Raw genomic sequence first — 144,179 nt, forward strand, 5'->3', positions numbered from 1 at the left:
GGGGCCACCAAGGATTGGTTTTTAGGCGCTGTGCCACTCCTTGCCCGTCCCCCTGCTGAAATAAGGTACGTAACGAGGATACCTCAAACATCAGCATCTTAATCGACGCTCGTACGTTGAACTTTTCCTCCTGTAGCAGTTCTGCTTCGCCGTCTGGTGTCCATTGCTTTTAGAATATCCTCCTCACGGTCATTCAGATGTAGCGCCATAATCACTTAACTATGACTTAACGTTCGTCCAAGATAATTTTTTTGATAGTTAGAATGAACTGTCAGACGCAACATGTAAACAATAAGAAAGTCAAATCCAGAATGAAGACAAAGGGATCCCAAACTCCATACATAAAAAATGGACGCGCGGGTATGACCAGTAAATAAAAACGGAGGAATTACCAACGACAAGAAAACGAAAAATAAATTAGTAGAATATAACCTCACGCGAAGAAGAAAGAGCAAACCCTATCTCAAGGACTTCAAAATCAAATTCGAATAATAGGTAGATGATTGATTTTCAATTGTTTTCTTTTGTGATATAAACAAGTTCATTTGACGTGTCAGAATTCAAATTTAGAATTTGCAGAAATAATCGAAAAATGTGACATTTCTATTAGCATATTAAATAATCAATTTCAATCAAGACATTTTTATTGTAAGATGAGTTTTCTATTAATTAATAATCATAGAGAATTTAATTGATTATAATAATATGGTATGATGATAGGCATTTATTCCATAGATAACGTAATTGTATTCCGAATTTGATTTTTTTTTAAATACTTCTTTGTGGCTGTTCATGCACTCTTTTTTATTGAATAATTACCTAGGCTACTAATTTCCATAGATTACAATATAGTCATATTAAGTTGCCACTGCAAACAATGAAAGAAATTAATACGAATTGTTATAGTTAACAAAATTTGTGATATTGTATAATATCTACATATTTTCATCATCCTTAGCATCATCAATCTGGACCTATCCACGGCTGGATGAAGGCCTCCTCAGCCTTATTCTACTCCTTACTTACACACGAATAAAATTATTATATTTATCAAAATCAGTGATATTATACTATCTACCTATCTATATTATTATCACGAGCCTCAATAAATTCACTGCTGGATGAAGGCCTCTCTACGTTGATTGTATTCTTGACACTCTTGAATTTCATCGTCATCATCAATCCACTGCTGAATGAAAGGTTCCGCAACGTGATTCTACTACTATCGGTTTAACGAATTTGTGATATTATACCTATTTCTATCATCCTTATTATCATCGACTTGAACCAATCCACTGCTGGATAAAGGCCTCCCATAGCCTGATTATACTCATTTCTGTCATATGAATTGCTGTATGTATCAAAATCGGTGAAATTATATTTATCTACATATTCATATCGCCATCATCATCAACCACGATCAATCCACCGCTGGATGAAGGGTTCCGCAACCTGATTCTACTACAATAGGTTTAACGAATTTGTGATATTATATCTATTTCTATCGTCCTTATCATCATCGACCTGAACCAATCCACTGCTGGATAATGGCCTCACTAGCCCGACTCTACTCCTTTATGTCATTTGAATTGCTGTATTTATCAAAATCGGTGATATTATATTATATCTATTTATATTGCCATTATCATCATAAGCCTGAATCAATTCACTGGTGGATGAAGGCCTCTCTAAGTTGTTTGTATTTCTGTCGCTAATACGAATTGCTATATTTATCAAAATTGCTGATATTATATTTACCCATTCATAATATCGTCATTATCATCATCAACCAAGATCAATCCACTGCTGGATGAAGGTTATCCCAACCTAATTCTACTCTTCTTAGTCATATAAACTGCCATATTTTTTAAAATTTGTGATTTTATATACCTACCCATTTATATCGTCATTATCGTCATCAACCTGTATCGATCCACTGCTGGATGAAGGCCTCTTTAAGCTGATTCCACATTTTTAGGTTTTATAAATTCCTATTCTTATCAGAATTGGTCTATTCCTCTCAGATATAATATGTATTGCTTTATTATTTATCAACATTTGTCTCGATATGAATGTCCGGCACCGGGAACCTATATTGGTTAAGGTTAATTTTGAATTCAAAATTTGATTTTTTAAATATTATTCTATGGCTGCAAGCATTTATTTTTTATAGACAATGAAACAAAACAATGTTTAAATTTATTTTTTATGCTGCTAACCTTTTTCTATTATGTAAACGTGACCCGAAAGAGATTAATATTTGGATATATTGGATCGCTTTTTATGATAATCACATAATATTGCTGTATATTCGAATGAATGAGATGTATAATGATTTATCATATTTAAATGCACATACCTACACATATATTGTATTAAAATTAAAATGTCATTGGTAGCAATTGGCGATTGCCAGCTGTTCTGCTAGGCCTAGCAGCCTGAAGTGGTGTCAGACGATATTGTGAAGGCCAGACTCCAGAATACACTACGCATATGACTCCAAATTTGTATTGACAGTGACGACATGCAAATCGTAAAACTGACAAATCAGCGAAATGTTAAACTGTCTGACGTGAATGAAAATCCATCCCGAAGGGCAAACTATGGCGCCATCTATACATCCTTTAAAATTGTATTAAAATCCAACATCATGACGAAAAGCGGTCTGCAAGACCTAGCGAGACAGACTGGCGACAGTCAGCTGGCTCAGCTAGTATTATTGGATGCATATTAGTATAGAAATATTACGATTTTTTTGCAAAATGTCGACTGAAATGATGACAATGAATTTTATTGAGGAGTGGCACATGGGATATAACCAATGACATTAATATGGACGAAGCATCTGGAAAAAAAAATGACACTCACTTTTTTGTCGGGTCTGCCGAATGGCATAATCTGTTCTAACGCCATTACAATAAAGGTGATATTGCTATAAATTCCCGATGCGTGATATCGCATAATGGATTTTGTCACCTGACGTCTACCTATACATGTGCGAATGGCTTTATGTGCGAATTTACTTGCTAGCTACTGTACTGAGTGCATTGTCCATTAATAATGTCATTGGATATAACCCATAAAGACTATACGAACAAACTGAAGCGCAATGATGTCTACATATTATTAGCAGGAAAGTTTGGAATGTCAGTTTTAGGGGTAAAAATTAAATAAAAAGTTTAAGGTCCTACTTTTCCAAGGAGTACCATAAAACAAAGGAAACGAAGAGTGGCGCTGGGGCCGACAACAAGCATGAACCCTCGTGGTTTGCATATGAGTCAATGTTGTTCGTAGCAGACTCTGTTACACCACGAACAACAAAGGACTCCGTAACCTCACCCACCTCTGTGATGACTGAAAATTCTGGGATAATAATAATGTAAGTCCAATTGATAATTTTAATGGGTAGATACTGTATTATACTTTTTTAATGAAATCTGTGGATGGTATTTGGAATCCAGTTGGCTTGAAGTTGACAAGTCAGGTTGAAATTCAATCTTCACGAATGATATTGAATGGTATATAACGACCTTTCAGGACGCCGGAGTCAGGTTGGATTGGAGACCAAGCATTTCATGTTAAAATACTTTTGAGGCGTAGCACGTAACCAAGGCAGGTCCAACGTAGCTTCGCCCTCAATATGAGAGGTTGCATGGTCCGGTGTCTTATCTCCTTTTTTGATCTGGGCCCATTTGCTATAGCTCCAGCTGTTCCTATTAGCTATTTCTATACTACATTTGTTATAAATAACTCTACAAGTGTATGTTTTGACGTGATATGGAACCGACAGTCGACATAAAATAGTGCATAAACTCATCCTGGATGTCCTTCGCAGCTCTTGATACATTCTGTGGAATGCTTTGAAGAGGCCTCTTACCACTATCACTTGAAGTGACTTCAAAGTCCAGATCACCAAGATCCAGGAATTGTATCTGCTGTACTAACATCTTCATTATCGAAGCATCCTGTGGGTGAATAATTAATGTCTTCCCGAATCTGTTTGTAAATTATGCAGATATACACACGCTAGCACAATATCAACAACAGTATTTTCAATTTTAATCTCTATAGGCTTCCGAAAGATTCTGAAAATGGATGCGAGTACCCCGAACGCATTTTCCACAATATTCCTTGCTCTTGAGAGCCTATAATTAAAAATTCTCTTCGGGGATCCTCGATTCGAGGCTTCATTATATGTTTTAATAATGGAAATGCATCATCTGCAACTAATGTGTATGGAATTGGTATCGTGCGGCCAGGGGCCTTATGTTAGAACTTGCGAGTCGTGTGAAACATCGTAGTCATTCGCGAAAGTGACGTAGGTTATCGAAATAAGGCATGTCGAAACTTATCACTACCTGAATTAGTCATAATCTGTGTCGACAATATTACCCATACCAAAGGGCACTCGTGACCATAGTCCCCCATACGAGTTGAGTATGTGAGCATGCGCACTGATGTCTCGCGCCGATAACGCAGTTTAGTTTTCAACTGTCAAATAAAAGTGAAAGGTTAGGCTGCGAAAAGATAGTATTTTATTATTGGGCTCGCGAGAATAATTACCTACATATTATTATTTTATATTTCGCCAAAGCATTGCTATAGATTTGTATCGTTCACCCAATTATTGTAAAATATGTCAATCCCATAAATAGTTACTTTTGCGGCACTTTTAGGATCACGTAATCATCCGCGAAACAGATCAAATAATTATGTTAACTTATGTCAAAATGCTTTTTCACTCAGTGATGCACTATTTATACGTAATTTTCGATTAAACAAAGAGCTTGTGAGATATATTTTACAAATTCTCACGCCATATAGGTTTATTAGGTATCTTAAGTTTAATGTTACTACCTACCTACAAGCGTGAAGAGTTTACAATGCGAAAAAATGAATATGGTTGTATAGATTAAAATTAATCAAAGACATAGAAGATGTATGTTATATTTTGACACATTATTACGTTTATAATATTATATCCATGGAGAATTAAAAAGTCGTAGGTAGGTATAATGTTGAGACGGACATAACCTCACCTACCTCATTTCAATTAAGATCACTTAATTGAAACCTCTCCATTCTTTTGCTACTTTTGCACGACGAAGGACGTGAATTCATGTACATATTACCCGATTTCCATGTTTATTTTGATATTTCGTTTCGTATGTGACAGTGACCTTGAAAATCAAAACGTCAAAATGGATGAGTTCGCTGACGGAAAGAACACGGCATTACCAATTTATAAACAATAAAGATGCCGAATTATTATATTACCTATTCACAATGTTACTTAATACTCTGTTATCTTGAGTTCAATTAATTATGTTAATGTTTTATAATGGTTTGTAATGAATAAATACCTACATAAAAATAAATGTTATTGAAGACACTGTGTTTATTTTGTTAAATCTTGTTTTACAGTGTAATAATATTATATGGTTTCGCATTTATGTAAGGTTATATTCTACGTACATATATCTATATCATAAATACTAAATCAATCGAATATTGTAGGAATTATACACAAACATAACCAACAAAAATAATGATTTCGTTTGACATTTCATTTTTGACGTTTCATCTTGTACCATAGACACCGATTTTCTCGGTTTTGGCGATGTTGCCAACTAGTCACTCGCGAATTAAAATAGTCCGTAGCGAGTGGCTTCAAAAATAGGTGTTATCGTATACGGTATGAAACGGGCGATACTAACTTGTCATACCACACGGTTTTCGACCATACGACTCGCAAGTTCTAACATACCCGCCCTGGTGGCCGAAAATCCGAGTCATTGTTAATAAGTCTTTGACTAAATTCTGTATTTTTGAAAATGACATCATCTGATATTCTTCCTTTGCAACCAACATTTACATACATAAAATTGTAGTTGGCGTCTACAATTGCCATCAATACAATACTGTTAGTTCCCTTGTAATTGTAGAATTCTGCCACCGTATTTTCTGGACGTTGTATTACTATATATTTTCCATATGCTGCACCTATGCAGTGAGGAAAATTCCAACGTGTGTCAAACTCATTTGCAATTGCTCTCCATTTGTGTGTATCAGCCGGTAACTGGAAAAATAATAAATGGCAAAAATTAACAATGTTGTCTTTTGTTTCAGGATAATATTCACTCTACTCCTAGTCCTAAGTACTCCTACTTCTAGAAATAGCGAAACCTCTGCTCATCCACTGATAACAAAGAGAAATGTGAAGAGAAGAAGGAAGAGGAGGCATTTCGTTTTCTCAAAGTTGCAGCGAAAGAATTGTCAGCAAAAGATGATTTGACAATCTTTGGGCAAAATGGTAACAGCCCGATTAAGGAAGCTCAACCAACGCAACCAAGCAATTGCCAAAAATGATATACAAAACCGGCTTTTTGAGATAGAAATGGACGAATTGAATAATTCTTCGTACAATGAAGACATTCCACTAGGCTCGACAGCTGATTCTCCATCTCCCATGCAAAGTCCTCAGTCACCACAATCCATACATCAAGACCAGAACACCGAATACGAGCTTGAAAATTATCTTATATTAATTTAATAATAAATATTGTACCTATGCCAAATGTTATAAATTATATTCGACACGTCAATACTACAATTACCTATATAGATAATTTGATTTTCACTGTTTCTGAAATAGCTGTTGAATATGATTCTACATTTTCCTTCTCTACAAAATGATTAAACTAGGTAGGTACCTAAGTAAGAAGTTAATGGAAACAATATTAATTTTGTGATTGAAAGTAAGATAACTTTTAAACCGTAAATGCATTAAATAGATAAAATAATACACCTATCTACATGATTTTTCCATACAGTTGAACATTATAAAATTTGTTCCCAATCAGGCAAGCACAATTTTTATTTTAAATAATAATTATAGCCTAGGTAGATAGTTAATCAAGTAAAGTTTAAATTTCATTTTCCCAACAATGACCAAAATCAGAGTTGTTTAGTTGTAGTATTTTGTATTATGTAAAGTTGTATTATGTACCTACTTATAGTGATATCAATAAATTAATTACCTTGATGTAATCTTTCCAAAATTCAATTATTGCTTTTGCTTTTAAATCGATCGACGTTTTTTTTATTTTTTGCACTACTATGAATGCAAGCCTGTGGGCCTCGTAGGGGCGGCCAGGTCGAGCGGAGCCAAAAAATGTATGGGGACCACCATGAAAGCGCGGAGAGTGAGCGGTAGACAGTCTGGCCGCTCGACGAATTTGCAGCGTTTCGAGCGGCTAGCTAGCGGTGTGTCAAACAAAATTGACTGTTCCCCTCGCCCTTCCTTTCCCCGACTTCAAAAAACGTCTGCAATTGGTAGCGTTGGGTAGCCGCTGCTATGAATCTTTTGGATCACAAAATAGTTTGTGTTTTACGCGCGTCTTAGTTTGCTATTCATTTTTATTTGAAGGAAAATACCTACTAAGCCCATATTATTATAAATTACACTAGCATGTACCTATACTTTTAAGTTTTTTTTTTTTAAGTACAGGTATAAATAATCTAATGCATTTAAGTTTTGTACTATGTATTCCATTTGAGTCGTTTTTTGCGACCCGGTTTTTGACTTACGGCATCTTCAGGCACTATGCGCACTCGTCAATGGTAAATAAACACTGTCAATAAATGCAGTTAGTTATATCTTATATAATAAAATTAATACAACAAAGTAGGTACCTACCTATTGAGTCAAGATTACCTACATATTGCCTGAAGATGTCGAATGCAGAGATGCAGAATTCCTCCAACTCACACGTACGTGTACATATAAAAAATAAACCACCAATATTATGTGTCATCACTGTCATCTTCAATAATAATTGGATAGGGAAATAGATACGTTGTTATTGTTATTAGGTACGTTGGTAGTATTCTTTATCAAGTCTCTAAACCCGCGACTGATATAGGTACACTGATGAAATTTATTTACGATAGTTTTAGATTTAAAATGCACATTAACCTTGATTTTGATATTAACAAGGTACACAATATGTAACAGAGCAAGGTTCCAATGAATTCGGCGAATGGCTGATAACCATTCCTCGTAGGTAACCAAGCTTCTTTGCCGGACGAACTATTTGGCGTATGCTTTTGGTCCGCGCACTATGTAAGATATAAAAAAAGTCTATAGGTAATACAGCAGGTACGTCCAAAATATTGTAATTTTGAAATCGGAAATGTCTATTTTTAACTAAATACAAATACATACCTACTATAATTACGTTATTCCTGCTCCATTGTATTTTTTTAATTATGCGGAACATAAAATGAAATATTATTATTATTATTATATTGTTGGCGACAAAATAATTTTGTTATGGGTATAATAATAATAATGCCGATTTCTTACGCGGCAACTAATAACTTTCTTATTAATTTATTACGTCAGGTGTCATGTTTCTTGTCAAAACCATACGCGGTCAGCGCTGTGAAACCTTTTATTATTTTATTATATTATTTAATTCTGAATAAAATAATGTATAATTAATTTTTACCAGATTTTATATAATATTATTATTAACGTTTCAAAAAATGCGCTTGTGCGTTACTAAACATTTCAAAGTTTTCAATTCTTATTGTTTTTTTTAGTAGTTCGGCATTTTTTCTGGTTCGGTTAATCTTATAGGTATGCTGAGAATTCACTGTTTTTGTGAAATACGGGATTTTTACATATACAAATAAAACCCGCTTCTGTGTGGGGAATTATATACTTACATAAACCTTTAACACTTTATAAATATACACTTGATTACGTAGGCGAGTGTAGTCAAGATCTCAATAATTCTTCTTCTTCTTGGTCGTACACTCATGGCTGAGGATCGTGACCAAATTTGAATTTCGTCTTCCTTTGAGCGACCAAGACTTTCCATCCTTCTCGATCTTCCGCTTCTCTCAGGGCAGAATGGATGGTGCAATAATTCTTACATGATTACAAATTCACCAATACTAAAAACGTTGTGGAACCGCCATCATGTGCCGAGTTATGCCAAGTCCCAAATCAAGATAGATAAAAAAACATTATATAAACAGTTTTTAAGTTGCATATCAATTGTTTGCAAACATTTGTATAAAAACAATTCATAGATACTATTTTAAACAAATGTGCATTTTTTTTGTATTTCGCCACGAATAGAAAACGTATGCAAACGCACAAACAAACATGCGAGCGTGGACGTGTCTACAGATTTTGTTTCACTAAAAGTAACGCCGTGTGGTCTCGACGAATGTTGTTTTGATTAAATCTCATAAATCTGTATGATACGGGCTGCCCAGACTACATTTAATTGATAACAATGTGTGCAGATGAATACGTGCGTAGACTTACAAATGTTTGTAACGTGCATTTGTTAAGCGATATCAGTTTACAAACAATGTGGGTATTTTACAAAAAGATCATACAATACCCTCTGGTTATAATCCAAACAACTCTGTTCAGGTTCTCAATTTCTTTAAATATATTAAATAAATTTTTATATTGAAAAGGTGACGTGCCACTGGCTCAAACCGCTGGTAAAGGACGCTCCTACGTGGGACAGGCCAAGCATTTGGAGCGGATAATTAGTCTAGACTTCATGGCGCGTTGCATGAGCGTTTCCACCAGGTCCGCGGCCTTAACAGCAACAGTTACTTCCATTGTGATTGTAGCTTCCATAGACTAATATACTATTAAGCATAGATGTATTTTAAGTAACTTCAATAATTGATGTAATTATTTTGCCAGATGACATTCGGGCGGACATAGACTATTATATTTGGGAGGGTGAATATGCATACAAAAATATTTGTCATTCATGTAATACAAAGTACACCGATAGATGGCACTAAAGTAGTTCCATGACCAATTTTGCCGTTAGGACACACTCAATAAATTATGCTTATTTATTACAAATATGACTGTAGTAATAAGTAAAAAAAATACTAATATAATTAAGTATTTGTTATTGCAAATCTTACTGTTTGCTTTTAACTTTTTGCATTAGTTTCCCAAGTACGCTCGGTGGTGGCGCTGTATTACCGAGATGAATTTTGTTCATCACCTACGAATCTATTTAGGTATATTATTGATGACTTGACGAAGTGAAAGCTGTGATGAACGAATGTAGACAGAAAAACGGATTCATCTCCTCTGCGCATGCACAAAACTTCTCGGTGTAAAACCAGAATTTCAAAGTTGAAGAGGAGTCGGCGTTGAAGTGACTAAATGTGGACTTAGTATAGTCTATGATAGCAGTGCTGCCAGCAGCCAGATACAATTCTTACAATTTTGAGAATGATCTGAATAATATCATTAATAGGTATCTATTAAATTTATAAAATTATTTACCATTTCGTACCAAAAATTCTCTATGTTATTTTACAAAATACATACCTAATAATAATATGTAAGTACAATACAAAAGTGTATCATGATTTTTCAATTTTAAATAGGTACCTACCTAGGTATAATATGAGGATAGGCATAATATGAGCCAAACGGCGTTATCCTCGTTATTTGTAGTATTCGCAGTTGTATACTTATTAACGAAAAGCGCATGGCCCTTCGTCGTGGGGTCTGAAGAAAAAATAGATAAAGAAAAAGAACTGGGATATATTATAGGAGTTATACAGTGGTTTCTTTGTCGAATTGACGGAGTTAGCGCTGCGAAATATTTTATTTCAGATGGAGAGGGAACCAAAAAATGGCCTCGCTTTGGTCTGTAGGGAAAAATACTTTAAGCAATATTGCTCGTGGTCTCGAAAATTCGGTGGGGATGGCTGGATCGTAATTGTTTAGATCTTTGATCGACTAGTTTGGGAAGTCTGCTGTCATGGAGCTGTTGAATTTTTTTTGAAAGTTTCAAGACGTGGTCGTAAATGGTTTCTACGTTCAAGTCTCTATGAACAGTGGTATTGCGTACAACCACGAGGCATCATTTGGGGATCGGAATGTCTTTCTTGAAAGTTTAACTATAGTGCCTTCAATCCATACAAAGACTAATTTCGGTTAGGTCTCATCTGCATCATAGCGTTATAATAATATCTCAGTGGCTGAAAAAATCTTTATTTAATCAGCCGACACCTCATTGACTGCATACCGCCCAATAATAACAAGCATATTTTTTTCGACCATGTCCGATCCTAATAAGATCATATGGGCCTCCACAAAGTGGAGGTTTGTATTAACAGATTTTGTTGTTTTTTTTACGAGAAATGGTTGTCATCCACTTGCTCAACTTATTAGGTCCATTCTCTGACTGACACACAAATTGAAAAACAATATGTGTACTTGCCAGACCCAGGATTCGAACCTGGGACCCTCGAAGTTAACGGAGTAGTCAGTGGAATATAAATTAATTCTGTTGCATACAGTGAGCGCTAAACGTAGTAATTATGATTATGACTATTAAAATGTATCAACCGTTTTAGGCACGTTTCGCTCAAAATTTTCACAATCGAGACAAACAAAAAAAAAAAACTCAAAAAAATGTCGCTCTTTAATTCGATATAATCTATTAACATCTATGACGGCGTTAACATAAATATAATCGTTAAAATAAAAACGTAAAACCTTCTTCATGCATTTTCCGAAGAAAACGTTTATAGACAATGTGTGAAGAAAAATTTTACGATAGCTTTCATATTCTTGCAACACTAATTTTTGTCGTAGCATGTCTACGGCATTGCTACGCGATTTCTGTGACAGTATAAACGTAGACATGCTGGAAATACCAATGTATATTGGTTTTTTTTGCAGTGCATATCACAAATGAAAATTATTAGAACTGTGTGAACACTATAAGAGTTTGAATGATCTGTATGAAAGATTACTATTAAATAATATTATAACAACAAAATGTTACCCACTTAAGGATGAGTAAATCATCAAATTACGTAAGTGGATTATTATTGTTATAAAATGTATTGACATTTTTTTGTAGAAAAGCATTTTTATAAAAATGCATTATAATATTATGTCTAAATAAGAGCTTAATTACACATTTTATCAAATGGACACTAATCATTTACGACACCTAATAGTAGTATTATTGGTCACAATAATGGAGTATTTTTTATGAGTATACATTTAGGAGTCATCGTGGAAATATATTATTATGTTATTAATTACATATAAATAGGGAATACAATAAGTATTTTAAATTATAATTTTATAGTTGTTCCTAGCGATACATTTATATTATATTATGATATTTATTCATGTTATTGATAGTAGAGGTATGCAAATATTTGAATTTCTTATTATTATAATATTTAGGTAAATCGAAGTACATCTATTGTAATAGATACGTACCAACTTAATTATAAAAAAAACAGAAATCTACTTACGTATTTTTAATACTACCGTTTAATATAAATATTTTAATAATAATACATGTATGGTTCTCGTTATTGTATTTAGTCTGACATTACAATATATTTAGGAATGTTGCTTACTGATTTATTTCGTATATCATAAATTATTCATATTATCTAAATGTTCTTGGAAACAAAAAATATATGTTTAAAATGAACTCCTTATAATTTATTTGAATACATTTAACATAAATGTTTACTTCTTCTTCCACGGCGTTACATCCCGGGGTGGGATTTGGCCTCCTCCACAACCGCTCTCCACTCACTCCGGTCTCTCGCCACACTTCTCCAGTTACCGGGTCTTCCTATATGAAGCCAGTCCACTTCTACGGCGTCAGCCCATCTCCTTCTTGGGCGGCCTCTGGGTCTCTTCCGTTGGGGTAGCCACTTCGTCATGATCTTTGGCGCTCTAACTTCAGGCATTCTCTCCACATGTCCCGCCCATCGTAGTCTTTGGGACTTACAGTATCTTATGATTGTTTGCTGTCCAATCAGCTCTTCTAACTCGTGGTTCATTTTTATTCTGTAGTTCCCATTTACCAACGTGGGTCCAAAGATTTTTCGGAGTATTTTGCGCTGGAAGACAGCTAATTTGTTTTCCTCGTTTTGAGTTAAGCATCAAGTCTCACAGCCATAAGTGACCACTGGCCTTATAATTGTTTTATAAATTAGAAGTTTACTTCTTCGGCCTAGAATTTTCGACCCTAGAATGTTTACATAACTAAAGCAATATTCTTCAGAAGCATTTTTGTTTTTAATTTATGCAATATCAAATAGGTAGTTAAATAATTAGGAATATACGCAAAATAAAAATAATATATAATATGAATTAGGCAGTTGCTGGATTCGCATAATTTAATAACGATCAAGACCGGCTCCATCTGATGATGAAAAATGAACGTTTTCACAACACGCCCCTTTGTAGTCGCAAAATGTAAGTAAACTTATTATTTATCTACTTAAGTACTTATTAAATTTAATTATTTCTGCTTATCTAAAGCAGATACATTCATAAAATCTCCAAAAATGATATAGGTACTTAGTCAATTCTCTCTTAAAACTTTTATTACTTGTCCATAATTTCCCTTTAAGAATCGTACAACCTTCCTATATGCACAATACGACAATGTCAGTAGAGTTAATTCATTTGATAATAACTAACCATATACTTTACTACAGTTAAAATTTCTTAAAAATTAAATTCTCAATAGATGGAGAGATATGTACGTACTTAACTTCAAATGACGCAATTTTTAACCAAGATAAACCTTCAAAATGTTTCATCGTTTAAAAGCAGCTCAACTCTAATTTAACCTACCAAAGTCCTACCTACCTACTTTTTTTGCGAATTCTCGGGGAACCACTGTCACATGCAACCCCTGGATTCCGCGAAATCTGCTTGCTAATCACTAATCTAAACTGATACGGATGGATCCAGCTTCCATATTTCATGTAATGATTACACACCACCAAGTTAAGTATAGTAAAATCATCAAAATTAAAGTGAAAATAATAATAGTAAATTCCTTTTATAACAATATTCGGGTGGGTATTCGGGGGTATTTCTATATGTTGGCGTTGGGTCTAAAGAAAATAAAAATAAATTTCACTAGAATAGAAAATGTATTATTCACATTCTGAAAGTTTATCTCACTGGAAGTAAAATTATCGTTGAATAATCTATTTAGTAGTTAATCGAATTTGGTGGCAAGCCATTGCGAAGAAAGACTGAATGAACACGATGTTTCGTGTAAGATTATACCTCCACTAAACTAACCTTCGCACGCTAAAACTCAATTTGCGTGATATTATTGATTTTTCCAAATTAAGCTTTTGCTTGAAGTATTAACAAGACGTTTCGCTAATTCTTTTAATATTATTACCCATGTTATTAGTTTTCGCGTCCTTCACTGTTGAGGATCGTGACTCCTATCAAATGTCTTAGTTATGTCTCTCCGGAAAATCCTGCATTCTGCCATTCGAATAGCTGAAGGTATTGAAAGAGCGTCTTTCACTTACTCAAACAATCAAATCTCTTTAATACATATTTTAGAGAGCCGGGTTTTCACGTTTATATAGTTCAAAACGAAGATATTGGTTCTTTTTGCCGTCAAATATTGAATCCTTTGCACGCGTCTTCAAACACCACACCCGAAAAGCATAAATAAAATTATGTCTTTCTTTTATGAACAAGGTCTCAACACTATAAAGACAGATGGATTGACCAGGTGAATTTTGGGCAATTTTGATTTCAAACTACTTTTCCATATTTTGGTAAAGCATTTCATTGGTCACTTTGCGATGCCTATTCTACGCAAACTCCGGTATTTGTAATACAAGTCTTTGTCCATCTCCAGTCTTTAGAGTGAAAGAAGAGTGTAGAAATTCGTATAATGCTTTCAATTTTGGATTCGTATATCTCCAGATCCATGGATCGGTTTTCGAAATGTGGATTTTGTGATTAGTGCGAATCTAATATTGAATAGTTTTCTCCTCTTATAGAGACACCTCCTTCTCACTTCTTTAAATACAGAGTTAAGTTAAATTACGATATTTTTGAAATCACATATTAATTCTGAATTCTCCAGGGCTCGAAATGGAACGGAACGCACCGGAGCGCCGTTCCGGCTCGTGAAATTTGTAAAATTATCGGTCCGTCTCGTGGAAAAAATATGTTGACCGTCTGATCTAGATAGGCCATAGAATAGAAAATCTGACACACATATTTTTATAAAATACACATACGATTTGATGACTATGTAAATATCTTCAGAAAATTTGTCGAGCGCTTCGGTTCGTAAACTTTTCCATTTCGAGCGCTGGAATTCTCAAATGTTTGAGTTGATGATATTGACATCTGATTCTTGTTATAAACCATAGCCGACTTATGCGCTACTAACCCTGACGTTCTTAGCCTAACCCAGAGTTTGAGAAATTTCTTTTTTACATTTTGAATTTTACCAGTCCTTAATAAAAAAAAAAATTAGTATCTAGCTAATTACCTTATTTATAAATATATTTGTAAGAAGTATTCATTTACAATTAAATTAAAGTGTATCACTGTGGTGTCACTGGAGAAATATAGGTTTTTCTTTCAGTAATAATATAGAAAAATATAATTGATTAATTTAATAAAACGCATTTTTTTAGTAAGTTCTTATTCTACTTTTTTACCGGTTTCATGTTCATGTTCATCAGTTGAAAATGTCCTTCTGAGGCGGACAAAACCGGTCCAGATTTATTTATTAAAAAAGTAGAATAAGTACTGAAAAAAAAATGCGTTTTTTTAAATTAATCAATAATATAATGCAGTTCCGCCATGAATTGACAGTTAACCCAATAAAAGAAAAAAATAGAAAAAATAGTTATCTGTTAAATCATATACTTATACATATTTAAATAATACATTTACAATTACTGAACAATTAAATTGTTTATCAAACGATTACAATTTGTACGTAGTTGGCATAGTCACAATATTCCTACAAGATATGTATCTTCCTCATAATAGGTAGAGATTGATGAATTGTTTCATACATTTATTATAGTTATCTTTGTAAGGGTTATAATAAAGGTCACAGAATTCAGACTATACCTGTCTCTACTCACAAAAGGTATCTACCTATTAAACTACGGTTTCTGTGAATAGCCTTATGTAGGGGTATTTGGATGATAGTGATAGTAAAAATCAGCGGAAAATGCCAAGGTTTTGGCGAATGGCGATATGAAAGAATACAAGAAAGTCATAGTTAGGTATTCTACGCATACTATTATCAATATGTACTTAAATAGTTAGCGGATACCTATTTCTACTTATTTCTGAGTTACAAAAAAGTTATACGAATGGATTTGCTAAAAAAAAAAATCATGAAAGTATTATCGATCGGAATTGGTTCCTATTGCCATATTTTACAATAGTTCCGCATTATTTCTCTCAATCACACTTTTATTTTTAAAATCATAAGACGTTTAATAAAATATGTATGTTTATATTATGTAGGTATACATTTTGACTACACACATACATACGTTGCCCACTTATAGAAGGTACATACTTACATGCGTACAAAGGCCACTATACGGCGTATTGATTTTGTTTAAAATGTACAAGAATTATTCTTACAATAATTGTTTTATACGATTTAAAATAGACTATTATTTTTTTCTTATCATAAAAAGCTTCTAGATATATTATGGGCATTGTTCAAATAAAAAATGGTACAAGTTATATGCAACATTGATTTTTAAATATTATTTTTATAATAGGCATGCACAATGAAAGAATTTAATAAATTTTTCTACAGTAAAACAATTATTTTCGAGAGCTTTTAAAGCATAGTCTATTACATTTATTATGTTATTTTTTATTATAATGACACCCCAATATAGCGCCATTTTGACTCTGGTGGTTTGGGGAAAGCGCTTTGCAGTTTTCCATATTTCCTCGATGACGGCAACAGCTGTTGCAGGAAATGCTCGCTCGTAACAGGGCGATACAAGTATTCCTTTAGAAACTCAAGGTTCTATACTGGGCGGAGTCTCATACGTTCGGGAAATTTTCAGTTCGAACATAAATTGACAGTAAAATATGTGATACGTTGCCATTTTGTGTAATAAGCGGCCTTAAGAAAATTCACCGATGACTTTTTGTTCGGAAAATATCAGCGAGCGATGAATAAGCTCGTGATCACTTATATTCGAGTGAAGTGCGCCATGGTTTAGCGACAATTATTGTTAACTTAATTTTAGAATGATATAAATGATAAGAATACTTGTTCGTGTATCGTGATAGGGAAATATGAACCGAATGACTATAAATCTTCACGAAATTTCCAGAAATGACTGTCTTTAGAGGAGAGGTTAATTTGCTTATTTAGTAATATCGACCAGTTTATAAGTGAAGCAATAAATTAATCAATGTGAAGATGGTTATTGTGCATGGTGTATTCGTAATGGGTGTTATTTAGACGCCGCAAACCAATTACCAATATGAGAAATTGTGTTTCTTGATACAAAACTGCATATAAATTAAATTCAGATACTCATGATTTCCGACACGTTTAGTTATAAAAGTTCACATTACTTTACAGCGTATTGGTAAGTATTATTTTATGTGAATTAGGTATATCTAATTATTAAATCAAACTGTTTTTTAATTTTAGATATTTGTGTATTAGCTACGGCTTAGATACCTTTACAGATGATCTTTTTTATCAACGTACAGTACAAAAATGACGTATTGTATAACCAATAGAATATAGACTAGTGACTGTACATGATAATGTTATGCAAAACTGTAACTGTAACATGTACCTAATAATCTTATTTGTCAGATAATTATCTCTTATAAACTATTAATTCCTCATTAATTTAAATATTAGTCCATACCAGATTATGAAAATAACTTGATAGTAAGTGCTCGAATTTCATTCAAGAGAATAGGTATATGTCAATTTTTAGACAAATTACTACAAAAAATTAAAAAATATACAATTTACATTAACATTATTTTTATATAAAACAAAAATTACGTAAAAAATATAATTATCTGATTTGATATTCAACTTTAAAGTTTAAAATAATTCTCCTACAAAATAACACTTTTGTGACATATACCATTTCTCCTTTTGACCACGATTAATTAGACAAAAAGGGGGAAAAGTAACGAAATTGTTTGTAAATCGACTTGCTCACGTAACACTTTCAAACGCATTCAAGAATAATAAAAAGTTGACAATAGGTAAACCTATCGTATTGACATAACGTGTATTGCTTTAATAATATGTTAGCCTGATATATTTATTTTGTTTTATTGTTTCCAGTCATCCGAAATGCTTTTGAAAGAACCCGTTTTACCCTCTGCTCATTTACACAATAATGGAAATGTAAATTCGGACGATGGTACATCTGATAAACAATCGTGGATTAGCGACCAAAGAAAACTAGTTACATACGAAGGAAATAATCACAACACTGATGACGATATCAATTATATTAACAATTCGGCTGCACTTGACAAGACCGACTACCGAAATGGACAAGATTCGTTGACGATTTCAAATTTAGAGCGGGAATTGAAAAATGAAAATGACCCTCCACGCTGTGATAATAATGCACCAAATAAAAGTGTTCTGAATAAAATTATAAGTGATGCATGCAATGAAGTTCGCGAAACGCAAGATACAAACACTTTAATTACGAGGGGCGGCGAAACTACCCAAGAAGACAACAGTCAATGTCTGCAAGAAGCCAAAAAAATACCAAATACAACCGTTTACGACTACAACAGCGATGAGGGTTTGTTTGAATACGAAGGTAAAAATAAAACTTAGCTAATGTAATGTAAGTACCTAACTATAGTTTAAATATTACCTCATAACGTGAATACTATTTATTTAGGTGTAGTGAAGATCTAAGTTGGTGAGAAGATCGACAAGAATTCTTGTAGGTTTTGCTTGGTGTGCACATGCTCCAAATACACAGAGAGCATAGACCAGCGGTTCTTAACCGGTGCACCGCTTTCTTGTTGCAAGTGCACCGCGAAAAAATGATAAAAGCAGAAATATCCGCGAAATAGTAAAAACCGAAAAAGTCCTCCGCGAAATTATGAAAGCTGACGAAAGATCTAATGTGATTTCGATTTTGCCAAATGGATCTGTTTAATTTGTAATACAAGTTATGTCCGCATATTTTTCTTTGTCTTCTGACCGTTTGATTTTGATCCACCGCAATTTTTTCTTATGATCAAAAGTGCACCGTGACTTCGAAAAGGTTAAGAACCACTGGCATAGACAAATCAATAAATATACTGAAAAAGAGAAAATAATGTGTAGACATTCGCGCGCGTGCCTATTTAAAAGCCAACGTAGTTAAAGCTAGGTAATATCTTGTAAGCATATCATTTTCCGCTTACATTTCCCCATTTTATTTTCAAAATTGAACATAAAAAGTTCGATTATTACTGAAAATAAATGATACCTCGTAGACTGGAATCACTCCACAAAAGCATTAAAGCATCATTGCAACATCATTGCAAAGGCAAAAGTTATTCGCAGTTGTATTGGTTTTGTTTGGTAGTGTTGAAATAGGGATTGTAGCAAACAATACAATTCTACGAATCGCCCAGGGTGTCACTGTAAAATAATTCCAGTGTACTGGTTATGTTAGAAACATTTGATTTTATTGTATTGTCGTAAACTAGAGCTTTCCCCGCTCATTAATTTTATTTGCCTAGTATGTGTAATTTTTGACAATTTTCATTTCAGAGGGGGATTCATGTTCCACCTCCACCGACATGTCTCCCCAGGATGACGGAATGCTGGACGTCTCTGACAGCGATGACTCGTTCAACAATCGCAGGCCACATCCATTACCACGAGGAATCCACAATCCCAATTATCCGGGATTTCAACACTTAGCGTATACGTTGCAGGTATATACTCGATGTTTAGATATCTATTTCTCAGAAGTGTTTTCAAATTATGTATATTTGTGATTAAATTAATTAGGCTATACATAATAATTATTTTAGAATCTCACAGTGACTATTAATTGATTTCGTTAGATTTCACAGAAAGTATGTATTTTTTTTAATAAGTTGCCACACTAGTCCGCACGATCGCTAATAATAATTGTCTTTGTACGAAACAACATAGGTACATACCAAATCCAAATAGTAAACCCCGCAAGACGTATTTATTTTACATATTTTATGTTCATTCTCAATGTTATCAGTGTTATCCAGGGAACTCAGAAATAATGGGAACTTAAATACACAACGGGTAAGGCGATAGCAGGTAACCGACTCGAATAAGGAAGAATCCGGGTTAAACTTACACACGTGTTAAGAATACGTTTTACGCCGAATACTAAAAACTGCTCTCGGTTTATGCATTTACGCTCATTTAATGTTGGTGTATTACACTCACTATTGCACGTGCATAATGCGTGCTTCATTTTCGTAAGACACTCACACATTCAAAAGCCTGCTTCACCATGCGGCGTATTGAATATTGCCTATCGGTATTCTATTTACTATCTGTTCTGTGGTGTTATCACTATCAGAAAGCTTATTTTGATAAACCACTAACGAAAATATATAATTTGGAACATTAAAGTATTTACGGGTAGGTTGATATTTCCTGTTTTTTTAATTACAATACAACCAATTACATTAATATGTCATTGAATACAACATACATTAAATGTATAAATTTTATACTACATGGTTATCAGATCATGATATAACCTATCAGCGCTCGAAATGGAAAAATTTACGAACCGGAGCGCTCGACAGTTTTCTGAAGATTTTTATATAGTAAAGCTATCAAATTTTATGTGTTCTTTCATAAAAATAAGTGTGTTAGATTTTCTATTATATGGCCTATCTAGCTCAGACGGTCAAATTATTTATTCCACGAGACGGAGCGATAATTATACCGATTTCACGAACAGGAACGGCGCTCCGGTGCGTCCCGGTCCGTTTCGAGCCCTGTAACCTATTAAAAATATTCAATTAATCCTAAATAAATGCTTTATTTTTTCTAACACAAGAAAATAGTATTTATAGATTACATACGATTAGATACACATACGTAGGTGGAGAATACACGTATCCAAAGCCAGTGGCTTATTTACTTAGTATCTCATTATCACATTAAAGAATTAATACAAATACAATACCCTTCCACTGAGGCTTACCATCGAAGACAATGAAAAATATTTATGAATTCATTTTTATCTTTATTTTACAGGAATATTCGGTAGTGAGTCCCATGTGCTTTGAGAATGGTTGTATCATCCCAAAATGCGATGAAATAAGAGATTCTGATGGATTTTCTCAAAGCGAATATCACACCAAAGAAAGATATATTAATGGCGAATATGAAACTAATAATAATGACAGCAGTTTTGAAAATGCTTGCAATTCCAACGATAAATTAAATTGCTCCCAAAACAGTAAAAGAAATAACATTCATAGCGAGCCAATACCGATCACTTCCCCGATCGAAATAAAACGCAGTGGCGCAATACCGCATTCAATAAGAAATCAAAATAATGCAAAAATTTATATCAATACTATTGGCGATAAAAATATTAATGGAAATATTTCGGCTAATATATTTTCATTAAATCAAAGGATACCTTTAAATTACGTCAACAATATTCTTGATAATTCAATCCAGAAATGTGAAGAAACAGAAGAACGTTGTAAATTGAATTCAAACAGTGTATCCGATTTTCAAGAGGATTTAATAGCACTGCAACGAGAAATTTACGAAGCTATTCAAAAACCTCTTGCAAACACTTTGCAAAATATAAGTGAAGTGGTCAACAATGTTATAAATAGTATTGCTGAACAGCACCACGATACTGATAGCGTCGACTGGATAACCGCCTTAGAAAATACTGAAACATTAAAAACAAGCATTTCTTTTACTGAAAACCTTCATACGGAAGAAAAATCGTGCACAGCTGATGTTAAGGTTCAACCAAAAGTTTGCACGTATCAAGCGTATCAAACATCAGATGAAATAAATAAATCAGATAAAGACATATCTTGTCAGATAGTCGACCAATCGAAAAATAGTCCAATTATTGCTGAAATAATCACATCAAACATGGACGACGCGTATATGTCAAATGGAAAAGAGGAGCTATTGGAAACTGAAGAAAATGGAATAATAAATTCGGAAGAAGGAAGAAAATCTGTAAATGAAAAGTGCACCCCCGATAGTGGCAAAAGCGAGCGATTAAACGGAAACAATCATAATTGTCAAGATTTTTCTCAGCACGATAGTAATTTTAACAAAACTTCGATAATGAAGTTAAAGAGCCCGAAAGGAATTGACAATTGCAACACAGAAAGTAGAACGGTGAATAAATCTACACACAAAGTCAGGTAATTACCTACGTCTCCATATTTATTTATAAATGTGCGCATGAAAGAAAATTACAGAGATAATAAATTTAAATATTATTGTACACATTTATGCCTAATCATCTATGACCCAATATTTTTTTTAAATTACCGGCATAAATTCTCTGCCGGCTGAATCCGTTCAAGATTCAAATGCAAGAACTTTTTTAAGCTTTCATTATTATTTTTTTCACCGGCGATGTTAAGATTAAGAGATTCTGCAGCTTTCCTTTTCCGTTTCAACCCCCCTTAATTATTTCAGACTAGTAACAATTTCTCGATAATTGATCTTCTCATTAGTGATTAGTTTCTCGAGCAATGAGAATTCACCTTTTCTGATAATTCTCGAGAATTCTTGATCACAATGATACCAAGACCAAGATACAAGATTGTTTGAAAGTTGTATCAATGGTGTTTACGAACATGTTTTAATAACATTAGTAACCTATCGATGTATGTCCATTTTATATTTTAGCACATTTTACATTCTTTGTAAAATCTATTTCCATTTTCCAGACACATTAGAAAATTAAATGAAAATCACGTTAAGAAAATCACCTCAAACATCAAAGGAGCCTCTGCCACGCCGAAAGAAAATCCAACTGCTTCCGGAGAATCATCAGGTATATTTTATTTTATTAGTAACTACCAGTATATTGCAGCAGTGTACGAGAGCCTTTTTAGAGAAATCGCGAGGTCTGGGGCAACTGAGATGCACTTGGTATCTGTTACCTACTGCACTTCTTCTACACTCACAGACATTAACAACACTTTGCACTAACAATATACATTAATCTATATCTGAAGAACAATGAGATCTGTTATATGGATTGCAAACAAATTGAAAATTGGCAACTGCCCCTCCTCCTATACGGTGTCTGGCCTGTGTACGAATATAAAATATAATATGTATAACAATATCATGGCCCCCACAAGGAGGGGCTGACAGGGCTCTACTTTAGGGGCCCATGCTCAGGGGGGGGTCTGGCGTGGCGAGTCGACCAGATAAATGAGATAAACACACTTCATAAATTTGCTCTAATCGTGAAAAAAGTCGCTATTTTACTTCGTGGTTATTACCATTTTTAAATAGATGGTTATGCAGTGCAATTTTTATTGTCCTGTGTTGATACTCGACAACTTCATAATTCGATGTGTTAAAAAAAATCGCTAAAAATACACTGAATTTAATTTGACTTCGAACACTATATAGATTTTAGAAAACGCCACTGAAAACCGTCAGACTGCCTTTAACCTTAGCGATGGGTAGGGGGGCCGCCAATGATCCTGGCTTGGGGGCCATCGCTTCAGGATGTGGAGGCCATGAACAATATAATAATACTGATGCCCTGTTTCGTTGCGAATATATTATTTGCTCATTTATTTTTACATATTATTTCGGATATCAAATCAGATGGTAATGTATTATAATTTAATGTGTACTGAGACTTATCGGAATTTTAAACTACCGTTGTTGGTATGCAACTATGAAAAGTTTTGGAGGGAAAATAATTATAAAAGCGAGAATGCAGTGCCGGATATCTTCTGCTTAATTTTTAATTTTCCAGTTTTGCAGCGGCAATTTTCTCAGCGCAGATGACGCATCGGTGTAAAAGGGGAGGGTCGAAACAAACCAGTCATATAATTATTAAATTATAATAAAAGCATCATCACAAATTAACTATAAAATATTAACATAACTAGGTGGAGATACGTACTCGTACCTAGAGTTGGGTTTCGGGAATTTCCCGACGGGAATTTTCGAGAAATTTTCGAGATTTTCCATCCCGAATCTCGAGAATTGGAATTTTAAACATTTCGGGAAATCCCGGATCTCGAGAACTCTTCTTGGGATTCGGGATTTCTTTATTATCAAATATTTATTGAAAAAACGATTTTCTATATGAAAAAAGTGGACAGAAAACACTAAACGTTCAAAGACTGATCAGGGCATTTAATACAATTAAGCCAACGTCAACTCAAAATGAGCACATTTTTTGCAACATCAGGGGATTTTGTGTCTCAAAAGCGTACGCGATTGACAGTCTGTGTTTTTTGAAATTCTATTTTAAAAAGTAATGTTTTCAAATATTTTTGTTTTCCTAATTCTATTTTGTTTGTCTTCTTACATAAATAAAAAAAATCATATTTTTTTGGAATTTGTCTGTTTTTACATAGATTTTAGGATTTTTACAAGCTTTTTTTTAAATTTCCCGATATCTCGAGAATTCTCGAGAATTCAAAATTTCATCATTTCGGGAAATCCCGAATCTCGACATTATGATTTTCTCGGGAAATACCCAACTCTACTCGTACCACTAATATTATTTTGTGTCATCACTGTCACTTTCAATTCTAGTAATTCTTGCATCTGATTCTAGAAAATAGATACATTGTACAGGAATAATTATAGTTTTATTTTATTTTTTATCGTAGGGAGCTGCAAAATCAGTTGAGTGCCTCGAGCCTCCGAGTCCCTGAATCCGCCACTTCGCTTATGTAGTGCCAAATAATAATACATTAGGCCAAGCCCTTTGGTGTTGGGGGTGCTCATCCATGATGTTGGGGGTGCTCATCCAGGATGTTGGGCGTGCTCAGCATCCAGAGGGATTCAGGGGGCGGCAGAATACATTTTTTTTTATTATATCGTTAAACCCCATCGTAAATTCAATTAGGCATAGAAACTGAATGCTTTAATGAAATATTACATAATATATTATTTACCTACATATTAATATGTAGAATGGCAGCATATCTAAGAATGAACGCAAAGTACTCGTATATTAAAAAAATATATTATATTCCGATATATCGGAGTTTAAAATCTCTGATATACGACAAATGCATAACAGTATTCACCAGTGGCGAAGGGTGGAGGTAGGTTGTTAAGATCCGCCATAAATAGTGCATACTAAGCTTTGTCAGTCATGTGTATTTGTTTTCATTGAAATAAGACTACAATTTACAGATGGTGTTAGTTAGTTTTTAAAATTCAATTAAACCCTGCGAAACCAAGCCATAATAGATAATAGTCAAAAAATACTCGTCTATCTATAAAATATCTAAAATTATGCAATTAAATCATACATAATTTTGGATATTTTATAGATAGAAAAATATTTTTTTATCTATTATAGTTTGGTTTAGGCAGGGCGTAATGAATTTAAAAAAATGAACCAACAATATGTATAATATGTATGCTTAATCCAACGAAAACAAATAAGTATGAATAAAAAGTGTGCACAATTTTGTCGTAGGTATCTTGAGTTTTCAAAACTAACCAACACAATCTGTAAATTACTGTAGTCTTAGTTCAATAAAAACAAATACGTATGACTAACAAAGTCCAATGTGCACTGTTTATGGCGGATCTTAACAGTCTACCTCCACCCTTCGCTACTGGTATTCACAGTTGTATGAAAAAATAAGCAAAACCATTTTCTCAAGGGCCTAATACAATAGGCCAGTCATAGCATAAAATATTTCTGCAAAAAATTAATTCACCGTAGGTACAGCAAAGGCTGGCAGAAATGGATTCATAAAATTTGTAAGAACGTGCTTTCTTATAAATTTGTTGCGAGTATTAATATACCTAGTAAACAAGACTATTGTCTTGATGAATGATTGAATTTTTATATCGGGGGAGGGCCATCAATTTTGGGCCGGCAGTCGGGCGGCAATCACACTTAGTGCGCCCCTGTCTTAAGCATTAGGTGACTAGATAATAATATTATTCCGTGATGAATAATTATTAAAATTTAACAGCCTAGGTACATGTTTTTATTGTTTTTATTGCAGTTGGATTTGACGTTTACAACATAGAGACGGCAATGCCAGTTATTGACTTGGATGCGATTGAAAACCATTTGAGGGCAGCTCGAGAAGAGGAAAGACGGGTGAGTTATTTACTTTTTTTTACTTAAGCCGAAGCTAAACGAGCTAACTCGGATGAGAAGGACGCGGTCCGAGTAGCTCGGATAGGAGTAATTAGTATGAAGCTGTCTCGTACGATTGCGCTCGGATGGCACTCGATCCGAGTGTACTCGGATCGTGTCAACGCGGCTTTACTATACGTTATTACGCTCCAGCATCGAAGCATAGCACAAGCACAGTATCGCGCCACTTTCCGCGGTCTAGGTATATCCGCGTCTCACGTTTTCTGCCATGTGAGACCTGCAGAGCATGGCCCCCACAAAGAGGGGCTGATAGGGCTCTAGCCTCGGGGCCCGGGCTCAGGAGGGGCCCGGCGTGGCGAGTCGATCAGATAAGTGAGATAAACACACATCACAATTTTTCTCTAATAGTAAAAAAAGTCGCCTGCGGGACTATTTTTCTTCAATAATGTTAAGTATTTAAACTTATGTGGTTGTGTGACACAATTTTTAATTGTGTATCGATACTTGACAACTTCATAATTCATATGGATGTAGGTATTAAAATATAAAAAAAACACTAAATATATGTACACATTAATTTTACCGCGTACACCATTTGGAAAACGCTTCTGTAGAGCGTCACACTGCGTTTATCCTTAGCGATAGGTAGGGGGGTCGCCAAAGATCCTAGTCTGGAGACCCACTTCAGGATGTGGGGGCCATGCTGCAGTGCGTAGCTCGATTCTGCAGTACCGCTGCTGGGTGAGGGAGTGTCGGCCACCTGCCAACCATAAAATAAATTTGAATTTAAATTCAATACCCACGTCTTATTTAAAATAGTGATGTAGATATCTCCAATACGTATGTTTACATATTTCCCGCGTTGTAACTTCGATTGATTGGCGCGAAACAGTAAACAAATAAATTGAACAGACGTGGTTCGGTACAACAGGAATTTAAATCTGGAGTAAATACTCCCATGTGAATGTAAACCACGATGATCTCATTCTGTGTACAATAAAATCAACAGCTGCGATAAATATTTGTGAACGGCAGAGCAGTTCGCTCCAGATTTTTCGCCGAACGCAGGGCGGTGTACCATGGTAGACCATTATTTATATTACAATAAATTCGATGCTCTATAATCTATATTATATTTTGAACAACAAAAACAACATTCAATTTTATTTCTAGTTACCCGTTCAAGTGTTATACTTAAAATTAAATACAGTGATCCATGTTAATAATGGATAAGTGATTTAATTTTTATGAAAACTTCCCTTCTGCTGTTCTGATAAGAAAATTACCAGTTTAGTGCTCTGTAATGGTATAACACAATTTAATATGTGGTGTCCATTAATCTGCAAGTAAATTTAGATGTTATGTAGGTATATAAATGGAATGACAATATACCTAATTGAAAATGAATTGCCATAGTCGGGTATATAAATATTCCCTATAATAAGTTACTAGTATCATTATTATGTAAGTCAGTGCGTCATAAATTTAATAAGTTTTTGGACGGTTTTATGAAATATGTATAAACTCATTAATTATCTTATGCATTGGTTACATTTTTGTATGCAGTACGTTGATAATTGATGGAATATAGTGCTTTGACGCCAGTATGCTATATTTAAAGATATTTGGCAATTTTTTGTTTACGTTACTTATTTAGTTTTTTAATTTTCATTCAGCCTACGAAATTATTAGCTACGTATAATAATAGTTATGTATGTTATAATAGTATTTTTTTTTCGATATAATATGTTGATCGACTACTATGGTGTGGTTTTTGTATGTATATAATATTATTATGCAGCTAGGTGTATATAATATGTTTAATTCCGCCATTAAAATAGTGTAAATAACAAAAAAAAAACTAAATATGACACTCTAAATAGATTTTTTAAAATATCATTTTCGCCCATTTTTAAATATCGCGCGCTTAATGCGAGGATAAACAAATTATTGCCATAACGTGAAAATGATAAAATTACAGTTCAAATAAAATAATAATTATTGTTATTTTCAACAAACACGTTACTGAATTTTAAAATCAAACTTTTTTTTGTAAATACGAATTATGTATTGTAATAATATGACGGACTCTAAATCCCTCTGGAATCTGGATATTGGTTGCAACTGGCAACATACTCAAATATCCGTCAATCTGTCATTATTGTTTATTTTTGATAATATTTAAAATCTGCAAATTCAAAGTTATTATTTTATTTTATGCCATAAATGAAATTAAACAATGACTCGTTGCGTAAATTATAATAAACGTGAAAACATATTTTAATTGCCTAGTTCTAGTTATATGTAGAAAATAAATATGCTTACTATGTTTTAATGATGGACATCCCAAACAAGAGTGGATTATTTGATATACTGGAACCTACTATCATCGATAAATTCAACGGGGTTATCACTTTAAATGATGATACCATTAAAAAAGTATATTTTGTGTTATTATTCACAATAATATTATGTTTAACGCATCGATAAACACACTCTTGGCTAACATAAATAAGTATACATTATTACTAATAATTGTTATGTACTGTTTATTTTTCTTTAATATCATCCACCCTTACTCACATAACCATTAAAAATTACACACCTTTATCTAATAAAAACGTATTTGTCCAATAACACTGATAACAGGCCAACCTAACTACATAACATACTTTCGTATATTAAAATCAATAAATTAAAATTGCATTCAACTCAAAAATTCTCATAATATAGCTAATCACATGAAATCTCTTCGTTAGGCGGCCAAGATCCTTACCGGATTGTAGTCAATTAAAAAAATCAATATAAGTACTAGGTACTATGAAGGCGCATCACTAATTGAAAGAAATTGTTTATCAAGGTAACAGGGATTTCTGGTACTACTTTGGGTTAGGTTAGGTTAGGCTATACCTTTATATACACCCAAAATAAATAGGTAAATTCATTTGGTATTATTTTAAAAGAGTAGGCATAATTTCTTTAATAAAATATCTAATGTTATATAATATAATATATAGCTGGTGGTGTAATTTAATGTTGTGGAAATGTTTTAGCGGCGTAATGATCGTGAGGAAATACGCAGGAGGCTGGCGCTGGGTGCAGAGGTGGAAGACTTTTACGGTTCCGGAGACAGACCTGGACGAAAGCCCAGTCTTCAAGCACGGCTACAAAGCGGTATGATTATTGCCTTTATCACAATTTTATAATTATAGTTTATTATGTTACATCATAATACCGAAAACGCTAAGTGAGCGAAAAAAGCAACACAACGCATTGTTGATGGTGTTGAATAACTGAACACCAAAATTATTTACTTAGTCGATGTATGGTCGTATCTATTATGCCACAACGTGATGTATGCAAGTGAGAAACGACCGCGACATGGGCATCATACTTTTCCGATTTTGTGGCTATTCAACACCGTCCACAAGTGTAGTTGTGCCAGGTTTTTTCATTCCCTGAGTATTTTCAGTATTCAGGCTTAACATCTTTATTATATTAAGTCTCAAAGTAGGTTTAAAAATCAATTCCACCAAAACAAAGGTCATGATTCACTGCTTCGTGGGCTCAAAAGCAGTCCATATAAATGTCTACTCTAATAGCCTAACAGTACAACATAGTAATCGGAATGTAGCGTGCTAGACATAAGCACTGAAGATCTGGAAGGTTTTCAAATTTTTTATGATTTGCAGATTGGGTGAATTTTTAATATCAAGTTGAAGCTGTTAAAATATCAATCCCGAAAGTGGGTTCTACTATGCAAATTCTCATATTTCAATTGGTTTTTACAGGTCAAATATCCAATACAGTACCGAATCTTTGCTATCATTATTATGTAAGTGCAATATAATGGTGTTAATTTTTTGTCTACTGTTTCCAGGAATGAATCTTCAAATTTGTTTCATGAATGATACTGCATCAGACGGTGAATCACCGACAGATTTAGAGCCAGACGAAGACTTGTCCATAGAAAAGAAGCCTTCAATGATACCTGTAGAAAAAGATTGTGATAAGTCAAAGCTGAATGAAACAAAACCAGGTGTTCTGGAAATAAAGACGACTAACGGAAACTCGAAATCGAGTAAAGTAACAGGTAGACTACAATTTCTGTTATTTTAAAGTTACAATAATTAATTATTATATTAGTTGAAACATAGTATTCAGGGTGTAGGACTATTTGGCACATAAATCTGGATGCCAGGACAACTGGAGAATGGCCATCTTTGTGCCACTAATGATTAATGAAATGCGTGATGAAATACCTGAAAATAAATATGAAATATTTTAATAACCCACAGTGTCCTGGTTGGTTGAGTGAAGCCTCGAGTCACGGGTTGCATCTCGCGGCTGGCAACTCTAAAATAATGTAGTTATATCTATTTTTGAAACCAATGCTGATGTTGTTTTTTCACATTCAGACTGTAACTGTAGATATTTTTCCCAATGATTTTTCCAAACTGACTCGGCGCCTGCAAGTTGTGTAATACACAAACTTTTCAGTGGCATACTATACTGCGCAAAGCTTTACTATATCTGACAAAATTTAATCAACAATATTGCTCAATGTCAATCGCATATTGCACAATATTTGATTTATTGCGCCAAATTGTCCCAAAATAAGTAGAATTAATTACTGTTTATGTGATGATATTATTTTACTCCTCAGGAGTGCTGCGACCGTCTTCTCTAGCACTAAGTGATACAGCACGTCCCGCTATAATAAATAATTTATCAACACAAGCTGACTTTTTTGCCTGCCAAGCACGGCTGCAAACTGAAGCGCGGATGGCGCTGGCGCAGGCCAAAGAAATGGCTCATATACAAATGGAGGTTGGTACCTAGCTGCCATTTATTATCTGCAGAAAAAAATTAGAAAGATGTTCTTCCTCGAAACTATTGTATTCCTAATTAATTTATTTTTCAATCAAGATTGACTCATATACAATATTAATTTAACTGTGTAACATTCTTCATTGAACATAATGCGTATAACCTAGGATAGCCTCGGAAATATACTTATTAGAAAAATCCTAATCCTAATGCGTCGATGACATTGAGCTACTTTACAAGCTGCTTGTTGGCGAATTTAAAAGCGTGCGAGTCAGCTAGTGCGATTGTGATGACACACAAAACTTTCCACTCGCTCAAAAGTCAACAAGCTACCGAGTTGAAACCATTTTTGGTACTATTTTGACAGGACGTATTGAGTACTTCGTTTTTTTACCAAGAGGTCGCCACTATCGCTCTACTGCGCAGACGCATATCGGCCCACACGCCAGCGTGTACATTGTAAAGTAGACCGGCTTTCAACTTTTCCCGGTAGATTGTTTACAATCTGCTTGTTAGCTTGTTCGATGATGATACTGGGCGAGTTTACAAGCAGCTTGTAAAGTAGCTCAATGTCATTGACCCACAAGCTACCAGTGGCGAAGGGTGGAGGTAGGCTGTTAAGATTTGCTATAAATAGTGCACACTAAACTTTTTTAGTGATATGTATTTGTTTTTATTGAACTAAGACTACAATTTACAGATGGTGTTAGTTGGTTTTTAAAAATCAATTAAACCATGCCTAAACGAAACCATAATAGTTTTGGTCTAATTTGGGCAATACGACAAAATTGTGCACACTTTTTCATTCATAGTTATTTGTTTTCATTGGATTAAAAATACATATTACACATATTGTTGGTTAATTGTTTTTAATTCATTTAGCCCTGACTTAACCAAACTATAGTAAATAAAAAATATTATTCTATTTATAAAATATTCAAAGTTATGTATGATTTAATTGCATAATTTTAGATATTTTATAGATAGACATGTATTTTTGGACTATTATCTATTATGGCTTGGTTTCTCAGGGTTTAATTGAATTTTAACAACTAACCAACACTATCTGTAAATTGTAGTCTTATTTCAATGAAAACAAATATGTATGTCTGAAAAAGTTTAATGTGCACTGTTTATGGCGGATCGCCACTGCAAGCTACTGACTCCGTTACTATCCATGCCAATACTTCCAAGCAACTATGCATCGGAGATGTTCTCAAATTCCATCAATTAAATGTTGTGTATTTAAGGTGAATACTCCATCTCTATGAGTGACTCTTTTATTTCCTTTATTATTGTATTTTAGATTGACAGACAGCGGTTAGAAAACTCACCAATTACAGAAATGTTGAGAGTGAGTCTTGAGAAGGCAGGCATTGAATTTTTTGGGGACAGAAGGCGAGTATCAAGGCAAATGCTAACCGACATGAATATAGCTCAATTACAGGTATAATAAACTTGTTTTTCAATGTATTTATTTATTTTAACACATTATGGACGTTTCAAATAATTGTTAGTTCAAGGCGCTGACAATCCATGGCCTTTAAAATAGTCAGCTGGATAGTATTATGTATGTACTATTTATATTGAATAATTTTATTTTTCTCTCTTCTTGGTCGTGCACTCATGGCTGAGGATCGTGACCACATTTAAATTTCGCCGTCCTTTGAGCGACCAAGACTTTCCATCCTTCTCGATCTTCCGCTTCTCTCAGGGCAGAATGGATGGTGCCCCCAGTCAGCTCTTTCACTTGGTCGCTCCATCGCGCAGACGCTCTTCCTCTGCTTCGCCTTCCCTGGAGGCTACCCAAAACTACCAGTCTCTCCAGGTTGTCCGGTCCGCGCCTGACAATATGTCCAAAAAACTGCAGAATTCTTCTCAGACATATCGTCGAGAGCCGTTCCTTTATCTTCAGTCCCTGAATGATTGACTGGTTCGTCCTGTGCTCCGTCCAAGAAATGCGAAGCATTCGGCGCCAACACCACATCTCAAAGGCATCAATTGCCTTCCGTTCTCTTGCCTTCAGGGTCCACGACTTGATTCCGTATAGGAATATCGAGAACACTAATGTTTGCACAAGCATCATTTTTGTGGCAATCGGAATTCCCCGATCCTTCCATATAGTGGTAAGGCGTGTCATCGCACTTTTTGCAATTTGTGTGCGTCTTCTTCTTATATAAAATAATATTAACCCTTTCAAAGCGTCAAGAATACCGCTTTAATACAATAGAGCGCGTCATGATTTCAAGTTGTGATAAATCACAATAAATGTCAGTCAAACATGTACAAATACAGTCATCAAAAATATTTTAAGTGTTCAACGGTGATTATGAATAGTCGCAATATTTTTAACGATCTTAAAAATAAACATTTGTGACCTGATTATGATAAAGAATGACGAACAAGCCGCGTTATACAAAAAGCGTGTGACTTACGTTTCAGTCGCCATTTTGTTGACGTGTCGGCTCCGGACAAGTGCGTCGATGACAGAATTATGTTCAAAACTTCAGAGTTAATGCAACCGTAATCCCAGACCACTTAATAAATTATGAGAAATCCTTTTTTACACCCCACTTGATAATATTAATGGTTTATTTTGATAACATGACAATACACTATTCACTAAACAGAACACATAATCCACATAGTTTCAAATGTTATTAATTTATAAATTTCAACATCGTCTGATATGTAGATAGGTCATTTTAGTATTTTTGAAACACTTAAATATTTTAATAGTTCACCTTTTCATGGTATTCTCTAAAGCACGGATACACGCATAATGGCACGTTACACTCGGAACACATGTATCTGGAATATTTTTTGGTTTTCGGCTTTTTTTTTGTATTCGCACAAAGATGACAAACTCTGCAAGGATTTATCCGTTTATTTGCGGGAGGAATTATGTCCGGCATATGCTTTGCCATCGCTCTAGCTGATAAGCGCAGTGGATGGTCGACGGGTTGCTGTGCGCGGGATGTGGCTGGAACTTGATATTTTTCAAATATTTGCCTGATTACTTTTAACTGAAAATTAGCTAGACCTGTTTTTTTGCCTGTGATAGTACTAAACAGAATATATGAATTTAATAAAAACAGATCTATGATATGGAAAGCCACCTTTTTGTACCATTTTATTGATTTTCGCATACAACTTAGTGTACTTAACATCATATCAGCTTTATCTACAGATCCCATACATTTATTATATTGGATAACACATGTAGGTTTCAGTATAGGCTCTCCGGTCTGCCTATTGAATTTTCCTGTGGGTGTAAATGAATCATTGTGCAATGTAGTCAACATATGGACTTCGCGCCGGTCGTGCCATTTTATAGCCAATAGCGAGCTACTATTTTTTGACTCCACTTCTCCTTTCTTGAGCTTCCTAAATGTTGGCATATTTCTTCGATTTTTTCGGACTGTTCCGCAAGCATTTGTTTTTTTTTCGTGAAGATGTTTAAATAAGTCTGGGCTTGAATACCAGTTGTCAGTCCACATAGTATGACCTTTACCGAAATATTCGTTCATTAATGTCGTTACCACAGCTCCCGAAATGCCAAGTCCCTGCTCATCGACAATATCTGTTCCTTCCCCGCAATATATTATGAAATCTAATATATAACCAGTCATCACATCGCAAAGAACGAACATTTTTATGCCGAAACGGTGGCGTTTTGAAGGAATGTACTGTTTAAACAGCAATCTACCTTTGAAAACAATTATGCTTTCGTCGATACATAAGTTCTCGTGCGGCATCATTGTTTTTTTGAATATTTCTCGGCAATGGTCGATCAGAATTTTAATTTTATGTAATTTATCTCCAGGAATTTGAGTATTGGGATCCGAAAAGTGCAACATCCTCAAAAGCAAAGTATATCTGTCTCTTGGCATTACTTTCCCGAACATTTGGCTGGATAAGAGTGGATCGGTTGACCAATGTTCCTCTATTGTGATGTGACGATTTCTAGTCATCAACATACTTACAGCAAAAAAAATGTACATTTCTGGGACGTCTGTGTTGACCCACTTATGCATTCGTGATTTCGGCGATGGTTCTTGTCTTCTAATGTCTTCTGTATAATAGTTATTTGTTTCGATTACGATTCTGTCCATTATATTTGAATTCAAAAAATGCTCAAAAAATTCTATTTCTTTAGAGCTATCTGATAAATTTGTGTGCGGGCTGACTCCAGAAAAGAAATCATCAAATTCGTGAACAACTGGTATGAAAGGTCCAGTAGTCCACGAAGACAGATCGTCAACATTACGATTTACATTTAAATTAGAGGCGGCGGCAGCAGCACTTTCTGATGGGGCACTGGAAGTATCTGAATCATCGTAGTACTCATTTTCACTCAATTCATAATCTGAATCAGGATCATGAATTGCTTCTCCCATTTCATCGCTCAAATTACCAGGGATATCCATTTTAAAATAATGACAAAATATCGACCACACACAATATGCTATCACAAAATGTTTTTAATTTTTCCGATACAGAAATTTTCAATTGTGTGAAAATGTTTATTTACTTAACATATCTTTTCTTTATAAATGACTGATAACTAAGGTAAATAAACAACTTTTGTCCGTTTTACCTATTAGTATAATCAGAAAATAGTATTTAAAAATGTTAATCAACAATAAACAAAGAGAAATATTGAATCGCGGACTCTTATATTTAAATTACACCTTGTTCAAATTATTTTCCGAAACTATTAACTCGCGGATAATATACTAGCAGGTAGACGAATGAATGCAATCTCAAAAAGCATTCCTTTTGTAAAATGTTTTGTAAATTCACTTTGATCAATGTAACTTTCTCATATTCTATATAACAGTTTATGCACCAAATAGTTTTTCAATCACTAAAAAACAATATAACATATTATATCGCGAATTCGTATCGCTACAAACGCGTCAGTCAAATATCTTCGGCGCACATGCACTAAGAAGCGATAAGACACTAATATACCCGGCAAGTTTGAATTGGCCCGATGACTGATATTTTTTTATCCAAGACACGCTCCCGAAAAATATTTATTTAAATTAGATAGAACAAAAGTTTAGGCTATTCATTGACAGATGTCAAGAGAAGGATGATTTCTGAATAAATTAAATCAATATTAGATTTTTTCGCGCCTGGCCGAAAGCAGTACTAGGCAAACGAAAATCGAAATGACTTTAGTCAGCTGACGCGCGGATGACTTGCGCGTATAGGCTGACTAAAGTCAGTTGCCGCGTTAGAAAGGTTAAGAAAGTATGTAACATTCTTCAGAGTCTTAAGTCGTAATCTTAGGCAGAGTGGTATTCTAACTCACGTTTATCGCATGCCATGCATGTATGGGCGCGATAGATGCATTTACTAATCCCACTCGGTCCAAAAATTATCAGGGCATTTCTAATAGGTATGATACTGGTTTTCAAAAGATCCATAATATAAATTTGTAAATGTATGCATATTGTACATGAAATTATGTGAAAATCACTGAACCTATTTCGGTGTTGGATGGCTCGAATGAAAGAACTGGGTCCCATGATGAGTGTAAAAATAAAATTCAAAAACCTTGTACATACCTCTAGATTGGGACTATTGTCCTTACAAGTCAATAGTAATTTCATAAAGGTATAATATTATGTAATTTTGTTACATATTATAACTAATATTGTTACTCCACAATTTTAGGTAATCGTAAACGAACTGCATACCCAAATAGAGTTTTTGAATGAAAGTCTCGTCAAGTTACTCATAGCGCGCGATGAGTTGCATATGGGACAGGATTCAATGCTTGTTGACATAGAAGATTTGACGCGACATCTGTAAGTAGCACTCGTTAACTACTATAATTTCATTACAAAGACACATTATTAATTAATAAAGTGATTTGATTTCTTATAAATCAAAAATAAATGCCTCTACATTCATGAATATACATATTTCTCCACTGGGCTTCACAATAATACATTTCCAAGCTCAAAACATTTTATAAAATTGTGAAGATCTCCCCCTTAAGATGAGACTGTATCAGAATTATCTTCATGCCAGAATTTATTATATTATATTATATTGGATGAGACCGGGATATCTGTTTATAAATGAGACATTTATATTTCTGTTTAATTGAAATGACCATAGTGATTTCAAAGACAAACTTTGTAAATAACAAACAAATTTAATTATTATTTTAATTAACTGTCTCTAAACAGCCAAATTGAATATTAACACATATTATTCCATTTTCTTTATTATTGGAACATGCATACTACGGGAACTGCAGCAATATATGTAAGGCTAAATTAATTTGCTAAAGGTTCTGTATATTTTCTTGAAGTGCCCTCCCCTCCCCTGCAAACCAATATTTATTATTTTGGGGGACTCACATTATTACAAAATTCTTTAGAATACAAAAATTATCTGCACTTTTGTTCAAACTCAGGTAGCTATAGGTAGTTTAAAAATTTATAGTAACGTAATTTAATAATTAGAATATAATATTATGAATATTTATTGCATAATAATTAATTCTTATTCACATACTTCATACTAATTATAGCAATTTAGAGAGCTATTTAGTCCTCTTCTATTTTAATTAATTAATTAATTGTATTCATAAAGATTGCACGCTTTAACTGCATTCTACATGCCATCCCTCTGGAATCAAAACAGTGTACAGAGTAATTGTAGCTATGTTGTAGTTAGTTTTTGATATGACACTGTGTGTTCTTCCTCTTTCTTTTCTCAGTGTTAAGGGCTCATTGCAGAGGATATTGTCAAGAAACAATGTAGTAAAGTGTGCTGTTACATGTATGAGTTTGAAGGCGCTCTAAGTGTGTTAATTTCAATCGGTTAATTCGAATTCTTTTCGACACGCTCAGAAAGGCATTCACATTCATGTACCTAACAGTACTCTACTGCAGTCTTTTGAGAATGACCTCTGCAAAGAACCATAAATGTCGAGAAAAAAACATACGATGACAGCCCAAAAACACTAACAACAGTAAAAATCAACCATGAAACACTCAAGCATTATAGTGGTTGTGTCCCAAATGCATAGAATGTCGACGCGAACATAGATGTGAAAATTTTAATTAACAATGTAGGTACTGGTGCTTTCCACAACCAAACTTGCCATTTTTGAAATTCCGATTGCCCAACGATTATTAAAATATTTTCAAATTGACATACAATGGTAGAAATATGAAAACTCCACAATATAAATTGAGTAATCATACATTTATATTTAATATAAACAATAATTTAATGGTTGCTTGGTCAATGGTTATACCTAGAGTGTCTTCGTCATACATGTATTTTTTTATTGACGTGGCAATAAAATTTTAGAAAATGTTAAGATGGCGTCTGTTTGACATATAAATAGATGTCAGTCTAGTGTCGACATGTGAATGATATGATAACATATATTTAATACTGCCAGTTTTTCATGTTCGCGTGTATATTCGGTGCTCAAAATAATTTTACTCTCTTAGAAACAAGTAAACGACATTAAAACTGTAGGTATTTAATTGATTTTGACAACAGTCAGATTTATTTCACCCATTTTCGCTAGTCACATGCGCACACTCGTTGTATATTAAGCACTAAACTCTCTACGCTTAAGTAACAGCTGATTGGTGTTTAGTGATTAGTGATATTCTATGCATCTGGGCCTACGGTTGGTATCAAAAACTATTGATTACTAAATTTATCTCTAATAATTAAAGATATTTGCTTTTTCTGATAGCTTACGATAATAAAATTGCTATTGACATCATGGTTAGCAACACTATCAATAGCTTAGCTACATATTGACGGTATTGTTTTAGTAGAATGCTTGTATCATTACTATTATAAATTATAAACCTGGCAATAATTTATCATTTGAATAAAATATATCTTTATGAAATTATACATAGTTAGTTTTGATAATGGTGTGAATGCTAAAATAGCTATGTACACTTGTAAACTTGTAGAATTATTCAACTATTAAAATTGTAGAATTTATTTGATTAACTATAAGATGGCATGTCACACTGTGGAGGGTTAATCATATTTTTAAATAAACACGACTCTTAACATAAATGTATGACCTGCAAAATCCGTGACTGCTGAATCACAATATTAGATAATTTAATTGTTAAATTCTAATGGATTTGTGTGTATTTACCATTTGTGATTGCGCATAGTGCCTGCAGATGCCGAAAAGCGAAACCCGGGTTGCAAAAAATGACTCAATTGGAATAGTACAAAACTTAAATCCATTAGAATTTAAATTCAAATTCCATCAAGTACCCTTGGTCGATAGTAATAATAATTTAATTGTTGTAAGGGACAAATAGAAAATATAGTTCTTAAATAAAAACATTAATTAATCTATTTCTTAAAAATATGTAAAATAAATTATTATAAACATAATAAGTGTACCAAATATTGCAATGTCTTGATTACTTCTTCAACCGGTCTGATTTTATTGAAAATGTGGTGAAAATGTAAAAATATCTGTCCTTTATAAGAATTGAAATATTCAGTATCAGAATTTTGAGAATATTAGATATATAATTTTTTGGAATATATTTTAGTGGCGCAAAAGAATTAACATTCAAAGGAGAAGAGCTGAGCGACGATCTGCCCACTCCGATGGAATTAAAGAAATCTTACAATATTCCTCGCCTGTCGTCATTAACCTCACTTCTTACCAAATGACTCACGGCGAATTATAGACATTTACATAATATACAGATCTTTTAATAATTACTGTTTTCAGTTGTCAAATTATACGTAATAAAATATATCCTTATATAAATACTACCTTTCAACTTGACATACCTTTGAATCGCATTTTTTTATATGTGATGCATGTATCCGATTTTAGTGAATTGTATCAACAAATTTTGTACTGACTGCTTTTCCTGATTCAATATTTCCAAAATAGTTTTTGCAATTGTAATTTGATAAGATGAATTTTTATTTTATGTTAACATTTCAAAGCCATAAATGATAAGATTTTTTATAAAGATTCATTAAAATGTTTGCATTCTAATAAAAAGTTTTATCCAATAATATCTGTATCTCAAAAGTGAGGCATTGTTCTACCGCAGTTCCCGTTTCTATAAATGCACAAAATGTAGTTATCCATCATTGTAGTTTCTATTGGATATTCCAAACGCAAAGTCGACTTTGAAATCTATCGATTGATCAAATTTCAAAGATTTAATAACAATTGTAGTGGATGCTACTTTCTGTGATACGGCTGTATACTGTAACTCCCAGAAAATGATGAAGAAACTTGGTACAGGTAAATAATTATTATGTCTAGGCATGATAACATGGCACGTAAATGTCCATTCTTTTTTATTTCCCTTCTAAAAACCTATTTCCATAATTATATATAATAAATTTTGAAAATATATAGCTGTAATAAAAACCTAATAATCGTCCAATAAAACTGTTAATTTCATTTGATATCAATAAACGTAATTCTTTCACACTACGACTCTATAAATGCTTCACCTGAATCTTTCAGGTTTTACTACATCAATGCTTTTGCTTCTGAGGTACAAATATTAGGTGTAGATAATACATACATAGGTAATAAACTTTTGAATAAATAATTTATCATAATATATGCAATAATATATTTACGATTCCATACAGAAAAATATGTCTTTCGTCATACATTTTCATATTAAATATAAATATTATATATTCAAAGTCTTGTTCTTCATTGCATATTTTTCAAACAGATATTTCAATATTACAACTATTTAAAATTCATGCACTTCAATATTATGTAGATCTGTAAAGAGAAGTACAAGTTTTAAACAATTGTGATTTTAAAATAAATTTCCATCAAATCGATAGTGTTAATTGTATAAATATTTTAATCTTGGCAGTGGATCACAGTAAACGTGACTAGTGTGATTTGCACTTTGGTAACATTGTTTCCTGTTTTTTTTGTCATTGACAACCCGCTGCCATATGAACGGAATGATCACGGAATCGATGTTTTTAGAATTATGATATTATATTCTGTATTTTTATCATCTGTAATGTATCTACTTATGACATATTATGACCTCATCAGATATGACGACGTCAAAGCTTATGAATTACTTAGAAGACTTTCTTATCATAATATAAAAAAAAATATTTCTTCAATCTTATAAAAAAATATATCCTGGACATATTATTGATTTTCAAATTAAGATTGCCTCTATTAAATTATGTCATATAAATATTCCTAAGTTTAGGATGTTTTGAATTCAAACTTTATTGAATAAAATTTATAGATATAAAAAAAGTTTCACGATAGTTTTCAAACTCATTTTTTATGTATACATACCCAGTGGCGGGTCGTGAGTCTTAAAACTTCACACTACTTAGTGTTCATAAAATCGTATGCGTATATTTTCAAAACAATAAGTTGACCATAAACAATATTATTTCAAAAATAGGCCTATGAATGTCATAAGTATCAGTTTTGTGGGTTGTTCATTTTGCCATTGTTAAATTTGCCATATTGCAATAAAAATGCTATAAAATTAGGTGAAGTGATGGTTTTTGAGTAATTTACTGTACAATTTTTATAAATAACTCCATCCTCATATCTATGTTAGAAGAGAACAAGTCTAAAACACTTTCGTTGAATTTTGGTGTATTATTAATATAATCATGTCTTTCCAACTAAACCAGCTAGAAAATATCAGTTCTATAATTTGTGAACTTTTTGACTTTGGTATGCGTTTTTTGTAACGCTTTGTTTTAAGAAATGTAACATATTATAAAGTACTACACTTCACATTTAAACAGCTAAACATAAACATAAAGCCTCGACGAAAAGAAAAACATACTGATGAGGTGGAGTGACCGGGTGAAGAAATACATTAGAAAACCCGTAGTATCCGCCGCAAGGATAGCAGAAGATAGGGAAAGATGCAGAAAACTGATCCAGAATCTTGCAGTGTTTCAGAGTGATCGCAATACTCAGCCGTGAAGGCGACGATGAGGAAGAGTTATTATAACAACCTTGTAGTATTTGGATATTGCTAATTCGTTCCGATGGAGTAACCGCCACTGTGTTTAACTGTTGTATCATGTAAAACATATTAACCAAAGGAATTTTTCTCTAAATATGATCATTCAGAGATGTTATAGATTAGGTTGGCTGATTAATTTTTAAGTAGTCGTAATGATCTGCTTTTATTGTAATTTATGTACATTTTGTATTATAATAATATAGAATATTTTTATTAGCGAGCTAAAAGGATATTAGTTTTTGACTTAGGACCTTAAAATGCTATTTTGAGGATAAACTTTTGCAATGTTAGAATAATGAATAATATTGAAATTATTGTGGAATACACACTACATACTCAAAGAAAATATACTAATTATATATTTTTAGTATGGTTTATTTTTCCGGAGAACAAAGTTCCTTTAAAATATTGATAAATTATTATACTTAAAATTATATTTATATACCTACATTAATTATATCATTATGAAACACTAATATGGTAAAACCTCAATTATTTATATAAAACTGAGATGTAGATGTAGACGGTTTGGATGGCTATTGGCATTGATATATTATTATTCACTTCATTTCATTTCCATAATACGAATTTGTATATTTTTTTGTCAGTAGGTACACCGGCATTGTCATCTTTTTATATGCTGATTACTATATTAATACTATATAAATGTGTAAGAAATATAGCATTTCTGAAAAATACTATTGTACACAGAACATTTTACCCGTATATACACCGTATTATATCCTTTTATTCTCCGTACGTTTTATACCCGTATATACACCGTATTATATCCATTTTACCAGTATATACACCGTATTATATCCTTCAAAATTAATAGTATTTTTGTCATATTTGGTGTAAATTTTTAGTATAACCTATTTTACATTTTTTGCCGAATGAAAATTATTATAGTGTTGTACTATAATTATAGTAGCCACAGTGTTTACACTTCTAACAATGTTTTTCCACGGAGATCCATCATTTCGGCGACCAAAAATTTTGCTAATACTTATATCTTCTTATTTCTCATTTTTTTAAATTTCTCAGCCGATGTCGAATAAACATCAGTTATCTATGAAATATTGCAACATATTTACATTCATAGAACTTGCGGAAAGAAACCACGTTTGAAGGACAAAACATCGAATGCTAAATACACCAACATTACTATAATTTTGAAGGATTCAAAACTATCAGCGCTCCATGTACTATAGATTTTTAGAAATATTATATTTTTCTGACCTTCATACGGCACAGGACTGATTAGTCTACGGTTACTGGTTTTCCGAAATCGAATGTGATGAAAGTACGTTGTCTGTCATCCGAACTTTTTCCGGCGTAGGGTTTTTTCACAATCCGTACCGTGAAAAAACGCCGTAATAAATGCCCTTCTTTTTATTATACATATAGTAATTTCGGATTATTGAGTTTTTACTGTATTAGAAAAACACTTTATTTATATAATCAAATTTAATGTATTTAAATTTTGTTAGAAAATGAATATTGAGTGTGTATTTTTTATTGGCACTTAATATGAGCTGTGTAGAATTATAAACTGTAGTGTCACTATTGCCTGCTAAAAATGAACCTTTTAATTCTATGCAACTTTATACTGAATCATTATATTGCACACAGTAATTTGTCAACTGCGATGTTATAGTATATTTTCGATTATGCGAAGTATCCATAATTTTTAACATATTCTCAAATATGGTAATTATTCATATTGCGAACATTCAATATGATTAAGTTTTCTGGAATTCACATCACACCATAGAAGGACTACATAAAAGAAAATTTAAATAAATAATATTGACATTCTTACATTTGAGGCATCCACGGTTTAATATTTGTGATAAACACGTTTGTGTGTTTCTTGCATACATGGAATTTTTTCTAATATGTTTTATTTTCAAATTAGAGCAATGAATTTTTATTAGCCAATAACCCTTTTATTGCAATAAATATAATGCAAAATTAATAATATTTTAATTAAGTAACCATTAAGTTTTTAAAGATTATTGTTCATATGGTTTTAAAAGGTTTTGGAAGTTATAGATCGTTACATTGATCGATATAATGCTAGATGAAGGCCCTCCCATGACTTCTTCCATTCTTCTCGGTCCCTAGTTCTTCACTGCCATAAAAATATATCCACCAAACTTTATGAGTTCGTCTACCCAGCATGTTTTAGGGTGTCCTTGTGGTCATTTAGTACCCCCTGAGTACCACTGTATTACGGCATTTCTTCAGCAGTTGTCCAAAGTCTTGTTTGTATAGAATTGGCAACAGACTGATCGGCAGATAATTTTTCAGATTCTCGGGGTCTCCTTTCTTATGGAGTATGATGATCGATTCATTTTTCCAGGCCTCTGGGAAATTCTTTTCGTGCAGACAGGTCGTGAACAGTCATGCAAGCCAGCACTTTGTTTACAGTTTTACCAGCTTTCTTGAAAATGTACATTTTTAGTCCATCTTCTCTCGGAGCTTTCCCACTTTTCATGCCTGCTATCGCATGCTATACCTCAGAAGTAGCAATTTCAGGGAGGCAGGCTTCATCATCTTCTCTTCTGAGGGTCTGAACACTCATTTTGTCTGAAATTAATTACACAGAAAATCTACGGATTTTTTGTTAGATTGTAACCGATTCACAGCGGAGCATTTAATTACATTTAAATAACATGCTAATTATATCTAAAGGACCCCTAATCAGGACACAACAGCTGTGCGTGCTGTAAGGATTAATCATATGTGGATTTAATGGTTTTTATAAATAAACGCATTGTTTCCTCGATCCCTTGATTTATGCCATATGTTATAGTACCCAGCTATACATTTTTACCACGTTTTTCTTAGCTCGTATTCTTGTTTGTCCGGTGGTTGTTTATCCAGTACAAATCTTGCAATCGATTTTTCACTAACTTTCCGACTAGCTAGACATTTGAAACTTTTAGAATATATCAGAACACGATGCCAATGCATTCTTTTAATACTTTTAGCCTTCTTTAAGCAGAACTGAATTCATTTTCAGTTAATTCTGTTTTGTATAAAAAGTTATTTCGGAAGAAATCCGTAATCCAATCCACTATTATTGGTTGCTAAGGGGGTGGTCCTAGTAACTAAATTATTAATATATACGTGCGTTACTATGGAAATCAAAATGACATTTCAGTATTCTATATTTGTTTGTTGCAAAATAGCAAAAAAATGATTTGTTGATAATACATAGAATTGTCAAGTTTATATGATTCAACAGAAAATTTAATAACGTGGTACCTATATAAAAAGTTCTTTTTATCTTGTAATTATTAATGATCATTTCCAATCGAAAATATACTACAAGCGTTTAATTGAGTCATACCATCAATGTGTCGTAAAAATACTTATGAGTACGTATGTTACGAGACTTATGAAACTCTATGTGGCATAGGTACAAATTTAACTATTTTCTTATGCATTTATTATTAAATATAATATGTGTGTTTGTAATAGGAGTGTGTTTATATTATAATATTGTTACTGTTATTATAAAAATGATAAAAAATCTGTTATACGTGGACAGAGTGTGTCCCTATTTTATATTAACCATCTTAGTTCAATAAAATTACTTGTTGGATTGAATGGCTTTATATCATGCCCTAGCATTAAACGTGCATCAATATATTCTGTTTTGTTAATTTAAATTATTATCATTTACACACACATGTTATGAATTTGATGACATCACGATAAATCTATATTCTAATTACTCAATCATTAGTTAGCTTAAATCAAACTAATAAAAATAGAATTCAATCGCTGCTCTGAATTCTTCAAAAATGCTTTCACATATTGGCTTTAATATTATATAATAGAATAAAAAAAAATATCAATTGTATTCTATAAGTTAAAGAAATCATATATTAAAAAAATGTCTTATATTACTGAAAAATCTCCTATCCTACATACCCTCTTTCCCCCGAGAAGGAATTAAATGAAATTGACCAAAGTTTATGTGTTATACTTTTCACCAAATATTAAACCAATTTATACATAATAGGTGGAAAGCCCATCCAAGGATGTATGAAATAATCTTAAATTCTTGTTAATTATCAAGAACTTTACTCTGGCATCTGTAATTTAGGAGCAGGCCTCATGTAAAATAAAATGATAGCCTACGGTCCCCTTATAAAGTTGGTAAGTTTTATTTTAAGTCATACAAATTTCTATGTCATCTGAAACTGTCCAATAAACATTTTTCATGCTTTGAAAATGTACCCCATTTTTTGAAGGAATCACAACAAATGCTGTTAGTAGTGGTGTAGGCGGCCAGCACCCCGTGCCTTTTTTTGAGAGAGAACATGACCTTAAACATTTTACAACATCAAGCGTACAGAATTATAAATCCCATACCCAAAATTTTCATTTCTTGTAAAAAATATTACATATAAATGGGGGAAAATAAAAATATGGATGGTGGGAAAATTTTCACCACTTTCGCATGTATTCACTAACCACATGGCTAATATCTGACTGACTTACCTCTAACATTTCTTTGAATTTCACACAAAGTAATTTTTTTTGATTGGTCAGGCATCTCTGCTCAAATTTGCATCAGATATCAAAAACTTTTATCCTATTAGAATTAGATAGTATTGAAATGTGAACTTAACATGTTTCCAAGCTAATATGTTCGTTTATTAGTATTGTTTGCTGGGAATTTGAGATAACCAACGAAAAATAATGAAGAGCACAAAAATATATATTTTAAAAATATATTAGACACAAGACTCAGAAGACCTCCAAAGCGGAATGCAGGAACTCGCTGAAGTAAGTAACAAAGTAGGCTTGAAAATAAATGTAAAAAGACGAAAGTCATGTTCAACTGCTTTGCGGGCCAAAAAGAGATCCTCTACATCTATCTGGGACAACAAGTGTCTATAGGTGGATGTATATTTGATGAAATTGTTCGCAGAGTAAAGCTAGGCTGGAGTGCTTTTGGCCGCCTGAATAATGTCTTCAAAAGTGACCTTCCACTGCCTTAAGCGTCAATTACATTTAGCTACTTTACGAGCTGTTTGTTGGCGAATTTAAAAGCTGGCGATTTAGCTACTGCGATTGTGATGACACACAAAACTTTCCATTTGCTGGGAAGCCACAAGCCAGCTACTATTTTGACAGAACGTAGTTCGTTTTTTTACCGTGAGGTCTCTACTGCGCAGACGCAGTACCACAAACGGTAGAGTGTTTACAATCTGCTTGTTCGATGATGACACTGGGCGACTTTACAGGCAGATTGTAAATTCGCCAACAAGCAGCTCGTAAAGTAGCTCAATGTAATTGACGCTTAAAGCGCAAAGTGTTCAACCAGTGTGTGCTTCCCGTAATCACATATGCGTGTGAAACATGGAACCTAAGTAAAAGAGAGATCCAGAAACTTAGAGTAGCATAATGTGGTATGGAAAGGTGCATGCTGGGCATAATGCGAAAGGACAAAAAGAGGAATGAGTGGATAAGGAAGCAGACAAGGGTTTGCGATGTGATAGAGTTCACTAAAAGCCTCAAATGGAGATGGGCCGGACATATAGTTTGAAGAAAAGACAATTGTTGGACAAATTTAGTCATCCAGTGGTATCCAAAAGGTACAAAACGTCCGCAAGGTAGACCTAGAGGCTGCTGTATTGATGAAATGATAAAGTTCTGCGGAAGTACGTGGCAACGCAACGCACAGAACCGAGAGAAGTGGAAGCAGCTTGAAAAGACCTTCATCCAGCAGTGGATAGATTCAGACTGATGATGATTATACACAGATAGATCACACATCTTATTAATTTTAATTAAACGTTATTTTATTGTACTAAATCCACTTTTATTATATAACTGAACCGGTTTCATTCTCCTCAAGGACATTTTCAGCATATTCATTTAACAGCAACTAAATAGGTAGGAATTTCATCTCTTTGGTACCTACCTACCTACCCTTTTTATGAGAAAAATTTAAGGAAAATTATAAATTGAAGAAAATGAGGATTAAAACATGTGGGTTTTTAATTAAACTGAACATCTGATGCTTATTATATCTACACTACTGAGACAATAGAATAAAATAATTATTATTGTAATAAAATTGGGATTTTCTCGAAAAACTTTTCATTCGCATGGCAGCACTATTGGGGATGTCATACTACATAACGAATTTTCCCAAACTGTAAATAAGCCGAAAATAGACTTTTTGCGAAATATACTACCCGCTTAGAAGACCTAAATAATTTGATTCTAATTTTAATATTATTTAAACGACTACTTACATTTAACTACAGCTTTATGAGCAAAAATAACTTTATTTATTAATTTAGTAGTGGAGATTAGAACTTCCAACAGGAAAAGAGGGGTTGAAAACGGAGGTGTCATTTCGAGAGAGGAAGGGGGGAGGGGTATATGAAAAACCGCGCGCTTGAGCAGTAGCCTGCTGCTGCCTGCACCCACGATTTTGCCCATTTGGTGTCACTGAATTTATTTAATGACCGAAACCATATGTTTTGTATTTTATAAAAAATAAATCAATAATTATTTCATTGTGTCATTTGCGTAAAAAATTGAATAATAAACTCGTGTTTATACAATCTTTTGCAATGGGAAATCAATTTAAAAATGTAGCAGCAATAGCTTGCATGAAATCATTTTTGATGATATTTAATTTAGTTTTCTGGGTGAGTTTATCAATATTGTAATAGGGTACTTTGTTTTGAGTTCATAATGAATTTTGTACTTACCATGCATTAATAATATTTTCACTGATATAACAATGACCCATCTTATATTATTGGTAACCATGGTCGAATTTACATTACTTTAATATTTTTATAGGTATCTGGAATGCTTTTGCTGTCAATGGGTCTTTGGGCTGAGGTTGAAATGTATAAATATTTAGAATTATCAACGGAACTTTCGGAAACCATACCATATGTTTTAATTGGGATCGGGGTGTTGATTGTGTTTATTTGTTCATTGGCCTGCACCTGTACTGTAAAAGGACAACCTGTTCTACTTTATATGGTAAGATTGTTTACTAAAACAGAGTAAGATTCCTTTTATTATCAGAATATATTCTAGATGATATTTAAAAATATATTGTTTTGTTCCAATTGAGTAATTTCTTACCAATATTATTTTTTTCGTATTTCTTGGTAGAAAGATATGATATTGAATGAAACAAAAACATTAATTTTGTTGATATTGATATTTTGTGTACCTACCTATTTCTGCAATCGGTCTTGAAATAATATACAATTGATGAAAGATTTTTTTTTTTGACCATGTCCGATCCTAAGATCGTATTTTTACTAAGAATGGATGTTAGCCACTTGCTTAACTATAAGGTCCATACTCTGGGTCCAAGCAAACATTGAAAAATAATGTATATTTTCCAAGCCCAAAATTCAAACCTGGTACCCACGAAATTATAAGCCAATGCGTTAGCCACTCTGGCATTGTGTGCGTAAAAAGAATACATAAAATAAAAATAACTTAACAAAATTTGTGGTTTCATTACTTTGGTATTTTAAAAATTCATCCTTTCTCTTATCAGGTTTTGTAAAATTATCTAATAGGTACCCAGTTTCAATATTTTATTTTTATGCAAGAACAAAGTTAAAGAAAAATCCTTTCGCTACTTACTGAAACAATAACTGAATATTTAAGTTTTTATGCTAATTGACAATGACATGATTGTTGGCATTTGCAGTATGGCGGATTCCTTGCTGTAATATTTGTGTTGGAATTGGGAGTAGAAGCATCCATCCATGCATATAAGCATAAAATCTCTGAAGGTTTCGATCGTGGACTAAATCAAAGCTTTATTAATTACCACACGGGAAGTAGCGATAAGAGTGCTGATTTCGATCTGATGCAGTCAACTGTGAGTTTGTTATTAACCAATTAATTTTTCTAAATAATTACATACTTCCTGTTTTCATACACATTGATAACCAAAACAGTGAACTGTCTAACTTCTCAGGTTTACGAGTACCGAGGCACATAATTGTTTATTTTGATGTCGGTAATAAGGACATTATTGTCCGAGCGATCAAATTCAAATTACGATGTAGTCTACATAATTTAAAAAAAATTACAGATGTATGGATTTATATAGTAATATTATAAAACCTTTAAAAATACTTAAATTATCGTCAATATTAATTATTACTCAACGAATTAACGAACATTCTTTATTGAACATATATAATTTGAAAATACCTCAGAAACATACCTACTAAAAAAACCTTAAGATGACACCGGCAGGATAATTAATTATTATTGTATTTTAAAATCTATAGCCATTGAAACAAAGATTTTTTGAAGACATATCACTGAGCTCAATTGAAAACCATATTGTGAATCATGCCTGGAAATGAATAAAAACAAAACTGAAAAGCATTTTTGCTTAGGAACCAATTTTATTCGGTTTGCTTGTAAACATTTGTTCGTTTTAAGGGGCAAAAATATAATAGGTGCAATTTATTTAATCTTGAACATGTGCAGATGTAATTTACTTTTAGTGCACAGAAATTAGGCAGGGCTAATGTGATTATTATTACAGTTGCTATCATGGGCTGTACTTACATCGACAATATTGTATAATTTTCTCTTGCTCGGTGTCCCTCTGACTGAATCCTTTTTTATCTATGTATCCTATTTTTATAGCTGATAATAATGTTCATCACATCAAAAATATTTTTTAGTTACATTGCTGTGGGATCCATAACTATACAGATTGGTTGCAACTCATCCCAGCTCGGCCGGTACCCGTCTCTTGTTGCAAAATTCAGAGTACCTGCATTACAGCAAATATTGGCGACATTTATACGGAGGTAAATATGTACATCTATATACATAGACTTTGTTTTCCATAATACAGTTGATGTAGGTAGGAAAATCTATTCCCCGGACAATTTAACAAATTATTCACAAATGTGCAACTTTCATAATTTCATGATGCGCGGATTGTGGGTCGCGGGTGCAAATGACGCATGCCGAACGAAATATAATTTGTCATGTAAATCCAACATGTGTCCATTTAATATTCTGTTTATTGTTCTATTTTTTTTATTTTTTTTTTCCGACCATGTCCGATCCTAATAGGATCATATGAGCCTCCACAGGGTAGAGGTTTGTATTAACAGATTTTGGTTTTTTACGAGAAATGGATGTCAGCCACTCGCTCAACCTATTAGGTCCATACTCTGACTCTCGCACAAATTGAAAAACAATATGTGTACTTGTCAGACCCAGGATTCGAACCTGAGACCCACGGCGTGATAGTCCAACGCTTAAGCCGCGGGACCACCGTGAGTGACTTGTTGAGTGTTGTTCTATTAGTAACAATAATAATGTATTCATTGACATGTTTTCTTTTTCAAGTAAATGGGTAACGTTTTTAGTCATCTTTACACGATTTAAGAAGTAATTAATACCCCCGTCCCCATCACGAAACAAATTGACATATTCACACCTTGACGTTCACTCTCCGAATGCCAGCGAGTCCAAAATTTCGTCGCGCCTATAGTTGAAAATTATTTGCCGTTTCATTGATGTATTGTCTTAATTTTGTCTTTGAAAATATTAGATAACTTTAAAACCATAAATGAAATATATCTACAATATTTTTTCATACAATTTCCCCAATTAGACAAGCACAATTTAGCATTTTTATTTTGAATAATAATTATAAATTTCATTTTCCCAACAATGACCAAATCAGAGTTTTCTGGTTGTAGTATTGAGGTGACGATATGAATCTGGTACATCGAGAGTAAACTATAATAAAAATTGTTGGTTGATAATTATTTAAATACCTCGAAATGTATCTGTAATATGCTCAAACAAAATTAACTAGGTAAACACAAATATTTTTTTTCCAGGGATGTTACGCGATAATCACATCGTTTTTCGAAAAGAACTTAAACTGGGTGCTGGGAGTGGCGGCTGGTATTTCATTTTTTCCTCTCATCGGAATAATTCTGTCATGCTGCCTTGCTAATCAGATTAAAAAAGCAAAATATGATGTCATGACTTAAATCCGATTTGACCCAGCCAAAAACGTTTAGTGTATTAATTTAGTCAACGCCATGAATCAGCACATGTTATTACCTAATTTTTATAGAAAATGTTATTCAAGTGTCTATTATTACATTTAAGTTGATCATTTAGTTTGTAAATGTCTCAGAATTGTATGTGAATTTACCTAGCTTGAACCTTTTATTGAAAGAGCTTGGCTTAACACATATGTGTTACTGATCTGATATGTATTGGGAAAGGTGCTAACAGGTTGTCATTAAGACGGAGATTAGGAAATCTAAATTTTTGTCTTTTCTACTACCACAAGCCTTAAAATTTTACTAACAAACTCATTTTTAAGGAGAATTGACTGCAATTATTGCCAAATTTAAATCAGTTAAGAAAATATTTAATTAGTGTATTGTGTAAGTTTCATTTAAAATGAAGTTTTATACGTTAATGATTCTGCTCATGTTTCACATAAATATAATATTAATATTCAACAGTTATTTTTATTGTAGACATATTGTCAGCATACTGAGAAGAGTTACTAAATATTAATATTTAATGTTTGTATAAATGCTTTTTTGTAAAATAATTTCTCGGTAATCAATACTGTCAATGGACAAATAACTGCAAATTATTTATTGTTTCAAGATGATTGATTTTGGTGACTTTTCGCAGCAAGCTGATAATATATCGTAACCCTTGTTAATCCATTCCATTTTAATGTGACATTCAAAATAAAATAATATAATTATCTGGAAATCACTGGCCACAATGAAAGCAGACCTCTCAGAACTCCTTCATTTTCATCATCATAAATCATAATAAAGTACACTATTTCATGAGCCAATCATTGAAAATTGTGACAGACTTTTCTTAAAACATCAAAAATTACTTATTTTATGAAGGTAATAAAAATAATCCTGACATTTTATGACCCAATTCGGTAGGCACATCTATGATCGGAAACTTGAAAAATTACGAAATTAATGAACAAAATTTTAATATTTTCCTCCCATACATTTCGTAATTCGAATTTTTTTTCTATTTTCGGTAAAAAGAATTACAATTCAATTACTGGGATCTTAGGCTTTCTTCAATCAATTTTACATGTATATAGGAATGTGGATATTCCCATTCTTTTTATTAATCGATTTCAAGAGTTTCCATTTGTGGGTTCTAAAAATTCAAAATCAAGAGTACCATGCTTCAGTTCCGTTTCCATCTCTGGTTGAAAGTACACGATGAATGTATATAGTATACGATTTTGTCGTACATTTTATATATTAAGAGGCCATGCATAGACTGAAACCGTATGCGGTTTAGAACCGTGTGCCATAGTAAACTTATGATTTCTGTTCATGAAAATATATTTTCACCAAGTATATTATAAGCATCTGATCGTATACGTTTATACCATACACTTACAAACTTGGTGACAATATATGTTCATGAACAGATGTTATAAGTTTAGTATGGCACACGGTTCTAAACTACATCTGATGGTTTCAGTCTATGGATGGCCTATTAATTAGACGTTTTGCAGGGATTATTTTAAATAAAACAATCAATGAAAAATATGTTAAGATATATTGAAACATTATCAACAGTACAATAGAATATTATTTTTTATGGCCCACACGTAATAGTAATAATAATATTGTAGTATTCGTAAAATAAAATTGGCAATACAAAAAGGTGTAAACGTATAAATTAAAGTGTGATTTGTTTATTCACTGTCTGAAGATTTATCAGGCTTAGTCTCTTCGGGGGTGTCTTGTTTATAATGGCGGTACTCGGGCTTCAGTTCCCACATGTTCTTATGGGGATTTTTAAGATTATAATTACAAACTTCTTTAAGAATTTCTTTCAGGTATACTATAGGTTGCCGAGTAATCTGTAAAAACAAAGAATGTTCAGTAAAATATGATCATGTTCTTGCACAAATATAAAAATCAACTATGTTGGGAATAATAGAGATATATTGGTCAAAGTCTAAAACAAAAAATTCTACATAATTATTCCATAATAATTTTACACATTACGTAATGAACTATATATAAGCACTAAAACTTGAAAACTTTACAAATACAATAAATGTAGATACAGTACACTCTCAATAATCCGCTGCACGATTATCCAACAACTACAATAATCTGCCGTTATTTTTACTAGTTGAAAGCACAAAATCAAGCTTTATAATTCGCCGGTATTCGATTGTCAAATTCAGTAGTCCGCCGCGTACAAGTATACAACGCAGATGAGACGGGTTTATTCTGGAAACTTCTCCTTCGTAAAACGTACGTTCATCGCGAAGAAAGTAATGTACCAGGGAGGAAAGTGCCCAAGGACCGCCCGCATCACAATTATGCCATGCTCCAATGCAACCGGGTCACACAAACTGAAGCTTTTGGTCATAGGGAAAGGCAGGAATCCTAAGCCATTCAAGAATATCTGCCTCACTGAACAACTGGTTGTGTCAAGTGATTTACTGTTTGATATTTAGTTATTAAACTTATTTTATAAATATGCAAAATTTAGTAAATTCTTGATATTGATTGTAAATAGAACCATAATTTGCTATGTAGTACAAATTTCTCAAAAAACTATTTTTACGAAGTACCTGTTTTAATTTTTACCATATTTCGTATGCATACACTATAATCGGCCGCTTTCACTAATTGGACACTTATCTGATTTTCGGGGTGGCGGATTACTGAGAGAGTACTGTATGTCTAATTAAATTTTTTTTTTCCGACCATGTCCGATATGGGCCTCCACAGAGTAGAGGTTTGTATTAACAGATTTTGTTTTTTTTTTACGAGAAATGGATGTCAGCCACTTGCTCAACCTATTAGGTCCATACCCTGACTCACACACAAATTGAGAAACAATATGTGTACTTGCCAGACCCAGGATTCAAACCTGCGACCCACGGCGTGACAGTCCAACGTTTAAGCCGCGCGGCCACCGTGGGTGTTTTATTTAACATAATATATTTATTTGTTGAATTCTAATTCCATCAACTGCCCTCAGTCAATAGTATTAATTTTTAAAAATATCTATTCCAATGAAGGGTTTATTAGCTAATATAAATGGGTATTCTAATTTCAAAATACAATAATATGATGAAAAATCCAACATTAAAACCAATCAGTTATAACCAACCAATATGTTACATAAAATTTCATTTATAAAAAAAAATATTATATTTATTATAATTGCGGATATGTCAGATTTAAAAATAGACAGCAGATAATAATAATGTAAGTAAGTACTAAACTTTATTATGAATGATTGGAATAACACATCTTTTGAAGTGAATACGAAAATAGGTGAGTGTTAAATAACTGGATGTTTTAATAAAGAATCTCCAAATATAAATCTGAAAACACACTCAGTGCAATCGCATAATGTTAAATGCATAAAAATATCCTTACATACCAAATCATTATGGATGTAAGCTCCATTTTTAATTTAAGTTACAAATATATTAAATTTATGACTATTACTCATGCATATGGTAAGAGTATATTTTATCATCACTCTCACGTACGAATTAAAATCTTTACATATTTTCAAAATAAATAATGGATTTCACCTTTTGTAAATCTTTGATATTGTAATATTGATGTTTCTCAAATGCAGAATACAGCATATTGTGGACAGATTCCTTATCGTCACGCGCTTTCTTTCCTTCCGCCTTTTTACGCTCTTGGTATTCAATCTGGAAGAATAATGTTCATGTGCAATATAGTTTGGGTTTGTTTTCGTAAAATAATCCAATGAATACAATATGTCAAGTAAACTAATCAATGTATACATAATATCATAATTATCAAGTATGAAGAACTCATAGATGTTTAGTAAAGTCAGAGAGGTACAGTGCGACTACCAGAAATGCCGGTTGACATTAAAGTTCAAGTGCGAAAGGATTGAAGCAGAAGTGTAGATGTACGTGAAATGGAGGAGGGATTAGTAGAAAGCGAGGAGTGGAGACATATGTGTAAATCTTAAGACCTTATAAATGTTACCATTAAAAACATATAGCTGATGTTATTATTTTAAATACATGTCAATCATTCGCACTTGTTTTCGGATTTGGCCAAAAATGGTTAAATCATAGATCTTAAAAGTAGTTCTTGAGATAATTAACAGATGTTTAAAAAATAATAAGAATGTACTCACATTAAATTTGTGATTTGATGTAGGCTTGAATGTCTGAACAATTCTATCTAATTGTTGTACTTTTCTCACTGGCACGGATGCTTTACGGATAGATTCTTTCTTCAATTGCATATAGCAAGTGTCAGCGTAAGGTCGGCATTCTAATTTTTGGACAATACGTCCTTCCATAAACATTACTTCGGATTCAGGAACGACTAAATCCGCAGTCGATGCTAGAAATTTGAAATCAATCCAGGAAGTGTCAAATAAAATTTATGAAATTGCTGGAAATGGCTTAGAATTAATAACAATCAATGACCACATCAAGATCAAGCTACTGCCTATATTAATCATTGGGTGAATGTGCCGCAGACAATGTCATGAGATTTTTTAACAATCTTTTTAAACCAAACCAAACCTAACCTAACGTAACATAACCTAACCTACCCCAACCTAATATTACCTAATATAATCTTAGTTTGTGATAATGATGCATCAAAATGTATGAAAATTTCAAATTTTCAATTAACAATTATTGCATCGAAAAGTCTATGAGCTGACAGAAAAGGGTATTTATTATAATTGTCTACATGGAATAAACTGTTTTCGTAAAAAATAAATATAAAAGCTCATGACAACATCTGCGGGACAATTACCAGTCATTGTAATAAGCAGATTAGGGGTCGTTCATAGATTACATTACAATATTTTTGACCCCCCTCTTCCCATTGTCACAAAATTGTATACACCTCTGCTTAACATTAACTTGGTCAAGATTGTATTTGTAGATAAGTGACATTTCTGAAAACTTGACATGATATGAACAAGTCTTTTTTAAATCTCGGCGATCGAAAAAGGGATCTATAATTTGGTTTGTTGATATTCGTTATTTGATTTAATAATAAATTATATTGATATGATCAATGGCTCATCTGTCAACCCAATGTGGCAGTAGTCCCTTAATAATTTAACGCCATTCACTAATATTTATATCTATCTCATTAGACAAACTTTGACGATAAAAAATAAATAATTAACCTGTCATAATTATAATAAGAGAATGCTTACGTGCTACGTGAGAAAATACTCCAAGAGTTTGTCGAGTGACAGTTGACACGTCGAGTCTGTGATCTTTGGGAATATTTTCTTCGCCTGCTTCTTTTAAACATAGCACTGCTTCAGAAAGCGTTAATGCCACTTGTGCTTTTTGACCAGCATTTTTCGATATTTTCAACTTGCCAACTTCTATATTACCGGGAGCTTTTTCCCACTTAGTCGCTATATATTTTGGAACTTTGACTAACCAAACACCTCTACCGGCATTGGAAAGATCTAGTTCACGGTCGAAATGGGGCTGTGGATTAGACATTTTGTTATTTTTATAAAATATTAACGATTACTAAGCAATATTGTTGGTCTCGTTCTTTTGTTGGTTAGTCAACTGTCAAGAATGTCATTAGTCTATGCTCATTAGGCAGAGTGTTGCCATCGCATTCCCTTTACATGCCGATCATAGACTAGATGTCAAAATAATAAAGTATTGTTTTTACGCCTGCGTGCGTTGTTTTGTCGCTAAAAAAATTACGGTTGCGGCCGTGGTAACTCGAGGAATAGGTAGGTACCTGTGTTTTCAATGAGGTTGTAATAATAAATTAATTAGTTGTACTATAATAATTAAGATACAATTGGCAACGCTGTCATGGCTAAAATACGTAGATTGGTACACTTGGAATTTTTTGAATATGGAAATAGTAGTGCCGCCGAAAATAACTTACCTTACAGAGATGTAGCCTCAAGTATCAAAGTGAAGCAATAAAAATATCTTTGGGACCTGTAATTTTTATACAAACTCTCAGGGTTCTCCAGCTCTGTTTTTTTCCATACAAAAATGCCACTAACGACAAAACAGGAACTTGTTTCGGTGATTTTCTAGTGGAACCACAGAAAGCTCCATCTGTGGGTCTGTTCTATACTTATCGACCGCTACACAATTACAACCAACTTATTGTGATTGTTACAATAAGTGCTAATACTTTGATACAAACCTACCCTAAGTTTGATAATATTTATCACTTTAGCGGTCGATAAGTATAGAATAGACCCACTGGAGGAAGATTCAATATCTTTAAGCCTGGCCACGCACTAGGCAGCCACAATAAGCCAACAATATTTGGATGCCTAGTGCGCGACCATTGAAAGTGTTGCTAATTCTGTAGGGGCAAGTAATGACAATACCAACAACTGTGATAGGATGAACACTGACAAAGAAAGTATCGAAAGTAATTTGGGAATGCAGCTAAAGATAAAGTAATAACACTGAAAGTATTGTATAACTTACGTAGTTTCGATTCGAATACATACAAGCTAATAATGATATAATAATTTTTGGTACATGTTAAATAGCCAGGTACATTAAATACGAGGCGAACTGCTGCAATGATATTATATCATGTGTCTCACTGATAGTTTTAAGCCCTTTCTTTGAGATTGAATTCTCATCGGAATTAAAACTTTGTTAGAATTTATACTACTGACAAATGTCATAACTCTAACTAAGAGTATATCCACAACACATAAATGTACGTAGCATAATAACAGCAAATTTTTTTTTACGGCAGGGCTAGGTGATCAATATATAAACAACAAATATTTTTTATTTCGTTTAATTTATGTTGAGTTGCACAGCTAATTAATGTGGAGAACATGTGATATATTCAAAAAATATATTATACATTATGATAATTTGATATTGTATTTATGGAATATGAACTTAATAAAATTACACAAAAATGATTATGAAAAAATATTTATACCAATGTAAATTGAGGGTACCTATAAATGTACCACAATGTATGTTAGGTAGTTCGGGCAAGTGGCACGAAAGAGGTGAAGGGGACCCGTGGGAGGCAAGCTGATTCGACAGAAGCAAAGTAAACACTGAACACTGTAGGCGATAACAAATAAATACAAATAGCCCCAGTTACTTCTCGTCTACGAGAAGAAGTATATGGGTATCTTACTCTCACTGTAGTTTCCGTAAATTACTGTGGATATTGATGACTACGATAAAAAGTAATAACTATTTGTTTATTTCACTTTATGTCAATAATTCTTTCACACAATGACAATATGTTTACTTCACCTGAATATTTTAGCTTTTAGAACATCAACGCTTTCGCTTCTGCAGTCTTATTCCATCTACATAACACAATTACAACATAACATTATCGTTTGAGATCTGACATAACTTTTAAGTTAATTAACTATTTCTTTTATGCAACAAATAATTCACGAGATTTAAAGAATGTACCATTCTAATTATTGAACATACATAATTCTGAAAACACTCATGAAAAAAAAATAGCCAATAGAAAAGTTTACATTCTTAAAATCATGTGAATTATTCGTTGAATAAAAGAAATAGTTAATTAAAATTATTAGCAAATTCAAGTAAGTTACAACAGAAAATATTGGAGTGATTCGTAACGTTGGTTAGTAATTAAAGTAATAAATACTTTAATTTAGAATACAAAAACCGATCGCCTACTGTAACTAAATTCGGAGAGCGCTTATGAGCAGGTATTAAAAAGGCCAATAGTTAAAATAAGAATGGCAGTCGTAACATAGTGGTAATGCCCAGGTTCGATTCCTGCCGGGTGTCTTACTTTTTTCAAAAAGGATTTTTTCTATTAGCTATACTTTCTCATGAGTGTTTTCAGAATTATGTATGTTTAATTAATTTACCTGACATTTACTGCGGTGTCACAATAATACCCTCGATTTACAGTAAATAATATTTTGCTCCGTTCATTTTTTAATTACCCTTTCTAAGCTGAAAGTATAATTTGAATAAATAAATTCGAATTTGATATTTTGAAGATAAACAAATGGAAAAAATAGTTGAGGACTGTGCTTTTACTTTGGAAAATCAACCCCAAATAAGATCATAAAACCTGCATCAGAATATTAAAGAGAGTCCTCAGAGCATCGTCAACATACTCATTTAAATTTCGGAGGTTAAAAAGAAAAAAAAATGTTCGCAGAAGAACTGATTAACATTTTGACAAATTTAACAACAAAAATAATGTACAACTCAATATTGATAGTAATAACATCAATAAGCGAGTTATTAAAGATGAAAATCAGCACTGCCAATAATACATAATTTAATGTATACATCATTTCCCCAATTTTTGTATTGCACCATTGATAACAATAGGGTTGCCCACCCCGTATTACTATATTTTGTCTATGTCGGGAGCATAAAAAAAAGTTGCTATCATTAAATTTATAAATGTGATTTTAATTTCGTTTAGGTAGGTACTTAACCAAATTTTATCAATCAATAAATAATACTGTTGAAAATTTCTATTACACATTATTATATACAAAATGAATCGAAACATGATTTTTATTGTCAAAATAACATTTATAAAAAGATATAAATTAACATGTAGATACATGAAATATTATGAAAATATAATTATATTTAAAATATGTAGGTAATAAAAACTTGTGCTTAAAATAACTATTAAAACATAATATAGGTACATACTTAGATAAGACATAAAAAATACAATTGCAAAAAACTCCCATCCGATGATGCGAAATTTTTCAGGAATGTGATAAAAATATTCATTAAAAACTTCAGAAGTATCAATCCTTAAGGACACAGGTAGCAATTATGATGGTTGAAAATGAAGAATTGGGGTATCTTGAAAGATATTGTAATATGACATTATTCTCTCTTTTTCACATCTGGATTAATATGACTACATAATTGTTAATTACCTATGTATTAAAATTGCGAATAAAATCATAATTGATTTATCAGATATCCGTGGTTATGGCATTATATCTTCAGTAAATATTTTATTAATGGTACACATATACATCTTTCCTACAGTCTACAATTATTCAGGCTTAGCTCATAAAGATATGTACCTCAAATTATTAACTTTTCACCTCCATTCGGCACCTGGACCCTTAAAAATCAACATTTAATTCCAAATGCAAGATATTTCTTTGGCATTCATCACACGGGAGATCATCGCTGGTGTTATATATTCTTACATAATTGTTTTAACATATTTTCAATATAAACGCAGTCATTTTTTTATTTACCGAAAAATACATAGTCCTGTGAGATATGCAGGGCAAATTACATTTTTTTACAGCATCAAATTATGTCGGTGCCATAAGCCACAACTAGGTTATATTATGCTATTGGTTTGTAATAATTCAAACATAAAGGAGAATTTTGAAGTTTTTCTATATTTGTAAACTGAGAATGTAGTAGGTATTCTTTAAAATGCAAGTGGTCAAGTAAATAGAATGTGAGAATGGAAATACTTAAAATATACCTAAAGCAATCATTATTTTACGCATCAGTTCATTGAAGGTTTCAAGCGTCGAGATCGCCTGCGGACTATATAATAGAATAACTAAATACTAATCGATCGCCGACTAATTATTATACATCACTGCTGAATTTAAAGTTAACTAATCTAACATACTTCAATCGAGATCACAGTTTTTAAGTAGAGTGTGTAAGAGGTAATTTCACATTTTCACATTGTGAATGTCATTTTGGTGTTTCAAATAATCCGAGTACATGCGGCGCGCCTGATTGAGCACCCGATTTACGTCGTGTTTTCTCACCATCTTGTCGAAATGCATGGCCAATTCATTGTAGTCCATCTGGTTTCTCATTATGAAGTCTCTGTGCTGCATGAGAACCGTCAGACACAGAAACATGAGAAAGGGATTCCCTCCGCCGAATGCGTGCGGCGGGGGCAGCAGGGCCGGAAGGTTTTTCGCATAGTTCGATTCGCTGACTTCTTCGCAGTGATTTGTCAGATTGCTTATGTGCTCGTTCAGCGATGTCTGATTTTGAAATTCGCACTTCTTTTGAAAGTTGGTTATGGTGGCGGCGATGGAATGTAGATTGGCCGACCGCTTGTTGGCTAGTAAGATCTCGCAACTCTTTCTGGCGTTCTCCAATTCCTGAGACATGTTGGAGAAAAATTTGGAATTGGGTTTGATCATTTCCCGCGTTATGTGTTTGAACCTTGGGTTGCTTTCTAAGTCACAGACATCATCAGGCCTGTCAACATCTTTCTCCGTTTCGGAGGAGCTCTCCAAATCGGACCTAGGAATAGATTTTCTATCGATATTTTTATCCACTTGGCTGGAGATGCCCGAGATAAATTTTTTAGTATTCAGAATTTCATCAGTGGAATTTTTATTCATATTACTTTTATCGCATTTATTTTTTTCCACTAATATCGCCGGGCCATTGCCGTGAAGGGGATTCTCCCAGATGAAAACGTTATCGTTCATGTTATCTCTGGGCCGTATGAGTTTGCTTTCAACACTCTTAGGCACGCGCCGATCGGGGAGCGTACCGTTAGACGTTGAAAATTTATTCATATTTACTTCTATTTTGTCAGGTGTCGGGGTCGTTTCAAAGTCGTGATTGGTGCCCATCTCTTCGCTTTCTCCATTGCCGTCCGAAGTAATCTTTGGCACGACTTGATCCACTCCGAGTGTGCCGAGAACTTGTCTATCCAAGTGTTCCAATTCAAGATGAAGCTCAGTCGTCATGGATGTGGTCATGGGAGAATAATCTTTAGAATCATCCGGGCTGCTATCATCGTCATTGAAATCTTTGGGGGCGGCTTCTGCCGCCTTTCTTTCTGAACCGTCGGAAATGAGGGACTCTCGAATGACATGTTCCGACAGAGCTCCGGTACTATTTGAATTATTTAATGTTTCACCGACCGTCTCCGGAGTGACTGCCTTCGCGTCACTGGCTTTACTGAATGAAGATGAAAACTTTTTGAACTCAGAAAGGCTTTTTATAACTTTTTTGGTAGCGTTCTCATTATCTTCGGTTTGAATGTCTAGCTTTTCAAATGACATCTTGAATTTATTGGCCGATGAAAACCGTGGCATTCCATCTCTGCTTTTATATTTTTGGTGCATAAATAAAGGGGATCTAATTATTTTAGAATTTTCACTGTAGACCGAGTCTCCTGGACTCGTGGAATTGGGAGATCTTCTCTGATATTCTCTATCGGTGCCATAAGAAAAATTTACTTTCGGTTCGGGAGAGATTTCAGAAATGTTTCCTTCGATCATTCTATCATTAACTGGGAAAGCACCATTATTCGCCGCATTCGGATTGAGAGTGGCGTCATCCAGGCTTTGGAATTCCTTTGAAATCATCAATGGATTTAAATTTGTACTCTTTTTGCCGATATTTTCATCGAGGCTGTGATTCATTCGTTTATAAGTGACTATTTTCGCCTTGGCATTAGAAATCAAGCTGACGGACGAGCTCTGTCTTCTGATGGCGCACAGTTTGGTGTAAGCGTTCTCTCTGGGCGTCTTCACGAGGGGACTGATGGGAGGCTCGTCGAGCTCTTCGGATATGAAGTTGGGAGAGAACTTATTCTCCTTCAACGACAGTTCTTCAGTCGGCGGACTATACGGGAGGGAAGACCAAAGGACTTCCAGCATCCGCAAGGAATCTTCAAATGCGAACTCCCTCTTCATCTCGAGCAGCAACCACCGGTAGCAGAATAACAGATCGTCAGCCTGGGAAGTTAAGTGAATATTTACATTATCAAAAAGCACAGTATCGCATGAACTTGTAACAATCAATACCTATACAATACATAAAAAATGTGATATATTAGTCACTTTCATGATGTTAACTGTCAATTCTTGGTGGAAAGACAATATATTAGTTGAAATGAATAAAATATATAACATATAGTAGCTGTGGAAATAAACTCGAATGATTTATGGTTTTTTTTGCAGAGTAAAATTGGAAATGGATTTTCTTTAAAACATTCCATAGTTTCTTATTTGACATAATGTGTACATACTAGAGGTGAGTTGGAAATACTGTCACCAGTTTGTGTACTCAAGTCTCGGATGAAACTACCCATACTCAGTATGTGTCGCCCAATAAACTTATTCCAAAAAACTTGTTATGACATCATCGCGAGTCGCTCGCCAGTTAGTAGACTTTCAACACTATTGACATTAAATGCGCGCGAGCGTGATAGCACTTGAATACAATAGTATATTTTAATTTATTAGTCTATGGATTCAAATGTATGAACAATAGGTCATAAATTTTGTGTTGCAGCACAGTGGTGAGATGATGCACAAGCTTGGCTCAAAACTTGTTTGAAATTTAAAAAAAAATCACTGTTATTCATTTTTGTTAACAAGAATATTATAACCTAACAGAAAAACAACTCATAAATTTAAAATGTGTTTAAATTTTATAATACGAGGGTGGGTCAATAAGTCCTTAGAAAAGCCGACAGGTGGCGCGACTAGTACTGTAAGCGGTTTGTTTTCATGCAGCGGCACTACCGATTCAGTATGCTGCGAAGTTTCAATCAGATTGGTCGGGTTGTTGTGTGTTTTTCGTACATTTAAAAAAAAAATTTGCTTGTGGAAAATGGAAAAATGGAAAATGGAGAAAATTGAGTTTAGAGCTGTTATTAAACATTTTAATATAAAAGGGTTAACAGCAAAGGAAATAAAAAATGAGTTGGATTTAGTTCACGGCATATCTGCTCCTTCACTTGCAACTATTTATAACTGGTTAAATGAATTTAAACGTGGTCGTACATCAACAAAGGATGAACCACGCTCAGGACGTCCTGTAGAGGTGACTACACCAGAAATGATCAATAAAATCCACGATATGGTGTTAAGTGACCGAAGATTAAAGTTGAGTGAGATAATTGAGGTTACAGGGATCTCAAAAGGTAGCGTCATTTCTATTTTACATGACAAATTGGGCATGAAAAATATTTCTGCAAGATGGGTGCCGCGTTTGCTCACAGTCGACAATAAACGCAATAGGGTGGTGGCCTCTAAAGCCCTGTTGTCACTCATGCAACGCAATCCGGATGAATTTTTTCGTCGCTTTCTGACTGTAGATGAAACATGGATACACCACTATACTCCCGAGACGAAAGAACAGTCAAAGCAGTGGATTGCGAAGGCAAACCATGTCCAAAGAAGGCGAAAACCGTAAAATCAGCTGGTAAGGTTATGGCTACTGTATTTTGGGATGCACGTGAAATTATTTTCGTTGACTATTTGGAAAAAGGAAAAACAATAACAGGGGATTATTATGCATCTTTATTGGACCAGCTAAAAAACAAAATTGAAGAAAAACGGCCTCATTTAAACAGGAAAAAAATCCTCTTTCATCAGGACAATGCCCGTGTTCACACATGTTTATGATCAATCGCTAAAATTGAAGAATTGAAGTTCGAATTGGTCGACCACCCACCGTATTCGCCAGATTTAGCCCCCAGTGACTTTTTCCTTTTCCCAAACTTAAAAAAATGGCTAAGTGGACAACGTTTTTTTTCAAATGAAGAAGTCATCGATCGGACAAATGCTTATTTTGAGGACCTTCCGAAAACTTATTTTTCTGACGGTTTAAAAAAAATTGAGAAACGTCTAACCAAGTGTATTGAGCTCCAAGGAGATTATGTTGAGAAATAAAAAAAAAATACAAAAATAAAAACTGTTTTAATGCTTTTTTCTAAGGAATTATTGACCCACCCTCGTAAATGGGACATTTCAAAAAGCCGAGCACAATGTATTTTTAGTGATTCTATTGAAGCCGATATTTCAAATACTAATATGAGTTGGATTTAGTTCCAGTTGAGCATGAGACTTATGTCGCATACACACGCCAAACGCTCTATATAGTATTCCAAATACTAGTAAGTATTTTGGAACAAGTTTCGATATACATATTTTTTTATACCGATAGTAAGTATACTTAGTCTTCAAAATCGACCAGTTTTGCCACCTCTAATAAATACATTAATTAAATAACAATCAGGACTTGTATCCAACAATATCAATTGATTTCACTTTAGAGAAGCGAGAATTATTATTAAATTATTTAGATTAAGTAAGTATTTTGTATTCAATTAATTATAGATGATTACTATAAAATAAATAATCGACTTTAGATATTAAAACATTAATATAAATGTCAGCATTGTCATTGTTTATAAAAAAATACAAATAAAAATGTAGGATTTTTGCTATAGATCTGGTATTGTGAGAGGTAACATTTTATATCGTTAGACTCATGACTAATTCATAAATGTGAAACAGGAAGTTACTATAGATAGAGATATTAATTAGACATACCTGGTGGCTTTTGAGGTACGTATAGAACTGCGGATCGTATACTTGTAATGATTCCGTTAAATGCGTGAACTTAAGCGTCATAGCTTCCCCGTCCAATAAAAAATTGGGGTACAGACGAGACATGAGAGCACACAAGCAGATGTAGGCTTGCGCCTCGTCACCCATGGTCACTAATAAAGGTGAAGCCAAATCAGACATGCCTTGACAGTAGCTTACTATTGGATGGTTGAGAGCATACCTGAAATGAATCATATACCTACTTACTAGAATATTGACCAAAATCGCAAAATATATATTTCAGAAGTGATCATTTTAATTGGTATTCAGTCTTGGTAAGATATATATAAAATGTCGCCAATAATAAAAAATGCATCCTCTACAAAGATGTTTAAGTATATCTTTTATTAAGTTGAAAGATGAAAAAAATGTTACTAGTGTGAGGCTTATCAGTAAATTAGCTGGAATCTTTACAAGAGATTCAGCATTTACTTGATAAATTCATGATATATACCACCCACAAGGGGTGTCACAGGTGCCACAGGGCTCTAGTCTGGAGGCCCGGCGTGGCGAGTCGACCAGATAAGTGAGATAAACACACATCACAAATTTGCTCTAATAGTAAAAAAAAAGTTGCCTGTGATGCCTTCCTAGCCTAGCCTTCAGGATGTCGGGGTCATGCCACTCACCACATATAAAAATTGATTTATGACATGTGTTTTGCTAAGATGGTGAATTTTTATCAACTAGGAATACCGAAATTTACGTTTGACATTATGTAACTTTATAATTATTGCCAATGTTGTATGGTTTTGGTAAAAAAAGGAGTTACATAATGTGGAAAAGAGATAGTTATAGATAGTAAAGTATAATTTCAAGCTATAATTGAGTAGGCGGTTGGGATTTTTAATAGAAAACTCTGCTCTGCTCAATTATAACTAAGAATTTTCTAAGAACTATCCCTTTCCTACATTACATAGTTCTTTTTCTACCCCTCCACATAATATTGGAATATGTAATACTTAACATTAAATAAATTTCGTTACTGTAATGTACAAAATATGTCAATTAGTTGAACAATCATGTAGAATCACAAATTATAGTAATCAAAGCAAAACGTCGACAGCAAGCCACAAATTTGATTACCAGTAGGTACATGAAAATTGTTCTAGAAACACAAAGTTCATACGATTGTTTCTAGTTATAGTCCAAACTCTATTGTTCTACATACATTATTTATCTTTAAGTATTTAAAATAGTTCTAAAAGAATATAAGGTAAATAACATACGTTGTTAAAATATTGAATAAGGAAGCTATATTTTGGTTGTCATCGCTGCCAGCGTAAAACCTATGATGTCTGTCAGTTCTCAGCACGTCTTTCTTTACCATATTTGTTACATATGATAAATCATTAGATACCTGAAATTGAAATTTATTTCTTTTATTCATTAAATTAGGCAACGGTTTTCAAACTCTTTCATTTCACGGCACCCTTAGTGTTTATAGATTTTACACACCGCCTTAAAAAATTAGAATTGGTGGGATGGATGAGCCAGTTATTCATCACACAGTTTTACAAATCAAATCAGACACAGCTATCTTCGTTTAATGTTTGATTTGTTTATTACAGCTACCATTGAAAAATCAGCGTAGCAGAAGGTAATTAATAGAGCAAAAAAATGTAGCCTTGATCCTCTTAACGAAGGATTTTATCCTTTATTGACATCCGAAACTGAGTCAATTAAATTTCGACAAAACTTTTCTTAATGTACTCGCAACACGGCTCAATCAGACTCTCTTCCTCTGCCTAGTGTAGTTGTATTTGAAAAGGCTACTATTTCTGAGTTGGTGTGGAGAAATGTGTCAATCAATGAGTGGCGGTTTAGCAGACAGAAGGGGGGGGGGAGTGAAGTCATTTTCAATTTTGACTTCATGTACAATATTTTTCGGTAAGGGAAGAACAGTATGCTATGTTAAAATATTGTTTTTGCTACCGAAACATATGAATTTATCATTGCGATCGTGTCAGCACTTTTTTTTTAAATTGGCTCTACATTCCTATGTGATTTTTGTTTTAGAAGTGGATGTAAGCCGCTTACTCAGCCTATTAGGTTCATGCTCAGGGTCCAAGCCGACATTGAAAAAAACATGTGAATTTGCTAGACCCGCGATTCAAACTCTCCAAATTCGCAAAGACCGGTCGATCATTGTACGAGCATTTAGATTGCATGAAAATTTTAGAATATCCTGTGGCACAGGTAACTATGGTAATAGGGAAAGAAAGTATTAATGCTTGATTGAGTTACAATTGAGCTCTATTCAGGAAAAAAAAAGCATTATTGTAATAATGCTATTTTTCGATAAATTATTTCAAATGACGCAAACAGTAGAATTATTAGAGTGACATTGTGCAGCATGTATCACATGATTTGTCTCAAAATGAAAATTTCAGAATAATGCTACCTTTATGGAAAGGGAAATGTTTAATAGTCGGATTGAATAATATATTATGCAAAGTCACAGGAAGTAGATTAGGTAGAAAGACACAATATAAATAAATACCTGTCCTCGATGAAGGCAGTCTCTCCAAACATCTCTGAGAGAAAAATATTCTGCGGATTTATTTTTCATATAGTCCATTCTTTCTTTGCCTGACATTCCGTCAGGGTAAACATTTAAAATGTGTTTCCATACTACTCTCCTAAAAATAAAATATTAAAAAAATTAACTCTTTCTGCAAATTTCTGATTAACAATGTAGGTACACGGTAAGGTAAATCAGCATATTTTTTCAGTATTTGAGATATCATAGTATTGTTCCTCATAATAGAAGATCAGAATAATTATATCACAAATTAAATTAGAAGTCTTTAAAATATTACAAATATCAGTGAAAGTCTCAAGCAATCATGTCCAACCAATGCTATCATCAAACGTTCTGACCTAGATGGCTGATATGACTTAGCTTGTTGGCGCATATATCCGGACAATGTCTTGGCTTTATCTATATCAGTATTTCTATTTGACATTATGGACCTCTATAATGTAGTGGGGAGGTGTCCTCTATTATAGACCATTTATTACTGCCCTGCTAAGTAAAATGTAAATAAATAAATATATACTGCCTAAATAGAGATTATGTGAAAACAATCCAATAATTTTAGATAATTTAAGAGAAAAGGTAGTTTTAAACTTGGGTTCTCATTTCACTAAAACCAAAAACTGTCTATTTACTTAGCAGGACAGAATAGTGGAGAGGAACAGTTTTTTTTTTTTAAATAGGGTTGTTTGTAAAGCTCAAATTACATTGGCTGATTATCAGCCTAACTGTCTGACACGATCGCTCTAAATCGTGAAAAGTCACTTTTGAGGTACCCTGGAGTCACCCTGGAGCCGTGAGTAATCATGAGCAGTCATGAGCGATTTGGAAAAAAATTCTTTTTTTTGGCTACGATTTACTTACAATCCTATCGAGGATTGCCAAGAATGTATAAAAATATCCATAGTCCATCAACCGTCAACATCTCTTCTCTAACCCAACTATTTTAAGATGGCAAAAAATCAAAGAGCCGCATGGACTAACGCCAAGGACACGCTCTTCATTAAATTGGTCCTCACTAGAGACATAGAGTGGAACATTAAAAATCCGTTGTACTCGAAAAACAATTTAAATGTTAGTATCTTTGAGGAAATTGTAGATAATATATGACGCGTAGAGTTACAAAAGGGCGATTTTTCAAAAAAAAATAGTTTTGAATGTACGCAGGAGCTCTTTCGTAAGATCTATCTTCTGTTCTAGGCGAGAGTTTTAAATTCCTCTCTGTTTCTTCAAAAAATTAAAATAGATATCGAGGTGACTGACTAAACCCGCTCTGAAAATAAATTTGTTCTGGTAAAACCCTCTCTGCGTAACCGGCCAATCAGACGCCGCGATTTAAATAATGACTCTTCACGAATGCTTTAATCTCCGTACAAACCGTCAACACAATAAGTGAGGAAGGTCGTAATTTTGCTCAAATTATTTTACTATTTTTTATTTTTAATAATGTTTCCATAGTTAGTGTGACGGAATCGCAACTAGAACAATCAAGGAAGCGTTTGAGAAATCCAGCTGCGTGGAAATATAACCTGTTACGCCAAGAAACGTATTTAAAAAATGACTTGTATTTTGCTGTATTGTTATGAATAATCCAGTGGTATCTCGTATTATTTTGTAGTTTCACATGTTTTTTTTTTGTTGTCATTTATATTTAATATTCTGTGTGGTATAATAAAAACTATCTCTCAAGTAGGGATTCCAATCCCGGGATTTCGGGATTGATTTTTTTATCAATTTTTATGGAAAATAAAATAAAAGTGAAAATGTAACAGAAAAAATACTTTTAATAAAAAATAACTAGGTACATTAGAAATAAACTGAGTTTAAATGAAATTTGATTTATAACCATGTGTAGGTTGCTGATTCATTTTATTTTTTCACTTCAATTATTAAAAATGGAAAGATTGGAAAAAAACAATGCTTCGCACTTTTAACAAAGTAATTCCACCATGATATCATATGTTTTACGGCAGTTTCATATTTGTCTGACTAATTAGATTTATGAAGCGGAAAGGCCATAAGTACGCCATGATTATTTGCTTTAATATTTTAAATCTCGCTAATCCATTCATTAAGTCTTTACTATCAGAAACAGTAATCTCCTATTAAATTCACATTATTATTTAAATTACAATATTATTTACTCCGTTAAACTTGTGTATTTCCAAGATTGAACAGATACAATATTAACAATAAATGTCTTAAATTGTATAAATTATACTACATTTATTTTTGACCGATTTTATCAATGTTATTTGTAAATATAAAAAAATTATATTAACAATGGAAAAAATGCAATGTCATCAGTAATCAAATTGTAATCCCGAAATCCCGGGATCAGAATTTTGGCTCGGGATTGGATTCCCTACTCTCAAGTACACGTCTTTAACATTACTTGATTTGACGTGTCAAAAATATAATTAAAGAAAAACTATTTTCTGTTGGGGAGATGCTTTTTGTTTGATAATTTTTACTATACAAATGATAGATTTAGTAGGTAGGTTATGTTATGTTTCGTTAGGTTTTTTTTTTCTTCTCCCCTGATAAAAAAGGTATTCCTTATCATTATCTACACGGGATAAGTTGTTTTCGTCATAAAATTCTATCATTCGTTAATATGAATGATAATGAATTTTAATTCAATTACCTATGTTTATTAATATATCGTACTTGTATATTAGCTTAGTTGTAATAATGATACATAGTTAACAATGCTGTGCTATCTTGTAGAAATGCCGTTATTTTTATAATACGTTTTTGCAATAAATTTCAGAAATGCCACGTTTACTATTACCTATTTGCATATAAAAAGTAGACTTTTATTTGTCGGATTTGGTTTTCTGAATTTAATGTTTTAAAATATCTAATATACCTAATAGATTATAAATAATATTGCTTAAAAATATTATCATTTTATTTTTACATTTAATAAATAGGTTGGTAGGTAATGGTGGGTTCCCCACATTCATGAAATTTGAGTCACTGATAATGGGGTGATTAGTTGGTTAAAGGCGGGTACTTAATTCCGCTGGGTTTTTTCATATATGCTATTGATATTATTAAATGTGTTATTGTTATTCTAAATAAATATTAATGCTTTGTACCAACAAAAAGTATTTTATTTTCAAGACAAGTACATACCACTATTTTTTTTTTAAATATTACATACCAATATAACAGCTAAATATGTAGGTGCAATGCGAAAATTATACAGCTGCCAGTAGGCAAGAATGGTTACAAAATAAATTTTCTAGACAAAGTAAATTCGAAAATATATCACATAATTAAAATAAATACGGACAGCTACTGAACTGTCATCTCCTGTCGACAATGTACCACTGTGCACCAAACATCGCTCTTTTTAAAAAAAATCCGCGTCGAACTCCGCTCTGTCAGGTAGCGACTGACAAAGACCGCTCTTGGAATAATTAAAATGCATTTATTTTAATAAATACGGCTTATACGTTAGATTTGACATTTTATTATATTTTTTCGTATGTAACAGAAGAAATATAACACCTAATATAACACTTAAATCATCATAATATGCCCAAAACCGGTTTCGTGATTTACTCAAAACTCAAAAAAGTCTCTGGAGCGGGTTTAGTAACTCTACGCCTCATATAAAACATACATACCATATAGTTAGGACTGACAGCTGAATTTTGAAGTAAAAAATGCGAGGGAAAACTGTTCAGTGTAGCCACCACTCGAACAAAAAGGTTTTAGTAAACCTAAATTTTTAATAATAGCAACACTACGTTTATTGTAAACCAATTATAAGCAAGGGTCATCACGATCGAATCGTTGCCTATAATTGCTTATAGTATAATGACGATAGCTCATGACGGTCGTCGTGTATCGTTGGATCTGGTTAGGATCTGCGCGTCTGCTAGTGTAATTTAAAAAAATTACCAAAAATAACCATTATTCTGCGGAGACTCATGTGATTCTATTAGGAGCAAAAATGATACTTTACTTAATATCTATATATTATAATGCAGGGTTGGCAAACCTTTACGTATGCGTGCCAAAATTTCCCAAATATTATTTTTCAACTGTCTGACGTGCCAAGCAGTTATAACAAACAAAAAAGGTTTTTTTAAAAAAAATTATATGTTATATATTATTACACATGTTCTAGATACCACTCACAGATATAGCTTTATCACTTTTTTTCAATTACGCCATACATTTCGGTCCACCAATTTTGAAACTGTCTGCCAGAATTACTATACTAGCTTCACCAAGTTTTTGTTTCTTATTTGGTGCAGTCATTTTTTGTGGGTATAAATGAGATTGTTTGTTAATGTGTTAATTAATTTGGTTCATTACGCACAAATTAAGATCAGAATCGCTCCGATCAAATGAGGCATTCTCTCGCTACAAATTTAGAGTTTCGCGGCGCGCCATTCCAAACCACCTGATGAGGTTAGTGCGATAATACTATATGTAATGCATAAAATCTAAGAACCAACCTATGCAATTATATATTTACATTAAACGTAATGCTTATTTTTGAAGAGTATTTGCCTACTATTTTTTATCCAATGCGATCTGTCATTCATTATTATTATAGGTATTTTTTTCTCTTCAAAGCGTGCCATTGGTTCGCCACCACTGGTACAATATATAATAAAAGCGACACAAATTAAAATATAAAATAGAATAATAAAAATAATTGAGGTGCTGAGAAATGAAAACAAGTGATTTCACATGACTGTTCATAAACCATTTTTTAAATTAGATGTCACTCAGTCTAACTCGATTGTGTTTTCTCAATTTCTTTTAATTGATACATTTTTATCACAATTATATTATGTATTTTTAGTAGATTATATCTGTAAGTACATAATCATAATTATACCTATCACAAGTCTGAGTTACACCGGATACTTGTGAATACTATTTTAAATGATAAATACATTTACAGCAAATAACTCAAAATTAATCAGGCCATAATGAAATTCATAGTAACTGATTTGTGTAAAACGAGATAATAACAATAAAAGTACCCAAGACGACTGATAAGTTAGTGTACTGCGATGTATACTAGAAATATATAATATAAACAAGACCGTTAACATAGTTTATAATATTGATATTTGCTGACCCATGTAAAGAGTAAATGACCATAAAAAGGGTAAAGTATAATATATTCATTTCTGAGTGGAGCAAATGAGTAGTTAGTAGACTTTATCATTAGGAACTAGATAAAGTTTGTGATTTATAAGAAATATACTGATTTGATTTAAATTTTTAGCACCTCCACTCACGCTTCACCTGACCATTCCACCGCTGCTATTTGACCAGTTTCCCTGCTTGTGATAAAATAAGTGCTTTATTTTTGAGAAGTTTTAGCTTAATTTCGAAACCTTTCGAGATATCTACACGAAACTCTACTAAATTGTTACCAACAATGTAGTCTGTAAGCTGAGATTTCATAAATATTAGTCCAGTATTGGAACAGCCTATATTTTGTGGTTTGGAAATAGTAAAAACATAGATCATTTTAGTGTAGATTTTTTAACCAATTGTCCAACACATTGGCTCTTTGCTCACGATTAAACACACATTGAACAGCAGCATATTGTTATTACCAGATACTGAACATGAACCAGTACTGACAACAGTCGTAATACAACTTCATCATAGGTACATGATCACAATGTCGCTTAATCGATTATAAAATTGAGTTTACCTTAAGCTTGGATCTATGCCACCGCAGTAGATGACCTCTCGCAATTTGGCACTCTGAACCACCTGACCTACGGGATCTAGAAACGATCGAAACTCGGCATCGCTCAGCGGTGGTCTCGGTGGAAGGTTTTGATCCTCGGTGAGGTTAAGCGCTCGCGTTACCATATTCAGTGTTTTCTCCATCTATAAATATGAGGGATATTTTATTTTATGTAATCACAGTGATTTATTAATGCCATGTATAGATTAATTAATTATTAAAAATTATGTGGTAAGATGTACCTACTGAAGTTACTCCGATAATGTTCATTCAACCAAGACAGTTATTTATGGAATTACACATGACATTCTAGCACCGCAATATAGGAAGAGCATTATTACGACAGTGATTGCAGTAAAGATTTTCTTCATGAAAACAATTGACCTTTTCTTTGAATTCCAAACAAAAAGGGTGAAAAACATCTTTATTTTTTCCTGGTGTGGTGCTACAATCCTGGGGTGTATCTTGACCACCACAAGCAGACCCCTCTATTCTGCTTCGTGTAGAAATTGTCAAGATCTGATAAATTTGTGGCGTAGGGCAGAAGACCCGTCCCTACATCCATGGTGACAACATGGGGATCAAATTCACATGTTGACTCTCGAAATGTGTATGCAAGCAGAGTATAGACAGGTTGAGAAAATGGTGGTACATTAACACTGTGAAGGCCCACTTATATTAGATGAATTACTACCATGGTAAAAAATTAGTTGAGTTATTTCATTGTTTGGAGCAGAGTTTAAATAAACAAGATTAATTTGGTTATTTTTAGTATGCCCGAATTCTGGCGGTCAAAGCGCGGTTGGGAAGAGTTTAGGCCAGCATTTCTTAACATATGGGTCGCGACGCAAAATTGGGTTGGTTGGTGTATTTAGTGGGTCGCGAAATATTCTCAACAAAACAATATTCTTGCCAGCATTTACAGTATACATGCTGGCAAGATTGTATTGAATACAATATTCTGGAAACACTGTTTAACGTTGACATTTCACGCGATCGCAGTGATCAAAACTAATAATTTCTTTCGAGACGACGTTTTATTCTGTTTCTCTGTTCATCTGTCACCATTATAGTCTGCTTATATTAAAGTTCTTAAAATTTATTCTACCCACAATGGCAAAACGTGAATACAAAGAAGCATTTTTAGAAATAGGTTTCACCTGCATTAACGATCGCAGAGTAGACAAGTCACAGTGTGTACCGTGTTGTGAAGTATAGATGCACTGAAAATACTACTGCCCTTTGCAACAACATACATGTGCGAATCAGGATTTTCTGCTGTGAGTGTAATGAAGTCCAAATTTCGAAATAGACTGCAGCCAGAAGAAGACATGAGATGCAGCCTATCTAATATAACATCAAAGTTTGATGAGCTCTCAAAGCTTATCCAAAGCCAAGGTTCACATTAATAGGATCACATGTTGTTTACCAAAACTGTATTTAGTATTATTAAAATAAAATAAATTTTTGTCAGTACGTGCTATTTAATTTATATTATGTTGGGTCGCGAACCAAAATTATTACCCTAAATTGGGTCGCAGATCAAAAGGTTAAGAAACGCTGGTTTAGGCGCATCTCTCGCACAGACATGGAGAATACAAAGAGGAGCAGTATAATAAGAAGAATATACCTGATTTAGGAATTTGCCATGAAGGCCAGGCTGTTGTTTAGGCTCTGCTCCCTCTGCTTGCTGAGAAGCTGAAGTTGAAGATGACTCCGAACTATCTCTTTCCTTTGATTGTTGCTTTCCAAATGGAGGATTAATTCCACCATTTTCTATTTCAATGGAATGTTCATTCGGCTGCTTCACATCGACAATTAGGTGGACACATGGTTCTATATTTTGAACACTGCATGCATTTTGGGCCCTGAAATAATGAATAGGAAGTATTGCAATTTACCCAATGTTTCAATTTTTTTTTCAGAATAATGAGTCGATATGAATATTAATGAACCATGAATGCCGAATATCGAACGGCTCGAAGGGCAATAAAAATGTAATAAACATAGCACGATAAGTGCTAGGAAATATTGTGTATGTGTTAATTAAAAAGTAATTAACTGGTCAGCAGTGAATGTATTAACCCATTCGCTGCGTCCAACTCAACTGGTTGCCCATCAGGTGGCCATTAGATATAATTAGCATTTTATTTTAATGTGGTAATTAAATATTAATTAAAAGGTCCGCAGCGAATGGGTTAACCATATTTCAATTTACCTTAAGAATGCTGCGTCCAAGTCCCAATCAGAAAAGAGTCCCAAGTAGTCCTCCTGTCCAACATCATTTGTAGACTTGTAAGAAAGCGAGAAGTTTCCCTTGAGATTGAATGCTTTCGCTAATATACTTTGTAAAACTTCTAGCGATGTTATTTGAGGGTCAACTGAAAATTTCTGCTGTTCTGGAGGAAGCTTTCCCTCATACTTCTGAAACAATTCACGATTACTTATGTCACTATATGGTCCATAATCTTGGTAACGAAATCGATTTTTAAAGTTAAGAGTTTAAATTCATGTATGATCAAAATATGTCAGAATTACCTCATGATAAATGTATTCCATACATGAAAATAATAAAAATGCGGAAGTCGGTCTATGGCAGTTTTGGTTTATGACTTAATGAGGTACAACCATTAAACACAAGGAATACAGAGCCCCTCAAATATTACCAATATTGAATGCAAGTTGCATTTACATAACAAACTTTAATGTAAGTATATTATGATACAGGCGTAAATATTGAAAATAGTATATTCCTTATCACTCGTTTAAGTTTATCGCAAATTTTTCCACACTCGAGAATCGTATTTCTTACAACAAACCACACACAGAAGGTAATACATTTTCCATATTCTTGTGTTCCCTAATGAAAACTATTAAAGTATTATTGTGAAAACTACTTACAGTTCCACGTAAAACATTAAGAATGAGAAGAGACAATAATCTTTTTTAAATTAAATTCAAACTGGCTACACTTCATATTTCGTAAATGAACACATAACATTAAAATGTCATTTATGAAGTTTTATTTAATATATTATTAATTTGGTATTAAGTAGTCAATAGATTTGATATAGTTTTTAGGACACATCTGTATATGTTTCAGTATCCCATAAAATTGTGTTTACAAATTTAATGTCACATAACAAAAATAATAATAATTCAATTGAACAAACAAAAAACAGAACATGTTCTATTACATTATTATAACATAGATAGAGAATACCTTACCTTCACTTTTACCCTGACCGCTTCTCTGCTTTGCATAAACATACTTTCAAGCGTAATTCAAGCTTATTATTTCATAGTGCTTAGGTAACAAATGCAGGAAATGCATGATACAATACTTTAACTCATCAAATTTCTCTGATTTAAAGTAATATTCAGGAGACACATCTACACAATTTGAAAAATCGGATTTAGATTAGGAATATTGACAGTATTTCGCACATAAATTCAATTGCAGGTAGTTCCTGGCTGATACAATATTGCACATATGCAATTATTTTAGAAATGTGTCAATATTTTTTATGAAAAATACTAAAAGGTCACACTATCATTAATTGCTGCAATGATAAAATAGCTTGTTGTTTTGTATTATTCTTGAATGAAAAAATGCATTGAAATTGTTTATATATATTGTCACAGTTTTCTAAGCCAAGTAAAGTATTATGTATGCTTGGACGGCATACAGAGAAGAAAAATATAAACATTTAAAAGTGCCCACTGTCACTACCCATTTTTAATACCTAACGGGCAACTGTCATTGATAGAAAGTGTTGCCAAGTAATATAATTATCGATTCCTTAATAATCATTTCTAAAAATTCCACAAATTATGATTGTTTCTAACTTATATGAACAGTGTATTTAATAACTTTGCGTTGCTCAGATATTATATGGTTTGAATAATTAAAGTCTGTTATGATGACGAAAGTATTTATTTCATATTATAGAGTTAAATAGGAAGACAATGATTTCGGCAACACTGTAAATTATTGTCAAATCTGAAATATTATCTATGGTTCATTTATGAAGATCATAGATAGTACCAGTTTTCAAATGACAGAACCTGATAACTCGACTTTTTGACGAAATTGAGTTATCACTATTAATTATTAGGAACTATTATTATTATTAGCAACCTAATATTGAGACTCTCGTTGAGATCTATAAGCTGGCAAAACCCAATATATCGTAGACCCACTAGTATTAGAATTATGAGAGTTGGCATTTTGTTATATCTCCAAAATGTTGATTTTCGAAAGTTGACAGAAGCTTATAAAGCAAAATATCTCATTTTGCCACCTTTCTTTTCCAAGGTTTGAGTGAAATGTATAATATGACAAAACATAGTATCTGCCAATACTGTGATTTTGCCATCCGATATTTTGTTTGCTAATATCATGGTAGGTATTATAAAATGACTAAGATGAAAAGATAGTTGGAACTAACGAAGAACGAAGAACCAGCAGGATAAAGAAAACCCTAATAAAACTACTAGAGGAATACTCTCATAGGTAACTTAGTTTTAAAAATACCCCTCTCTCTCTCTATATACCATCAGGTGCAAATAATGATCCGGAAGTCGGTGCAGGAATTAATTGTCCAGAAAAATCCATTGAATCTGATCCTCAAACGTCAGTTAGTGGTGCTGAATTAACAGATACTACAACAATAATTCATTCTGACAAATTCATCACCAGCTGGCTTTCATGGATAAGATTTAAGAGGAAGACATCCACAAAAAAACAAATTGGTTGATGAACGAGTCCAAATCGAGGCATTTATAAGAAAGCGTCTAAAACACGAAAGCCATTACTTCTGAGAAGATGTTTCTATTTAAATATGCTTACCAAGTCATTTAAATATTAAAATTATGTAATGGTGAATATAAAACAATGAAGTTGGAAAATGGAAGTGTGAAAACTGCATAATTATTATGATGTATTTAACAAAACGGGCTTCAAATTCAATAAACCTTATTTAGATACATAAGGCGATGAATATATTACATGTAAACGTCATATGTATATCAAAGAGGCAATGAATGAAATCTTCAAACAACACAATGCACATTTCATTGATGCACATAAAGGTTATTACAGTAAATCAAGAGATAAACTACAGCTAAGGAAAGATCTAACCAACTAGTTGTTTACAACAGGTTCTACCATGTCTGCTATTATCCACAAATATTGTATACTATAAAAGATTATTGTTTTTGTACAATTTAACTATTAGAGAATGTTTAATGAAGTTCTATTAGAGAAGGTTATAATGTGGCACGAGTCAACCGGTGGAGAGGTTCTAATGACATCGCATCATGTGTATTTAAGAAAATCATGAATCTTTCACCTGAAATCAAACACGTTATCACATACTCAGATGCTGCAGATGGACAGAACAGAAATATTAATGTGGCATGTATGTTTACTTATGCATTATAAAAAAATACATCGGTGAAAAAGCTGATTGACCAAAATTTCTTCTATTCTATCATACTAGAGAGAGATAGCAAAAAAAGTTTGACGACAAGAACTTAAAAAATATGGTACTCCGGGATCGATTCCAATTTGAAAGAGTAGCCAGAGATCGGAAGCCGTTTGAAGTGATGAAAATGTCGCAAAATACTATTTTTGCTTCTTCAAACTACTTACAAATTCACAAATTCATCGCAAATAAAGATAACGAAGGTAATAAGTTGAAGTTGTTAAAAATTAGATGGCTTTGATGGAAATGAGCTTGAGGGCAATGCAGACGTAGAAGATATTGTTAAGGATTAAAATTTAAAAAAATATATAATGATTTAATCGTTTCTTTATATTAAGTATATATACCTGTAAGAACATACCTAATATTGAATTCATATTATTTCATGGAACGGAAAATTCTCATGAGGAATTATTTTTGCAACCCTCTGAAAATATTTGATAGTAAGCGTCAAGCATTACATATATATATTTATATATATTTAAGCTATTTTTTGAAGTTTTATTATCCAATTACCTCACATATCATGTTAGTTTATCTTACCATATAATTACAACATAATATTGGAACATAAGATGGCAAAACATGATAACTTGTAAAATCTGGCAAATCATTTTTTCTACCAAATGTGGAGAATCAAAACTTTGAATTACTTATTCTATATCTAAAACTCATTTCGAATACATCGTTACATTATATTATTTTCAAAAGACATATTCACCAGAAAGATTCAAGCAATCTCTAAATTTAAAATAGGTGGTTCTCCTGCACAATTATCAAAGTGCACATATCAGGTTTTGCCATCTGAACACAGATGCACATACGTAAATAAATTATTAGTAAAACATACAGAACAGCGTTTATCAATTATTAGTCTATGGCGTTAGTCTATGACAGCGTTGCATATGGTTGAAGTGTCAATAATTGTGTAAATTCAACTGGTTTAGGCGTAAAATATTAAAATTCTGAATTTTGTTAATAGTACTGGTATAGAGGTGAGTATTCTACTGCACTAATTATTTTTAATTGAATACTACTTTTATTTGGATAATATGATTAAATTGTCACAATATTGCAATATTCGTTAATCATTGTGTAATATTTTTTTTCTAGCATCTTCGCCAAGATGTTGTCCCGGCTTTGCCAGTCGCGAAGTCTTTTTCAATGTTCAAATATAGTAAAAGTAGTCCACTGTGACCAGTTGGCATCTCGAAATCATGCCCTACGAAACTTTGCTCGAGATTCACGGAGTATTCGAGTTACGAGGTCTCCAACATTATGGGAGAGAGCTATGGCACCAGCCGGCAACAATGGTATTTAAACGCATTCATTTTTCACATATTAAACTTTTTTGTGGTTCCCAATCTGGTTTGTATTGGGGTGGCCGAACCATCAAACTGTCAATAGTGACAACCACAACAAGACAACAGGTTTAAATGTCAATGCGAGGATGTATGTGTAGATACATATTTATATATATATATATGTATTGGATACGTTTTTAAATTCCTTTAGCTATTTTTTGTCTATATTTTTCTTTTCCTTTCATTAATAGTTAACTCTACTGCAAACATATGCAGATTTTTTGTTATTTCAATAGAAATTGGAACGATGGTTCTATGCATTCTGTTCACGAAGCAAAAAAACTTACTTATATACTTACTTAACGGCCCACGTGCTCGTCGTACGTCAAAATTGAGTTTTTATCGTATTTTCAAACCATGATCCTGGACACTCCTTAAACGTTGTAGATAATCTATTTATATAATTTTGAAGCCTTATTATCCTTTATAGTTATTTTAAACATTTGATGACTGCATAAAGTATTTTTGTTATATAAAATAGTATTCTTTTAAACCTCTCGCTCTAATGTTTTAGAATATAGTCATATTTCGGTACATAACTGTGCAGTGGTGTTAAGATTTTTTACATTTATTAATTTTTAAACGCATTTATAAAACCATTGGTATAATTTATTACGAGATAATTTTTGTAAAATATTCACGATAAAAAATTATATTGATAATCTATGTGATCCCAAATTTGACAAGAATTAGGCATTTTATTATTCAAAAAATCGGCAAGATTAACACATTTGAAGATGATTCTAAAGATACTTATTATAAGCTATGTCTTTGACCATTCAAGTGTGATAAACATCTTATGAATAATGATTGCTTTATAATAATTATTGACCTAAGAATAAGGTAGTGTTTTTTTGAAATACGCCATTTCTTTTGTCATTCCCCAGTGGTTAAGCTACAACATACGGCCGTAGCCATAAATTGACAAACTATAATTGAAGTAGGGAGTAAAATGATATTGACGCACGTGTTTGAACATGTACCTTTTAAAAAAAAATTTGGTTAGGTACATGTTCAAACACGCGCGTTAACATAATTTTACTCCCTACTTTAATTATAGTTTGTCAATTTATGGCTACGGCCGTATGTTGTAGCTTAACCACTGGGGAATGCCAAAAGAAATGGCGTATTTCAAAAAAACACTACCTTATTCTTAGGTCAATAATTATTATAAAGCAATCATTATTCATAAGATGTTTATCACACTTGAATGATCAAAGACATAGCTTACAATAAATATCTTTAAAATTATCTTCAAATGTGTTAATCTGGCCGATTTTTTGAATAATAAAATGCCTAATTCTTGTCAAATTTGGGATCAAAGAGATTATCAATATAATTTTTTATCGTGAATATTTTACAAAAATTATCTCGTAATAAATTATACTAATGGTTTTATAAATGCGTTTAAAAATAAATATATAAATAAATAAAAATAAATGTAAAAAATCTTAACACCACTGCACAGTTATGTACCGAAATATGACTATATTCTAAAACATTAGAGCGAGAGGTTTAAAAGAATACTATTTTATGTAACAAAAATACTTATGCAGTCATCAAGTGTTTAAAATAACCATAAAGGATAATAAGGCTTCAAAATTATATAAATAGATTATCTACAACGTTTAAGGAGTGTCCAGGATCATGGTTTGAAAATACAATAAAAACTCAATTTTGACCTTCGACGAGCATGTCCCCCCTTAATCAAAATATCTGAATGCTACGCTGGATTTGATTGGTATGGCGAACATATAAATTATTATAATGTTGGCCAACCAGATCAGAATTGAATTTATCCTTAATTATTTTGGTTATAGTGCCGCAGATGCCTGCATGATCTTTTTTTTTTTTTTTTACGAAAACAGTTTATTCCATGTTGACAATAATTAAGTATATTAAGGCGAAGTCTTCACTGAGCCTTTTTTAAAGAGGCACCTAGCGGAAAAATAGGAAGCTTGCAATTTGAGACATTTTTTTGATAATTTACAATTTCAACTGTATTAATGAATAAATATGTATCTGAAAACATTAAAAATAAAAAAAATTTTATTTTAAGTCAAAGACAAACTTACAATTGTAAAAAATGTAATAAAATGTGAATTTGTTCTATCGGTCCGCACCCTATTATTACACATATTTTATGGTCATATTTATTATTAAAATTTAGTTTATTAAGTTTTCTAAGCATCACCTAAGCGATTTTTGACAAATTCATAGTTTTAATATTTTTTATATCTATTTTAAAAAACATCGATTTTTATAAAAAATATAAATGTGTATAACTTGAAATCCTTTTTATTTATATTAATTTGTCTAATCAACGGGTTTCAGGATGTCCTTGTGCCCGTTTGGTGCCCCTCGGGTACCACTATATGATGGCATTTGTCCAGCGGTTGTCTACTCACCGAGCGACATGTACAGCCCATTGACGCACGTGTTTGAACATGTACCTTTTAAAAAAAAATTTGGTTAGGTACATGTTCAAACACGCGCGTTAACATAATTTTACTCCCTACTTTAATTATAGTTTGTCAATTTATGGCTACGGCCGTATGTTGTAGCTTAACCACTGGGGAATGCCAAAAGAAATGGCGTATTTCAAAAAAACACTACCTTATTCTTAGGTCAATAATTATTATAAAGCAATCATTATTCATAAGATGTTTATCACACTTGAATGATCAAAGACATAGCTTACAATAAATATCTTTAAAATCATCTTCAAATGTGTTAATCTGGCCGATTTTTTGAATAATAAAATGCCTAATTCTTGTCAAATTTGGGATCAAAGAGATTATCAATATAATTTTTTATCGTGAATATTTTACAAAAATTATCTCGTAATAAATTATACTAATGGTTTTATAAATGCGTTTAAAAATTAATAAATGTAAAAAATCTTAACACCACTGCACAGTTATGTACCGAAATATGACTATATTCTAAAACATTAGAGCGAGAGGTTTAAAAGAATACTATTTTATGTAACAAAAATACTTTATGCAGTCATCAAGTGTTTAAAATAACCATAAAGGATAATAAGGCTTCAAAATTATATAAATAGATTATCTACAACGTTTAAGGAGTGTCCAGGATCATGGTTTGAAAATACAATAAAAACTCAATTTTGACCTTCGACGAGCATGTCCCCCCTTAATCAAAATATCTGAATGCTACGCTGGATTTGATTGGTATGGCGAACATATAAATTATTATAATGTTGGCCAACCAGATCAGAATTGAATTTATCCTTAATTATTTTGGTTATAGTGCCGCAGATGCCTGCATGATCTTTTTTTTTTTTTTTACGAAAACAGTTTATTCCATGTTGACAATAATTAAGTATATTAAGGCGAAGTCTTCACTGAGCCTTTTTTAAAGAGGCACCTAGCGGAAAAATAGGAAGCTTGCAATTTGAGACATTTTTTTGATAATTTACAATTTCAACTGTATTAATGAATAAATATGTATCTGAAAACATTAAAAATAAAATTTTTTTTATTTTAAGTCAAAGACAAACTTACAATTGTAAAAAATGTAATAAAATGTGAATTTGTTCTATCGGTCCGCACCCTATTATTACACATATTTTATGGTCATATTTATTATTAAAATTTAGTTTATTAAGTTTTCTAAGCATCACCTAAGCGATTTTTGACAAATTCATAGTTTTAATATTTTTTATATCTATTTTAAAAAACATCGATTTTTATAAAAAATATAAATGTGTATAACTTGAAATCCTTTTTATTTATATTAATTTGATATAAATAAAAAGGATTTCAAGTTATACACATTTATATTTTTTATAAAAATCGATGTTTTTTAAAATAGATATAAAAAATATTAAAACTATGAATTTGTCAAAAATCGCTTAGGTGATGCTTAGAAAACTTAATAAACTAAATTTTAATAATAAATATGACCATAAAATATGTGTAATAATAGGGTGCGGACCGATAGAACAAATTCACATTTTATTACATTTTTTACAATTGTAAGTTTGTCTTTGACTTAAAATAAAATTTTTTTTATTTTTAATGTTTTCAGATACATATTTATTCATTAATACAGTTGAAATTGTAAATTATCAAAAAAATGTCTCAAATTGCAAGCTTCGTATTTTTCCGCTACGTGCCTCTTTAAAAAAGGCTCAGTGAAGACTTCGCCTTAAATACCTTTTTCTGTCGGCGCAGATGCTTTTTGAACCAATAATTGTTAATATAAAATTTGATATTTTCATACATTCCGAAGCATCATTATCACACACTAAGATTAGGTTAGATTAGGTTGGGTTTGTGTCTAAAAAGAAAGTTATAAAAGCTCATGCGGGCATCTGCGGCACTATTACCCTTAATTTTTTCAACATCCATGCTTGATAATATTGTGATTGTATACATTTTTCATTTTACCGAAACAAGTGGCAAAACACATCTTATTTTGTTTTTTGTTACAGCTTTTGGAATTGGAAAAGGAGCTGTGGCCGGTGCATCACTTATCGGAATGGGGGCATTATGTTTTTATGGATTAGGTCTTTCTTCTAGGCCTGGCACTTTGGAAGAATCACAGTACGTCCAAATTATATTAATATTAATTAATTAATGCCGTTTATCCAGACTAATAATTAAAATCAGTGGTGGTCCATATTAAAAATTTGAATAATGTCATCATCATCAGCCGAGGTCTATCCACTGCTGGAAAAGGCCTCCTCTAGCTCTTTTCACTCTTGGTACCTGGTTTTTTGCTGCCACGTACATCCACTGAACTTTATGACCTTGTCTAATCAACGGGTTTCAGGATGTCCTTGTGCCCGTTTGGTGCCCCTCGGGTACCACTATATGATGTCATTTGTCCAGCGGTTGTCTACTCACCGAGCGACATGTACAGCCCATTGCCATTTCATATGCTTAGCGACCTCTTATCACATCGCATATTCTTGTTAGCTTCCTTATCCATTGGTTTCTTTTGTGATCTTTACGTGTTATGACCAACATGCACCTTTCCATGTCACGTTGCTCTACTCGTAATTTTTGGAATTTTTCATTAAGAGTCCACGTTTCATATGCATACGTGAGCATTGGCAGCACTCGCTACTGTGTGATAAGAAAATGAAGGTCCCTAATTTTATGGGTATACTTACCACAGTATGGGAAAAACTGCTTCATCTGATGTAAATATCATGGCTATAATGATGTGTCATGCTCCACTATAATACGTATATCGCGATACTATTAAATCTCTTTTTCATTGTAGTCTATGGCCTCAATATGTGAAGGATCGAATCAAAAATACATACATCTACTTTGGAGGATCTATAACTCTAACGGCCGCATCTGCTATGGCAATATTTCAATCTCCCAGGCTAATGGCCATCGTCACCAAAAGTGGCTGGATGGTAAGTACCTAATTAATAATCTTCACTTCTAACCTGTCACCTACAGCAGTCATTGCAGAGCGTCCACCTTGTAAAGTCGTGGATTGCCTGTTCGAATCCTGCATCTGCCAAATTAACATATTGTTATTTATGGTAATGACCATTCCTTGTACTAACTGTCTACTCTGTGGTCACCCATACCCTCTGTTCAGGAATGAAAATAGCTATTTACCTTTTTAAAAATATCTTTCATGATCACTCATCTCAGTTTACCGCAACATGTGGGAAAAAGAGACTATATAATTAAAATTTAATTTGAAAGATGTAATTGGTAAAATTACAAAATGATTCGATAATAAATATTTTTCACCTATTTTTCCAGATACCTGTTACTACCAAATGTATTTTTTTTAGGCTCTAGTTGGATCTTTAGCACTGATGATTGGTACAGGCGCAATGATGAGGAGCATCGAATACAAACCTGGCGTCGGTCCGAAACAATTTGCTTGGATCCTCCACTCGGCGGTGATGGGCGGATTACTCGCCCCGCTTTGTTTTCTCGGAGGTCCTCTACTTATCAGAGCAGCTTGGTACGATTGCTATTTGTAATATCCAGTAATATATAACTCGATCTATTAAAGAAATTATGTTGTTTTTTTTATTCGGCTACATTAAATTTCACAGTGAAATAAATCAGCAAAAGGCGACAGATCAAAAATGTAATATAACACTTTTCGTTCTGGTCATCTAGTATTCAGGGTCCATATGGTTTGTGTTATTTGGCAGTCTTATTATTGAATCATCTGGTGGGGACGAACATAAACACAAGCTCATTTAAATGGAGCTGCTTAGGGTATCTCATAATGGCCTGGTTATACATTATTATACATTTCGTGTTTAGGTATACGGCAGGAATCGTTGGGGGATTAAGCACAGTCGCCGTCTGCGCCCCGTCGGGTGAATTTCTGAATATGGGCGCTCCGCTTGCCATGGGTTTGGGAGTCGTGTTCGCTTCCTCAGTGGCTGGCATGTTCTTACCGGCGACGTCAGTCCTCGGAGCGGGTGAGAAACTTGATTATCCATTATTTCATTTTATTTTTATTATTTCGATCCATTTTCCCATTTCGATTCATTTTTTTATCAATCAAAATTTTGATCAAAATACCATTGTGTTTCATTGTGTTTTGCCATCTTACTAAAGAAATAATATGTACAATAAAAATTCTTATAAGGACAAACTGTACGTATATTTTTGAAATGATAGTTCATCTTTTATCCTTTGGACAACTTCATCAATTGCCATCATCTTGTTATTGTTGAAAACGGATGATTCAGTTTCTGTTGTACATTTATTATGTCATTTTTATATACTGGCCTTCTTTTCACCAAATTGTGAGAATTGATTAATCAAAAGTAATTAGTGTTTCAGGCCAATATTCTTTGGATGAATATTTTTTAATTGACATGTACCTACCATGAAACGTAATATAAATTGAATAATAAAATTATAAATTAGTAGTTAATAATAAATTATAAACTAAATAATTGAATGGTTACTTTATCAGTGACAAATTGAATAAATTGATGTATGGCGGATACAGTATACCAATAGTCTCTCATGGTACGCTGTGGATCATTTAGGTAAAAATAAAAAAATAAATTGATGTCTTTCCAGGTCTTTACTCAATGTCATTATATGGAGGATTAATTTTATTTGGTGGACTGTTGGTGTATGATACGCAGCGTATAATCCAGAGAGCCGAACAGCACCCTGTTTACGGATATCAGCCTTACGATCCCATCAATGCGTGAGTTTTGTTTTTATTATATTTTAACCATTCTAAGATCACAATATGGGCCTCCACAGGGTGGAGGTTGTATTGACAGATTTTTGATTTTATTAGAAATGGATGTTGGCCACTTGCTCAACCTATTAGGTCCAAACACACATTGAAAAAACATGTGAATTTGTCACATCTCTATGGCACTTCAGTTCTTTCACAAGATATGTACAATGTTCTAGTGTGTTGGTCATATTAATATAAAAGTCCTGTGCATCTAAGATGCATCTTCATTTTGTTTTACTTTACTTTAAATTGATTCAAGAAGTATAGATTTATTTCGTCTTGGAATCTAATTTGTTTGTTGTTTTTGTTTGATGTAAAATCTGTGCTTTTGTATCAGAAAGTAAGGGATAATAATCAACTGCATAGTATGTACATAATGTTATAATTATGTGTTACTAATAAATGTATTGTTTGCAGGGCCATGTCAATTTATATGGACACATTGAACATCTTCATACGTATAGCGTCTATCTTGGCTGGTGGTGGCAGTCGTAAAAAGTAGAAAACGAGGGACAAAAATTGTCAGAAACTGAGTTATAGGTAATAATATTACTAACAGAAGATTGAATTTGGAACCTTACTTTATTTTTTCCCGTGATATATTTTTAAAATTAGATTAAAAAATTAATGCAATTGAAGTCTACAATGTATAGACTATAGAGGCGTTTGCATTATGTTCCGCTAGTATTTTTATGTGTGGTTGTGTTGACACATTTATATGTACATATTATTGTTTTGATGATTAAATTCATTGCCATTATGATTGAGTATTTTTTTCCCCATTCATCATCTCTCCCTATTTATAATGGTGCCGTGGTTATTTGTTTCACTATTGGCTTCAAATTCAATGACCGATGAAAATTTGTATCCAATGTTATAGCTTCATATGGGAGATCTGTGACTGTCACGTATTATAGAGCTTGTGATTTCTTGAGATTCGGGAATTCTCGAAATTAAGAATATTAAATTTGTTTTTTCAAAAATTGGGCTATTTTTTTTTATTTCTTGGGATTCTCAAGGACTTAATTACGTCTGCCGAATTTTTTTTATTATTAATTTTTCCGCCCAAATTTTTTTTAAGAAATTCCATTGAAATTGAAAGTCGAGACTGGTACATACACGATTCTTTTTTTGTTTCATTCATATTCTATATCAGGGGTAGTCAACCTGGTCCCTACCGCCCACTAGTGGGCGTTCCAGCTTACATGGTGGGCGGTAGGTAAACTAAATATTTCTTTTCTAAAACTGTAACTAACTCAATAGTATTACTATAAAACAAACATGTGACCATTTCTGTCCTTCACTATACCAACTTTACAACTGAGGAGAAAGGGAGAGCAATGACAGTTGAGTATAATATCACTGCTAGACATACAGTATAACCCCTATTTTACGTTTTTTAAGGGACTGAAGAAAAAACACCTAATTGTAGGGAAAATGTAAAAGAGGGGTATTGAAAAAAGAACATTTAAATTTTATGTTTCTAAAAAAATAACGTTTTATTAAAAAACAACATTCAATTAAAAATTTTATTGAAATTTTTTTTTATTTTTTATTAAAAAAATCATTGTTAGTTTGTTGCATTTTTGTTTTTTTGTTATGTAAAGACCAATCACCGTGCGCTGTTCTAAAGACACAGAGTTTTCCCTCCAAACACCTTACGCCGTTCGAATGTCACGACCCAATCATTGTCAAGCGCGCGTAACTCGCATATTTTGAATATTTCCGACGTAAATCACGGGAAAAAAAACGTAAGTGCGGATATTAAATGTACTGAAATACATCGGGACTGAAAAAACTACACGCAATTGCCGGGAAAACGTGAATTCCGGGCACATAAAAAATTATACTGTACATGTATTATGCTATCACGCTCGCGCTCATTTAATGTCAATTTTGTTGAAAGTCTACCAACAGTACCAACTAGCGAGTCGCGGCGATGATATCATCGAATGCGTTCGAACTTCGAATACGTTTCAAGTATATTGGGCCACACGTACTGAGTATGGATAGCACATGCCGAGACTTGAGTACGAAAACTGGTGACAGTATTTCTAACTCACCTCTAGTCTGAACTAGATATAAAAAAAGTGCTGCCACTTACTGATTTCAATTTGACCTGAGCAAGTATCCGAATACAATGATACCTACTTCTTCAACATTTTCATTCAAATTCTCTAGCCACAGTTATATCGTCGGTGTTTTGTAAAAAGGACGAATCAACCAAAATGCTACTTTACAGGAGGAGGATTTTTAACTTTTGACTTTTATTTGCTTTTAACCTGTAGATGATTATAAATATGTAACAAGTTTATAATTAAGCTTAGAAAGAATACTGTCATTATAACAGGTATTATTATATAATATTTTAAAAGGCCTAATATGTCACATTTGCTTTTTATTTCGTAATTTTAATTAATTTAATTTTAGTAGATTATCGTTTTTAAGTACTTTCCTGTGGAGTTAAAAATTCGCCGTTTTTACACAACAAAGCTAGTGGGGTATATATTGTATTTTCATTAAAAACTCGATTTCGCCAAAATGGTTGATTCTCCCTTTTTACAAAACACCGACGATATAGCCGATCCTATTTCACAGCTACCACGTTTCCCATTCACCTCCGTCCAAATATAGCAGAAAGCATTGCTTGGAGGATCAGTTTCATACAATGTGACATTATAGGCACAAAGTTTATGGCTGTAATACATTTGTGATATCTCTGAACATGGGATTTGTAGAACACTTTGTAAATCAAAAGTTGCCGACTTGAATGCCACAACTGTAGAAGAACATAATTTATCAGCTGCTTTTGCCAAATTAGCTTCATCGCGTCTTTTTAGGTGCTGACTATAAATCGACTTTCTAAATTTTCTTTGTCTTCCAGTGATGCATTGTTGCATGTAAAGCATTGATCATTTTTGGGTCGAAAAAAAGAAAAATTGAACTCATGTGAGTATACGTTATTTTAGAAACAGGTTGTTCATTATTTTTTGAACATTGTTCTACATAGAGTTCATACATTTTTGCAATACTGAGTTTAGCATCCAAATATTGTCTACTTGATGACTTTCGACAGTAATGTGACTCAATTGTTGGGAAGTTTGTGATATGTTCCATGACCCGAACAATTTTCTCACTTGTAGTTTAGCCTGTTGTCATCTTGCCCCGATGGTTGTCTCCAGTATACATTCTAATGGAGACATAGGCCCATGGCTAATGGAGAAAGTATTTAAAAAATAACTTTCAATTTCGTTGGCTTCATTATTGGTACTTATCAGGAAGATAGTATGCTCTACTTACTAACTTTCAATTTATTTATCCCATTTTTTATAATTATCATGTATCAAATATAAAGTAATTTAATAAACAAATATATCGTCTCTGTTCTGGCAGAACACACTAACTGGAGAATACTAGTTTTGAGTAATTTAACCTTGAAGTTGTTAAAATGTTTGAAATGGTCTATCATGTGAGTTTATTAAGTATTCGTAAAAAAGATGACTTTAAAATAAAGACTTTATTTATTAAGAAGGTTTCCAGACGGTAAAGTTTGAAATAAGGAACATTTTGGTATAACTAACTCAATATGTCATTTTTTCGAATTAGTGTCTTCTGCCAGAACAGTGACGATATTTAAACTCACTGACACATCCCTGTTACAGGCAGGCTTCTCCCGGTGTGAAATAATCATTTAGTAATTATAAGCCAAAACATAACCCTGACCTCTAGAAACGGCTTAATAAAACACCTAATCTGATTCCTTGGTCGACTGCTTAATATTTTATTCTTAGGTAAAGTCCTTTGTCCGGTATGTGAAAGTAACATACTGGGTGAAGATGAACAATAAAACGCGTAAAGGTAATAATAAAGTATGAAAGATGATGTATGTAATCAATAGTTTAAGAAGATCACAAATTTGTTTTATATAAAATAGGTGAATTAATTATAAACATGTACCTAGTATCTAATGAAGTATGTAAGAGATGAACGGATCGTGTTGCGTAATAGAGATGTTATGTAGAAAAGAGATTATTATTAAGAGTATAATTATTATAGAGTGTATAATTGTGAATTCAAATATAATTCGGCCGCGCATTGCACAATGCTGAACTCGTCGCGCGCCGGCGCTGAAGTCTACCTCGTGATTCGCCAAATCAAAAGATCATCCGATTGGATTTGGCCAATCGCGAGAGTTCTTTCGTGAGTCGGCGTGGGTTCGAGTGAATTTTGAAAAGGAACCCCCGGTAGCGAGGCAGTTAGCGTCGAACTTGATAACTGGAAGGTTCTGAGCGACTGACTTAAAAAAATTTAATTACGAAAGAATGTCTATATTATGTACTATAGATGCAAATAAACTTCAATAAAATAACACAAAGGGGTATCATTTACACTACTCCTTATCCCGAGAAGACTTATAATTTTAACACCACTCCGGACGCACATAACTGAGCTAGCCGAAGAAGACGAGGTTTGTCAACTGAGAAAAGCTACGAACCAGTCCTCGTGCATCCGGAGGTGTTATCACCTCTAATTTGGTTTTGATACATCTCCACCATTAATCTACATCTATGACTCATTTTATAAACAAATTTTGTGACTTTATTGCGAGACAAAAATTCATGCGTCAAACGTTTTCTGTCACTTGGTCATTTTGTGTTGTAAAAGATTACAAGAAAAAATGACCAAGTCCAATGGTAAATTTTTCTAGTTAAAAAAATGTGTCTTAAAGCAGATAGTCATTTTAACAAACTCGTGTTAGTACATTTCCAGGCTGTAAATCAGCTGGGCATTTTTTCCAAACAACCGCAACGTTAGTAAGATGTCAGATAGTCATTTAGTGCATTTTCACAAAAAATACAGTTGGACACTTTTACTTGTATGACGATGATATCCAGTATTTAGTTTCGCAGAATCAGCCTCAGGGATCTCATTAATAATTTAATTAATGAAATGTAATTTCATCAGACTTCATGCTTCTATGTATGCAAAGTATAAATAAAAATATAGATTTAACTACAGTAAATTGTTTTATAAGGATTTATTCTGCCAAAGTTAGCGAAAGTCTGACAAGTATTTGGTAAGTAATTATTATTATATGCTTTAACTTGCTGTAACTCTGCTTTATAAATTTTATAAAGTAAAGTTATTTCCCTACTTTATAACTCATCATTACTGTGGAACCGGTGGGCGGTTAGAAAAGTTTACTACTAACATAGATGCAAAAGTGGGCGGTAGGTAAAGGTTCACTACCCCTGCTCTATATCAATGGCTGGCCATACATATATGTCTAGTTTTAACCTAAATTGAGATGTTATACACAAAATACCCGTCTGCATCATACCTTTTCCTGTAAACATATTGCATGTTCGCTTTTTGCAGTGGACAATACTGGGATTGTTGGTAGGTAGGAAAAAAGGAATGAGGGCCACCATAAGGTAGATAATGTCTCATTGAAATACATATTTTTTTTGAATTTCTATTGATCCAAATCTTTTCAAACATACGTCTATTATCTATCGATGCGGTGACTGGACACTTTGGACACATTGTATCTCAAATTTTGTTCACCTCTTTGCCATACTAGATTATTAAGATTAACAGTTGTCATGTTATTACATGGCCACACTTTTTATGCTGGCAACTCGACGCAAAAGACAACATAAGAACACATGCGCGCGTCGAAAAGTTTGAAAAAAGTTCGTTGAACTATTTCCGGCGCCAAGCGGGGACACTTTTCAACGTGAAGAAGTAGCAAGAATCGCTCTGTCAGTTTCTGGCCTCCGGCCGAAGAACATCGCTCTCAGTCTCTTGCCCCCGGCCGATCAACATGGCTCTCAGTTTCTGGCCTCCGGCTGAAGAACGTCTCTCTCAGTCTTTGGAATCCGACGGAGGAAAATGGCTCTAAAATCCTGACGACACGCGATGGAGGATCACCCTTCGATTCCGCTTTGGACGGAAGAATTGTCCAAAGCGATGGATTTCATCCGTCTCGTCAGCATCTCCGTCGAGGGCTTCGGAACTGAGGTTATTTTAACCTGGTATTTATTTAAATTATTTACGTAACGGTCCACCGAACTAGGCCATTTAATCTGTGATATCATTAACTAAATTACCCTATCCAGGCGCTCGTCAACACTTAATTAATCATACACCTGTTTTATACTAACATTCTCGCCTGCTTGTTATATTTCTATACTTCAATTATACATTTGTTTAAATTTAATACCCGCGTTTTTATTTAATAACCTTTTATTGTCTCTATGCAATTCATAGGGTGGCGTCCAAACTAATCTATTCTTATTGTATTTCAATTATTATTACAGTATTAACCGAATGACTAAAGCAGTCCGACAGGCAACTCGGTTTTGGAGGTATGTCAACCTCCCACGACCCTATCCCGCATCTCATGCTCTGCCGCATCCTATTCCCATCCCTATCCCATCCCATCCTCTATCCAATATCCACTTTCCCCATACCCAGGCGCACCTTCCCTCATAATCCCTTCCTTCCATATCATAAATCCTACCCACTCCTATCATCTCTTTTCCATACGTTACACAGTCTTCTTCTTCTTTCACCCTATCACGACCGGCATTGGGGCATAGGGCAAGCATAAGTTCGCGCCACTTCCCTCGGTCCATCGCCAACTCCTGCGCCTCCCGCCATGTACGACCTGCAGCACATAGGTCGCTTTTGTAGTACCGCTGCAGGGTGAGGGAGGGCCAGCCACTGCGATGGAACCCTTCAGGCTGTGCCACAAGGGTACGAAGTGTCGCACTCTTTGGCGGCGGCATCCGGAACACGGAAGATTAACAGTACCCATCAATAATACCCAAAGTAATGTGGTCGGAATATGTTACATACATCTCTGGCAGCGGGTAAAGGGAAAAAACTGATATATAAGAAAAAGATATATCTTTTAGAATATTTATGCCATGTTTATTTCGAATATGAGTGATTTCTCTTACATTTTTGATATTAATAAGTTTGCTTGATGAAATGGTATCCATACAATGGATTCATATAATTTAAATAGAATAATATTATCATATTTCTATCAATATGTTTACAAACATACCAGCATTGGGTTGTTACAATGACAGTTTTGTCATATAAATATTTCATTCACTTCCTAAACTTCCATTTTTAATAATAACTGATTAAAGATAAAAAACAATGAACAAACAACCTTTATTATTGAAAATATTGTAATATTTAGAATACACATACATTAATGTATGTGTACACATATTATGTAAAAAAATATGCATCCTAGTACATAAAACTATAAAAATACTTCAATCTACTAATTCTGAAGAAAAAGAAAATCAGTCAAAGATGCTTACAATATGTAAACAATGGTTTATGATGTCCGCTTAAAGTGGTATTTGATTTCTTCTTTTGGCATCAGTTAACTTTATAACCGTGTTATAATTTGTATGACTTCAATATACAATAAATATTTGTCAAGCACCATGAAATCAATGAGACATAATAATTTTACTTATTTTTAATATCCATTGTTTTTACACATTCTTATGAGGTATATGTACCGGCTGAATACAATCTTTCGTCATTCAATTCTCAGTCTAATAATATATACAGATAATAATACTTTATTTTGCCTAATTCTAAAAACCATCGGCTGACAACAATGATATTCACACCTGTTCCAACGATTAATTAATAACAACTAACAAACATAAATGTACAGATTAGAAAATATTTTACAAAAAATATATTAATTGCACCCCTATGACACCAACTTTAGTAGATAGTAGCTACTTACCCAAGTCTACAGAATTAATTTACTGTCAATAGATTCCTTTAAGATGGCATTTTTATCAAGAATAAAAATCTACAGAAATCTTCATGTGATAGCTTATTTTCATTGACACTAATGTAGAAAAATGTGTAACATGTAATTAATTGACAGTTTTCATATTTCCATGATGAAAAAATCATGATATTCCATCTCATGTATAATAAATTTGCTATTCTCGGTTCTTTACTTTTATTGATACCCTAATATTCCTTCTACTCGCGTTAGAAATAGCGAAAGACAATTTTGTGCACATTTCAGTAATGTCTTTTTATGAAATTACAGTAGAGATATAAATCGGGAAATAGATAAAACATAACATAGTTCCCGACATGTCAGTGATGTATGTAGTACGAAATAATGGAAGGTTACATGTACGTATACAAAGGAAAATTCGGCATCAAAACTATCAGACTAATTCAAAAATTATGCAGAAAAGTAACCATGCCAATTGGAATATTCATCGATCGAAGCAGTAATTTGTATGAATTTTAAAAATAAGTTCATAGCATTTATTTAAAAGCAATGATATTGTTCCACTGGACGAATTAAAATAAATTATAGAACTTTTAATAAAGAAAATCATATTATTTAAACGAAAATATTGTAGGTGTTTTGAAGTACCTACATAAATTTAATTATTATTGAATATTTTTTTCGAATCAATTATCTAATTTAATCAGAGTCGAACATCATTCTTTTAAAATTAATGTTGTATATCTCAATTAATTGTTTACCAACTTTGCCATTCCTAAGTACTATTTACTGAACACCAGGATAGAAGCAGGTATTGCAGACTAAGCGATGTACATGAGATCAAGGAGGAATTCGTTTTAACCGGAGGGGTAAGGATAGAGATCTACATTAATTAATAACAGAAGGGAGTTTTGGTTCCAATTTTAGCCATGGTGATGTGTCAGCCTGTTTGTAAGTAGCTACATATTATAATAATAATAACAGATACAATATAACTTCGTAGAGAAATTGTATAATATGTAATAATAAATGCTTTCAGTAGGTCATGATTAGCTAAATTGAACTAAAATAACAATTTTATGCATCTAAATAATTATTTAAAAACTCCAATATCCAATAACTCTATAGTACTTAATAGTAATTGTATAGTTAATCATTATATATGAATGGTAATGCGCCGTGAAATGAATTCCTGTCGAAATCAAATTAACCTCAGTTTTGTTTACGAGGTATAATTGAAACGAGCTGCAACAGGATGAGAGCGAGAAGCTTGTCAAGGGGATCGAGCGAACCTCTCTGCAGCCATTTTGGAATAGTGGTTCTGGCGTGACTGAAGCCTAACTTCTGCAAAATATAATCCACTCCGTACGGCTCGATCGACTTTCCAGCCCACGACAGTAACCTGCAATCGAGATTTGTATGTTATACCCTACAAAGTTTATCTGATTATTATATGTTATAAATTTAGGGAAAAGGTAAAGTGCAAACCAAATTGAGGTGCATGTCGCGGACTATCACGTGACGTCACAGTAAGCTGACGCTACGGGAAAAATGTGAGTAATGTCGTTTTTTTTGGTGTTTAAAATGTTATCAGACTGATTCTCCCATCCCGTAGCACATTTTGAACCTTTAAACGAAAATTGTCAGTTGGCAAAATCTGCCGAAATCACTAAAACAACAATGAGGTCACCTCACGTTGAACTGCAATGCTTCAACACCTGCATGACGTTTTGAACGTTATTATCATATTCCACATGCCTACACTATTCGAATGTCATGTCAAAATCACAGTTTTTTGTTTTTAGCGGTTGGCATTATGTATTTTCGATAAGAATGTTGTCTATTATCTATGGTCTGCAGGTTGGGTTCTGTTCAAAATATTATCTATGGATGTCATGCCGCAAGTATTTTAACATACGCACACGTAGAAACTGTTAATATTAATTAAAATTAGCATGAAAAATTAATAATAATTCAAATTACTAATACATTGTAGGCACTCTTCATCAGTGTCATTCTTCAGTGAATTTACAGAGATGGTGATGGTTCAAAATATTCTGCAAAATGACGAAACCATAGACTAAATTTGTCACCGTGACAGTAGGCGACATGCACCAATTTGATTCGCGCTTCAGTCACAGATTCTGAATTGATAGCATGCGGATCTTTAGGGTAGAGATAATTAGAGAGAAGCCTTGTGGACGCATACACAAGCAGTCTGAATGTATCAATTATACTAGATATCACCACAGGCTCCGCAATTTGATGTGGTTTTTGCGGTTTCTTATTAGATAGAGTAAAATAAAGATTTATTTTATTTTGTAATGAAATTATAACAAATGGATATAATTTTGTCTTACCTTACTGTGGGTTCCAAGTGCCAAGTCTTACAATGATATACTCGCCAATCCTTATCGTAAACATTAATTCGAACGGTATTTTTTGAATTGGGCAATCCGCCGTCTGAGGCTTTGGCAGAACTTTGACTAGACGATTCCCCATCTGCGGATTTAGGGGTGGCGCCCATAGAGCTGGTGGAGGGCAGGCTGCCGGCATCGGGTGACTGAGAACGGCCAGCGCTACTCGATGGTGCCTACGGATGAGTTGTTAAATAGAAGGTTACATTGAGACTCCTTATGGATTTGTAATATATGTAGTTGACAACATAGAAATAATATCCACAGTCACCAACAGCAAAATCATACTGTCAAGAAATAGTTCTGAATAAAGATGCACCAGTTGAGTTTAAATTCGTGCCAGTACATTATAATCAGCTCAGTGGATGACAGAAAGTCTCTCCAGGAAAAGCATAGAGGACACTGGTCTCAACGACACGCTCAGTAGGATGTGACCTCAGTCACAGAAAGGATACAGATTTAATCCCCGCTTGTGCCTGTAACACATATCGGATATATCTACAGCGTATGGGGTTTAGGCCAATGAAGTATTTGCAGGTAAGTTAGTCGCCCTGGTTGATCGACTGGTTTAATAGAAATTGAAATGGTACGTAAAAGACAGACATTATTTTGCCGTATTACAACAATTTCTAGGGTTACTGTTTTCTTTGGTGGTATTTTTCATGTTGGAGCCTTGTTTTTACATATAATATGTCAAAAATTTCAGCCGTTATTTATGAATTGTCATGTACCTTTATTATTTCGGTTTACTAAAGCAATGTATTAAAAATTTAATACAACGTGATCTGAGTATTTTTGGTTGCATATCAAATACCAGGGTCGTCCGATATCCATTATATCGATAGTGGTATTTGGGTTATCACAGTGTATTCTGTATTCTCTGTCCTTTCTCAATGTTTCGTGCTTGCCACAGAAGCCATTCTAAGTGCACTGTTGTTAGATGTATGAATATGAACGCTGAATCAAGAGAGATATATGTATGTCTAAAAGTATTGGGTGAGTAGTTGACAGCAAACATTGTTCATAATGAAAGATGTTGATGTCTATATCGAGACTTATTCTGCATTGTAGTTTTTTTTTTAATCATAGTGACTAGTGAATGACAGTTTGATTATCTATGAATCATCTGTAAGTCATAGATAACAGATGATGGAGAGAATAGATTAATATTTATTATATTGAGTTTTTGTTCACACACAAATTATCAATCATATTAGAATATTATCAAGACTAGAAAAATCTAAAATCGCTTATAATAAATTATTATTAAATGCCAACTCAATTATAAATAGATGAGAAGTTTACCGTTCGTTCTTTCTCTTTTAAGTAAGATGAAATCAAATCGTGAAGGAAGAAGAATGCCTCAGCGTCCACGGTGACAAATATGTGGTCTTCAAACTCAGTTATAAAATTGCACTCAACCACACATTTCTCTTCTGAAAAAAAAAACAAATTAAACAATAGAGAATTAAGGTCAATAGAGATTTGAAAATTAATGCAGATGGATATAATTACAAGAGATAGGGGGAGTAATATGGACTTTGATAGTGATTCCGGTATAATGGAATTGGTAACAAAGAAAAATTTATATTCTCTACATTGGCAGCATTGTATGCATTATTTATAAATAAAAAAGTTACCGGCAGCCTGCTATTGATGTCTTATTTTGGTTACATACTTATTTAACGTTATATATATGATTTAACATAATTGATTGCTCATCTAAATAATGCATATTATATAAATAAACCTTTTAAATTTGGAACACAAATGCAAGACATTGTTATCTCAGTGCTGCCCTCAACAAGTATGATACTTGCTACAAATGAACACACAATGTAAAATGATATGTAGTTAACTTTTATTATGATCCATTTCGCATTAAGTTTTCAATCAAATCGAATTTTTTAAATTTGTTTTATTTAAAACATGAAAAACTGGACATTTAACAAACCCAGCAATATGTAATCGTTGACTCACCCGGGTTATTTGGTAATCTAGCTTGTTGCAAGTGTTGCGTTTTCAAGTGCAACTGCAGGGAGGGCAGAGAGAATATGACCTCTCTAGTGTGGTGGGGATCGATCAGCTTAGTGGCGGAGATGGCCGTGGCACGTTGCGGACGCTCTCTGTCTTTTTCACGGTCTCTTTCCAATGAACCGCCGTCTCGCTCCAACGAAGGGAAACATTCCACGGCTGTAAATAATATTATCAAAACAAATATGTATGTATAACTGGCGTAGTTTAATGTGCATTATTTCGTCACCGTTCAGGCAAAAGTCACCAACCCTGAAAATGGCAGTTTTGAGTTGAGTATGTCACCGGAAGCGTAAAATTATGTTCTTTAAGATGCAAAACTCACCTCGGTACATTAGTTAGTAAAATTTTGCTTAAATCCGAATTATTTGTTTTTCACTAAATGACTTTCGATAAAATCTTAACAAGCAAAAGTCATTATAGGTGAATAGACATTATTGACTCTATAAAAAAAAAATCCTTCGTTATAAATATACAAGCAAAAGTCACTATACTATGGATGGTGAGTTTTACTGATGCTTCTTTTGGCTAACATTGTTCAGATTATTAACAAGCAAAAGTCACCAAACCATAATTTGAGCTACCTTGCCTCCTTTAAAACCTTCCAGATGTTTTAATTAGCATCAAAAAGTAAAAGTACCTTAAATAAATTATTAAGAAGACATGAGAAAATAATTTAATGTAGAAAAACCCTTCAAAACATTAAAATCTGATTTTTCCTGCATTTTCAAACTTTCAAATTGCGATATCTCAAAACTATGTTTTTAGGGTTGGTGACTTTTGCCTGAACGGTGACGATTTATTCCGAATCTTTACAGAATACATACATCCCTCGCCACTGGTTCCTACGGCTATGGGACCAGATGTGTACACCAGTATCGGTAATATGTAGTTACTTAATAATATTCTGAACATTTCCATGACACATATGAAGATGGAGGTTCAACTTACCATCAATATCACTATTGAAGAATGCGTAATGGAACCACTCCCGCAACGTTTTGAACTGCGGCGGGAAGATCATGTTTCGACTCATGCGGCAGACGGTCGCCATGGATTCGTGTTGGACTGTTGTTCCACTGCTCGCTCCTAAACTTGCCGTCAAGCTCTGCACAATGTGGACTTCAATTTCTCCTGAAAGGTCCACAATATAACGTAATGTTTTCAGTGAAGTCAGTAAATTTACAACCAATTTATCCAAAGTGCGGTTGGTTCGGCTATGCCATTTATTTTCATCAAAAGTTGTCAAATAAAATTTAACATACACACATAATTTGAAAACATTTCTGAGAAATATATTCAAACCTAAAGAATGTTACATTCATAAAATCTAAAATAGTTTTTTAACAAACGTTAAACGCAAGTACATTATAACAAAAATTTGGAGTGACCCTGACACCGATTAGTAATTAAGGTAATTATAATACTTACTTTGATTTAATATACAAAAGCCAATTGCCAAAAAGTAACGCAATTTATAAAGAGTTTCAGAGAGTATTATAAAAACCACTACTCAACTTTGTTGCAATTAGATAGGCCATGTATAGATCAATGGTCAAGGCACATGGGTGCGAATCCCGGGGTATGCAGGTTCGAATATTGCTGGGTGTTGTATTTTTTACAAAAAGATATTTTCTAGTGGTTGTATATTTCTCAGGAATGTTTTCAAATTATGTAGAAACAGATATAAATAAAAGCAGATATGTCTAACATTGTATTGCTTCTATTTAGTGCAATAAAGGGCTCATCAGCTGATAGAAAAGGCTAGAAGGATAGAAAGGTTTTTAATTTAAAAATACAATACGATAGAAAAAATGAATGAACATAAAGACCAACTACTTACGCTTGAAACATGAACACATCGTTTACTGTATTGGAGAAATCGGTTTTCGGAAATAGTTGCCTAACTAAAGTTGTATTTGTAAAAGTTTTAATACATATAGTACGTAATAGTATTTATAAAATAAGCATTACCACTCTCAGTCGGCACTTGTTGTGCTTCTGTGGCAAAACTGATGAAAGTGTCTTTCAAGCTGAACAACGCCCACGACTTTGATTTGAAATTTATTCCGTGGAAGCATCCGAGTGAAATATGCGCTCCTTGCAATTCCATAGTGCCACCTAACACTGTACCTGAAATTGTAAGAAAGAATTTCTATTAAAATTAATTTACATTCTTTGTCCGTGTTCACTCCTAAAGTGCTGCATGTGAACCAGTGGCGAAGGGTGGAGGTAGGCTGTTAAGATCCGGTATAAATAGTGCACAATAAACTTTATCAGTCATACGTATTTGTTTTCATGGAACTAAGCTTACAATTTACAGATGGTATTGGTTAGATTTTTTCAATTTAATTAAACACTGCGAAAATCAGATTAATAATATATTAATAGATAATAGTCAAAATATATTCATCCATCTATAGAATATCTAAAATTATGCCATTAAATCATACATAATTTTGGATATTTTATAGATAGAATAATATTATTTATCTACTATGGTTCGGTCTAGGCAGGGCTTAATGAATTTTAATAAACTAACCAACAACATGTGTACATAATGTATTCTTAATTTATTGAAAACAAATAAGTATGAATGAAAAAGTATGCGCTATTTTGTCAAATCACCCATAACATACCAAAACGATCATGGTTTAGTTTAGGTAGGGTTTAATTGCTTGTTAAAAACTAACCAAAACCATCTGTAAATTGTAGTTTAGGCCCTCCTCCCACGGCGCAACTGAAATCTGACGGAACTGGTTGGTGATGGAACTCATAAACTGACCAATGTGATGCTTCGCACACGGCGCTACTGAAACCCACTTGAAATAATAATCACATAACCTCTAACTGTCAAACTGGATCATCAGCTGTTTTGTACAAAAACTGACAACACACACGCTGCTGCGTTTACTCGAATACAATTAGGTTATTTCAATTTTGCTTATCTTGCACTTTTGACGTCTTGGGTTGTTATGGTTTTTATAGGGTATATAGGTAGGTTTTTATGGCGTAAATATATATATTTTTATATGACGCTTGTTACGCAGTGCTATCAATTTTGGTAAGAAAATATGATTTTTCAACGAATCTACTGAAATTGGTACCACTGTTTTACGGTGACTGGAAACTTGAGAGACCGCGCGACTAGCATGCCGCGTCTCTTCGTGACCGTTTTTAAACTGAGAGATTCCAGTCTCGCCGACAGCGAGCCGTCATTGAAATACATTAGCTAGATACTGGTTGGAATTTTAGTTTCAGTTCCGTTGGATTTCAGTTGCTCAGTGGGAGGAGGGCCTTAGTTCAATAAAAACAAATAAGTATGACTGACAAAGTTTAATGTGCACTATTTATGTCGGATCTTAACAGCCTACCTCCACCCTTCGAAACTAATGTGGACAGCATTTCTACCATAAAGGCCGATCATAAATGCTCGGCCGTAGTGGTTAGGCGGGCGCGGCCCATGTAACCCATGTAAATGTGTTAATCTTGCCCATTTTTTGAATAATAAAATGCCTAATTCTTGTCAAATTTGGGATCACAGAGATTATCAATATAATTTTTTATCGTAAATATGTCAACATAAATTATACTGATGGTTTTATAAATGCGTTTAAAAATTAATAAATGTAAAAAATCTTAACACCACTTCACATGGACGTACTGAAATATGACTATATTCTAAAACATTAGAGCGAGAGGTTTAAAAGAATACTATTTTATATAATAAAAATATTTTATGCAGTCATCAAATGTTTAAAATAAATATAAAGGATAATACGGCTTGGTGTTGACATAAATTATACTCAACCAAAGGAATGTCCAGGATTATGCTTTGAAAATGCAATAAAAGCTCCATTTTGACCTACGCTGAGCATGTCCCCCCTTAATAATTATTATATTTACATACCATTTGTCGGTAAAGGTGAAAGGATAATAAGGCTTCAAAATTATATAAATAGATTATCTACAACGTTTAAGGAATGTCCAGGATTATGCTTTGAAACTGCAATAAAAGCTCCATTTTGACCTACGCTGAGCATGTCCCCCCTTAATAATTATTATATTTACATACCATTTGTCGGTAAAGGTGAAGTCAAAGTTGAGAGTTGTAATCCAGAAATCAAACTCAATACTTTTTGCCAGTGTCTATGCTGTCTGTGTTCTGTGATATCTGAAAACAAAATTCAAATATTTACTAAAATTCTAAGAATTCCATGAAGTCAATCAAGTAATAGCAAAAAAATCTTTCTATGAAGTATTTTCTTCCGACATGAAATCAAAAACATCAAGGTGTAAAAACAACCAGTCATCCACCAGTGATACAAATTGGGAAGGCAATAGATATATTCCATTTGTGTGAGTGAAACTTTTTTTTAGATATCCCATAAATATAAACTACATCACAAACACATTTAAACAAGACTGTTTGCAAAGAGAAGTTAAGCATGCTGTGAAAGGTGAAAGAGATGGATATAGTTCAAGATTTTTTTTTTGTTCTTTTCTCATTCAATATCCATAATTATGTTAATACATAAATAAACAAAATATATATTATCTTACCTTCTTTTCTAAGTTTACCAGGCTTTACAGATTGGGTATTTGTGTTGGACGTGTATGACGTATATAGATTGCTGAAGACTCGCTTGCTGCTTTTGAATTGTTGCGTAAAGAATTCCTCCAATTTCATTTGCATCTTAAAGAGGTCGGGAGTCGTGCTCCGGCTGATTAGCAGTTGCAACTGTTGCCAGTTCAGAGTGCCATGGACAAGAATTATCGCAGGCCTGCAAATAGAAAAATCATCTTCAAAACAATGAATTCGCAGCAGACTTTTATCACGTCATGTAGATAATATGTCAAAATATGCATTTCAATTTATACAATATTGTTAGATAATAATGGGGTAGTGGGGAGTGACCTGGTGAAATGATGGCCTCTCGCAGTCTCACTTTACTTCACTTTAGTTATTGATACCCATCTGATTATGTTTACTATGTAGATGAAACAAGTGCCGTTAAAATAAACCGATTAAAATTAAATCTCTCAGCATTTTTTAAACAGGTGTTGAAAGTGAGGGCTGTGTCACCTGTTAGTGGACTTGTGGTGAGGGTGTGTCTGCATGATGTGCGCCATCCACTCATCCTTGAGTTCGACGCTGAGGCTGCTGACGCGCGCCATCAGCATTGAGGTTCCCATGTAATCCAAGCGCAGCTCCAAAGCATTCAAACTCAAGCCGCAGTGGTGACTCGGGTTCGATCCCGGCTCCTCGATTATGTGAACTAAAAACGTCATGAAATAATATTATATTCTGTCGTTATACTGTTATATTTCTAAAGAAATTGGATGGAAGAAATTCATTAAAAAACTTACCGAACGTATCGATGGTCGATAATGATATGGTACCACCGACGATACCGCCTTTAGCGTCTAGAGCGCTGCTACCGAGACCGACTCCGATACACATGTTTCTGTGTCCCGTACTGCCAATGTTCAAACGACCCATGGAATGGAAATCTCTGCTCAACCAACTGAAAATAGTTGATTAACAATCATTATCAACTGAGAATGATAGATATCCAAGGCTCGAACCCAATTCAAGAATAAGTGTGAGCAGGAAAGCATTCGACTTGAGCTTAATCTACGTAGTATGAGTTAAACTAAGATGGAATGCATATGAATATTTAAAACAGGGGCAGGGTCGTGGATCTACTAAATCGATGGTTGCTTTATAGCTTCGATAGACGATGTATATATATATATATATATATAAAAATAATTGTTTAATATTTTTTAATGGACAATTTATAAACACGGTTGGCTTTGCTGTTTAGTTTAGTAACCGAACTGAGAAAAACAAAGACACTGTCATGCTTTATAGTAGGTTGTATTGATACAATAGATCCTCAAGTGTGATATCTGTGATTATTCAGATGTTTGATTATATTATGATTTGCAGTATTATCGTTAGTTTCATAAGATAAAAAAAATCATTATTTTAAATTAAAAAAAGGCGAAATTTTCAAAAATTGGTATGATAAAAGACTATTTCGGAAGAAAATACATTCACCATTGGTTTTTGGCCATCCTAATATATCATTATCAAAAGTACCTAATGTGTACCCCCAATTAGCCCAGATAATTGAGGTTCTACTGTGGGTCTTGCTCATAGTAATTTAATGATGTTAATATCCACAAAAACTGGTCGCATATAACCAGATATCTTTATTCTTGCCTGAGAAGAATTAACAACACTTCACATTTTATTTTAGCTATTTGACGGTAGTGTAACTTACGTAACATTCCCCATGACATTTCCCATGTTCATGTGAACATTCAGTTTTGTAAAGTTGAATGCGAACAAAACCAGAGTTTCCCAAGCGGCGGCCGGTGACTCTGTGGAGTTAGATTGCGCTGTTTCTTCGCTGTCTTCCCGTCCATTATCTGTCAAATTAGAATTTTTATTTCAAATAAGCATCTATTTTTCACAGAAATCATCTTGCAAATCAAGTATCTGGCGTTTACTTCATTTAAGACATATTGAATAATATCTAGGCTTTGGTAGCGGAAACATTAACCGTATTGAGATAGGTACCATAGAATTAAGATATTCTTGTCTACCCATGTCCTTAGTTGACACATATCCAAGTGTCAATTACATTCATTTTACACATTTCAACATTACACCATTATCCTAAACATCCACCCTATAATCGTGTTTAGGAGCAGGCCAGATTGACACTATCTTGGTCTCTCTCACTAGGTCTAACGTTGTCTTCATCTTAGATCTTAGATGTGTAAAGAGACTACATGGGATGATGTTATATTTGCTCTCCATTGCACACATCCATTCTCGAAACTCAGCATGCGATTATTCTGCATATTCGTAAGATGCCGGGATACCAAAAGACAACAATCATCATAAAAATTTCCTATACATATAGCGATCTCTGGTCGTGAAGTGCCATCTCCCATGGTGTCCTTGGCAACGGCGAAGGGTGGAGTAAGGGCTGTTAAGATCCGCCATAAATAGTGCACATTAAACTTTGTCAGTCATATGTATTTGTTTTTATTGAAATATGACAACAATTTACAGATGGTGTTCGTTAATTTTTAAAATTTAATTGAACCCTGCAAAACCCAAGCCAATATAGATGATAGTAAAAAAAACTCTCGTATATCTACAAAATATCTGAAATTATGCAATTAAATCATACATTACTTTGTTTATTTTATGGATAGAATAATATTTTGTATCTATTATAGTTTGGTTTAGGCAGAGCTTAATGAATTAAAAGAAATGAACCAACAATATGTGTAATATGTATTCTTAATCCAACGAAAACAAATAAGTATGAATGAAAAAGTGTGCGTAATTTTGTTGTATTGCCCAAAATATACCAAAACTATTATTGTTTGATTTAGGCAGGGTTTAATTGATTTTTAAAAACTAACTAATACCATCTGTAAATTGTAGTCTTAGTTAGATAAAAATAAATTCCTACGACTAACAAAGTTTAATGTGCACTATTTATGGCGGATCTTAACAGCCTACCTCCACCCTTCGCTACTGCCTACCAGGTGTCTAAAGCTGTTGATAATTTCGATGTTCTGTCTGTCGCTGATCAAAGATTTGTCTGGATCAGGACTGGTGCCATCGCCCTTAATTTTGTTTTCCTTATGCAACTGGAAGTCCCAGACATTCTGCATAAGATACATGCTACAGTATATTCTCAATAAAGACTTGGTATGCCTATTGAAGGAAAAAATCTCACCTTTTAATTTTGGATAGACAACATTCTGCTTTTTATGTACGGCAACCGGAGATAAGGATGATCTCGGTTGTCCGCTGAAATCAAATTCTTACATTAGTTTCGATTGTTAATGAATTAACATAGATTTTAATTCATACTCAATAAGTCAGTAGGTATACCTAGTGTCAGACTCGGATGGAGCGCTCAGACTGATATCTCCTAAGAACAAGCGGCGCACAATTGTCCTCCTGTACCACGCTTTAGGGAATGCGAGGATTTCTGTTAAGCGTCGCATGTCATATTTGAACGATGCCGATCCAATATCAAGGATAGCTAGAATTTAAAAAATATAATATATATTTGAAGAGACAATCACTAAATAAATCTAGTAATTCAGTGGTACCCTAGAGGCCGCTGAATCGCCGTGATAGTTAAGTTTTCTGGAACCATGTGGTAATGTAGCACACTGGGCTGACAAAAATGAAATCAGCTCGGAGAGAATTTTATTCGGCAGTGGTTTGATCCAGGTTGATGATGATTGCTACAATTATCACAGTAAAAGTAATAATTTTGCCATTATAAAAACAGCTTTATTTTATATGGGACTCCACATAAACATAAACAACGTATGTAATATAATTATACAAATTGAATACGGCTGCGTTTTACATGTGCGCTGATCGTATGCGTTGTATATAATAATGAACTTGAGACTTAACTGTTGCAGCTAATGATAGTACATTTCATTAGATTAAAATTTTCAATTATAACCAATTGATGTCTTGCTTGCATCGTATGGTTTCTCAATGATATCTGTCACAATAATATTTTAGACTTTAAACATAGTGCGACCCTGACAAATAAATCTCAGAGCACAAGTGAGGGACTAGTTGTAAATGAATCTGCAATGTGAAATAACATGCAGCTATTAACTTAGTAACCCTTTTGTTCAGTTTTACTTTCATATAATGTATTTTTAGATTGTAATAAAATGATTGTTTAATCAGTTAAATGGGTGTTTATCGTCCCCATAAGTCCATCTTTGTAGCTGTGGGATGCGAGTTCAAAACCCAAATCTGGGAAAGTGACATGTTGTTTTTCACACACATGTGTGTTTCTTCAAGGATACAATTGGTTAGATGATTCCTGACAACCATTCCTTATAAAAAATGTATTATGGTAACCACCACTCATCATAAAAATATGTAGCGATATAGATGTTATCCACTGGTGGAGCAAAGATCCAAAATTTTCAATATAAACTTTTATGTACTATAAGTTATAATTATTCCATGTACGTATTACACGTAATTCCACCCACGGTGGCCATGCGGCTTAAGCGTTGGACTATAAAGCCGTGGGTCACAGATTCGAATCCTGGGTCTGGCAAGTACACATATTGTTTTTCAATTTGTGTGTGTCAGGGTATGGACCTAATAGGTTGAGCAAGTGGCTGACATCCATTTCTCGTAAAAAATAAAATCTGTCAATACAAACCTCCACTCTGTGGAGGCCCATATGAACCTATCAGGATCGGACATGGTACAAAAAAAAAAAGTATATCAAAGATGAATAAACATTAATAATGACAAAAATAGCTTACTTGAGAATCTCACAACGGCCGTGGACTGGTCAGGATCGGCTTGGAAATCAAGTTTCCTCGATCGAGAAAGATGAAATTTGACAAATTCAACGTTGATACTGAGCGAATCCTTCCTTTCGCTGTCCGAGAGAGGCGACCACTGGGCTTCCTTAATTCCTGGTTTCTTACCACCGTACGGATGGAAAATGTAAACGGAAAAGTCCGCTAAACAACCCGTCACACTGAGGCCCCCCATCGCCACTCCGGGGTGAGTCATTTCGCTAAAAATATTATAATCATATTTAAACAATCTAATGGCATATTTAGGACTTGGTGAATTATAAACCGTTTTTATACTTGGGCAGACGTATGTAGATTTGTACTAAGCTTAAGTTAATCCTAATGAAAATTATCAAATGAATACTTACTCCTCTTGCGCCCTTTTTGAACTGAAAACTATTCCAAGAGACGGCAACTGCAGCATGCATTCAACTCTGGAGACAGGTAAACAAGAGAATCGGAATGTGGAGGGCTGCATGTGGAAGTACACAATGACGTCCACGGGAAAAGAGGCATAAACATACTGCCCATAAGATCCTGCTACGCCATTGTCATCTTTGTCGGTAGCAAACATTGCGTTTACTGCATCTGAAAAAATTAATAATAATTGCTATTCAATATATGACATGCAATAATTACTGCACAGATGCAAAAATGTGGATGTTGTGTTAAAATAACTAATAATTATGAACTCTCTGTATGGTTTATAATTATGTTGTTATTGGATAAACAGTACCTATAACTTTACTGTAACATCGATTTTTGTAAACAAAAGTATTAGGTACCATTTAAAAAAAATTGAAATACAATAATCTTTATATATTACTAGCTGAAGTACCCGGCTTCGCACAGGGTCGCTTCGTGGTTATATTTATCTTAGATATTTAAAAAATAATAAGAAGTAATTATTTTTTTAATATTAAAATATCTGTGTAATACAATATGGCAATATGAAAATAATTCTAATAGGAGTAAAGGTCAAACAAAAGAACACTAAATTAAAATCAAATCCAAAATATGAAAACGTTATTAATGGTATTAATATGTAGTAAAAAAAAATCAAAATTGGATGGAACGAACAAACAACCATTGGCGGCTTAATCCGGAAAAAGCTAGCAGGTCAATTTTGAATATATTATTTTAATTTGCCTTTTCGTTGTATACTGAAAAGACGTATTGCAAATTGACTTTTTATACATTATAGAATAAGTGCTAGAAATTGTTATAGGTAGGTACCTACTGACATTTCAAAAAATGTCCGTTTTTCATAACGCCAACCCATCGTTAACCGAAATTGCACACAACGCGTTATAATTTTTTGTAAATTAGGTCCACTTTTCTTTCTTAGCTTTTTGAAAAATCATCAATCACACGATTATAAAAATTGTCTATTTTTCCCACATATTTTTTTTCAATACTGAGCATTGCAAGAGCGGTCAGTCTATCCTGGCCCTATTGCGTAGAAAGGTTTTTATTCTTTTGAGAGTGGAAAAACATCTTTCACTTTCAACTGTTGTCATTGGTATGACGCAAATAAATTGGAGAACTTTGATCGACTCGGAAAATGTTTCGTTGAAATTATTGCTGAGTAAAAAATGTAGAAAAGAAACTGCACTATTAGCGCCATGCAAATCATCTCGTTGATAAAACACCAATAATTCATTTTTTAACTTGATTATGTTTATTTCTTCTAACAGTTTTACCAAATTTACTTGACGTGTGGAAAAATTATTTTTAAAATCAGTGTAATTTTCTTTATTGAACAAATCGGATATAATGAGATGATCGTTGGATGCGAATCGTGCTTCCATTTCCATTATAATTGTATCACAGACTTCAATTGCTACTGCGTGCGTACTAACTGCTTCACAAAAATGTTATAAATCACTAAAAACCAAACGTTGTGTGTATATGCAATAACTACACCAAAAACTCCTTACATATGATTAAAATAACCAAAGGTATTCGTCAAAACCTGTCAACGAATCCGAACCGCATACACAGTTGCGTCTTGAGACCAATTATCTAGTCAGTGTTATCATTCTGTTTCATTTAATTAGGTGAAAAAATCTTTTGTCTCACACTCGGGCATTGCCGATATTACAGTAATTCACGCACCGTTACAAGCTTCGATCTCGTATTTTGTGTTATATCGATCTCTGTCTTATGTATGAGAAACGAGAGAGAAAATTTTATAAAAATATTCAATTTGGGTCAATTTTCAGACTGCCGGCGAACACAATATTTTTGTTCGGGGAATTATCGCCCAAACAAAAAAAATCCCAATAGACTGGGTCGACACAATATCGCGCGCCCTATAATTTCAAATCCACCGATTATTATTAATATTATTATATATGACATTGCACATATTATTAATATTATTATGTCGATTGTAAGGTATTTATTATGGCAGGTCAATGACCGAATGACCTAAGGAGGGAGCCGCCAGTGCAAACAACAAACTTTGTATTTTATATAATACTAATTTAGAAACCTTCGCAGGTGTGCGCATAACAACTGGTCAAAATTTCATCGCAATCGGATGAACGGTATAAGAACGCATACAAATTGAAGAAGATAGAATAGAAGAAAAAGAAGTAGAAAATGGTTTTTTTTTTTTTTTTAGAATTATTAATAACCATGTCCTTGCTTTTTCGTACAAGGTGGTTGTTAGTAATTTTGAACAATCACAAACACCCAGGCTTTGAGAAAAACACATAAATGTTTTTGTCATGACCGGGAATCGAACCCAGGAACTCTCGGGTGGAAGGCGAGCGCCTTACCAACTGCACCACGAGAGCCGCAAAATGGTTGTATCAATTCAGAAACCGAATTTATATTATACCTATTTCTGTCGTCCTTATCATCATCGACCTGAACCCATCTACTTCTGGATAAAGGCCTCTCTGGCTTCATTCTACTCCTATTGCCGTATTTATCAAAATCGGTGATATTAAATTATATTATTATTGATTGTTTCTTACCTCCAGCCGATGAAAGTGTTGCTTTTGTTGGAATGGGCTCCAATGTTTGCTCCAAAAACTCCAAAATATGAGGGCTTATGATTGTTTCCTCGGGAATACTTTGAAGGGTAACCCAGGCGAATAGGGAGGCCTTTTTAATACCGGCTTTCCTCGTTTGATTTTGATTAGTTTTCAGTGGAACCTGTGGTGTAGTGACATCGTCCTGTACCGTTTTAGATTCGTAATGAACCTGTATAAAAAATAAAATAGATTAGTGATTGAAGTAACCGAAATGACACAAAATATAAAGTGAAATTAAACATTGTTATAAAGGGATTTTTTTTCTCGTAGAATATATAAAAATGGCTATATTTGAAATATTATAGATATTATTTGCCAGGAGATTGTATTTTTTAAGAATGTTGTGATAATTGTGAATGAGTGATGAGATGCGAAAGAGACAGGTAGGTTGAAAGAGGAGACGGCAATAATAATACTTTTTATTTACACTTTGAAAACATTGAGCATGGCAAAAACTTTAATTATTTAAGCGTCAATGACATTGAGCTACTTTACAAGCTGCTAGTCGGCGAGTTTAAAAATGGGCGAGTCAGCTAGTGCGATTGTGATGAAGACACACAAAAATTTTCCACAAGCTCAGAAGCCAACGAGCTAGCGAGTTGCAATCGTCATTTTTGGTACTATTTGACCGGACGTATTGAGTAATTCGTTTTTTTACCGGCAGGTTCGCCACTATCGCTCTACTGCGCAGACCCACACGCCAGAGAGTAGCGAGTAAAGTAGCCCGGCTTTCAACTTTTCTCGGTAGATTGTTTACAATCTGCTTGTTAGCTAGTTCGATGATGACACTGGGCGAGTTTACAAGCAGATTGTAAATTCGCCGGCTTGTAGCTTGTAAAGTAGCTCAATGTCATCGACGCTTTATGTGGCTCTAGAGGAGACACTGCAACCAACCTATATTTAGAAGGCGGTACATAGACATGAAGATTTCTCTATAACAAAATAATGAAAATGGGGTAATAAAACTACGACAATGCGTATGCGATATATTTATGGGTTGATGTATGCTCTGACCTTGAAATCCAATCCAGGAACGTGGAAGATGGTGAGATCGATGAGGTGATACTGGTTCCTATTGTGGTGGGACTGGGAGTGGTAGGCCTGGTGGGCGTGGTGCGCGCTGTGGCCCGAGTGCTGTGACTGATTTTGCTTGGCGTGCTTGCGCGATGTCGACGGGCTGGAAGGAGTGCAACTGGGAGGTGGCGGCTGCGCTTGAGCCCCCAGCTCTACCAAACCACCAGATGCCGACCTCTCTTTGCGGATTTTTGGGTGATTCCTGAACAAACAGAACATAATCATTAGAAACCCTTACACACATTGAACTCTGCAATGACCAGAATTGTGAGATGATTAAATAATGGTTTTAATAAAAATATTAAATGTTCATCATGCTTAACACATTGATCGCCAACTAGTTTTACATAAAATAGTTAAAAAATGATTATTTGTTTCTAAGGTATTATTTGATAGGTTATGAAAGAATATAATGTTTTTTTTCATTTTGATGATTTTTTTACGTAAATATTGGTATTTATGATGTGCCGGCCTCATGTGTCAGTCGCGGCGCCAAGTTAATTTATTATATTGCGCCATTTCACCAGTCACCTGTCCATATGTGTTGACGAGAGCATAGTGCCATTTCGAGGTCGAATTATATAACGTGTTAATACTTAATATTGGTATAAAAAATATCAATAATACAATAATTATAAGGGCAAAAATCAGGGAATACAGAATCAATGGGAACTGGTTTACACTACTGGGTGTGGTATAACAGGCAACGAATGTCGAAGGGGGAAATATATGAGATAAATTTATACACGAGTTGAATAATATGTTATTTTCAATAGTGACGTCTGTATGATAATAATATGCATTAAAGTTTGTCACGTAAATATAATGTGCATTCAATATTGAGGGCAGTCGGCACGTTTTGGTATACTACTTAGGTTTTATGGTCTGACTGTCATAAAGTAGCCTGCTTCAAAACCTTGGTCGATGGCGATAGGCGTTTTGTAGCAAATATCAATCGAATTTTTTTTATCTAATAGCTTTTGTGTCTCTGAGCAGCAATGCACATACAAACACAATCCATACACTTATCAATTCTATTCATTTAATTAAGTTCATATGCACAAAACATAATGTTATTTACGGCATTAACTCGTCTAATTGGAAAAAAATGCTTTCTTCTCCCAACACAATTGACCATGATGCAGCAAATTCTTTGTTGCATCACGGCTACTTACTATATAATGTGAGTTGTGGTCGATGTTGGTATTGTTTCTATTGAACGTAAAAGAATTTACTCGAAGCATGCCTCATGAAATATTGATTTCTGAATGTCATTCTATGTGTCAGTGCAGCGCATTAATATCGCAATGAATGTTATAAACACACATAATTTTTAATACCAAAATTTTTCTTTTATTCCGGTGTAGAGCTTCAGGAAACAAATGATAATTTACTTACATTTTGGAATCTTCGTCTTTATCTTTCGCCGGATCTTTAGTGTGCAAAACGCATTTTCCGCTGTTGATCAAGACTTTGACGTCGAGCTCGAAATCTATGTTAGGCTCCTGCGGTTTTTTGCTGCTGCCGCTGGCTGACGACGAACCGTCTAATAGTTGAGGCATACTAAAATGTTACAAAAGGGATATTTTAGCAATCGAGAAATAATAATAATATATATAGAGATAACCATTATAGTAAGACTAACCTGTCAGTTTAATCAAGTATTAATTATGCAGAGAGAAAGTAATTATTAAAAAATTACCAGTTAGAGGGTAAAATCAAAAGTATACAACTAATTCTATGACTTTATATCAAAAGAAAGTGTCTATGAATTTAGGTGGTACTAGTGAGAATTTCTTAATATCATACAATTTAATAAAATAATTCATCATCATCATCATCAGTCTGAATCTATCCACTGTTGGATGAAGGCCTCTCCAAGCTGACTCCACTTCTCTCGGTCCTGTGTGTTGCGTTGCCACGTACTTTCGAAGGACTTTATCATTTCATCGATCCAGCGGCCTCTGGGTTTCAACGATTGTCCCTTCTTCGAGCTATGTGTCTAGCCCATTTCCATTTGAGGCCTATAGCGAACTCTATTACTATTATGTATTAATAAAATAGTTAAATAAGTTAATTTTGAAAGATTGACATACATAATATCGTCGCTGTTCTGGCAGAACACACTAACTGGAGAATAATAGTTTTGAGTAATTTGACTTTAAATATGTTAAAATGTTTGAAATGGTCTATCATGTGAGTTTATTAAGTAATCGTAAAAAGGATGACTTTAAAATAAAGACTGTTTATTTATTAAGAAGGTTTCCAGACGGTAAAGTTTGAAATAAGGAACATTTTGGTATAACTAACTCAATATGTCATTTTTTCGAATTAGTGTCTTCTGCCAGAACAGTGACGATATTATTCTAATTAAAATAAGCATTTTTCGAATTACCTATGGAATATGAATTCAAAAGACCTACTAAATGAAATAGACGTTGGTTTGGAGATTAGCATAACTGAATTATATAATATTATAATACATTAGAATCCTGATTATCCGACCATAGTAATGACCAAAATAATAATACGTAATCCTGATTTTAAGACTATGTTTCATTGCCAGTGAAAACAGTTTAAAGCTGTTTGAAAATATATTTTTGTTTAATTCTACAGCTAGCATATCATGGTTGCGATTTCATAATGCTGTATGCGGGGTAAAGGACGGAACCGGAGGTCGGAGAATAGATATGTACATGAAAGAGGGGGTTTTTATAGTTTCACACATAGACCTCACACGGTATGCATAGTATGTACCATACAATATTTGGCGGCATTTATCACATTATAAATCCTATGAGTGTTTAAATAGCAATATAAAGAGTGAAACCAGCATCATTTCAAAGGAAGCCGGTTCTGATAATTGTTAAAATAGTATGTAGTACGACACCTTTGAATATTCTTCTTTCGTAACTGTACGCTCTCCCCTTGGACATCCATGTGGCTCCCCCAGCTGTCACTGGACTGCATCCCGGTATCATCGGGCGCCATGGCCATCATGGCGCCCCCACTTGGGAGTGAGGACTGCCGCGTGATTGCCGGATTGAAAGTCACGATCCGCCGCTGCCCGCTCCTGTCGCGCAGGGAGGCAGTGCGTGAGGGTCCAGGATGCGGCGAATTCTCCACTGAGCTCCAGCTAGCCTCGTCCAAGGCCTCCGCTTCGGCCGCCTCTGCCGCCTCCATCAGGGACAGTTTCTTCTGCAGATCGCTCTTGGGGATGAGTGTCTCCTCCGAGCCTCTATCGCCCTTCGACGAAGATATGCTCGCCACAATTGTGCTGTCACAACTGGAATGACAAAAGATTAAATTGATATTTTTTAATTAAAAGATTTACATTCATTTGCTGCGGTTAACTGAAATTGCTTTTGTAGGAGAATGATTTACAAGCATTTTTGGGTAATTATTTAATTTTATCAAAATAATACATTATACTGTGATATGAATTTGGTAATGTGTTATAAATAGAACATAGAGTAAGTTACCTTTCAACATCTGCTTGATCTTCGGGAGTGGGGCTGGGGACGATGAACGAACGAGATCTATTCGAGCCCAGTCCCAATTTCTCTTTTGTAATAGATGATGCTTTCACACTTTGACGGCGAAGTTTTTGAATCATATCTCTGTAAATAAATAAATTATCATATTATGTCAACAGTGAAAGAAAATTTAAAAAAAAATGTATACATATTTCACAACACAAACCTTCTGAAATCTTTGAAGACAAGAGCTTCCAGTTCTCTTAACCTCTTCATCTCTTGTTTGATAGTCCCGTGACTGGCACCGAGTATTTGCAAGTCGTTGATGATCTTGGCTTGCTCGTTCATTTCCTTCTCGATAAGTTTCGAACGTTTCTTGGCGTCTATCGATGTGTCAAAGACAAAGGCAGGCAAGTTGTCTGACCACTTACGGGACGTCCGATGAACTATGCTATCCTAAAAATGTACACATCAACAATTAAGACAGGTGTACTTATGTTTCCAAAATGTTATTAAATAATTAAATGAATAAAATAATATTTGAAGCATAGTGCTCAAACTATACTAGCAGGAGCCTTATGGAATTTTAGTATTACGGCACTCGATGGCATTTTTGAAACTTTTTAGGGAGCTCATGTAAAACAATCCATTTGTAAACGTGTGAACATTTCAGGGATGGTCTTGGCAATAGTTACTGTTAAATTCAATTGAAATGCTTGCGGTTTTTGACAGATGCGATTAATACAATAATACTGTGAAGTCTGCTACAAATGAATGGCAAATTTACTTGCAGCTAATTTCAACGTTAGTCTTTGAGTTATTCACTTTCATATATTTTGACCCGTAAGTATAAGTAATTATTTTTTCAACATCTGTCGGTAGAAGTTATTAAAATGCTGTAATCATGATGATTTTTAATACAGTCTCGTTAATAAACTGTTATACAGTATTTAATAAAGAAGTTTTACACATACACATAACCAAATAATAGCGGTGTAAATTTTGGAGTTATTTTTAACAAAAGTGAGTATAGATAGATGGTTAACCTGAGAATCTCGGCTGATTGCAGTATCATCAAATTCATCACTGCCGTAATCCATTCTCAATGGATCCTCTTCCTCTGACCCTGAAATGTATATAATATTTTATTATATGAGTGATTTTTTTTTCCATGAAGTGTTGATAGCTTCATTTTTAAATTTTCATCAACCATCTACCTGTGAGCATCGTTAGGGTGTGTCCCAATGCTGACAGTTGTTTCCCGACATTGACATCCAGGTGGATATCGACGCCTTCCATTTGCCAAGAAACATTCAGGAACCACTTAGCATTTTCTAGAAGCACACGACATAAAGAAATATGTACATAATTAGATTTACTTTACAAAAGATAAATTAATTTTTTTTATCGAGTCATGAAACTGATTATGATATTACCGCTGTTCTGTTTGGCTGCGATGGTTCTACTGCAAACTTCATAAGTTCCTTCCGACACGCTGCACAAGTTCATGATGGAGGCATCTCCCATGTCAGGTTTCCAGTCGTCCAGTGAAGTCTCAAAGTCTTCAGCGAATCGGAGACAGAGTCCGACGAACCTGCCTTTGCTGACCAGGGAGCCGGAACTGCAAGCCGATATGCTGGTACTCTCTAAAGTGACAACGACCGCACCTCTGGATTCCAAATCATACATACTGCGCTGACCCCAATTGCTCTGTAGAACGATTGAGTTATTAATTAAATGTTACCAAGAAACTATCTAGCCTTAATCATATTTTCCTAGGTTCATGCTAAGTGGATAAAATCAATCTTAATTGTTATTAAAGAATATGGATTTTTTTTAATTTGCTGTACAATCCGATGTGGTTCTCGGCTGATTCCCGAATATAATCCTTTTTACGAGAAATGGTTTTTAGCCACTAGATTAATCAAGTCCGCGCTCTGAATAAACAAACAGATATTGAAGAAAATAACACGTGAGTTTGCCACATACAGAAATGAAACCCGGAATCCACTGCTTCACGAGCTGACACTTGTCGATTGCAGGTGCGACTATTCAAATTATGTGGATTAAGTATCTACTATATATTATTGTGTGACAAAACTAATATTCCAACAACCTCCTCCTAAACGTCTCGCTTTCTAGTTATAAAAATATAATTTACCAATGGTAGTTGGTTCAAAGGCAGACATATCCCCATGTCATCGACTGTGAGCTGCAGGAAAAGGGTGCTGAGGTGCGGCAAAGTACTCAGCTGGGAACTGAACTGAACTTTCTCGAAGACTTGCATTGTAGCTTTCAGCACCTCTTTGTTGAGGTTGGCCCGTTTCTCGTTCCAATACTCGTAAGCATTCTTATAATTCAACCAGACCAGAATGGCCTTATCGATCGCCATTGGCTGGACATAAATTAACGGCCGTTTCAAAGTAATCAGAACAACTTCCTTATCGTCTCCCGATACCATTTCATCTTGGAATGCATTGCGAAGCGCTGCAATAAAAAATGTACTGTAGATTCGTGCGAAAATTCTCCATAGCTTCCACCATGTTGCTGATTATTATTCGGATGTGTACCAAAGGCAAATAACTTTCTTACTCTTGATTCATGTTAAACTACATATTATCCGACTTGCCCATAAAATGTTGCCAATTTACAGATTTCCCAATTTTTTAATCATTTGCCCCAAATTATATTCAAGACTTGACTACATTAGTGACGAAGACTCGATTAATACTAAACGGTTATTTAACGTTTATCTTGATTTCTAAAAGATAATTAAATACCAGAAATTGATAAATGAATGTCAGGCAATTTCTGTGAATATCAGGAATTGATATTATTATATTATTGCCTTCAAATAAAGAAATTACTATGTAAAATTAGTGACATTTTTCAATAGTATGAAATAATTTGTCTGTAAGCAATATACGCGGTAGAAATATTTAGAAGTTCCTACACAATTTTTTTTTTATTGTTATTTATAGATAAAATAATACATTACCTATCCTTGTGTTGAAGAAGGCGAATTGCTGGAATTCCGGTTCAGCCTCTTCGAACATTGCGTTCTTGATCAGCTGTCCCAAGCTGAGATTGATATCGACCTGCGCTTTGGCAAACAACTTCATATTGTACGGTGTGGTCGGTTGAGATACATTCTCGAAGCGATTGGACAACTGGAATTCTACGATTCCCGTTTCAAGTCGCACCGCAGAGTTGCTGGGAGTTGTTGCTGTCAATTGAATCCTCTGGAAATTTCAATAGAAATATTAATATGATCAAAAAATAAATCTGTAAATTTGAAGGAAAAGCAATATATATAAGACATGAGATTACCTCGATTCGGATGACAAGAGAAAAGAGGAGTCTATTTGATAGTGTAGACATGTCATCTTCATCAGACCAAAGAGGCACCGGTTTTTCACCACCGTAAACCTTTTGAACCACCTCGTTCACTTCCTAAAACACACAATTTTTGGAGGTTTTAAAGAAGTACAATGAGACTTGTTCTTGTCATCCCATATGATGACTAAAACTATTTATACTACGTATTTTACAACATTTTTCTTAGGTCGTATTCTTATTTGTCCAGTGGTTGTTTGTTCGATACAAATCATGCAATCGATTTTTAACTAACTTCCAGACTAGCTAGACATTTGAAACTTTTAGGATATATCAGAACACGATGCCAATTGCATTTTTAGCCATCTTTAAGTAGAATTGAATTCATTTTTAGTTAATTCTGTTTTGTATGAAAAATTATTTCGATACCATTATTGGTCCTAGCAACTAAAGTATTAAATAATATATACGTGCGTTACTATGGAAATCAATATGAAATGACATTTCATTATTCAGTATTTCTATCAAGTACAAATTTTTTTGATTGTTTAAGCTAGTCAAGTCAAATTTATATGATTCAATAGAAAATTTAAAAACCATACTATGTAGCATGAGAGAAATATCCCAGTATGTTTGCATTATTGCATGATTATTGCATAATGCATAATTTGCAATAATGCATTATTTAACTGGAATAAGTTATATAGGTATAACTGCTACTAACCTTCATGAATACTTTTTGCACGAATACCAAATGATTCAATAGATCAGTGGACAGAGAATGCTCGAATTTGCCGATGTCAGCCGTGGCAGACAAATACGAACCGCGCCTCAACACAATTCCTTCCATGGGACTATCCGTTCCGTGATTTGCGTTGCCGATGTTCCCTCGTAATCCGGAGTCGGCCACGTACTGAGCCGACACATGAACAGCCGGCAAAGCGATGCTCGCTGCACTCGGGAGGTTTGCTTCACTTGCCTAAAACAAGATATATTACAAGATAACAATAGCAATCGCTTTTAGACTGGCGGAATTAGAATTATTGATTATTATTTTAGATGTTAAATATGTATAATTTATTAATAAAATCTGTAATTTTTTATATCACTTGGTGTTTATCACAAATATGGTGATCGTTATATAAGTAAAGTCAAAGCTGAATATATTTAGGCCGTGGCACTGAATTGCGAATTACGATGGCAGTGCTGGTTATAGATTATCTTCAAATGCAAAGCGGTAACCTGTTTGCAATAATTGAAGATTTTCCAATTATTACCATTTATTTCAATATGCAACAATCATCATTTTCTACATAGTACCATATTGCTACGAAGAATGAGCAATAACTAGTGTTACCATCGAAGTTTACAATTTTGTATCACAGCTGACTATAGTGGAGCTCGGCGTAGAAAGGGAGTTATGTGATGTGGATAAAGGTAGTTGGTAATATTCCAAGTTATATTATGTGATTTTTGTTTATTTTGTGAATCACTTTTGATAATGAGTAAAGCCGCATTTAGACCAAGCAAGCGAATGTTTGTTTTTCCCCCACTTTTCCCTTGCTTGGTCTAAATGCGGCTTAAGAAACTGTGTTCAATTCATGCAAGGATAATTGAGAGTTTATTGTATTATCAAAGGCTGACAGGAGATATTATTGAAAATAAAAAAGTAACGTACCTGTAACTTGGTGACAAAGCTCAACGAATGCTGAGGAAGGTCAATAGTGAAATGCGCTTTTGAACCGGTCACTCCGGTGCTGTGAACATTGTCCATTTTGTACTGAGCCTGCAACGACGGCAGTAAGGCAGCGGTGACACTCAGACTCTGGAAAATGTAATCCACATCAATGTAATTATTGTCAATATTATTAATATAAAGGAGATATACAAGTACACCCTGAGTATGTTGTAACATTTTGGTCCTGATTCGGAGACAAACGTTGGAAATAGATTTTCTTCTCATTCTTGTTTATTCCTCTCTACGAACTATATTATCTCTCATAGGTGTATAATACAGATGGCACGTCTGATAAGAGTAAATTCTGTAGCACATTCCTCAAGGTGTCACAGATGTTCAGCACATTAGGCTCAAGCACTTTTTTCATATACAGTGTGACACACTCGAACTCAAATTTTGTTAATTGATTTCAATTAAAAAAATATGGTTTTTTCAATTAATATTTGATAATAAAGAAATCTTTCCACAAATGTTAATTTCAATTCTCGAAATTCGGGATGGAAAATCTCGAAAATTTCTCGAGAATTCCCGTAGGGAAATTCCTGAAACCTAACTCTACATACAGCTGCCCGCAAACAAACTATACATTTGTTTGTAAACTTTCGACACTAGACAAATGTCCGTGCAAAAAAAATTGTTTGAAACTCGACATAAGACTACATTCAAACTACAAATATTGCTATCAACAGTTTGAACAAATCAACACTCCACGAGACTATGCATCGCTACTATCGGAAAAAGAATAAACATTTTACAATGTTTACAGTTGCATGTTTGTAAGTGCATTTGTACACAATTTTTATGCATAAAATTGTATGCCGATGTATGTAAGTATGTACTTAGCTGTAAATTTAAAGTAATAACCTGCAATGCAATAGAGAAGTGCATAAGCAGTGGCTGCATGAGTGTGTGTGTGGTAGTGTGCGTGCCTGACAAAGACACGGGAGCTGATGCTGAATGTTTAGGCGGCGGGGGCCGAGGGGGCGGAGGTGGAGGGTGCTCGGGAGATTCCGGAAGGTCTTCAGCCTGCTGACGAGACGTCCTCGATGACGTCCGAGTCACTCCCAATTCCTGTGGATTGAACAATCGCAATTAATCAACTATCCATTTAATAATTTTACACTTCCATTATTGTGACATTCTTAGACTTTTTGCGATTCGAACACACGTCGTTTACTTGCAAATATTACATAATAATTAGAATGTCAAAACTCAATTTAGAATAATCCTGATGCCATCTATGAATCAAATTAGTAATATGACCTTAATGTAAGTTACAAAGATGATAGCCATTATTGACAGAATTTGAAAAACCTCAGATAGTACTGTATTTTTCTGAGGCTTTTCCAAGTTATGTATATTTAATTATGTAGAAGACATGTTTAGTTAGTACACATAATAAATGACAGTGAAATTGAAATAAGGGTAACTAAGTCTGATGATTAAATTGGGGACACCTTATTATAGAAAACTTCATACTTGTACTCTGAGATTTATTTCCCAGGGCCTTAAAATTAATGAAGTACCTATTTTATATAATAAACTAACATTATTTCAATGAACAATCACATGTCATTGCAAATAACGGAAGGTAAGTAAATACCTTATAAAATATAACATAATAATACAACAGATAGCGTTTTTTTTATACAAACAATGCATTTGCTACCAATATGAAATTTTCTTTGATTACCAATTATTCAATATACTAAAAACATTTTAGAATCGCTATCATGTCTAAGTGTTGTATATAATACAATAAGTTGATATTATTATTGTTTTCTTGTATTATAGTAGTCCAATATCCCGGGTTGGTGGTTATAAATAGAAGGTAATCTCATATGAGAAAGTGAAATCTTAATTCATGAATTAAAAAATAATATTTATACTGTTTCGTAACAAATAATGTAGCAAGAAGCAACGGTAGGTACTCCGGGATCTGAGATTTGGCTAAATAAATTAGTACGGGAAGAATAATATTATAGATAAATTCAACTGACCTGTAGAGTTGAAGATAGCTGTCTGCTGGAGCGCGTCATCATGCCATGCAGAGCCACAGGATGCTGAGGCAAATCCATTCGAATGGCACCTATACTCAAAAAGCCAGAATTGCTTTTCTCCTTACGATAGTCTGAAGAATACAGCGCTTGTGATTTTCCCACTGTCACGCGAACAACCGTTCTAAAACAATCAATGTAAGATGTATTGTAGTTTATTCAATTTTATTATTAATGATTCGGATATCAGTGGCGAAGGGTGGAGGTAGGCTGTTAAGATTCGCTATAAATAATGCACACTAAACTTTTTTAGTCATATGTATTTGTTTTTATTGAACTAAGACTACAATTTACAGATGGTGTTAGTTAGTTTTTAAAAATCAATTAAACCCGGTCTAAACGAAACCATAATAGTTTTGGTCTAATTTGGGCAATACGACAAAATTGTGCACACTTTTTCATTCATAGTTATTTGTTTTCATTGTATTACAAATACATATTACACATATTGTTGGTTATTTTTTTAAATTCATTAAGCCCTGCCTAAACCAAACTATAATAAATAAAAAATATTATTCTATTTATAAAATATTCAAAGTTATGTATGATTTAATTGCATAATTTTAGATATTTTATAGATAGACATGTATTTTTTGACTATTATCTATTATGGCTTGGTTTCTCAGGGTTTAATTGAATTTTAAAAACTAACTAACACTATCTGTAAATTGTAGTCTTATTTCAAAGAAAAAAAATATGTATGTGTGAAAAAGTTTAATGTGCACTGTTTATGGCGGATCTTAACAGCCTACCTCCACCCTTCGCCACTGTCGGATATACTATAATATATTTGAAACTGTGTACTATACATATTTTAATATATATAATAGAGAAGTAAAAAATTATTATATTAACAATTCACTCTTCAAAAGATGAAATTAATTACGAGCTGACATCTAAAATAGATTTTATAACCACCGATAATCAACATGATACTCACTGTTGATTAGGTAAAACTCCTTCAAGTAGAACTATCATAGTTCTGCCTAAATGGCCAGCCAGGGACCAGGGAGTTTTGGAAGCATTGAGAGAGACTTGCAGAGAAGTCATTTCCGCTTCGAGTTTGAGACCCGAAAGAGAGGCCAGCAGGCGGGTCCTGTGGATGCGGACCATCCCGTTGATGACCAGCCCCAGCCCGTTGGTCGGGTTGGGAAGATCTTTTGAGTGAGGCCGAGGAGTGGAAGGTTTCTTGTAGCCATCTGGCACATCAGCGGGAATAGAGAATCTGTTGAATTTAGATTGAATATATTTATTATAGTTTTATTATATTATATGGATACATTAATGTGAGAATAACTCAAATAGTTTGAACTATAACAAGACAGAGTTTTGTAAACTATTAATATGACAACACTTGATGGCGATTATGCAACGTTATTAATGTGGTTGAATTGCTGGTCATAGAAAAATTTATATTCTGTGATAACATTTGTATGATGTATTTGACTACACCTATCTACATTTAATCGGTGATTGACGTAATCACGAAGAGACGTTTTACGTGGCTGGCATATGTGATCCGGATGCCGCCAGAGAGTGCGATACTTCGTACGTCGTTGTGGCCGGCCCTCTATCACCCTGCAGCGGTGCCACAAAAGCGATCTACGCGCTGCAAGTCTGGAATGGCGGGAGGCGCAAGAGTCGGCGATGGATCGGGGGAAATGGTGCGAAGATGTGCTTGCCCTATGCCCCAATGCTGGGTAGTGACAGGGTGAAAGAAGAAGAATCTACATATAAACAACACTTAATGCGGTCTGTCCTGTCACAGGCAGTTATAAGTATATTTGCATTACAATGTGAAAGCTTTAGTTCCGGTACAAGTAAAACATGTTTTGTAATTGAAGTAGTGAATGTATGTAGTAATTATTATTAAATAATACAATCCATTCATAACTAATTCAAGTTTCAGGGTTTATCTTGGCAATATCTGCATATTTAAAAATTTATGGAATAATTGCTCAGTTGTCTTGCGGTTTTTGACTGCGATAATAGTGTGAAGTTTATTACAGATGTATCTACAATGTGAAATGACTAACTGCGTAGAATCTCTCTTTTAGAGAAGATTTTCTTCGATTTGTTTTGATGAAATTTTGATTATATTTTTTTAAATTTCAAATTAAGAGACATGATTTCCTACCTATGAGTGATAGTTTTAGATTCTGGCAACTTCGCATACAAATTGATCATATTGTATAGAGTTTGCCAGCATTGCGGGGTCATCGTTCCCTGGGTGCTAATCAATATTGAAGTCAAGTCGTCCTTTCCTGACTCGGGAACTATTGCGATCGCCGTGTTATTCTCTATAACTGACGCATGTAGAGGTGTTCCACTGTCAACAACCATCGGGGTATGAGCACCTTCGTTCAGAAAACTATAGCCTGAAAGCATTACAGGAACATGAGTATAATATGCCAGATTACAGTCATAGCTGGAAAAAAGTGAAATATCTAAAATAAATATCTAAAATAAAGTATTCACACACATAGAATGCAAAATAATTATAAGTATGCATAAATGAAAAGTCACCTAATTTCCCCTTCACGCTTTTGCCAGTCGATCTTAATTTTTGTGCAAAAGATTGAGGTCTACTTCTGCCGATGGTTTGTGCCTTCTGCGGATTGGTCGTCGGGGCCGTTTCTGTGGAAACCGTTTGGCTCGATAAAGGAGGCAAGCTCGATGAGGCGTCTCCCTTTTGAACGGAACTTTCATTTGCCCCTATAAGGTAATTCAATTATTTAATTTTTAGAAAATTTGCGATTGAAGGTCAGACAAGCAAAATTAATTTGTTGTTAAAAGTGAGGTATGCCGGGAAAAATTATGTGTTTAAAAGGGTACTAACATATTGTAAATTTGAGAAACACTGCACTATATTATGATGGAGATATTTATTGAAATATTGGATTCAAGTTTTGATAAACACGCACCTGCCGATCTGTGTTTTCTATGTTGTCTAGGAGTTTTTGTATGACCTCTTAACTCACTTTGAGTGTCCTTTACGTTTTGATACATATTACTTATTTGATGTAAGAGCCTTAGCAAAGGCATATTCACCTAAAACATATGATATAGATTAGTTTTCCAAAACTTCCAATGATAGGGATACAAAAAAATATTATGTGACAATTACAATTAAAAATAATTAAATATGATCAATGGTGTTACCTGTTGCGAAATGTATCTCACACTGACACTGAAATTAATTTTTGTGTTAATATGTTTTTTCAATTGTCCTCGGGAGATGTATAAAACATTTTGCCGCTGCAATAGGTCGTCCACCGTCATGTTGGCGATCTTCTTCAGGTCAATGTCCAGGCCGACCTTCTCGCACAAAAACGACGGCATCTCCGTTGACATGTCTATGTAATTTTGACCTGCCGTAGAACAGCAGAATGACAACATGATAACCAGTTAACGAAAGAAAAAAATTAAAAAAATACTAACTGTTATATCTAATAATTAAGCAATCAATATTACAGGGTCAAATAAAAGGCTAAAAATCAATCATCCTAAAAATGCACTGTATATATCTTGGAGCAGATATTATAGTGTTTTACCTTTACGAATATTACATTTATTTATCAAGCCAATATGCTAATAATATGTCATATTAAAAAGTATAAATCGAATACAGAGGCATATTTATACAAAATCAATAATTTTGTACCTGATTTTCCTTTATTCGTCTTAGTGTTCTTCTTCTTTTCAGATTTTCCAAATTCACTAACAACAATGTCAATTCTGAACGTGTCCATCCAAGCGACAAGGGACAGGTTTGATCCCAAAGAGTCTAATGATGAAATAGTTTTTGCGCCTGCAATAATAGTTAAAAAAACAATATTTATTTGAAATACAAAGTCAGAAAAGCCTTAGAAATATAATTGAGTCACCTATTTCCGAAATTCACCTTGTCCATTTTGTTTTGTTTTGAGATATCACATATTCACAAAAAACGTGTATGGAACCTCTACATAGAAAAAATAACCATTTTTTTTGGGCCATTGGGCAGCTTTTAATATTTCAACTACAGAGCTTTTCCAATCAAACACTTCAAAGTTTTGTGGGGCATGATATATTATACTTTCGCTTATTTAGCGAAAGTTTCAAAATACTCACAATGAAAACGATGATATTTGAAAATTGCCACCAGACAGAGAAGATGCATTTTGAAATTGGACGATATTTTTCAACCGTTATACTGACTGCAAAAGACTAGTTTTGGAAATGTTTATAGAATATGTGTGTGCCCCTTTGAATAAGGAATAAAATTGCATACAGTGTGAAAATGATAAGTTGAAGTGTCATGGCCGCCGTCGTGGCGCTGCGATCTATGTCAATATTGTAGTTCTCGAAACGGCCATGCTTCACGTTAAACTTGCCGCACAGTATTCAGTTCATTTTTGGTCAAAACAGGACAAGATGATTTTTGGAAATGGGCGACTTATAATATGTTTACTTTCTTATTCCATAAAAAATACATTCAGTACAGACAAATGGAGTTGTGTAATAATATGTGACACTCAAGTTTTTGTGTGTGTTATGTTTGGGTAAATTGTTATTTTTATAATATTACCTTGGGTGACTTGATGGGAAGCCAGTCCCAGAGAAGACAGGAACGGTTTGAACATGGAATGTTCATTCAGTAGGGTCAATGAATCTTGTACTGTACATTGATAATATCCGGTCTGCCCGGATGTATTCTGTATTGTACTGCCGCTGTTTGACCCATCGCTGTTGCTTTTGTCATTACTTTTCACATTCGGTAACTAAATCATAAAACAAACATATTTATATAGAAAAATACACACCAATAAGAAAATAAAAGAACAAATTGTTTTATTCAAAAGCATGTGTAGGTTGTGTTGGTATGCATACTGAACACCAAGTGAAGATTTAGACGATGAGCGTGTTACAAACAATGTTGCCAACTTAACATTTTTCTTAACAGATCTAGTATTTTTGAATGGGCATCTAGCTTGCAAATTTCGCATCTGGCGTATGGCGTTAAAATAAACAGCATAAATCTTTTCATAATAAAGCTAAAATTTTATGCCAGATTTGCTCAAAAATCAACAAGATGAAGTAAATACCAGGTGGCAGTTCCACCTATCAACATTCTTGTCGATGCGTTCAATACGCAGACGGAGAGAGGAAGAGTGTGTGGGCTGTGCTGTGATACGCTGCATGACAGACAGGTAAATTAAGACATAAGTAAGTATATATCTTATAATTAATAAACCGCGGAACATTGCTAAGTCCGGCTGCACAAATTGATAACGAATGATTTAGCCATAATAGTGTCGAGGTGCGTAATGGGAAATTTTAAGCAGATGTCTTATACGGAGACAATAGGAAAACAATAAGCAATATATAAAATATATTTAAAATGTTCATACGTTTGTTGGAGGATCCTGCTTGACCATCCAGCTATACAGATCTTCCTTGGCCTTATTTTCACATTTACTATTCTCATGACTGTCGCTGGAATAGATTGAAGGATTCGATCCGATTATTAGAGCGTCATCCTTAAGCACGTCATACCCTGAAAACATTCGACGTTCCTTTAAAAAATCTGAAACCACCCGCATAATCATTCAAACTAAACAAAGCAAATTTTGTAATGTAATGATAAACTATGGGTTGCTAAAATAGTAATAAAATTTACCGGTGAAATTATCTTCACTAAAATTAGGGAGGCGCAAAGGCGGTGCGGTAAAAACAGCACTACATCGGCTACTCGGGGGCGGTGGACCGCGACAAACTATAAATGTCAATATATTTACACATCACACTTCACTACACAATATTATAATGATGGTATGAATGATTGTGCATTTTATAGCAATCTTACAAGCAGATTTAGTTATACCGCCATATATGGTTTTGTGTAGCTAAAATGAATGAACAAACTTGATATCGTTTACTATAATAATGTTGACAAGATACGAAACTGTACATTTTAAATCAGATATATTTTCAGTATGGCAATACCTTTTAATTTAAATTCTTATATGGTGCTTATTTGGGAGGACTATCGCAAGCACAAAAGAGTGTTGATATCTGTAATTTTCTACATTGAAATGAAATCTACTTTGTTTCAAAATGGATTGCATTCCATCACATGAAATATGTAAACGTATAATATGCATTTTTTTGATGGAATTGGTGGTACTTTGTGGTAATTAATATTTTTTTAATGTTGTTGTATCACTTTGTATTTCACAGATATAAAATTTTAATTAATTTTAATTTTGTGGTATTCCATTTAAGTAATTTTGTTGCAACCCGAGTTTTGCCTTTTGGTATCTTCAGCATACTCACAATGCATACTGACACAGAATATAGTTACTTCTCGCTTATATACCAAATAAATACATTCAAATACAGTAAAACCTCATTAGTAAGAACCCTGATAATTCGAAATTCGCTGTAATTCGAAATTTTCGCGAAAAAAAAGTCCCTTGAACATTATTTTCATATAAAACCATACCTTTAATTTGAATTTCGTAATTCGAAATGGTTTCAGAGTTCTGGCATTTAAAAATATTCAATAAATCGTAGTACACTATTTCATTAGCCAGTCATTGAAAATTGTGATAGACTTTTCTTAAAACATCAAAAATTACTTATTTTATGAAGTTATAAAAAATAATCCTGATATTTTATGACCCAATTTGGTAGGCACATCCATGATCAGAAACAAAATTAAAGAAAATAAAAAAAAAAAAGAATTTTCAAAATTTTTATATTTTCCCCCATACATTTAATATTTTGTAATAACGAATTTTTTTTTCGATTTTCGGTCCCATGGAATTCGTATTAATTTGGTTTTACTGTATTGTGGAAAATGTAAGTAATGAAATATGTAAGTAAGTAGTTGGAAATTTTGAAGCGGTTTATTAGTCTGAGCAGTCAATTGCCCAGATGGTACATACATAATGTGAGAAAAGTATAGCTAGTACGGTCAACCGTTTTGAAGTCAGTTTTATAGCCCGAAACAGCTGTCAACGTAAATGAACCAGTTAAAGTAGAATTTAACTTTGTTTCAAAACCAGAATACATAATAATATATACATTAAAGTTTCTCAAAGTTATAAAAAGTGATACATACATCATTAATTATTTAAAAAGAGTATAATATATCTATAAAAGTATTATTATTCGTTTAATTACTATCAATGATGTAACTGAGAAGCTTAAATATGAAACATTCTAATACCTATAAATATGTAAGCTTACAATAAAGACATTATTTATATATTAAATATTAAAATATAATGATAATATAGAAGATAATAATTATTGAAGCAATGATAAAATAGAAAAAATATTTCAGCAGAATAAATAAATACTTTATTATATTTGAACTAAAAATATTTTGCCATATATTTATTTTTGATAACTACCTGACGGTGGACTTGTAGACGCAAAGGACGGTCCCAGTGGACTCATGGAGGCGACCGCCATATTGACTAGATTAACAAAGAAATTGACAATTTAAAGCGACAGCTAAAAGTAATATTAATTACGTACCTAAATACTAATTTATTTATTTGAATCAATCAATCAATCTAAAAATGATGAAGAAAAACCTGCCTGATACACCTGAATAGATTATTTTCTGACGTGGTAATAAAAATTTATTGGCAATGCACATTGCAAAATAGAATTGAATTTAGTATATTTTGATTTTGTGACCCTATTCTAGTAGACTTATTTACTATTAACATGAAATTTAACACCGGAGTGCACAGAGAATTGTTATAGTTGGCCAAACACTCTTTTAGTGGTAAATTTTGTGTTAGACAGTACACAACTGCTATAATAACAAGACTACTGGTATGTATGTACCTATGATGGTTGAGGATAATTTTTCTACATCTATATTGAAATATCTTATAGATTACTTCTAAATATAAATACATTTTAAGCACAACTACTAACCTATTATAATATTATATTATTGTTTTACACAAACTATTATGTAATTATGAGATATTTAATGCTAATGCTAATGGTATGGCTCATACAATAAAGATCGTAATTTTAACCATTACTATTACAATGTATCTATAGAATAAAAGAAAACAAATTATTACTTGGAACATTAAGCTTTCCACTATTGCCAGGGAAGTCAGAGATTAGCAGATTTGAACTCTCATCCATTATTTCGCCTTCTTCCAGTTCAATAAAATCTTCACCGGAATCCTAAAATTATGTAACCATTATTTTTGTAAGAATCAAAACAATTAAATTTGAATAAATTCAATTTCATTGTGTGCATACATGTTTATCCATAAGTACCTATTTAACAAATACTTTTTTTTATATATCTGTACCTCAGAGCCAGTGTGTCGTATGTATGATTACCAGAAAATGAGTTAAGTACCTACATATTTTATACCTAAATATCATTTATAAAATTCATGAAATTCATAAAACCAAAAAGCAGAAGTTCGCAGACATCAGAAAAATCTTGAATTGGATTTTCCCGAAAATGGTTTTTTTTTGGATACACGATACACTGGCTCTTAGATACAGAATAATAAAAATACACAATTTTGAAAAGCATCTGAAACACATATTTTATAAACTCATATGTATGCTTTCTTTCACATTGGGCGATTGGACCAACTGGGCACAATGCCCAAGTGCTCTAACATCACAAGAAATATAAATGAAAAAATAAAACGACACATTAAAGATGTTTTTTTATTTGCCATCAAATTTTTGAAAAAACATTTGAAACGCGAGGCTCATATGCAGTAGAATCATAGAATTGTCAGGAATAATCAAGTATGACATTTTTCTAATAAATTAAATCAAATTAAGATTAAAAAAGTTTCTAAAAACACATTCAAAATTATTTCATCCGCATCATGGAAGATGCAGTACAAGACAATACTAAGTTTTGAATAATTATGAGTAATTTGCAGATAAATAGGCCTCGCGCATGTGCTCCAATCGAGCCTCGCACTTTCTAGGACCGGCCCTGTGTACGCAGTCACCATTGTGTAGAGAGCGACTTATGTGTTGTGCGGCCCATGGCCAGCAAATGTTTGCCATACTACGACGTGGTGTCAGTGTTTCTAAACACATCAAAGAGTGTCAACAGGGCGCCAACATTCACGACGCTTGAGTAAGATTCAAACACATATCATTCACTTGCCGCATGTGTTCTGAACCAATTAAGCTACTGACCCAAGGAATGGCATCTTTGTAATTAAAATCAAGGCAATGATATAACTAACTAGATTTATGATGGCATCAAGAAGTATCAGTCTTGAATAAAAAAAAAAAATATATTTACCTCAACCAAGTCGGGTAGAGTGAATGTGACATTCAGGGGTTTTATCTTCGATTTGTAATTGTGCTCCAATAAGAGTGGAGCGAACAAAAAGTTCTGCCAATGCTTGCTCAGTACAATGACACCCTGAAAAAAATGTTTTTTTTAAATATTAGCATTCTAGAAAGCCTCTATCAATGTGAGCGTATGATAGAGTACATAAACAATAACAAAATCCAATCGAGGCCCGCTTCACTAAAAACAATTCATATGGAGACTATTAATTTGTTCTTTTTAAAAGTCTTAATGTAATGTTGGAAATGTCTTGATTTAATAATTTGTAAAGTATATAATATCGTCGATCTATCATGTAAGTATCGTAAATCCAAAATAAGTTTTTTCTAGGAGAAAGCAAAAATCTTCTAAAAGAAAAACAAAAAATGACAGCTATTCCTGGTATTTACAGGATTTTCAAATTTATCAATTGGACATGGTTTACAAGCTTTTTATAATTTGATTTTTGTTATAATTAGATGTGTTATGGGTGCAAGAATCTTACATAGGCTTGGTAGCTTATAGCTAGTATTCAATAACATTTTACCAAAATGGCATTTCCGAGTTTATATGAAAATATAATGAGAATAAATTTAAATGGTTATTTCACTATTGAGATTGTTATATTACACTTTTTAGCTTATTTAACTATGAATTATCAAGATAAATTACCCTTCTCAGAGTGGATAATGATGGTAGATGCTTTTCAGCTAGATCGGCTTGAATAGCTGCAATATCTGCTTGACACAAATACCTCAGTAAAACTGCACACAACTGCAATGAAGGATCCTCTCGAAGCGCTTGAGCCAGGTGTGTTTGTCTCGAATAACGACTCTTGAAAAACAAAAAAGAAATACAAATCATTGATCCGTAAGGTGCCGTATTTGTTAATCTTAATTAAATTTATTGATTTGTAGTATTTTTTACCTTTATCGGCATATGAATCTGCGGTACATCCAAGGTGGCAGCCATTAAACTGGCACAAGTTGCCGTAACTCTCCTATAATAAGCTCGGTAGAGTGCTACGACCCTTATGCCTAAACGGTTGCACGGATTCATCCAAGCATTGATGGCGGGAGACGCAGTTGTCAGCAAATTCCAATCCAACCTAAAAATATTATATAACAGCTCTCATTATTATTGACAGTTAAAACATTCAATTATTCACTATGTATGTTAAAATCAGAGCTGTCGAACCCTTACATTTTAAAAGATTCAGTTCAATGAAAATCGTAAGGGTTTAGGTTTGTTTCTTCAAATAAAATCTAATTCTTCATCTAACTTTCATATTATGCCTTTACAAAAAATTTGGGTATGATTTCGAATTAAACCAAAATTGTATATTTTGTTAAGATGGTTGGTTTACAAATAATATACTTAGTGTATACATGTGGAAAATTAAATTTGGCTATATAAGATATCAACAATCAGGTTATACACATATAATATATTTTTTACACGTAAATGAAGTGCAAAATATATTAAACTGACGAATTAACGCACGTGGTATGGAAAAACTTATTACCTACCATCATAGTTACTAAACATTATTATGTTGAAATTTTTAATCATTGCTGGTCAAAAATTAATTTTTTTTAAAAACTGACATAACGAGGGTTCTGGTTCCAAAATAATTATGCAACTCTCAGGGTTCCAGGGTTCGCTTTCAACAAATTTACTGCCTCATTTCCGATTATATTACCCGGTATTTGAGCAAGCAGCAGCGAAATGATTAGAAGGTTAATTTATTGGATAATATATTACGTAACAATAATGAATATTGAATGTATAAATTTACCTGGTGTAGTCAATCTTTTTGGTAATGGGAGACCTCGGCGGAGCTGCGAAGTTGAACCAAACCGTCTTGAGGTCGATAACACAGGTGGAAGCCTTTTCAGTGTCTTTTGCTGGTATTATAGCATTTGCACTGGGATCAGTTGCCAAATCAGCATCGGGAATATTCGTGTCAGGGTTGGTGCAGCCCAAATTGGGAGTGCTGGGCTTCGAAGACGTGGACTCTTTTTTTTTGAATATCTCATCAATGACAGAGGTCCTCGGCAGCTTGACGGGTTTTTCGGGTTTACATTCCTCAGAACGAAGAGAATCCGCATAGCAGATGTCACTGTCTGTCTTGGAGGTCATTTTGTCATCGCTTCCCGGGTCGACTTTATCAAAATGGAGATGCTTTGTGACTTTTATGGACGTACCTTCTAGTCCGCATTCAAACATAATATAGCCGATTTCCTCTTTAGGAGGTTCTTCATCTTTTTTCGAACGTGAATCCTAAAATAATGAAAAACGATTTGGTATTGATTCATTAATGTGTTAAACCTTTCACACCATAGGGTCTTAAAAATCATCTGCTGAACCTATGACTCAACTAGAAAGTGGCGGCAATTGGAGGAAAGGATACAATACTGAGCTTTGAAACAATAGCAGCAGAGTTCAATCACTCAAACTTGGGGGACTGCGCTGGGTACCTAATGAGTAGTGAGAGAGTTATTTTCAGCAAAATAAAATCTATTTCCTATTCTATCAAAAAAGTTCAGTTTTTCAGTCAAGTTGACTATTGGTAATAGTGAAAAAGTGATTTTAGAATGTATGTAATTACCGCTGCCTTTTCGAAACAGTCATCGTTCAGAAAACTTTCTGGGATCTTGATGCACTTGAATGACACTTTGGATTGATGCGTCGGTATGCTGGTGATGACAGCATCTTTGATTAACGATCCAGCATTGTGGAGCCTGCGAAGTTGGGCGTGGACTTTGCCTACAATAAACACACAATTAATAAAACTTTGACCATCTTGCTGAAACATATAAAAGGGAAGCTAAAATAGAGTAATAATTTATAGTGTCGCTTATTTGTAAAAATAAAGTTTATTTTTGGAATTAATTGTTAAATTCCGCTCAATAGTTAAATTATTAATACTAAATAAAACCAGACTTTGAAATTTATGATAAATTCTGTGTCATTTCTTGTTACAAAACAAATACAGTTATTATACACATTATACATAGTTGGAGAGGCTCGGAACTTCCCCAGATTGGTAACCCAATTCAATTTTTCAGAAAGAATACAGTCAAACTCGGTTATTACAATCACGGACATAGCGAGATCTCGGATATATTGAGGAATCATTCGTTGACATTTTAGTTTATGATTTTCTCCATACATTTATTCACTTTTATAACAAGCTACTTATCGGATATATATACCGAGTAAAAATATCGTCAAAAATTTTCTTAAAACTGTTAATATGTCGATCGTTTAAATTCATAAGCAATAAAATCCGATAGTAGTAGGATTACGTGTATGACACTAGTTTCTAAGTACCTAGTGTCTAAAGGTACGTTTACATTTGACACTAATATCGTCATATTTATGTATGACACCATATTCACTTAAGTGTAAACAGTAAGTATATTTGTATCTGCCACTTATTTTGCGTGTGTCGACTCTCACCTACCACTTATTCAATCTACTTATATACGCAAATGTAAACACCTCGTATTCGACAAGTTCGAACTTGGAGCGATATATCACCGAAGTTGGACCACCGTCTACTTTTATGTCAAGTACCTGACACATTATTCGTAGTTTGACAGGTACCTAGTGAATTGCATATGTATATTTCTAAAACAACGGACAATCAATTATCATAGGTACACCATGAATGTATGCCCAACGTTTACGTTAATAAATGTACTGTAGCGATCTGTCAAAAATCATAGACAATGAGAAATAAATCGGATGTGCCGTGTTCTATGGATTTTGTTCGAAAATAAAATATCGCTTGTTCTCGGCACATACGATTAATTCTGATGCACTCTGTGAAGAAAAAATGCGCTTCAAATGGTATTACCTAATTCATTTTGGCCCACACCTGCACTCGTATTAGGTACGATAATATTATATTGAATATGCAATGACGATCAAGTGCTAGATATCGCAATGTTACTGTTAATAATCGTTCTTCTACGCATTTCTGAATTGTGTGTCTTGTTTTTGGCAAAAGGTCCAATCTTGCAAACTAAAGTTCACAAATTGAGTTGGATCTTCGATTTTAAACTCTGACATTAAACGGAAGGCACCTAGTTCTTCTCGTCGCTGAATCCATTCCCGCATCCATCTAGACCATTTTTTCCTCCTTTTTGTTGCCAAAAGACTTATAGAAAGATAGAAAATAATAACACTCGCTGCTTTCTTTTTTAACATTCCCATATTGACAACTGACATCGAATAAATTACAATATCATATGTAAACACCGCATATATTTATTCCAATGTTGCCATTGAATAAAGTGTCGAGACTTTATTTCAACGAGAAGTATACCAGAATTTTATGTCAGATCCATGCAGGTGTAAACAGTAAGTGAAATTTTATGTCAGACACATAAAATAAGTATAACGGTATAAGTGTCAGATGTAAACGTACCATAAGTACCTAATTGGTGTTTTCGTTGACGAAATTGAAAAAGTATCCACGCATATGGTTGAAATTTCATCTAAAAAAATCTAAGCTGAAGTCAGTAGGTACCTACCAGCGTTCATTACAATAAACAACTTCTTTTGTAGTTTATGAATGCCATGCTTGTTTCAGGGAACAATTCTAATTGTGTATTTTTGTTTGAATTGCGACTTTTTGTGTTATGTAACCGCTCATTTAAAAATACCTATTCTCTGATATAACGAGTAATGCTTATAACAAGCAAAGTCGGTCCTATCTTCCTCGTAATAACCAAGTTCGACTGTATTTGGATTTGGGAAGTGCTTTAATATTAATAGTGAATATGATTATGATTTAATCTTACCAATATCAAGAACAATGTTGATATCTTCCCCACTTTTTTGTGATGTCTCTAAATATTCCGCCTCCTTTTTATCTTGATGAACGGACGAATTGTCCGAGTGGGCAGAAATAAAAGCTTTAGGGGCCTTTATGATCCGGAATGTTTTCTTATGATTCAGGACGCGCAACGTCGGTCGGTAATGGACGCGGACCTCTTCCAGCATCTGTTCGTTACATGTATACTTGAAGTTCACATTTTCAATGTAGACTGCGAAGAGAGAAGCGCAGGTCAGGTCTTGGACGTTGTCCAATGCGGAGAAGGTTATCATATCCTCGACAATGGACGACTGCAGCAGGACGACGTTCACTTTTGGCACGAATACGTTGAAATTCAACTGGGTGGACGTATTTTCTTCGTAGATATTGACGTGAGAGTTCTTGTCCGCCTTTCCGTCGGCCGGTTTGTCTTTTCTTCCGTTAGCGTGCTGAATCCAATTAGCCGAGTTCTGCTCATGCTTCAGAATGTTAGCGGCCTCCACGGTCCGAGCGCAAGAGAAGTGCAGGTGATTCAGGATGGCCAGCGGGTGCACGGATGCCATGAGGGGCGTCAGTGTCTCCACGAACCGCTGTACGCTCTCCAGCAGCAACGGACTGATCATGACATCGACGGCGCCCCTGAACTTTAAAACGACGACATTGCAGGAGTTCGCCTTGCTTATGTGGGATTCTTCGATGACGCCTTCTGCGTTATGTTCGCGATCTTCGGCTGCCCCCTGCGAGAGTTCCCACCACGTCTGCGAATATGGGTGGATCTTTCCTTGGACTTTGAACTGAGAATTTATACTATTGAATGCTGTATTATCAGCGGGCTGCGAAGGATTCTCCTGGCGCGGAACGAGTCGGATACCCACATTTTCCATTTTCTTCTGGAAGGCCGGAGTGAACTTGCCGCCAGCGTAGATCAGCTTTCCATTCTCTCCACTCTTGAACAGCGACACTGAGAATGCATCAGTACCCTTGGGCAGGGAGCATTGCGACCAGTTTTTGCATCTGTAATGTGTAAGATGGCTGACATAGCTGGCCATCAGTAGAGGAGATTCGCAGATGGGCTTGTTGGCTTGGGCATGCAGATTGATGAGAGTCATATCCTCTTGGGATGACAGCGCTGATATGAACGACGTGGAGGAGAAGGATCGACTGTCGTCAGAATCAATCGGCGCGTAGTCTGAGGGTAAGGAATTTTTCTGCGTCGCCGTGTGAAAGGAGTCAGCGAGGGATGGAATGCTGTATTTTTTGCCAGGACGCTGCTCGCCAGAAGCAGACAGTGTTCTGTGCTGAGAGCTATCACCGAATTTGCTATCGCGGGAATGCCTCAAGCTAGAAGACCTGCTAGTGGAAACTTCCTCCTCGGCAGAGAAGAATATCTCTGATTGGTTGGCGCTGCTCATGGAGACCGTTCTCTGGACCTCCTTGGGGTCCTGCTCGTCAACTGCGTGAGAATTGAGTGAGTAGTGTGACTCAGAAATGTTCCCCATCTTTTTCTGACTGGCCGCCGGCTCCCTCGCGCTTTGACTCTGGCCGGTCTGCTGGCCAACGCGCTTGGGAACAGGGCCGGGTTGACTCCCCGCTTCCTGCCTGTTGAAATAGTTCAGGGCCAGCTTCGAATCAGACACGCTACTCTCCATCTGAGGCACAGCCAGAACGCTCCTGTTAAGCTTGGAGTCGCTGTCCAGTTTGGGGTTGCCACCGCCCTCCGAGTCTATCAGCCGGGCATACGGAACCTCAGCTTTACCGTTACCCACAGGGGCCGGATTGGATCCCTTATAGACCGATGTGTAGGAGAATCTCCGGGTCAGACTATTACGTTGCGAGGAGGAGTTGAAGGGGGGTTGGCGTGCAGATGGCTGTGGAGAGGGGCTAGTAACCGATGGTTGTGGGGAGCCCCGGAGGCAGACCTCGAGGCCGCCATAGGGCGGAGTGTGAAATATCAGCTGCCCCTCGTGCAGGAGGCTCTGGCCATATCCATACTCGCCACTTTTGGCGTCCTGGATGTTGAATACAGCCACGTTGATCCCTTCCTGGACATCGGCTCGGTTTGGTTTCAAAAATTTAGGGCCATTTCTATTGGAGCCGAAGAACGAGCACCCCCCAAGACACCCGCATGGAACACTTTTCCCGGGGCAGTCCTCTGCGGGCCACAGGAATCGAAGCCTCTTGGACTTTTCATCGTGCAGTTTCAAAAACTCATTCTGGACTCCAACCTCGATGGAGGGCAGTGACGTCGCGGCCTCCAGTAAGACAGGCCCCAACGACACATTTCCCACTTCAATCCAGGAGTCTGCCTCAGAGGGTCTGTGTCTGGAATTGGGGCCACCGGCTCCAGGCTTACCTTGTGGAGAGGTCTGGGTGCCAGCCCGGGCGTACTGGGCGAACCTCACATGAGGTAGCAGACCAGTTATCCCGCCACCGAACCGGTCACCGTGCAGATTGCACAGGCAGAGCCGTATGGGTGACATCCAGGTCTGCAGGGCAGTCCCGTTCTCCGCGACATAGACGTCGATCATGTCTATCGCCACCCTTGACATCCGATACTTTATGTCTTCGCTGGTGGGACAGTGGCGCTTGGTCTGAAGATTTGTGTGAACACACGCGACAGAGTTTCGGCCGTGATGGCACGTCTTCGCAGCCTTTGGCGGGCTCAGAGTGTTCTCAGCATCGCCGGCCAGAAGGATGAAGGTCTCCAAAGATCCGACGAGGTGAAAGAGCTGCGAGATGGTGAGTCTCCCGGTGAGCTGGCCCAGCTGTACCTCCAGCAGCCAGGCATACTCGACTGTCTCATCATCTAGAGAGCGATCCTCGTCGCTAAACATGGCATGGCCGCGCACCTGGAGGGAAGACAGCAGCAAGTGACCTTGGTTCAGGTGCGCACCGGAGACGGTCTGGCTTGACGGGGGGCCGTCAGAAACGACCAGCATGGATGGGCTGATCAGCAACTGCAACTTGGTTTCCTTATATCCCTTCTTCATCTCAAAGCCAAATCTCTCAATGAGAATGAGAGGGCGGGTGTGATCATCATTCCCGCAGTCCTTGGCTAGATATCCCTGAATATCGTGCAGCGTGACAGACACTATCACCTCGAGGGGCCGGTATGCTCTGGGATCGAACGCAACCTTTACATTGTCGGAAGAGTCCTCCCCCGAGACCGGAGTTGCGACACCGCCACCGCTGGGCTGCCTCTCGCCTAGCTTAATACTGGGCTCACCAAAGTCAGGCGCAACGTTCTTTTGCATGTCTGTGAACGCTTGATCTTCCCCAAATATGTTCTCCTTCAGGTTAATGAAATTCCTGACAATCGATCCATAAAGCATAATGACGGATGGGCCAATCTCAAGCTCCACGCTAACCTCGTCTGGCGTCACAGTGCTGGGATCAAATTTGTTCTTGCCCTCGTTATTCCACTGCACGTGGGGCTGCTTTCTCGAGCGTGCTATCCGCATGGGAGAGAGCAGGATCTCCTCCTTCTCAGGGGTGGTGATGTCGGCCTGGGGGTCGGGCCCCAATGGTGCTACAGGGTGGTACGTGTATTTGATGCTGATGGCCACGATGGGCACGGACCAGCACTTTATCCAACCGAGGTTGCTCAAGCATTTCTTGCGCCACTTGGGAACAGTTGATTTCGGTTTGTCGATCTGTAGGTGCATGTTCTTCTCCAGAGCCAGCAGGATGACCCTACTCGTGTTAATCTCCGGCAAGTAGAGACACATGTCCACCCCTTCCCCCTGGATCCAAATCTTTAGTGGCACCACTGACGGAAGAAAATCCTCGAACGGCAGATCGAAAGACAGATCAAAAAGGTCACCGCAGAAGGCAACGTGGGTATTCTCTTGATTGGTGGAGCTGCAGTCGACCCAGTTGTACTGGTTGGAGATTGTAATGAGCTCAAAGTCCTTCAGCAGCAGGGATATCTTCCATGTGTATGGGACAAAGTGCAAAATATCCGGGCGGGCTTTGGATGACCAGTCATCGAGCAGATCCTGGAAGAAACCCTTGTGGGAGTACACCAGGTTGGCGGTCGCCTTGCATCCAGTAAAGCCGATGGACCAGCTTTGGTGTTGATTCCATGTCAGCGGATAGTGACACTTGACTGCGAACTCCAGTGTCTCGCTTTCGGCCAGACTCCGGTATTGCAGACTTGTTGTGGCTTCCAAGTGCAGCAACTGTCCAGTGATCTTCGTGGTGAAGCCGTCCTGAAGGACAATCCACGGCAGATTGACTTCCAGATAGGATCCGGCGCCTATGTTCACATGGACGGCGTTCGTTTCCTTGTTTTTGGAAAACAATATATCGACAGTTGCCTCGTTCAATGTTGAAAGTCTTATATCGAACGCCTGCATCTGCCTCCTATCCCCGGGTTTTGGCTGAGGGGTCACCACAAGATTCTGATAATCGGCAGGGTAAAAGAACCTGAAGAGGTGCTCACGCTGCCTATCCGCCCACGGGCCGTAACTGAAGTCTGTTCCTTTGCCACATTTGATGTCTACTCCCCATATGGGCGGAGCTGATTCTACCACGTCTCCGTTGGCCAGCTGCAGCAGGACAGGCTCGTCGGGCACCAGGCCGGGCTCGTCCATGTAGAAGTATAATTCTATATAATTGGAGCTCATAACGACGAATCCTTCACCCATGTACCTGGGCGGGTCATCTACCATCCCTGTGTAATTCGGGCTGGGAACAAGCATGACTCGACAGTTTTCCGCTTTAGTTTTCACAAAGTGCATGAGATAATCCAACTTGGAGGCA

The 144,179-nt window shown here is 34.2% G+C and overlaps 6 protein-coding genes across 8 annotated transcripts in view; 3 read left to right on the plus strand and 3 right to left on the minus strand.

Annotated features, from left to right (window-relative positions):
• The first annotated feature begins 11,677 nt into the window (after nucleotides 1-11,677).
• On the plus strand, nucleotides 11,678-39,855 carry Schip1 (Schwannomin interacting protein 1). Of its 2 annotated transcripts, none has more exons than XM_085955218.1 (12): nucleotides 11,678-11,889; nucleotides 18,192-18,684; nucleotides 19,635-19,801; nucleotides 21,123-22,270; nucleotides 22,805-22,911; nucleotides 26,087-26,184; nucleotides 29,238-29,358; nucleotides 30,065-30,277; nucleotides 30,851-31,014; nucleotides 32,321-32,461; nucleotides 36,703-36,836; nucleotides 39,594-39,855. In XM_085955218.1, exons 1-12 carry the CDS (start codon nucleotides 11,869-11,871, stop codon nucleotides 39,715-39,717), a joined length of 2,931 nt encoding a protein of 976 aa, XP_085811344.1. In that variant the 5' UTR covers nucleotides 11,678-11,868; the 3' UTR covers nucleotides 39,718-39,855. The 2 variants fall into 2 exon arrangements, with proteins under 2 accessions (XP_085811344.1, XP_085811345.1); XM_085955219.1 differs by lacking the exon at nucleotides 11,678-11,889 and adding an exon at nucleotides 16,798-17,466.
• Nucleotides 39,856-48,438: 8,583 nt separating this feature from the next.
• On the plus strand, nucleotides 48,439-52,612 carry LOC147066410 (tetraspanin-7-like). Its single transcript, XM_085955225.1, has 5 exons — nucleotides 48,439-48,739; nucleotides 48,897-49,085; nucleotides 49,774-49,947; nucleotides 50,771-50,899; nucleotides 51,950-52,612. Exons 1-5 carry the CDS (start codon nucleotides 48,662-48,664, stop codon nucleotides 52,103-52,105), a joined length of 726 nt encoding a protein of 241 aa, XP_085811351.1. The 5' UTR covers nucleotides 48,439-48,661; the 3' UTR covers nucleotides 52,106-52,612.
• A 1,050-nt stretch (nucleotides 52,613-53,662) lies between these two features.
• On the minus strand, nucleotides 53,663-57,704 carry TfIIFbeta (transcription factor TFIIFbeta). Its single transcript, XM_085956195.1, has 4 exons — nucleotides 57,327-57,704; nucleotides 56,280-56,491; nucleotides 55,693-55,818; nucleotides 53,663-53,988 (listed from the first exon to the last, which is right to left on the minus strand). Exons 1-4 carry the CDS (start codon nucleotides 57,625-57,627, stop codon nucleotides 53,821-53,823), a joined length of 807 nt encoding a protein of 268 aa, XP_085812321.1. The 5' UTR covers nucleotides 57,628-57,704; the 3' UTR covers nucleotides 53,663-53,820.
• A 3,727-nt stretch (nucleotides 57,705-61,431) lies between these two features.
• On the minus strand, nucleotides 61,432-78,562 carry LOC147066412 (uncharacterized). The gene is made up of 8 exons (XM_085955634.1): nucleotides 78,032-78,562; nucleotides 77,022-77,227; nucleotides 76,434-76,671; nucleotides 74,765-74,946; nucleotides 69,028-69,166; nucleotides 67,754-67,884; nucleotides 66,468-66,705; nucleotides 61,432-63,860 (listed from the first exon to the last, which is right to left on the minus strand). The coding sequence occupies exons 1-8, from the start codon at nucleotides 78,071-78,073 to the stop codon at nucleotides 61,821-61,823; spliced, it is 3,216 nt and encodes a 1,071-aa protein (XP_085811760.1). The 5' UTR covers nucleotides 78,074-78,562; the 3' UTR covers nucleotides 61,432-61,820.
• Nucleotides 78,563-81,199: 2,637 nt separating this feature from the next.
• On the plus strand, nucleotides 81,200-89,640 carry LOC147066413 (growth hormone-inducible transmembrane protein-like). The gene is made up of 8 exons (XM_085955223.1): nucleotides 81,200-81,287; nucleotides 81,406-81,605; nucleotides 86,116-86,227; nucleotides 86,913-87,054; nucleotides 87,448-87,623; nucleotides 87,935-88,095; nucleotides 88,709-88,841; nucleotides 89,298-89,640. Exons 2-8 carry the CDS (start codon nucleotides 81,419-81,421, stop codon nucleotides 89,380-89,382), a joined length of 996 nt encoding a protein of 331 aa, XP_085811349.1. The 5' UTR covers nucleotides 81,200-81,287; nucleotides 81,406-81,418; the 3' UTR covers nucleotides 89,383-89,640.
• A 6,157-nt stretch (nucleotides 89,641-95,797) lies between these two features.
• tweek (transmembrane protein KIAA1109 homolog tweek) overlaps nucleotides 95,798-144,179 on the minus strand; it is a 52,181-nt gene continuing 3,799 nt past the window's right edge. Inside the window, exons 4-51 of one of the 2 annotated variants that reach the window (XM_085955215.1) lie at nucleotides 139,402-144,179; nucleotides 137,199-137,356; nucleotides 136,386-136,870; nucleotides 135,515-135,695; nucleotides 135,260-135,421; nucleotides 134,558-134,680; nucleotides 133,347-133,455; nucleotides 132,654-132,719; nucleotides 130,913-131,008; nucleotides 130,644-130,789; nucleotides 129,821-130,013; nucleotides 128,915-129,061; nucleotides 128,413-128,621; nucleotides 128,175-128,301; nucleotides 127,777-127,965; nucleotides 127,388-127,628; nucleotides 126,191-126,475; nucleotides 125,194-125,374; nucleotides 124,058-124,264; nucleotides 123,134-123,280; nucleotides 122,180-122,434; nucleotides 121,450-121,572; nucleotides 121,118-121,361; nucleotides 120,281-120,606; nucleotides 119,556-119,829; nucleotides 119,337-119,453; nucleotides 119,166-119,245; nucleotides 118,346-118,575; nucleotides 118,126-118,263; nucleotides 117,534-117,929; nucleotides 116,042-116,206; nucleotides 114,584-114,845; nucleotides 113,510-113,738; nucleotides 110,891-111,110; nucleotides 110,484-110,743; nucleotides 109,060-109,213; nucleotides 108,902-108,975; nucleotides 107,423-107,570; nucleotides 106,500-106,657; nucleotides 106,216-106,408; nucleotides 105,693-105,913; nucleotides 105,205-105,303; nucleotides 103,104-103,262; nucleotides 102,081-102,263; nucleotides 101,076-101,288; nucleotides 100,401-100,531; nucleotides 99,039-99,271; nucleotides 95,798-98,080 (exon numbers count right to left, since the gene is read on the minus strand). The exon at nucleotides 139,402-144,179 is cut by the window's right edge and continues 370 nt beyond it. In XM_085955215.1, coding sequence (XP_085811341.1) covers nucleotides 97,891-98,080; nucleotides 99,039-99,271; nucleotides 100,401-100,531; nucleotides 101,076-101,288; nucleotides 102,081-102,263; nucleotides 103,104-103,262; nucleotides 105,205-105,303; nucleotides 105,693-105,913; nucleotides 106,216-106,408; nucleotides 106,500-106,657; nucleotides 107,423-107,570; nucleotides 108,902-108,975; nucleotides 109,060-109,213; nucleotides 110,484-110,743; nucleotides 110,891-111,110; nucleotides 113,510-113,738; nucleotides 114,584-114,845; nucleotides 116,042-116,206; nucleotides 117,534-117,929; nucleotides 118,126-118,263; nucleotides 118,346-118,575; nucleotides 119,166-119,245; nucleotides 119,337-119,453; nucleotides 119,556-119,829; nucleotides 120,281-120,606; nucleotides 121,118-121,361; nucleotides 121,450-121,572; nucleotides 122,180-122,434; nucleotides 123,134-123,280; nucleotides 124,058-124,264; nucleotides 125,194-125,374; nucleotides 126,191-126,475; nucleotides 127,388-127,628; nucleotides 127,777-127,965; nucleotides 128,175-128,301; nucleotides 128,413-128,621; nucleotides 128,915-129,061; nucleotides 129,821-130,013; nucleotides 130,644-130,789; nucleotides 130,913-131,008; nucleotides 132,654-132,719; nucleotides 133,347-133,455; nucleotides 134,558-134,680; nucleotides 135,260-135,421; nucleotides 135,515-135,695; nucleotides 136,386-136,870; nucleotides 137,199-137,356; nucleotides 139,402-144,179 — 13,705 coding nt within the window. In that variant the 3' untranslated portion in view covers nucleotides 95,798-97,890. The remainder of the gene's footprint in view (nucleotides 98,081-99,038; nucleotides 99,272-100,400; nucleotides 100,532-101,075; nucleotides 101,289-102,080; nucleotides 102,264-103,103; nucleotides 103,263-105,204; nucleotides 105,304-105,692; nucleotides 105,914-106,215; nucleotides 106,409-106,499; nucleotides 106,658-107,422; nucleotides 107,571-108,901; nucleotides 108,976-109,059; nucleotides 109,214-110,483; nucleotides 110,744-110,890; nucleotides 111,111-113,509; nucleotides 113,739-114,583; nucleotides 114,846-116,041; nucleotides 116,207-117,533; nucleotides 117,930-118,125; nucleotides 118,264-118,345; nucleotides 118,576-119,165; nucleotides 119,246-119,336; nucleotides 119,454-119,555; nucleotides 119,830-120,280; nucleotides 120,607-121,117; nucleotides 121,362-121,449; nucleotides 121,573-122,179; nucleotides 122,435-123,133; nucleotides 123,281-124,057; nucleotides 124,265-125,193; nucleotides 125,375-126,190; nucleotides 126,476-127,387; nucleotides 127,629-127,776; nucleotides 127,966-128,174; nucleotides 128,302-128,412; nucleotides 128,622-128,914; nucleotides 129,062-129,820; nucleotides 130,014-130,643; nucleotides 130,790-130,912; nucleotides 131,009-132,653; nucleotides 132,720-133,346; nucleotides 133,456-134,557; nucleotides 134,681-135,259; nucleotides 135,422-135,514; nucleotides 135,696-136,385; nucleotides 136,871-137,198; nucleotides 137,357-139,401) is intronic. The other variant, XM_085955216.1, reaches the window with a different exon arrangement.

This window comes from Rhyacophila brunnea, unplaced genomic scaffold (genome assembly GCF_057557595.1).
Source record: "Rhyacophila brunnea isolate RB1 unplaced genomic scaffold, BYU_Rbru_1.0 scaffold_5, whole genome shotgun sequence".
Taxonomy (NCBI): Eukaryota; Metazoa; Arthropoda; class Insecta; order Trichoptera; family Rhyacophilidae; genus Rhyacophila; species Rhyacophila brunnea.

Bases quoted from the DNA above. Each gene is read 5' to 3' on its own strand.
- LOC147066413 (XM_085955223.1), top strand. From the start codon at position 81,419: ATGTTGTCCCGGCTTTGCCAGTCGCGAAGTCTTTTTCAATGTTCAAAT. The intron at 86,228-86,912 runs GTACGTCCAAAT...TTTTCATTGTAG, and splicing joins GGCACTTTGGAAGAATCACA to TCTATGGCCTCAATATGTGA. The intron at 87,624-87,934 runs GTACGATTGCTA...TTTCGTGTTTAG, and splicing joins CTACTTATCAGAGCAGCTTG to GTATACGGCAGGAATCGTTG.
- LOC147066412 (XM_085955634.1), bottom strand. From the start codon at position 78,073: ATGTTTATGCAAAGCAGAGAAGCGGTCAGGGTAAAAGTGAAG. The intron at 67,885-69,027 runs GTATTTATTTAT...TTTCAATTTCAG, and splicing joins ACTGCCTTCATCGAGGACAG to GTATCTAATGATTTATCATA. The intron at 63,861-66,467 runs GTATGTCTAATT...TTAACTTCCCAG, and splicing joins CGTACCTCAAAAGCCACCAG to GCTGACGATCTGTTATTCTG.
- Schip1 (XM_085955218.1), top strand. From the start codon at position 11,869: ATGAGTAAATCATCAAATTAC. The intron at 22,271-22,804 runs GTAATTACCTAC...TCCATTTTCCAG, and splicing joins AAATCTACACACAAAGTCAG to ACACATTAGAAAATTAAATG. The intron at 36,837-39,593 runs GTAAGTAGCACT...AATATATTTTAG, and splicing joins GAAGATTTGACGCGACATCT to TGGCGCAAAAGAATTAACAT.
- TfIIFbeta (XM_085956195.1), bottom strand. From the start codon at position 57,627: ATGTCTAATCCACAGCCCCATTTCGACCGTGAACTAGATCTTTCCAAT. The intron at 56,492-57,326 runs GTAAGCATTCTC...TCAAATTTCTAG, and splicing joins AGTATTTTCTCACGTAGCAC to CATCGACTGCGGATTTAGTC. The intron at 55,819-56,279 runs GTGAGTACATTC...TTATTCTTCCAG, and splicing joins CATCAAATCACAAATTTAAT to ATTGAATACCAAGAGCGTAA.
- LOC147066410 (XM_085955225.1), top strand. From the start codon at position 48,662: ATGGGAAATCAATTTAAAAATGTAGCAGCAATAGCTTGCATGAAATCA. The intron at 48,740-48,896 runs GTGAGTTTATCA...ATATTTTTATAG, and splicing joins TATTTAATTTAGTTTTCTGG to GTATCTGGAATGCTTTTGCT. The intron at 49,948-50,770 runs GTGAGTTTGTTA...AATATTTTTTAG, and splicing joins TCGATCTGATGCAGTCAACT to TTACATTGCTGTGGGATCCA.